The sequence below is a fragment of the Sorex fumeus genome, unplaced genomic scaffold (genome assembly GCF_029834395.1).
Source record: "Sorex fumeus unplaced genomic scaffold, SorFum_2.1 ptg000024l, whole genome shotgun sequence".
In the NCBI taxonomy this organism is placed as follows: domain Eukaryota; kingdom Metazoa; phylum Chordata; class Mammalia; order Eulipotyphla; family Soricidae; genus Sorex; species Sorex fumeus.
In genome coordinates, this window is record NW_026606081.1 from 9,748,540 (window position 1) to 9,892,718 (window position 144,179).

At 39.4% G+C, this 144,179-nt stretch overlaps 1 protein-coding gene across 1 annotated transcript; it reads left to right on the forward strand.

The window, feature by feature from the left end:
* Positions 1-60,055: 60,055 nt before the first annotated feature.
* Positions 60,056-105,728, forward strand: LOC130023696 (uncharacterized). Its single transcript, XM_056114282.1, has 3 exons — positions 60,056-60,111; positions 60,786-61,215; positions 105,507-105,728. The coding sequence occupies exons 1-3, from the start codon at positions 60,056-60,058 to the stop codon at positions 105,726-105,728; spliced, it is 708 nt and encodes a 235-aa protein (XP_055970257.1).
* The last annotated feature ends 38,451 nt before the right edge of the window (positions 105,729-144,179 follow it).

Genomic DNA, 144,179 nt, shown 5'->3' on the forward strand with positions numbered 1-144,179 from the left:
CTTGATGTTAATAGGACTCTTCAGGTACTCTAGATCTTCTTGATTCAGCCTTGGGGGATTATAAGAATCCAGGAATTTATCTATTTCATCTAGGTTCTCTTTTTTGTGGCATACAGACTTTCAAAGTAGTTTCTGATGATCTTTTGAATTTCTTTGGTTTTATTGTGGTATCCCCCTTCTCATTTCTGATTCGGTTTATTAGGGTTTTATCTCTCTGTTTCTTTGTGAGTGTTGCTAGTGGTTTATCTATCTTGTTTATTTTCTTGAAGAACCAGCTCTTAGTTTCATTGATCTTTTGGATTGTTTTTTTGTTTCCATGTCATTGATTTCTGCTCTAAGTTTTATGATCTCTTTCCTTCTGCCTGGTTTGGGCTCCTTTTATTGGTCCTTTTATAAGTTCTTGAGCTGTGAAGTCAAGCTGTTTATGTGGGCCCTTTCTTACTTCCTGAGAAATGCTTGCAGAGCTATGAATTTTTTCTCCTTAGTATGCCTTTAGATGCATCCCGTAGGTTCTGGTAGCTTGTGTCTTCATTCTCATTTGTTTCCAGGTATCTCTTGTTTTCTTCCTTGACTTCCTTCCTGACGTACTCATTGTTCAATGTTGAGTTGTTTAATTTTTAGGTGTTTGATTTAGTTCTCCGTGTCTGTATGTGATTCACTTCTATCTTCAGTGCATCGTGGTCTGAAAATATGGTTGATGCTATTTCTATCTTCCTGATTCTATTGAGGTATGTTTCGTGGCCTAGCCCATGGTCTATTTTGGAAAATGTTCTCTGTGCACTGGAGAAAAATGTGTATTCTTTCTCTTTGGGGTGTAAAGCCCTGTATATGTCTATAAGCTCTCTCTCTTCTATTTTTCCTTCAGAGCCAATGTTTACTTGCTTAGTTTTGTTCTTCTTGATCTATACAGAGGTGATAAGATGATGTTGAAGTCTCCAGCTACTATTGTGTTGCTAGCAATGTCCCCCTTAAAATCGCTTAGCAGTTGTTTGAAGTTTATTTAGCTATTCCCTCATTAGGTGCATATACATTTAAGAGTGTGATTTCTTCCTGTTGTACGTATCCCTTGATAAATAGAAAATGGCCTTTTCTGTTTCTTCTAATCTTTTTCAACCTGAAATTTATGTTGTCGGATACTAGTATGGCCAAACCAACTTTTTTGAGGGAGCTGTTTACTTGCAGGATTGTTTTCCATCCTTTAACTTTGAGTATTTGTTTGCTCTGACTGTTCAGATGAGTTTCTTATGACCCAGCCAAATGCTGGGTTCTGTCTCTGAATCCATTTCACCACTCTATGTCTCTTCATTGGTGAATTTAAATCATTGACGTTGAGAAAGATTATTATTAGGGGTTTTATGCCATCTTTCTGTAAGAGTTTGTTGTGCTTGTAGGGTTTGTCTTGTGTTACTGTAGCTCCTTTAGCCCTTCTTTTCGGTTTGGTTTTGATTCTTGAGCTGCTGTTTATCCAGAAAATAGTGTACTGTTCCTTTGAGTTTGAGTGAGAGTTTAGCTGAATAGAGCATTCTTGGTGAAGTGTTCATTTCGGTGAATTTTTTTCAGTATATTCCACCATTGCTTTTGGGCTTAGAGGGTTTCCTATGATAGGTCTGCTGTGAGTCTAAGGGGTGCTCCTTTGTATGGGATTTCCTTCTTTGACCTTGCTGCTTGCAGTATTGTGTCTCTATCTGTGGCATCCATCATTCTAACTATGATATGTTTTGGAGTGTTTTTTTTTTTAAGGGTCTCTTTTATCTGGCACCCTTCGGGCTCCTTGAATCTGAATGGCTGCATTGTCCAGCTCTGGGAACTTTCCAGCAATGATTTGTTTAACTGTGGCTTTTTCATTGGGATTGTTTCTCTGACCTTCAGGTACTCCAATGATTCTAATGTTGTTCCTCTTGTAATCATCTCCTAGGACCCTGATTCACTCTAGATCTATTTTGTGGTCTCTTGCCATTGTTTGTTCTTACCTGTAGGCTTCGTGCACTGATTCTGTTCAGCTGTGGCCATTCTAGTGTTGAGGGCACAGACTGAGCTTTTCATTTCATCTACGGATCTTTTATTCGTGACATTTCTGTACATAGTTTCCCAATTTCTGCTCTCATTTCTTCCCATATTTTCTCGATTGTTTCTTTCATGTCCTCCTTTAATTTACTGGATATCTGTCTCACTATTTTATTGAGTTCATTGAATATCTTCATTATTTCATATCTGAATTCTTTCTCAGAGAGGTCCCTTAAGTAAGTAGCACCTACTGAGGCTTCTGGACTCTTTTCATCATCCTCCCCTTGTGGTGGGGATTTGCGAAGTTTCTTCATGTTGCTGTGGAGGTATGGAGACTGAGATGTTACATGAGATTGCTGGGTGTGGGTAAACTCTTTGTGGCTGCGTGAGTGGCTGCCAGCCCTAAATTAAACCACGTCCACTTCTACAGAGGCCACCCCCTCTTTTGAAGAGGCCACACCCTATGGGTACCTGTGTGTTGGGGGGGTACAACCTGGGGGAGGAAGAAGACTGGGCACAGCTTTGGGGACGAACAGCAAGAGGCTCAGGGATGGTGAGCATCCCAGGGTCCTAGAGGACACCTGGGAAGCATGCGTGGAGAAAGCCAAGTTCCAGGTTTGAGCACTGACTGACCTTGGGGAGAATGAAGACCAGGCTAAAATGGTATATTTTAGAAACACAAAATCTTTGATTAATTTCTTCTGGCAATTATTAAGTTAGAAATCAAGCAGAAATCAGGAAAATTAATTTTTGGCAAAGTTAAAAGATGAGGTCCTCAAACTCACTCGTTATCCATCAAAAACTGCACTGGCGCTTTATGTGAATGCTGAGAATGTCTCATTTGATTTGGAGAATATTTACTTAAGTAAAAATTTATTCCAAGTTTTGTATTCTAGATTAATGAATCTGAATCATACTATTGTGTTTAATTAAAGTAGCTTACAAATTCCTACCAGTAAATGACTCTTTGCTACCCTTATACCACTGCTTTCCCCTCAGATGGGAACCAGGCACCCATCTTTTAAGGCATCTCAGTGTTTTTTTTAGGGGACATCTCTACAGTGAAGTAACTTTATTCACACAGATGGTAACTAACTGCTTTAGGAAATGGACTCCAATTGCAACATATAAAAAATAGACTATATATCTTTGGAGTTGTTTTTTATTTTGTATTGTTTTGTCTTTTGGCCACACTCAGCAATGCTCAGGGATAACTCTTGGCTCTAGTCCTGGAAGTGCTCAGAAAACCATATGGGATGCCAGGAATTGAATCTGGATCGGCCATATACAAGGCAAACACTCTACCTGGTGTATTATCTCTCTAGGCCCAAGATAATTTAATTTTTAAACAATTATTTTTAACTAAAATAAAACAAGCTCCTAACCAAAAGTATAATGTGATATTTTCTTTTTTTCTTACACAAAAATTGGATTTTTCTAATATGAAAAACACAGAATCCATCGAAAGATAGAAGGTTTCTCCTGCTAGCTCAATATTTCTCTGGCTGCTATTGAACTGACTTGGGCACATTGGTGGGTCTGATGTTAGGATGCCTTTAGCATTTCATAAACTTTTAAACACAAGATTAGCCAAATAAAAAAGACAGTGTCTGGTGATGATCTGGGTTCTGAAACAGGGCTGGGGCAGAGGGCTCTTATGGGAGAACTTAACCCTCTGCCTCCGGTCCCTGATAGACAGAAGCTAGTTGTAGTTCAGTAGGTGTAATTCAGTAGTTGTTGTAGTTGTAGTTGTAGTTCAGTAGGTGGCCTAGTTCTCAGCACTTCAATTGGTGGTTTATTTTTAACCTGGCTGGATACTGCTTGTACAATTGGAGAGCTGAGCCCGGCAAGCTACCGAGAGTATCTTGTCTGCACGGCAAAGCCTGGCAAGCTACCCGTGACATATTCAATATGCCAAACACAATTACAAGAAGTCTCACAATGGAGACATTATTGGACCCCCTTGAGCAAATCGATGAACAATGGGAGGACAGTGCTGACAGTGCCTACTTAAGTAAATCTTTCAGTTCCTCCTAGAGGCAAAATCTCTCCTCCTCTCACTGATGTTTTTTGGGAGCTGCATTTCAGGATTTATTCAGGCAGAATTCCCTTTGGAATTCTTACAGAGATATCAGAACTCTTTGTTTAAATTTTGTAATCAGTTGTGGCAGAGGCCAAGTACCCCAGTTGCTCTTATCTACCTCTACTTTGATCCAGATAGAGAGTCTCGTTTGCTTGTCTCTGCCTGACAATGAATACTCAATAAGAAGTGACGTTCTTTTCCCAGCACTGACTTATGGTGATCTTGTTAGTTAAGAACAGTTGTCACAATGAATGTGTCTTCTGCTGGAGTTCTCTTGAAAGCCGCCTGACTCTTTTTTATTTTGAGGTTGCATTCCATGTTTGTATTGCTGTTGTGTTTTACTTCCATTACCCACATCCAATTAGAGTGGAGAGAGTTGATAGTTCTGAGTCAATTTTCAAGCCATATTCCCACAGCAAAATGTGAAGTTTTCTATTGCACAACTAATGTAGGTATTGATGGGCATTTTTTTAAATGCTAACGAATATTATATCAGTCCCACTTTATGTTCCGTATTGTTGCAACAACTAGTGCTATGCAGATGTGGCTTGACCAGTAGCAATTAGCTTCAGCTCCATTGTTTTCTGTTACTTCACGTTTCCACCACTGCAAATATTGAACAGAGGGATTGTGAGCCTGTATATAAATAATCTTGTCTTTTACCTCTTTGGGCAATGATCTGAAGTTCATTATGCACAGTTTTTCGGAGACTTCCCAGCTATGGTTGCCAGATAAAATGTATACTGCTTAGTAAATTTACAAATTCTTTTGAAAAGTATGTCCCAGATTTTGCATGAGATATGCTTATACCAAAAAAGTTGTTGTTTATCTGCCATTCAAATTTGTGTGAGTGTTGTGCATTTTTATTTGATAAATTTGGCAGCGGGAAATTCACACTCAGTTGTTCATATCAGTACCCAGGGAACACCATGGCCTGGACTCAGATTTTCTTCTTTCCTGAATTCATTATTTTTCTAAAAATCCATCTCTCAGTCATATTTTTAAAAATCTATATAAGAGTAGAACTGTCGGTGCTCTGTAGTAATACAGTTCTTGTTCTGTAGTATAAAATGGAAGTTATATACTTTATTTTTAAAGGAAATTATTTCCCATAGGAAACTATTACACCAATCTATACACCTACCAGCAGTATACAAGGATTTTTCTTCTCCATACCCAAGATAACACTTGTTATCTTGTCTTTTTGATAACAGTCTTCTGATTTCTCTGATGATTAGTGATATCGAGGACATTTTCATGGGTCTGTGGGCTGTTGTATGTCTTATTTGGAAGAAATGCCAATTTAAATATTTTATCCATTATATAGAACATGTTATATATATGTTATATATGTATTACTGTAGCACTGTCCTCCTGTTGTTCATCGATTTGCTTGAGTGGGCACCAGTAATGTCTCCATTGTGAGATTCGTTGTTACTGTCTTTGGCATATAGAATATGCCACAGGGAACTTGCCAGGCTCTGCCGTGAGGGCGGGATACTCTTGGTAACTTGCCAGGCTCTCCAACAGCGACACAGGAATCGAACCTGGGTCAGCTGCGTGCAAGGCAATCACCCTACCCTCTGTGCTATTGCTCTAGTGATATATATATATTATGTATTTATATATATCACATATATGTTATATATATCACGATCATTATCATCCTGTTGTTCGTCGATTGCCTCGAGCAGGCACCAGTAACGTCTCCTTTGTCCTAGCCCTGAGACTCTAAAAAATGCCACATTCAAGGATCTTTCAGGGTTAGGAGAATGAGACCCATCATTGTTACTGGTATTTGGCATATTGGGTACACCATGGGGAGTTTGCCAGACTCTGCTGTGTGGGCAGTTTACATTCAGTGGCCTGCCAGGTTGTCAAAAGCAAGAATGAGATAATAAGGCATCCGTGGCTGCGCGCTTCCAGGAGCTGGGTTTTATAGTCTTTGGGTCTTGGCGGTTGATGGGATTACACGGCGGTGGGGGGAAGTTGGTGGGTGTGACCCCCGCCTACTGGAAGATGGAGGATCTGGGTTGAGGATGCTCAGTTCCGGTCCGAGCAGGCTTGGGGATCTCAGCCCTGGGACCCGCATGCCTTTGTTCCTCTGCCAGTACCTTCATGCATGTGGAGAATGGTCTCAGCATGGTTGTGGCTGGTTCTGGAGGTTTTCAGTCGCCGAGTCTTTGTGAGGACACTCAGGCACGGGGTAGGAGATTCTGCTTTGTTCTCTTCTGGGAGCTTGGTGTGATAATCTCTGGATCCTGGCCGTTGTTGGGGTTACACGGCAGTTGGTGGGTGTAACTGTCTAGCTATTGCAAGGTCTAGTCCCAAACCTTGCAGGCTTGGACATCTCAGTCCCAGGTCCTGCACACCTGGGTTCCTCTGCCGGTTCCTTTATGCGTGACGCTCATCCAAGCATGTGGAGAGTGGTCTCAGCATGACTTTGACTGGGTCCCGGAGGTCTTCAGCTGTCAGGCCCTGGTGAGGACAGTCAGGCATGGAGTTATATATATAAAATGGAAAAATACTTGAATATGTATATATATACATAGAGAGAGAGCTATTAGTGGTATGAGTTGTTTGCATATTATGTTGATTGGGGACTGGAGCGATAGCACAGCGGGTAGGGCGTTCACCTTACAAGCGGCCAACATGGCCGACCCGAGTTCGATTCCTCTGCCCCTCTCGGAGAGCCTGGCAAGCTACCGAGAGTATTCGATATGCTAGACACAGTAACAACAAAGTCTCCAATGGAGACGTTACTGGGCCCACTCGAGCAAATCGATGATCAACGGGAGGGCCTTTACCTTTACCTTTACCTAGTTCCTTATCAGTTAAATGGTTGGCAAATAATTTCTTTTGTTTTGTAAGTTGAGAGTCTCCTGCCCCTGCGCCTGGCTGTCCTCGCTGGGGCCCCTTGGAGGGGGGCGGGTTGAGTTTCCCTCCCCGCCCCGAGAAGAGCCCTGGCAGCCAAAGACCTTTGGAACCAGCCACAACCATGCTGAGACCACTCTCCACATGCATGAAGATACCGGCAGAGGAACAAAGGCATGCAGTCTCCAACCTGCTCAGATTGGGGCTGAGCATCTGCCACCCAGATCCTCCATCTTCCAGTAGGCAGGGGTCACACCCACCAACTCCCCCCCTCCCCCCCCCCCCCCCGGTGCCATGTAATCCCATCAATGGCCAAGACCCAGAGACTATAAAACCCAGCTCCTGGAAGCGTGCGACCGCATTTGCAGCTGCACTTATCTTATTATCTCATTCTTGCTTTGGACAACCTGGCGGCTACAGAATGTAACCTGCCCACACGGCAGAGTCTGGCAAACTCCCCATGGTGTACCCAATATGCCAAATACCAGTAACAATGATGGGTCTCATTCTCCTAACCCTGAAAGAGCCTTGAATGTGGCACTTTTTAGAATCTCAGGGCTAGGACGAAGGAGACGTTACTGGTGCCTGCTCGAGGCAATCGACGAACAACAGGATGATCGTGATTGTGATTGTTTTGTAAGTTGAATTTTTATTTTGTGGACTGTTTTCTTTAATTTGAAGATATATTTTTAGTTTAATATAGTCCCACATAAGCTGGAGCAATAGCACAGAGGGTTGGCTATTTGCCTTATACACAGCCGGCCTGGCCAACCTGGGTTTGATTCCTCTGCTCCTCTCAGAGAGCCCGGCAAGCTACTGAGAGTATCTTGCACACATGGCAAAGCCTGGCAAGCTACCCGTGACGTATTTGATATGCCAAAAACAGTAACATGTCTTACAATGGACATGTTATTGGGCCCACTTGAGCAAATCGATGAACAATGGGAGGACCGTGCTACAGTGTTATAATTCCACATATTTAGTTTTGCTTTTGTAGTCTGTATTTTTGGTGTCCTCTTTAAAACATCAAAGCCATCATCAGTAAATAAAGGAACTTTTCTTCTACATTTTCTTCTAGAAATTTTATTGCTTTAGGTCTTACATCTATGTTTTGAGTTACTTTTTGTCAGTACTTAAGCTCTAGGGGTATGGCTGTTTTAAATTTTTTTACATATTCATTCTTCATGTGAATTTGCAGTTTCCACATTATTTGTTGGTGACTATCAGTTTTTCTTTTTTTTTTTTTTATTTTCTTTTTTTTTTCCCTTTATTTTATTTTATTTTTTTTAAAGTTGTAGATTTACAATTTTTTGTGCTTTGGTTTCAATTATACAATGATCAGATACCCATCCCTCCACCAGTGCCCATTTTCCACCACCATGGATAATATCCCTCCCACCCCCATCCCCCCATCCCCCCTGTCTCTGTGGCAGGGCAATCCCCTGTGTTCTCTCTCTCCTTTTGGGTGTTGTGGTCTGCAAAAGAGGCATTGAGTGGCAAACATGTTCAGTCCATAGTCTACTTTCGACATGCATCTCCCCTCCTGGGAGGATCCTCCAAACATCCTTTATTTGGTGCTCCCTTCTCTATCTGAACTGCCCTTTCCTCTAGGATACCCGGCTGGCCTCTAAGTTATGGAGTAAACCTCCTGGTGCTGATCTCAGCTATTCTTGGGTATTAATCTCATACTTTGTTACTTTATATCCCCCAGATGAATGCAATCTTTCTATGTCTATCCCTCTCTTTCTGACTCATTTCGCTTAGCATGATACTTTCCATAATGTACCACTTGTATGTAAATTTCATGACTTCATCTTTTCTAAGAGCTACATAGTACTCCATTGTGTAGATGTACCAAAGTTTCTTTAACCAGTCATCTGTTCTTGGGCATTCAGGTTTCTTCCAGTTTCTGGCTATTGTAAAGAGTGCTGCAATGAACAAACAAGTGCAGATGTCACTTCGACTATACATTTTTGCCTCTCTGGGATATATTCCCAGGAGTGGTATTGCTGGGTCAAATGGGAGCTCAATTTCTAATTTTTTGAGAATCGTCCATACTGTTTTCCAGAAGGGCTGAACCAGTGGACATTCCCACCAACAGTGAAGGAGTGTCCCTTTCTCGCCACACCCACGCCAGCATCGGTTGCTTTTGTTCTTTTGAATGTGGGCCAGTCTCTGAGGTGTGAGATGGTATCTCATTGTGGTTTTGATCTGCATCTCCCTGATGATTAATGATGTAGAGCATTTTCTCATGTGCTTTTTTGCCATTCGGAGTTCTTCTTTGAGAAAGTTTCTGTTCATTTCATTGCCCCATTTTTGGATGGGGTTGGATGTTTTCTTCTTGTGGAGTTTAACCAGTATTTTGTATATCCTGGATATCAACCCCTTGTCAGATGTGTATTCAGTGAATATCCTTTCCCATTCTGTAGACTGTCTTTGTATTTTGGTCACTGTTTCTTTGGAGGTGCAGAAGCTTCTTAGTTTAAGATAGTCCCATTTATCTATCTCTGTTTTCACTTGCTCGGCCAGTGGCGTGGCATCTTTGAAGATACCATTAGCTTCAATGTCATGGAGGGTTTTGCCAACTTTATCTTCAATGTACCTTATGGTTTCTGGTCTGATGTTGAGGTCTTTAATCCATTTTGATCTTACTTTTGTACATGGTGTTAGGCAGAGTTCTGAGCCTATTTTTTGCATGTAGCCGTCCAGTGATGCCAACACAATTTATTAAAGAGGCTTTCCTTACTCCACTTCACATTACTTGCACCTTTATCAAAGATTAGATGAGCATATGATTGAGGAGAGATGTCAGTGTATTCAACCCTGTTCCATTGGTCTGCAGTTCTGCCTTTGTTCCAGTACCATGCTGTTTTAATTATTACTGCTTTGTAGTACAGTTTGAAGTTCGGGAGGTTGATTCCTCCCATTTTCTTTTTCCCAAGAATTGCTTTAGCTATTCGTGGGGGCTTATTGTTCCATATAAATTTCAAGAGTGTTTGCTCCATTTCTTTGAAGAATGTCATGGGTATCCTTATAGGGATTGCATTGAATTTATACAATGCTTTCGGTAGTATTGCCATTTTGACAATGTTAAGTCTCCCGACCCATGAGCAGGGGATATCTTTCCATTTCCTCATGTCCTCTTTTATTTCCTGAAGTAGCGTTTTGTAGTTTTCTTTGTACAGGTCCTTTACTTCCTTAGTTAAGCTGATTCCTAGGTACTTGATTTTCTGGGGCACAATTGTGAATGGGATTGTTTTTTTCATGTTGCTTTCTTCTCTCTCACTGTTTGCGTATAGGAAAGCCATGGACTTTTGGGTATTGATTTTATAACCTGCAACTTTACTATACGAGTCTATTGTTTCTAGAAGTTTTTTGGTGGAAATTATTGGGTTCTCTAAGTAGAGTATCATATCATCTGCGAATAGTGAGAGCTTGATTTCTTCCTTTCCTACCTGAATGCCCTTAATATCTTTTTCCTGCCTAATCGCTATTGCAAGTACTTCCAGTACTATATTGAACAGCAGTGGAGAGAGTGGGCATCCCTGTCTCGTCCCTGATCTTAGAGGGAAGGCTCTCAGTTTTTCCCCATTGAGGATGATGCTTGCTGTAGGCTTGTGGTAGATGGCTTTAATTATGTTGAGGAAGGTCCCCTCTATACCCATTTTGGCTAGGGTTTTCATCATAAAGGGGTGCTGGATCTTATCAAATGCTTTCTCTGCATCTATTGATATGATCATATGCTTTTTATCTTTTCTTTTGTTGATATGGTGGATTATGTTGATTGATTTCCGAATGTTAAACCATCCTTGCATCCCTGGGATGAATCCTACTTGGTCATGGTGTATGATCTTTTTAACGAGTAGTTGGATTCTATTTGCCAGTAGTTTGTTGAGGATTTTTGCATCTGTGTTCATCAGGGATATCGGCCTGTAATTCTCTTTCTTTGTGGTATCTCTGTCTGCTTTTGGTATCAGTGTGATATTTGCTTCGTAGAAACTGTTTGGAAGTGTTTTTGATATTTCAATTTCGTGGAAAAGCTTAAAGAGCATTGGGAGTAAGTCCTCTTTAAAGATTTGGAAGAATTCACTAGTGAATCCATCCGGGCCAGGACTTTTGTGCTTGGGGAGACTTTTTATTACCATTTCAATTTCCTTGATGGTGATAGGTCTGTTCAGGTATTCCAGGTCTTCTTGGTTCAGCCTTGGGAGTCTGTAGGAGTCTAGGAATTTATCCATTTCCTCGAGGTTTTGATGTTCCGTGGCATAAAGCTTCTCAAAGTACTCCCTGAGGATCCTCTGAATGTCTGTGGTTTCTGTTGTAATGACCCCGTTTTCATTTCTGATACGGTTTATTAGGGTTTTCTCTCTCCCTTTCTTTGTGAGTTTTGCTAGAGGCTTATCGATCTTGTTAATTTTCTCAAAGAACCAGCTCTTGGTTTCATTGATCTTTCGGATTGTTTTTTGGGTTTCCATCTCGTTAATCTCTGCTCTGAGTTTTATTATTTCCTTTCTCCTGTTCGGGTTGTGCTCCTTTTTTTGGTCCTTCTCCAAGCTCTTAAGCTGTGAGGTTAGGTTACTTATGTGTGCTCGCTCCTCCTTCCTAAGGAATGCTTGTAGAGCTATAAACTTTCCTCTTAACACAGCCTTTGCTGTGTCCCATAAGTTTTGGTAACTCGTGTTCTCATTTTCATTCGTTTCTAGGAATCTTTTGATTTCCTCTTTGATTTCCTGTCTAATCCACTCGTTGTTCAATAGTGCACTGTTTAATTTCCAGGTGTTTGATTTAGTTTTCTGTTTTTGTGTGTGATTTACTTCTAATTTCAGCGCATTATGGTCTGAGAAGATTGTTGATACAATCTCTACCTTCCTAATTTTATGGAGGCATGTTTTGTGGCTCAGCATGTGGTCTATCTTGGAGAATGTTCCATGGACGCTTGAGAAGAATGTGTATTCAGCTTTTTGTGGATGAAGTGTCCTGTATATATCTACTAAGTCCCTTTCTTCCATTGTTTCCCTCAAATGAAGTATGTCCTTGCTAAGCTTGAGTCTGGTTGATCTATCAAGAGGTGACAAAGCAGTGTTGAAGTCTCCCACTAGTATTGTGTTGCTATTGATGTCTTTTTCCAAATCTATGAGTAGTTGTTTTAAGTACTTTGCTGGTCTCTCATTAGGTGCATATACATTTATTATTGTAAGTTCTTCCTGTTGTACAGATCCTCTGATCAATAAGAAATGGCCTTCACTGTCTCTTATGACCTTCCTCACTCTGAAATCGATGTGGTCTGATATAAGGATGGCTACCCCAGCTTTTTTATGGGAGCTGTTTGCCTGTAGGATTGTTTTCCAGCCTTTGACTCTGAGTCTGTGTTTGCTTTGACTATTGAGATGCGTTTCTTGCAGGCAGCAGAATGTTGGGTTCAATTTTCTAATCCATCCTGCCACTCTATGTCTTTTAATTGGTGCGTTTAGCCCATTGACATTGAGAGAGATTATTGTTATGGGATTTTGTGCCATTGTTCTGTTAAAATTTGGTGTATTTGAGGGGCCTTTCTTGCCTTAAAGTAGCCCATTTAGTTGTTCTTGTAACCATGGTTTTGAGTCTATGAAGTTCCTGAGCTGTTGTTTGTCTGTGAAACTGTGTGTTGTTCCTTCTATTATGAATGAGAGTCTTGCTGGGAAAAGTATTTTTGGGGAGGCATTTATTTCATTGAGTTTTTTTACTATGTCCCACCACTGTTTTCGGGCCATGAGGGTTTCATCAGAAAAATCAGCTGTGAATTTTAAGGATGCTCCTTTGTAAGAGATTTCTTTCTTCGATCTTGCTGCTTTCAGAATTTTGTCTCTGTCTAAGGTTTTGGTCATTTTGATCAGAATGTGTCTTGGGGTATTTTTATTCGGATTTCTTCTAGCTGGTACCCTTCGCTCCTCCTGAATGTGGTCACAAGTTTTCTTCAGCTCTGGAAAATTTGTGGCAATGATGTCTTTGACAGTTTCTTCTTCATCGAGGTTTTCTTCCTGTCCCTCTGGGACTCCAATAATTCTTATGTTACCCCTCTTGGTTTCATCACGATCTTCTCTTGCCATCTGTTCCCGAACTGTGAGTCTCTTTTCCATTTTCTGCTCTTTTCTGGAGAGTCTCTGAACTTCATCTTCGAGCTCACTGATTCTGTTCTCAGCCGCCGTTACTCTGCTGCTGAGGCCTTCCACTGAGCTTTTCAATTCGCCTACGAGATTTTTCAGGTCTGACATTTCTGATTGCATTTTCCTCATTTCTGCCTTCAGATCCTCTTGTCTTCTATTGGCATTGCTTTCCATTGTTTCTTTTAATTCCCTAAGCATCCTAAGTAGCTCCCTTCTGAATTCCTTGTCAGAGAGGTTGTCTAACACTACAGTACTGTTGGTGTCATCTGGGCTAGACTATTCAATATGAAAGTTTGTTGGGCTTTTGCGTTGCTTTACCATTGTGAGAGGTGTGGTTTAGTCCTTCACGTTCAGTGTTACTATTCTGCTTGATATGCAGTGTGAGTTAAGATAGGCTTATGAGTTATTGGCAACTGTGTTTATAGTGGCTGAGCTAAACTAGAGAAGTTTCCATCTAAGAAGTTAGCTTATGGTTCCTATGGCATATGTAGTGGGAAAATATTTCGCGGCCGCGTTAGCGGCCGCGGCTCCGGAAAGAGTCCCTGGCACTGGGCGAGGAGTTGGGAATGTCTCCTGTTTGGAATTGGAGCCGTTCAGCTTTGTTGCCCAGAGCTGGGCCTCTGTGCCCGTCCCACGCGGATCAGGGGTTGAAAACCGGCTGCCTAGGGGCTGTTTCTAGCTGCGCGTGCCCAGAGAGGAACCCAGGCCCTTGGGGGCGGGCTGTACCTGTTGGAATTGGAGCCGTTCAGCTTTGTTGCCCAGAGCTGGGCCTCTGTGCCCGTCCCACGCGGATCAGGGGTTGAAAACCGGCTGCCTAGGGGCTGTTTCTAGCTGCGCGTGCCCAGAGAGGAACCCAGGCCCTTGGGGGCGGGCTGTACCTGTTGGAATTGGAGCCGTTCAGCTTTGTTGCCCAGAGATGGGCCTCTGTGCCCGTCCCACGCGGATCAGGGGTTAAAAACCGGCTGCCTAGGGGCTGTTTCTAGCTGCGCGTGCCCAGAGAGGAACCCAGGCCCTTGGGGGCGGGCTGTCGACTATCAGTTTTTCATTGACACCTTTTTACAAGATAGTTGACACTGTGTACAGGTAAATCTGAATTCTCTGTTTTCATTAATGTATGTAATTGCTTTATGTTATTATAAAATGTTTGATTACTGGAGTTTTGCAATAAAATTTGAAATCAAGAAATGTGATGTTAACACATTGTTAACACTGTCCTCCCATTGTTCAATGGTTTGCTCAAGCGGGCCCAGTAATGTCTCCATTTTGAGACTTGTTGTTACTGTGTTTGGCATATTGAATATGTCACGGGTAGCTTGCCAGACTTTGCCATGCGGGTGAGATACTCTTGGTAGCTTGCCGGGCTCTCCAAGAGGGGTGGTGGAATCGAACCCAGTTCGACCGGGCTGTCTGTGCACAAGGCAAACACCGTACTGCTGCGCTATCACTCCAATCCTAAATATGATCTATCCTGTTTTATCTTTATTTTTTATTTAGTATGTCTTTGACTATTTGGGATATATATGGTTCCATGTGAATTTTAGAAATGTTCTATCTGAAAAAATGTGATCGGGATTTTGACAAATATTGCATTTAATGTATATATATAATCTTGGGGGATAGAATAGATAATTTAGTATAAATTCTTTCCATTTGTGTGTATATTTGATTTTGTACATACCAGTGGTGTTCAAAGGTTATTCTCGCTTCTGCACTTCAAAATCATTCCAAGCCAGCTTAGGGCACAACATGAGGTTCCAGGAATTTAACCCGGTTGATTGTGTGCCAGGCAAGCACCTTACCCTCTGTACCAAGTCTCCAGCCTATCCATTTGATAAAAATCGATTAATTTTATCAAAGTCCAATATTTTCCAATGTATATGTCTTTTATCTCAAAATTATTCAGAAGTATTTTATTATTTTATTCTGTTTCTGCGTTTCATGTATATATTTTATTTAAAATTTATTATAGTTTAAGAAATAATATTGTTGGGTTACATACAATAGTGTTAAAGTTTATTATACTCATGTGCAAAGTAATGAGATGGTTTTCTTTTTTTTGAGATGGTTTTCTTAATTCTATTTTAGGTAGTTCATTATAAGTATATAGAAACACTAAATTTTGTATGTTAATTCTATATCCTACAATTTTGCTGAATTTATTCACTAGTTCTGCCATTTCTTTTGAAAAGTCTGCAAATCCTTTATGTAATATTATGTGGTCTGTAGATAAATGTTAACTTCTTCCTTTATGATTGTACACTTCTTTTCCTTGCCTACTTTCTCTACCTGGGCCTTTCGGTTATCTGTTTATCAGTAGTGAGAGTGTGCATAGTTAACACAGCCCTTATTGTGAGAAAAAACTCTTCACATCTCGGTAATCATTTTGATAGTTGCTATGGACTTATCATACATGACTTTTTATTGTAATTAGTATATTTCTTCTATACCTAATTTGTTAAATTTTTTACTCACAAAGGATGTTGAACTTTGTCAAATGCTTTTCTGCATCTGAGATAATTATATGGTTTTTATTCTTAATTTTGTTAATGTGATCTGTCATACTTTATGTATGTTTGTATGTGTTAAATATGTTAAGTATGTATATATCTATATATGTTAAAACTTCTTTTTATAAAAGATATACATTTTACTTTTCATGGTGTATAATCCTTTTATGCGTTTTTGAATTAGGTTGACTAATAATCTGATAATTTTTTGTATCTATGTATAATGGAGATATTTGCCTGTAAGGTACTATTCTTGTCGTCAAAATAATGTTGATCTTGTAAAATAAATTTTAAAATATTCTTCCTCTTCAATGTTTTAAAGAGTTGGACAAAGACTTATATTATCCTTTAAATATTTAGTAGAATTTTCCAGAGAATCCTGGTTTTTTTTTTTATTGGGGTGTTTTTAATTATTCCATCTAAATCATTATTGTTATGTTCAGGCTTCCTATTTCTTCACTGTTAACTCTTCCTAAGTTTGTGCACGTCTAGGAATTTTACCCATTTTTTAAAATATTTATTTATTTTTTATTATTTCAAATACCCATCCCTCCACCAGTGCCCATTTCCCACCACCACGGATCCCAGTATCCCTTCCTCCCCCCAGACCCCCCTTCCCATCCTGCCTCTGTGGCAGGGCATTTCCCTCTGTTCTCTCTCTCCTTTTGAGTGTTGTGGTTTGCAAAAGAGTTAAGCCTGATTTTCAGGGAGAAACGTTGGATGATTTACTTTCCATTGATCACTTTGTTTATATACGGAGATGTCAGGCGGCCGCTTACGGGCAACAAAGGTTTGGAAAAAATGTCCTGGTTCCCGCATGCCCGAGCTATGCTTGTAGAGACTCATGGTCACTGGGGTTCCCTCTGGAGGAGGCGGGATGTGGCTCCTACTCCATCTGGGACCTCCCGGTGAGATCGGCTCTGTTTGGGACCTGGAGCATTCTCCGGGAGCTGTGGTTCCCTCCAGCGGTGTTCTTTGTTGCTGTGTGCTGTAAAGATGGCGCTGGGGGGCGGGTTGTGGGTGTGACTTCCGGAATCAGAGGTTGCCTGGGAGCCAGGCAGGCCCCATTGCAGTTTGGAGGAAATGTTCTGTTTTACCCATTTTTAAATTACATTTGTGTTACACATTTGCTCATTGTAGTCTCTTTGTATTTTTATGCTATTCGTTTTAATATTTTTTATTTGTAAACTTTGAATGTAATTTTTTCTTGGAAGTCTAACTAAATGTAAGTTTTATTTATTTAAAAAACACGTTCTCAATTTTGCTGATCTTTTGTATCGTCCTTTTAGTTTCTATTTCACTTACATAGATTCGAATATTTATTAGCTTTGCCCTGCTAACTTTAGGATTAGTCTTTTTTTGTTCCCTAGTGTGAAAAATTAGGTTATTTCAGCTCTTCTTTTCCCCCTTCTCCAGCTCTTTGATCACTTGATCACTTGACATCCCATTACTCATCCATTTGCTCGAGCAGGCACCAGTAATATCTCCATTGGTTCCTGTTGGATGCTAGTGTAGCCCAACAATTCCTGTCTATTTGCTTCAGGAATATGAAGAGCCTCAATCCGTTTGTTCAGAGTCTTGACGAAGAAGTCTGACCATATCATAGGTGGATGGCCACGTGATCTTTTGACGTCCCATGGAATCCAGTCAGTATAGGCTCTAGTCCACTAGTTGTCTTCAAATCGCATTACGTGTCCAGCCCATCTGATTTTCGATGCCTTGGCAAACAAGACAACATCCCTGATTCTTGATCGTGGATGGAGGTAGGAACTCCAGATTCCTTCTCTCACTTGAGTGAAGTGTGATAGTCCAAACATAGCTTTTTTGATTCCTCTTTGGGAGACCCGAATAGCGTTCTCATCCTGTTTTCATAGGGCATAGGTCTCTGAGGCATATGTTAATGCAGGAAGAACGGTGGAGTCGAAAAGATGTGCCTGGAGCCGGAGTTTCTTCATCCTCTTAGCTATTTCTTCGATGGTCTTAAAGGCGTTTCAAGCCGCTCTCTTCCTCCTGTGCAACTCAGGTGCCAGGTCATTCGTCATGTTGAATTCTCGACCTAGGTACACATAACCGCTGCATTCTGAGATGTTTGTTCTGTTGAGAGTGAATGGAACGTCAGGAATGACTCTGTTTCTCATAAACATTGTCTTGGTGAGATTCAGCTGTGGTCCTACCTTTCCACACTCATGGTTGAAGTCAGTCAGCATTTGTGCCGCTTGGCTAATATTTGGTATTATTAGAACGATGTCATCAGCGAAGTGGTGTTGTAGTTGCCAACTGTCTATCTTCACTCCCATTCCTTCCCATTCCAGTTGTCGCATGATGTTCTCGAGGGTGGCAATGAAGAGTTTCGGTGAAATGGTATCACCCTGCTGAACCCCTCTCTTGACATGGATGATCACTTCTTTGTAGAATGGTGAGATCCTGGTAGTGAATTCGTAATACAGCTCACGGAGGATCCTGATGTATTGAGTTTGAATGCCCTGTTTGGCTTTGGCTTTGATTACCGCTTCAGTCTCAACAGAATCAAAGACCTTCTTATATTGAATGTTAGACAGAGCGGTATCTTGAGCCCTTTCTTTAAGAACATACAAACATTGGTCTCTATTAACTTTCATTTTAGAATCAATTTTGCAGCATCTTATAAATTTGATTTTGCTGTGTTCTTATTTTTGTTGGTTTGGAGATACTTTTTGTTGTTGTTGTTTGGGGCCATGCTTGGTTGTATTTAGAGCTCATTCCTGTATTTGTGCTCAGGAATCAGATTACTCCTGACAGTGCTCATTTTATGTTATAAAATGGACTGGAGAAATAATATGGGAAGTAAGGCACTTGCCTTGCAGCTGACCTAGTTCAATCCCTGGCACGACAGGTTCTCTCCCGAGCACTGCCTGGGGTCACTCCCAACTACAAAGTCAAGAATAACTCCTGTGCATCTCCAGATGTGGCCTGAAACCCACAAAAAAGAAAAATCAATACCAAAAGTTTTAATATATGTTGACATTATACTAGATTCTTGACTTCCTTTTCACATTGTTCTGAAAAATTGTGACTAACACTGGTTTTCACACATAAGTAAAAAATTGGGAGTCATGTATATTTGCATTTTTTTTTAAAAATTCTGGAATGAAACCCAGAATCTTATCCATGCGAAGAATGTACTTCATCATTGAGCAATATTCCTGACCATTCATAGGTATACTTGAATTTTGCCATGTGTATTTATAGTCCTCTTCAGAGCTTCAGTGTTAAGCTCTTTAAGATAGGTACACAACTGAACCAAAGAGTGTACCAATGGAATGGTTAGGATTAGGTTTTGGTGCTAGCACAAGAAATTATTGATATTAATTTAATCCAATACAATATTCATTTAAATTTTGGTATTTTTTCTAGCTGTAGTTCTTATTTTAAAATTTTTTACTGAGTGTTCCTAAATCTTATTTTATTATATGTCATGGTCTGCACTGATAAACACACATAGGAAAAAACTTGAGTCTTTTAATACAATTGATGTTCTGATTCCAGTTTAAAGCTTAATTTCCTATTTCTTTTCATCTACTTGGAATGTATGTGGTTATTTTTGTGATGAACTACATTTGCTTCTTTGATAATGATTCAATCTCAGTTTAGTTACATCAAAAAAAATTCCCACCCCAAAACAAACCTTGCAGAACAAAGAGAAGTTAGGAGAAACATTATATGTTAGAAAAAGTCTTTGCATGTTATTGCTGAGATAAAGATAAAATAACTCTTTGGCATTGTTATAGTATGGGAGTCATTTTCCTTATGGTCTTTGAACTTTTACTTCTTAAATATCTTTAATGTTCATTGGTAAGAGATAACGTGTGTAGGTAAGAGACACATGGCAGTATTCTATTTCTGACTTTTGTTGTTTTTTTAAGCCCAAGAGAGAAAACCAAAGCCTTATCTTAGGCTCTCTGATTCCTGCACTTAATATGGAGATGACCAACTTTGTAATCAATATAAAATTAATTATTTTTATTCTTCCATCATTTCTTGGAATGATTATTTCTTTAGCCTTCTCAGTTTGCTACACTTCCAATCAGCTTATTTCATAAAATTTAAAATTTTGTGTGAATTCACTTTTCCATTTGTTTTGGAAGATAAACTTTATGAAGAATAGCTTGCACATTTATTTTTAAAGTTGGTTTTATTTAGGAAAATTGACTCCCACCTATGAGTAGAGCAACTCACATTGGCATAGGCAGCACATATATTCCATTTGTTCTTTATTCACAGCATTTTATAAGAGATTGGGTCAAACAATTGCAATAAAAATCATTAACTCCACCAGGAACTGAAAAACTTTTCAGCTGTTGTGAGTGAAGTTTGTAGTGACACAAATCTTGTTTGGAAAGCTTATTGTGTGGTGCTGGGTAATTAATCTTTGACTGTAAACCTTCTTCTCTTTCCTTAATCAGATAAACTGTCTGGTCTGAAACACAGGTCTTTTCTTTCCACAGACAGATCTTTTTTCCGCCTCTCTATAAGAGATTTTATATAGCAGAAGACACATTTCAGTCTTAGAGGAAAGCATCTTAGATTTGTACAATTTCATTCACCCTAAAATAGTCATGGGAAAGAAAATTGCTAAAAAGTGTTCTGATTTTTTTAACTTATTTTAGGAAGATTTGAGGTGAGAAAGTACTTAGCATAACCCTGCTTTGGTCAAGCATAAGTAGGTGATTTTATTTTGAAAAAGGTGTCTGTTTCAAAAATTTTCCAATAAGGACCATGACTGAAAACTATTAACAAAACTGCAAAACATCTTTACAACAGCAGGCATAGGTCAAACTTAATTGTAGCGAGTTTTAACTATAACTTTACAGCATGAATAAAATTGAAATAAAATTTTGTGCCTCTATGGGGCTAAAAACTTTATATTCTAAGTGTATTTTAAAGTAAAACAAAATTTGAAATTAAAAGCAATTGCTCACTTGCAAATTAAATTACTTTTATCCATTCAAAATTTTTCTCCCTTTCTTCCATTTTTCTTTAAAATTTAAACAACCAGGTTATAAGCTGCATATATTAACATATTTATATGGTAATTATATGCATTTTTATTGCATTATGTAAGTTTTATGACTCATGTTTTTCCTAATAGCTTTTTTAAATTGATTTATTTTTTTTTATTAGCAAATCACCATGAGGTAGACCTACAAACTTTCGTGCTTGGGTTTCAGTCATACAATGATCGAGTACCCATCCCTCCACCAGTGCCCATTCTCCACCACCAATGATCCCAGTAGCCCTCCCATTCCACACCCCATACCCCCCACCCCACACTGCCTCTGTGGCAGGGCATTCCCTTTTGCTCACTCTTTCCCTTAGGATGTTGTAGCTTGCAATAGAGGTATAGAGTGGCTATGGTGTTCGGTCTATAGTTTACATTCAGCACACATCTTGCATCCCTAGTGAGTCCTCCAAACATCCTTTACTTGGTCAGATAGTTCCCTTCTCTATCTGAGCTGCCTTTTCCCCCAGCATGTGAAGCCAGTTATCAAGCCCTGGAGCAGACCTCCTGGTACTTATCTCAACTATTCTTTGGTGTTCGACTCCCATTCTGTTACTTTATATTCCCTAGATGAGTGCAGTTTTTCTATGTCTGTCCCTCTCTTTCTGGCTCATGTAGAACCACTTGTATGTAAATTTTATGACTTCATCTTTTCTAACAGCTGCGTAGTATTCCATTGTGTAGATGTACCAAAGTTTCTTTGACCAGTCATCTGTTCTCAGGCACTCAGGTTTTTTTTCCAAATTTTGGCTATTGTGAACATAGCAATGAACATAGAAGTGCAGATGTCATTTCCACTGTACTTTTTTGCCTCTTCGGTATATATTCACAGGAGTGGCATTGCTGGGTCAAATGAAACTCAATTTCTAATTTTTTATAATCATTCTTACCATTTTCCAAAAAAGGCTAAACCAGTCGGCATTCCCACCAGCCGTGAAGGAGGGTCCCTTTCTCACCACATCCGTGCCAACATAGGTTGCTTTTGATCTTTTGGACGTGGGCCAGTCTTGGTGGTGTGAGATGATCTCATTGTTGTTTTGATCTGCATTGCCCTGATCATTAGTGATGGAAAGCATTTCTCATGTGCCTTTTTGCCATACAGATTTCTTCTTTGAGAAAGTCTATTCATTTCATTGCCCCATTTTTGATGGGGTTCGATGTATTCTTCTTGTGGAGTTTGACCAGTACTTTGTATATCCTTGATATCAACCCCAGGGCGGATGGTATTGGACAAATATCCTTTCCCATTCTGTAGACAGTCTTTGTATTTTGGTCACTGTTTCTTTTGAGGTTCAGAATCTTCTTAGTTTAAGACAGTCCCATTTGTCTATCTCTGTTTTCACTTGCTTGGCCAGTGGCGTGTCGTCTTTGAAGATACCATTAGCTTCAATGTCGTGGAGAGTTTTGCCAACCTTGTCTTCAATGTACCTTATGGATTCTGGTCTGATGTTGAGGTCTTTAATCCATTTTGATCTTATTTTTGTACATGGTGTTAGGTGGAGATCTGAGCCCATTTTTATTTTTTTTGCATGTAACCATGCAGTTTAACCAGCACAATTTGTTAAAGAGGCATTCCTTGCTCCACTTCACATTTCTTGCTCCCTTATCAAAGATTCGATGAACATATTTTTTGGGGATATGTCAGTATATTCAACCCTGTTACATTGGTCTGCTGATCTGCCTTTGTTCCACTACCATGCTGTTTTAATTATTACTGCTTTGTGGTAGAGTTTGAAGTTAGGGAGGTTGATTCCTCCCATATTTTTGCCCCAAGAATTGCTTTAGCTATTTGTGGGGGCCTGTTGTTCCATATGATTTTCAGGAGTGTTTGCTCCATTTCTTTAAGGAATGTCATGGGTATCAATATAGTGATTGCCTAGAATTTGTACAATGCTTTGGGGATTATTGCCATTTTGACAATATTAATAGTCCTGGTTCATAAGCAGGGGATATCTTTCCATTTCTTCGTGTTGTTATCTTTTATTTCCTGGAGTAGCGTTTTGTAGTTTTCTTTGTACAGGTCTTTTACTTCCTTAGTTAAGCTGATTTGTAGGTACTTGATTTTTGGGGGCACAGTTGTGAACGGGATTTTTTTCATGTCACTTTCTTCTTTCTCATTATTTGCTTATAGGAAAACCATGGACATTTGGATATTGATTTTATAGCCTGTCACTTTACTATACAAATCGATTGTTTTTAGGAGTTTCTTGCTGGAGCTTTTAGGGTTATTTATGTATAGTATCATATCATCTGTGAATAGTGAGAGCTTGATTTGAATGCCCTTAATATCTTTTTCTTGCCTAACTGTTATGGCAAGTACTTCCAGTACTATATTGAACAGCAATGGAGAGAGTGGGCATCCTTAGCTCATCCCTGATCTTAGAGGGAAAGCTCTCAGTTTTTCCGCAAAGAGGATGATGCTTTCTGTAGGCTTGTGGTAGATGACTTTATATTGAGGAAAGTCCCCTCTATACCCGTTTTGGTGAGGGTTTTCATTATAAACGGGTGCTGGATCTTGTCAAATGCTTTCTCTGCATCTATTGATATGATCATATGGGTTTTTTCATTGATATGATGGATTATGTCTTTCTAGTGGTTTATCAGCCTCGTTGATTTTCTTGAAGAACCAGCTCTTAGTTTCATTGATCTTTTGGATTGCTTTTGGTTTCCATGTCGTTGATTTCTGCTCTAAGTTTTATGGTCTCTTTCCTTCTGCCTGATTTGGGCTGCTTATGTTGGTCCTTTTTTAAGATCTTTAGCTGTGAAGTAAAGTTGTTTATCTGGGTATCTTTCTTCCTTTCTGAGAAATGCTTGCAGTGCTATAAATTTTTCCCTTAGCAGGCTTTAGATGCATCCCATAGGTTCTGGTAGCTCACGTTTTCATTATCATTTCTTTCCAGGTATCTTTTGATTTCTTCCTTGATTTCTTTCCTGACCCACCCACGCTTTGTTCAACATTGAGTTGTTTCATTTCCAGGTGTTTTATTTGGCTTTCTGAATTTGTGCATGATTAACTTCTATCATCAGTGCATTGTAGTCTGAGATCATAGTTGATACAATGTCTATCTTTCTATTTCTTTTGAGGTATGCTTTGTGGCCCAGCACATGGTCTATTCTGGAAACTGTTCCATGTGCATTGGAAAGAATGTGTATTCTTTTTTTTGGGGGGGGGCGGGTATAGAGTCCTGTATAGATCTAATATCCCTCTGTCTTCTATTTCTTCCTTCAGAGCCATTATTTACTTATTGAGTTTTAATATTCTTGATCTATCTACGGGTGATGAGACATGTTGAAGTCTCCAAATACTATTGTGTTGCTTGTAATGTCTTTCTTAAGGTCTGTTAATAGTTGTTGTAGGTATTTGGCTGGTCCCTCATTGGGTGCGTATACACTTAGGAGTGTAATTTCTTCCTGCTGTACATATCCCTTTATTAATAAAAAAAAGACCTTCACTGTCCCTTCTAATCTTTTTCAACTTGAAATCTATATTGTACCATACTAGTAAGGGCACTCCAGCTTTTTTGAGGGAGCTGTTCGCTTGCAGGATTGTTTTCCATCCTTTGACTTTGAGTCTGTGTTTGTTCTGATTATTCAGATGTGTTTCTTATAGGCAGCAGAATGTTGGGTTCTGTCTCTACATTTTTTCACTCTGTGTCTCTTAATTGGTGAATTTAGACTGTTGACCTTGAGAGAGATTATTGTCATGGGGTTTTGTGTCATCTTTCTGTAAGGATTTGTTTTGCTTGTAGTGGTTGTCTTGTCTTACAGTAGCCCCCTTTGTCCTTCTTTTAGATTTGGTTTGAGTCTATAAAGTTCCTGAGCTGTTGTTTATCCACAAAATAGTGTAGCGTTCCATCGAGTTTGAGTGAGAGCCGGATAGAGTATTCTTGGTGAAGTGTTCATTTTGGTGAGTTTTTTCACTATATCCCACCATTGCTTTTGGGCTTGGAGAGTTTCCGATGATAGGTCTGCTGTGAGTCTTGGGTGCTCCTTTGTATGTAATTTCCTTCTTTGACCTTGCTGATTGCAGTATTGTGTTTCTATCCGTGGCATTCATCATTCTAACTATGATATGTCTTGAAATGCTTTTGTTAGGGTCTCTTTTATCTGGCATCTTTCGGGCTCCTTGAATCTGAATGGCTGAATTATACAGGTCTGGGAACTTTCCAGCAATTATTTGTTTAACTGTGGCTTTTTCATTGGGATTGTTTCCCTGACCTTCTTGTACTCCTGATTTTAATGTTGTTCCTCGTGGAATCATCTTTGAGGGGTCTGATTTGATCTAGAACTATTTTGAGGTCTCTTACCATTGCTTGTTGTTGCCTGTAGACTTTGTGCAGCTAATCTTACACCTCACTGATTCTGTCTTCAGCTGTGGCCATTCTACTGTTGAGGACACACACTGAGTTTTTTTATTTCATCTACCGAATTTTTTATTTGTGTCATTTCTGTGCGTAGCTTTCCAATTTCTGCTCTCATTTCTTCCTGTATTTTCTCTATGGTTTCTTTCATACCCTCCTTTAATTTACTGGATATCTGTCTCACTGTTTCATTGAGTTCATTGAACATCTTCATTACTTCATATCTGAATTCTTTCTCAGAGAGCTCCCTTATGTGAGTAACACCTATTGAGGTTTCTGGACTCTTTTCATCATCCTCCCCTAGTGGTGGGGATTTGTGTTGTTTCTTCATGTTGATGTGGTGGTATGGAGAGTGAGATGTTACCCGAGGTTGCTGGATATGAGCAATTTACCTGTGGCCCAAACTTAGGCCACACCCACTTCTGTAGAGGCCACATGCACTACTGCAGGGAAAATGCCCCCTATGAGTACCTGGTGTGTGTGGGAGTTACAACCTGGGAGGAGAAGAAAACCCGGGACAGTGTTCAGGATGAACAGGAAGAGGCTCAGGGATGGTGGGCGTTCTAGGGTCCTACAGGACTCTTCGGGCACATATGCATAGAAAGTGAAGTCCTGGCTTCAAATAATGACTGACCTGGGAGGAAAAGAAAACCTTTAGTAAATTTTTTAATGAAAAAAGTAAGAACGTTGAAATGTTAATTATCAATTATAAAGAGACAAGTAAAACTAACCTTTTTTTTTGCCTAATAGTTTGCCTGAGATCCCTTTAAGCTAATATAGAGGGAACTGTAGTAGACTTATGTATCTGTCAGAGCATTCACTGATGAAAGTGTCTATCTTCAAAGTGTCTGAAAGATGTAAACAAATTATATCAATAATGAAAAATGAATAATGACATGTTACACAAAGTTGTGATAGAGGAATATACATTGGACTAAACGTGTGCAGTATAAAGTTGTTAAACTATGTTTGCATTGGTCCTATTTGAAATTGTATAATTTGAAAGAAGGAAAACATTTCTTGAGAAATCAGCTGGGTGGTTGCCAGTTTTGATCAAAGAGAAGTTTTCTGGCATAATACCATAAATCTGAAAGATCCTTGGGATTTAAAAGCAGTTATCTCTGCTGGAGTGTATCACAACTACATGTGCCTTGTTGATACACTTAACTAATAAGACCTTGTCTGGAAAAAAAAATTTCAAAATGATGAACTTTTCATGTTACCACTGATGGCCATATACATCTGATAAGTAATACATATCTCCTCTCACAGATGCAAAGTATCACTCTGGAGAGTTTTGTTTCTGAAAAGCTTTTATTACTATACTGAAAAAAAATCCTAACATATTTGTATACTCATAAAATATGAAACATCTTTTTGACTAGTAATTTTCTTTTAGCATAAACTACTGTTATCACCTAGCCCCCCCCCCACACACACACCACACACACACACACACACACACACACACACACACACACACACTTGAACATCATCTGGCTAAATTCCAAGACAATTCATTACAACTGAGTTCTACTTTTAGTCTGTAATTACTCTGACTTTTCTTTTCATCTCTTAATTATACTGTATTATTTAGCTGTTGTTGTTTTTCCTTCTCTTTAATCATAGCCCCTAGGGATAATTTTTTTGCCCCAATTTAAATAGTCTAATGTGGTAAATGAAGTCTGACTCCTAGGAAGGGGTCTCCATTAGTGATAAATTCCTGACACATTATAAAAGCATGTGGTTCCCTAATAAGTTCTAGGCTATGATTTAGGCTTGCATTTTAAAAATATAACTCTCCAGAGAGTGGTAATTTGCATCTGTTGACATTGTTCATGATACTACGAAAACTCCAGAGTTAGTTGTCTCTATCAATATAGTCTCTTTTGTTGATCAAGATTTGATGGAGTGAGACTTTTCAGGTTGTGCACCTTTCTCAGAAAGATCACTGCTTGCAGACCTTGGGTGCCAACGTGAGGGGGTAAGGACAGCTTGCAGTTATAGAATAGGAGGTGAGTGGGAGAGTGTGGTGACAAAGGCGGGATTTAGAATTAAAGGATGACTTTAAAGAAGAGAGTATTAAACAAACAAAAAAAATCAATGGTTTAAAAAGAGAGTATAGAAAGAGGAGATGGGAGACACTAAATAGTGAAATCAGACCAAGGGATAGACAGGGGTCAACTTGGGGTAAAGAAAATAAGAATAAAGGAAGTCCGACAAAGGATAAAAAAATAAGAGCAGAATAAAAGAAGAAAGCCGAGACTAGGGATTTGCTTTCACGTCCACAGTTAACATTCTTATGCGATACTACCTATTATGTGATACTACCTACAGGGTCTAGAAACCGGCAAATCAACAGTGTTATTAGTTAACTAACCCACCAACCTTCACGTTTCTGCTATTAATTAACATAAAAAGTAGGAATTGACATGAGTTCACATCATATTCTAAAATAAGCAATTAAAGGACTTTTTTTTCTCTCTGTATCTTTAGAGTCAGTTTACGTCCATACAAGGAAAAAATGGCATAAAACAAATTGAGATTTAGTTTCGTTACATACTTTACATTTTGTTCACCCTTTTTCATAGCCAGACACTCTGAGATGTTTATGAGTGGCCCAAAGATGCCAAGAGATATTCAGAACTTCCTCCAGACTAATAGAAGGTTTTACTCTAAAAATTATATTCCACTGGCTTTTCTTACTCACATCTGAATATATTAAATGAGGCAGTTCATCTTAAAGTATACCTATGGAAGGATTTCTGAAAGTTCATTAAGGTAAAATTATATAGAAATGTAAAGATATTTGCAAATATACATGAAAAGAAAATTTTATTTTAGAAACATTTAACCTAAAGTTTTAGTGTTTTTAGATTTATATTATTATTTATTTTAAAATGCTTGACATTTATCATTTAATTAAATATTTCAAACAATTCCGTAGAATTATTCTTTGATTCTATGCACTCTTCCATTTGTAAGTGCAGATCAATAGACCTTTAAATCATCTTAGCTTCAGATGAAAAATAAATAAAAGAAAAGAAAATAGAAAAAATATGGAGAAGGCAATATTTTTGCCAAGAATTTGTTATGTTTTGCCAATCTTCAGTATTCCTCCAGGAACTCTTAGAACTCTTAGATTTCCACTGTAGTGTATAACTCGTCCTAATCCTTGGCTTATGTTCAGGAAATATTATTAATGTCATTTGTATTCCAAAGTGGGCTTTTTACTAATCGCTGCTTTGTTCTGAACTGATTATTAAGATATGAACATCTAATGATTTAAGACAAATTCTTTCAAATGTTCTTTGAAAGATGCATTTATTTTTCATTTTAAGCAATGAGATGGCTTAATTTTTCCATTCTACAGGGTATTGGAGGTGCACCATGGCCTAGGGTAGGTAATGTAATGGCTCAACAATGTCATCTAGATTCAACTTCTACTTTATTTCTTTTTTTAATACGTTCATGTCATCTTTAACATAAGACTGGATTTTGCCATACTTACAGTAATGTGACAGTAGATTTAGATCAACTCTGCCCCAAAAAAGGACTCTTGCTTTTTTTGGGGGGGGGGTGGTGGTGGTTATAAATGAAGCTTTCTGACTAACCAATGAGATTTCTCATGCTTTGGTAAAGACTGAGTCACATGCTTTTTATTAAATCACAGAAAGTGTGGATTACAGTTAAACCAGTGGTTCTCTGGTTTGCATTTTTATTTTATTTTAATTATTTTTATCTTAGGAGTCACACCTGGCCGTTCTCAGGGGTTACTCCGGGCTCTGCACTCAGGAATTGCTTATGGGAGGGATTGCTGTACCATGTCTCTGGCCTCTCCTGCATTTTTAGAGTTGAGAAAAAAATATTAATGTTCCTGGAGGATGTAGCCTGTACATTGAGATTTTTAATGGAAAGGGATTTTGATAGAGATCTCTGACAAAAGAAACCTAGGGCTGGAACAGACCACCCCAACACTTGCACTGAGCTGGGAGGAATATTTTACTTTATTTCTTTTTAAAAAACATTTTAAACTTTTATTTTCACGAAGTTGTTCACAGTAATTGATTACATTTAATATTTCAACACCAATCCAACCACCATTACACCTTCCCACTACCATTATTTCAAATTTTCCTACAAATCTTCCCCACAGACAGATGCTAAATAATTTATTGTGTATTGCTTGCCATGACTAGAATAAGATGCCGTGAAATTTAGGGCTGGAGCAATAGCACAGCGAGTAGGGCATTTGCCTTGTACACAGCCAACATGGCCGACCCAAGTTTGATTCCTCCACCCCTCTTGGAGAGCCCGGCAAGCTACGGAGAGTATCTCGCCCTCATGGCAAAGTCTGGTAAGCTACCCATGATGTATTCGATATGCCAAAGACAGTTACAAGTGTCACAATGGAGACGTTACTGGGCCCGCTCGAGCAAATCAATGAACAAAGGGAGGACAGTGACAGTGACAGAGGACCTGGAGCATGTCAGGCATGCTGCTCTCTTCTAAGACTCATTTGTCAGTTCATGGGCATGACTGCCAGGAAACCAGAAGTGAGGTGAAATGAGGGGGAGGTTGCCTATTTCCGACTCCGTGAAACCTGGAGTTTTGAGTCACAAGTCCCCTGGGTTTCTCAGCAGATTCATTCTCATGTGTGGGGAGTCTTGAACAAACCTGTGAAGTTTGGCTGTGAGTGTAGTGGTGATAGGATTTTGGAGGTTTGCAGCTACTGGGATGCATTTGGGGTAGGCAGAAGGACACACTTGACTCCCTCCAAGGTGCTAGGATGAAATCATCCTGGCGTGAGGTGGGGAGATATCTCTGTGGCGTGCTGCTCTCTTCCTAAATTCACTTGTGAGTCCAGGACTTTATTTCTACTATTTAATTGTCTAAAATACTAAAATATGATAATTTTTCTTTTTTATTTCAAAGACTCAGTGATGAAATATGGACTATCTCATTGGCTTTCACGTTATAAAAATACTAACATATTTTACTGAAAAATTTCCAACTTTGAATTAGAGTTTAATGGTTTGTTTACTTGTTAGCTATGTTTCTCAATGGTTTGCCTATCTTCCTCTGCTATCAATTCAAGAGATCCTATATATATATATATATATAATTTAGAAATCAAGTCTTTTCAGGAAAAAAGACAGTTCTGAGTTGAAAAGGACAGAGCGTCAGGTTCAACCATTTTCTAGTTTTTGACCCACTCTGGAGCGATAGCACAGCGGTAGGGCGTTTGCCTTGCATGCAGCCAACATGGCCAACCCGAGTTCAATTCCTCCGCCCCTCTCGGAGAGCCCGGCAAGCTACCGAGAGTATCTCGCCCGCATGGCAGAGCCTGGCAAGCTCCCCGTGACGTATTCGATATGCCGGACACAGTAACAGCAAAGTCTCCAATGGAGACGTTACTGGGCCCGCTTGAGCCTTTACTTCCGTGATATTAAGCAGAGGGCAAAACTACCTGTTGTAGGTCTGTTCTTTAATGTGGAAAATAAATATTTATAGAAGGGAACTGTGTACCAGTACATGATGGGAATTTCTAACAGTACTCAGAGTGGTGTGCCCTGGAAGCAGCCGGGCTGGAGTAGAATGATGAAATGGAGTGAGTACCAATCTGCAGGCTGAGGAGGTTTGGCTTTTACATTAAATTGGAACAGCGGTGAGGATGGCTGCCAGAAGAAGGAGGTCTGGTCTCTGAGTGGATCCAGTCTGAGTAAGAACCTGGGAGCACTGACTCATCTTTGACTAGCCATGTGGCATGGTGCCCAGAAATGAGGTCAGAACCTCTGAGTGTGGAGGTAAGGTTTTTCTGTTTCTTTTATCCCAGCACCATGGCACAACTTTATGAGAAATAATTTGACTCCCAAGATTTTTTGCACCTGAACTTTGATATTTCAATTGAGAAATTAATTCAGGTAACGTATGCATTAACTATGTTGTCTTAACAATGGACTCAGTAACCCTGGGTGATTTTTAGGCTACTAGAATTCTATTCAGCAATCAGTGTATAAAGAGATAGTACTAATTTATTATTATGTACTATTGAAGAAAATATAACTTGAACATTTATCTTTTGACAATTAGGAAATTAATAATTACAATAAACATTATCTTAAAATGCTTTTTAATGTAGGAGTACTGCAAAAATGTTTCATTGAAAATACTTCTATAATTGCAATTATATTAATAATCACTCTAATCAAAGACTATTTTCATGGTGTGTTAATAACAGTATTTTATTACCAGAAAACGATCAGCTATACATTTAATGTTTAATGGAGAAATTTAAAAATATGCCCTTTTTAAATAAGAAAATGTCTATATAGCATAAAAGAAATAGCACTAAGTTTGGCATTAAATTCAATAGTTGGCATCACAAGATTTAAAGTTGCTATTTTTGAGGCCCTTTACCTGTATGAGTTAGTAGGTAGTGGGTAGGGAAGAATTTTAAATTGTCAGCTTGAAAAGAAAAGATCTTCTCTAATTGGTTTAGCTCAAACTGAAAATAGTGGTCTGCAAAGTTGTACACCATAAAAGCCTGCTGAATAGAGAAAAGAATTAACTGAGATACAGCACTAACTATTCAGCACACATATTAGGAAAGCGTCCAGAAAATTCTTTGCTATTGAATGCTTTTAATTTAGAACTGAATTTATTAAATAAGACTTTGGTCTCCATGGAGACAATTACAGGGTTTCTTTCTTAGACCATTTGTAAGTTATATTAAGATGATTGATCATTTGATTAAGATGATTGATTATATTAAGATGATTTGCTTATTTTGAGACAGGCTCCTGTGCCTAAATTTAACTTTGGGCCTAAAGATTTATTTTTGAATTTTTTTGTAAATAAGTTAATTAAGTATGTACACTGTGTCTTCCTTTGCTTAACATGAGACACATACAACTGTGTGCACTCTCTCTATAAATATTATACCCATAATATTATTAAATATTTTGGTTATTCCAGTTTGAGCTATTAAAAATATTGCCCCTGTGAACATTATTTTGCATGTCTTTTGATGTACACGTGCAATCATTTTAATTTATCTATGAATAAAACTGGTGAGTTGTTTGATGGACTAATTTTAAGATTTTTTAGATTCTGCTAAACACTTTTCTAAGCTACTTGCATCCATCTACACTCATAGAAGTAATGTATGAGATTTGTAATTGCTCTGTATTCTGCTATCTTTTTAGTTTCAGATATTGTAATGGATGTTTGTTTAGTGGCATTGCCATGTAGTTAGATTTTAATATTCCTTCTGTCAAAGGAAGCAGATAATTTCTCTTGTGAGTTTTCTTGTTTGTTGGCGTTTTTTTTACACTTGGATGTCCTCTGTTTTGATTCTTCAAGTTATTAATATTTTGATTGAAAATTTTTCCCAATTTATTTTTTGGAGTTCCTATGAATGTTAGCATAAGCTTTTTGTCATGAACGTGTGTTAGTTACATCTGTTCACATTCTAGTATGTCTAATTCATCTTTTTATTGTTGTGGGTGCCATTCCTGGCGATGATCAAAGGCTAGCTAGGGCCATTCCTAATAATGCTGGGTGAAGGTCAATGGTGCTGACAGTAGAACCCAGGACCTGCCTCATACATGCAAGGCATGTGCTCTAGTACTTAAACCACCTCTCCATTTCTTCTTATGGGGATGGCTTAACGCCTTCTGATAAACAAAAATTCTCAACTTCTATGTGTATTTGTCAGTATATTTTTCAATACTGCCATTCTTTTTACCTGTTGTAGACTTTGCTTACCAAAATTACTTAAGATAGGATCATTACTTTATGTTTCTTTTTCTAGAACTCTACTGTGCAATCCTGTATCGACTAACTGAATTTACTATTTAAATTTAAACTTAAAGGATTAGTACATTAAATTAAAATGTAAAATATTTTATATTTTATCGTGGTGCATTAAAAATTCAGTCTCTCAGTTACTAGTCCCATTTAAAATGTTCAATGTTTAGGAACGCTCCTGGAGTCTTCATTGCATTTCATTAGTTTGTCTACCTTTGAGTCAACAGTTTAAGTTTCATTGTATGTTTTGATATATGATAGTGTAAACCTGTAGCTTTGTTCCTCTTTTTCAAAAGAGTTTTAGCTATTCTTGGCATTTTATATTTCAATGTAATTTTAGAATAATCCTGGCAAGTTCTACAGAATAATCTGCTGCAATTCTAATTGAGATTGCATTGAATGTATAGAATTTTTTCTTTCTCCCATAATATCCTTATTTCTAGTTAAAATTTTTATACTATTGAACATGGTACTTTAAAATGACATTTGCTGTTGTTGTTGCTGCAATATAGAAGCACAATTGATTTTTCATACTGACTTTTTATCTATTTTGCTAAATAAGAAATTTATTTGCTTTTAAGACCACACTCGACTGTACTCAGGGCTTACTCCTACTTATGTGCTCAGGCATCACTTCTCTTGATGCTCAGGAGACCAGATATATGGAGTCAGGGATCAAATCCAGATAGACTGCATGCAAGTCAAGTGCCCTGCCTGCAATCTCTCTATCTCCAGAAATTTATTTCTAAAAATCTACTTCTACAGACTTAGAATATAGTAGACTATCTCTTCTGTCGTCCAGAGGGTCTTTGACCAAGTAGCCAATAATATAGAATGTAATGCAGAAGCAGTACATTCTTTTTTAATTTTTAAATCTATCTATTTATTTATTATAAAGTTGTTCTTGATTTATTACATTCAATGTTCCAATGCCAATACCACTACCATTGCACTTACCATGATCATTATTTTCGATTTTCCCAACCACCCTCCAAGCCTTCCCCTATAGTAAGGTCTGAATAATTTATTTTATGTTTGTTGCTTTTTATAATTTGCTAAAATGTATCAAAAATATTTCCTTAGAAGAAAGTGTGTGAATATTGTTGTATCTTACCAGGGATCCATTAAGCCCTTGTATAAGAGATTGCTAACACGATACAGGTTAAGCCTGGTGTGTTTATAGTTTCTTAATTCAGATTGGCTGTCTTCTATTTTACGTCCCATCCAATGTGGTGTGCTACTCATGGTTTGTCAGTGGTGTAGAGTTTGAGATGCTGCACCCCAGGAATTCAAAAATTTTGAATGGCTGATACAGTTGACTTTAAATTTTTAACTGGATACTGACTTTGGGTGACCCAGAAGACAGAGGGTCCAAAAGCAGCTCTGCAACTCGTTGATCTTTTTTGGGATTTATTTATGAGTTTCTGGGTGATGGCAGGTTAATGAGCTTGAGCCTATTTGGTACCCGAGGCAGTGACATGGCATGACTGCTAGGTTTCCAGAAGAACAGGGAGGTGGGGGAAGGCAGCTCATTCCCCACTCTGTGAGATCCTGTAGATTTCAGTCACAATACCCACATATCTGGAGCGATAGCACAGCGGGTAGGCGTTTGCCTTGCATGCATCCAGGTCAGCTGACCTGGATTCGATTCCTCCACCCCTCTCGAAGAACCCGGCAAGCTACTGAGAGTATCTTGCCTGCACAGCAAAGCCTGGCAAGCTACCCGTGATGTATTCGATATGCAAAAACACAGTAACAATAAGTCTCACAATGGAGATGTTACTGGGCCTGCTTGAGCAAATAGATGAACAAGAAGGGGGGACAGTGCTACAGTGGTACCCACATACCTGTGTTTTCCCAAGAGATCAGTTTTTGAATAAGGCTTGTCCTGAGCAGTGGAATCTGGCCAGGATAACGGCACAATTGTGGAGTGTGGAGATTTTTGGCTGCCAGGACTCTGTTTGGGTGGGTGTTGGGCTCTGCCACTTCCAGGTGACAAGAATGACTCAGTCTGATGTGGGGTCTGGAAGCATCTCTGCTGAAGCACTATATTGCTGCTTGGTTTGCTGTCTGTTATCTTTGGTGATGAAATGTTGTCACTTGGTCTCTGCTTCCTGGGATCCCATTTTCTCTATTTCACATAGGGATTCATGCTCAATGACAACACTGTGATTTCTGATCTACAAAGACACTGGGGTTTCCTTCAAACATTTATTCTTATATTTATGATAAAACAAGTTTTGACTTGTGACTGCATCCTAACATTCCAGCTTCCCTAAGCCCCTGATTTTTTTTTTTTTTTTGCAGTATACCAAGGCACTTCAGTTTGATTTAGTTTGGACCATCTCTTAATAAGGGTTTCAGTCAATAGACCAAACACATTATTACAGTCCTTTCTGAAAGTTCCTCTAGCTAATGCATTGAGTCTATATCAAGAATTTTAGCCTGATACAACTTTATACTCTTTCTAACTTTGGTCCATACCCTTAAGATTCATTTTCATACTTCTTCCCCAAATATCCATTTGTTTCAGTAAAAAATATTTCCACTTATTTTTGCTGACAAATTTGGTAGTTCTACTGCAAAAAGACTAGGAAGAATTTAAAGGTGAAGTTCATTTTTTATGGCTTCATAAGGATCTCCCATATGTTACTATTTCAGTTTTTAGACTGTCACTCTGTCACTGCGACTAAATCAGTGTGTCTGTTTAACAAAAGATATTTTGGGAGAAGGGCGATCAGTTTGTTCTTTAATTCAGCTACTCTCAGGATAAGACTGTTTTTGGAAAAACTCAACCTTATGGCTACAGTAAATAAGTTTCTTTCAGACTAGGTAATTTAAGCAGTTTGAACTATAAATTTGAATTGTAAACTCTTTTTTATTTTCCTCTGCACATTAGAAGCAAATAGTTAATGTAATTATGTTATTTAATTTGACTGAAATGTTCCTAAGCTGAGAGAATAGATAATTACTGAGAACCTTGACTTCTATAAGCATTTTATTGGAGGATCCCATGACTTTAGTTTGGATATTTTCATAGCCACATGAGGCTCTGGACTACCAGTGTTCTATTTACACCAGGAAAAAAAAAAAGAGGTATATCGTGGATTTAAGTCTCGTTAGAAAACCCAAGACAATTCAAAAAGCCCCTTTTACATTTTTTGTTCCTCAAATATAAATTACAGTAGCAAAATTTAATTCAGTCTGGTTTTAGGTAAGGTTTACCCTAGTTTGTCTCTAATTTGTAACATTTATACCTCTCTATTATTTGTTGATGTATTTAACTTGCCTTTACCCTTCGAATTAATTCTAATCAGACACACATTAAACTTTCTTTTCCTTTGTAGTTGAATTTTTTAATCACCCTTTGCATTTTTATACCTTTTTCTTTTCACTGAGAGATATTATTAGAATTGTTATTTTTACACCATAATAGAAATTGGTTCAAAAATCTCTATGTCTGTCAGTATTTTTCCAGCCTAGAAATATTCAATATGGAAGATGACATAAATCACTTATATGGATTGTTTCTTCATCTCTGTCCTTATTTTCTGCCCTCAAATCTGCCCTTTTCCAAAGTAGGGGTTTTGATAGCTCAACAATTAAAGTGGATTCATCTATCTATCAGTTTTTGTCCTAGAGAGTTGTGCTGTTGTCTGGAAAAATACATAAGGATTGTTTATTTCCACGGAAACTTAACTTGTAGTCATTCTATAATGTTATTCAGTAACTTTTTAATTTTTTTTTTACCTTGTACGGTGCTCTATTCTCACTGAGCTGTTTGCAATTAGTATTGTTGAGTGGGATTTTTTTTTTTTTGGTATTGCCTCAGTTCTATCAATTTCTATTTATTATCTTCTTACTTTTTGGATGTGCTCTTATTTTCAGAATTTTAATATTTTGCTTTTTTTATTCTTAAAATTTTATTTTCATAATAGGTTCTTTGTTCTTTTTCTTCCTCATTTCTCCATGTTTGGAGTATTGTTGTAATTTGTATTAGCTGAAAGTACTTTTTCTAGTTAGATAATATCATTTGTAGGAATTTACATGACATTTAAAATCAGTTTCTTAAGAAATTTTATTTATTTATTTTTATTCTTTTTTTAAAAATTTATTTATTTATTTATTTTATTGAATCACCATGAGATAGTTACAAGTTTTCATGTTTGGATTACAATCACACAATGATCAAACCCCATCCCTCCACCAGTGCACATTCCTCACCACCAATATCCTTAGTATAACCCCCCTTTTCCCACCCTCCCCATGCCTCCATGGTAGACATGATTCCCCATAATTTCTCTACTTTTGGGCATTATGGTTTGCAAGACAGACCCTGAGAAGTTATCATGTTTGGTCTTTTATCTACTTTCTGCACACATCTCCCATCCCGACCAATTCCTCCAGTTATCTTTTTCTTAGTGATTCCTTGTCTATTCCAGCTGCCTTCTCCCCTTTGCTCATTAGGCAGGCTTCCAGCTATGGAGCAATCTATCTGTCCCGTGTATCTACTCTTCTTAAGTGTTAGCCTCATGTTATGTTGTTTTATACATCACAAATGAGTGCAGTTCTCCTATGTCTGTCGCTCTCTTTCTGACTCATTTCACTTAGTATGATACTCTCCATTTATAAACAAAGTTCGTGATTTCATCTCTCCTGACAGCTGCATAGTATTTCACTGTGTAGATGTACCAAAGTTTCTTTAACCAGTCATCTGTTCAAGGGTACTTGAGTTGTTTCCAGATTTTGGCTATTGTGAACAGTGCTGCAATGAACATATAGGTACAGATGTCATTTCTACTTTGCTTTTTTGCATCCTTGGGATATATTCCCAGAAGTGGTATTGAGGGGTCATATGGAAGCTCAATTTCTAGTTTTTGAAGGACTGTACAGATTGATTTCCAGAAAGGCTGGACTAGTGGGCATTCCCACCAACAGTGAAAGAGTGTTCCTTTTTCCCCACACCCACACCAGCACTGGTTGCTTTTGTTCTTTTGAATGTGTGCCGGTCTCTGTGGTAGGAGATGATATCTCATTGTTGTTTTGATCTGCATCTCCCTGATGTCTAGCGATGTGGAGCATTTTTTCATGTGCCTTTTGGCCATTTGTATTTCTTTTTTGAGGAAACTTCTGTTCATTTATCCTCCCCATTTTTTGATGGGGTTGGAGGTTTATTTCTTGTACAATTCTACTAGTGTCTTGTATATTTTGGATATTAATCCCTTATCATATGGGTATCAGGTAAATATTCTTTCCCATTCTGTGGGCTCTTTCTGTATTTTGGTCACTGTTTCCTTTGAAGAGCAGAAGCTTCTTAGTTTTTTGTAGTCCCATTTGTTTATGTTTGCTTCCACTTGCATGGTCAGTGCTGTTTTATCCTTAAATATGCTTTTAGCTTCAATGTCGTGGAGAGTTCTGCCTACATTTTCCTCTGTGTACCTTATGCATTCATGTCTGATATTGAGGTCTTAAATCCACTTTGGTCTGACTTTTGTGCCTGGCATTAGGCAGAGGTCAGAGTTCATTTTTTTTTTTGCAGGTAACTATCCAATTTTCTCAGCACGACTTGTTGAAGAGGCTTTCCTTGTTCCACTTCACATTTCTTGCTCCTTTGTCGAAGATTAAGTGGTCACATATTTGGGGGTCTGTGACAGAATATTCAACTCTGTTCCATTGGTCTGTAGCTAGCCCATATAATGCTGTCTTAATTACTACTGCTTTGTAGTACAGTTTAAAGTTGGGGAGAGTGATGCCACCCATCTTCTTTTTCCCAAGGATTGCTTTAGCTATTCATGGGGGGGTTATTGTTCCATATGAATTTCAGGAGTGTTTTTTCTATTTTTTTGAAAAATGTCATAGGTATCCTGGTAGGGACCGCATTGAATTTGTATAGTGCTTTGGGCAGTATTGCCATTTTGATACTGTTATTCCTCCCTATCCATGAGCAGGGGATGTGTCTCCCTTTCCTAGTGTCCACTTTTGTTTGTTGAAGTAGTGTTTTATAATTTTTCTTGTATAGATCCTTCACCTCTTTGGTTAAGCTGATTCCGAGGTACTTGATTTTATGAGGTACTATCGTGAATCGGTTTTTTATTTAATGTCTCTTTCTTCTCTTTTGTTATTTGTATATAAGAAAGCCATGGACTTTTGGGTATGGATTTTGTAGTCTGCCACTTTACTAAACTGACATTGTTTCTAGGAGCTTTTATGTAGAGTCCTTAGGGTTCTCTAAGTATAGTATCATATCACCTGCAAATAGTGATAGCTTATCCTCTTCCTTTCCTATCTGTATTTCCTTGATACCTTTTTCTCTCCTAACTGCAGTGGCCAGGACTTCCAGTACTATATTGAATAGGAGTGGCGAAAGTGGGCAACCTTGTCTTGTGCCCGATCTTAGATGGAAGGCTTTTAGTTTTTCCCCATTGAGAATGATACTTGCCATGGGCTTGTGGTATATGGCTTTGACTGTATTGAGGAAAGTTCTTTCAATGCCTATTTTGCTGAGATTTTTCATCATAATCGGGTGCTGGATCTTGTCAAATGTTTTCTCTGCGTGTATTGTTATGATCATATGGTTTCTATCTTTTCTTTTGTTGATATTATGGATTATGTTGATCGATTTCTGAATATTAAATCATCCTTGCATCCTTGGAATGAATCCTACTTGGTTATGATGTATGATCTTTTTGATGAGTCATTGGATTCCATTTGCTAATAGTTTGTTGAGGATCTTTGCGTCTGTGTTCATCAGGGATATCAGCCTATAATTCTCTTTCTTTGTGGTATCTCTGTCTGCTTTTGGTATCAGGGTGATATTTGCTTCATAGAAACTGTTTGGAAGTGTTTTTGATATTTCAATTTTGTGGAAAAGCTTAAAGAGGATTGGGAGTAAGTCCCTTTAAAGATTTGGAAGAATTCACTAGTGAATCCATCTAGGCCAGGACTTTTGTGCCTGGGGAGAATTTTTATTACTGTTTCAATTTCCTTGATGGTTATAGGTCTGTTCAGGTATTCCAGATCTTCTTGGTTCAGCTTTGGGAGGCTATAGGAATTTAGGAATTCATCCACTTCCTCGAGGTTTTCGTGTTTCGTGGCATAGAGCTTATCAAAGTACTCCCTGAAGATCCTTTAAATTTCTGTAGTTTCTGTTGTAATGTCCCCCTTTTCATTTCTGATTCAGTATATTAGGGTTTTCTCTCTCCCTTTCTTTGTGAGTCTTGCTAGAAGCTTATCGATCTTGTTTGTTTTTCTCAAAAAACCAGCCCTTGGTTTCATTGATCTTTCAGATTGTTTTTTGAGTTTCCATCTCATTAATTTCTGCTCTGAGTTTTATTATTTCCTTCCTCCTGATCGGATTGGGCTACTTTTGTTGGTCATTCTCTAAGCTCTTAAGCTGCGAAGTTAGGTTACTCATGTCGGCTCATTCTTCCTTCCTGAGAAATGCTTGTAGAGCTATAAACTTTCCTCTTAACACAGCTTTTGCTGTGTCCCATAAGTTTTGGTAACTCATGTCCTCATTTTCGTTCATTTCCAGGAATCTTTTGATGTGCTCTTTGATTTTCTTTCTAAGCCACTTGTTGTTCAATAGTGAGCAGTTTAGTTTCCAAGTGTTTGATTTAGTTTTCTGTTTTGGTGTGTGATTTACTTCTAATTTCAGAGTATTGTGGTCTGAGAAGATTGTTGATATAGTCTCTATCTTTTTAATTTTATGGAGGTATGTTTTGTGGCTCAGCATGTGGTCTATCTTGGAGAATGTTCCATGTACACTTGAGAAGAATATGTATTCAGCATTTTGAGGATGAAGTGTCCTGTATATATCTACTAAAATCGCTTTCTTCTATTTTTGTTTCCCTCTGATGAAGTATGTCCTTGCTAAGCTTGAATCTGGTTGATCTATGAAGAGGTGATAAAGTGGTGTTGACATCTCCCACTTGTATTGCACTGCTATTGATGTCTTCCTTCAAGTCTATGAGTAATTGTTTTAAGTACTTTGCTGGTCCCTCATTAGGTCCATATACATTTAGTATTGCAAGTTTTTCCTGTTGTACAGATCCCTAGATCAATAAGAAATGGCCTTCACTTTCTCTTGTGACCTTCTTCAGTCTGAAATCAATGTGGTCTGATTATAGGATGGCTAATCCAGCTTTTTTCTTTTAATTATATTTATCCTATTTTTATTGGATGACCTGTGTGTAGTGGACAAACATTTTTTTAAATTTTTATTAGTGAAACACCATGAGGTACAGTTGTAGACTTTGAGCCTGTGTTTGCTCTGACTATTGAGATGTGTTTCTTGCAGACAGTAGAACGTTGGTTTCAATTTTCTAATCCATCCTGCCACTCTGTGTCTTTTAACTGGTGCGTTTAGCCCATTGACGTTGAGAGAGATTATTGTAATGGGGTTTTGTTCCATTTTTCCTTTGAAATTTTGTGTGTTTGAGGGGCCTGTCTTGTCCTAAAGTAGCCCATTTAGGTGTTCTTGTAACCATGGTTTTAAGTCTATGAAGTTCCTGAGCTATTGTTTGTCTGTGAAACGGTGCGTTGTTCATTCTGTTACGAATAAGAGTCTTGCTGGGTAAAGTATTTTTGGGGAGGCATTTATTTCATTGAGGTTTTTCACTATATTCCACCACTGTTTTAGGGTTGTGAGGGTTTCATCAGACAAATCGGCTGTAAATCTTAAGGATGCTCCTTTATAGGAAATTTCTTTCTTTCATCTTGCTGCTTTCAGAATTTTGTTTCTATCTAAGATTTTCGTCATTGTGATCAGGATGTGTCTTGGGATATTTTTATTCAGATTTCTTCTAGCTGGTACCCTTTGGGCCTCCTAAATGTGGTTGCATGTTTTCTTCAGCTCTGGGAATGTCATAGCAATGATGTCTTTGACAGTTTCTTCTTCATCAGGGTTTTCTTCCTTTCCCCCTGGGACTCCAATAATTCTTATGTTACTACTCTTGGATTCATCACGATCTTCTCTTACCATCTGTTCCCTAATTGTGAGTCTCTTTTCCATTTCCTGCTCTTTTCTTGAGAGTCTCTGGACTTCATCTTCGAGCTCACTGATTCTGTCCTCAGCAGCTGTTACTCTGCTGCTGAGGCCTTCCATTGATTTTTTAAATTCAACTACCAGGTTTTTCAGTCCGACATTTCGGTTTGTAATTTTGTTTGCATTTTCCTCATTTCTACCTTCAAATCCCCTTGTCTTTTATTGGCATTGCTTTCCATTTTTCTTTTAGTTCCCTAAGCATTCTCAGTAACTCCCTTCTATATTCCTTGTCAGAGAGGTTGTCTAGCACTTCATTATTGTTGGGGTCTGCTGGACTAGCCTCTTCAATAATTAAGCTTGGTGGGCTTCTGAGTTGCTTTACCATCGTGACCTGTGTGGTTTAGACCTTCACGCTCACTGTTACTATTATGTTTATGATGCAGAATTAATTGAGGTGGGCTTAATGAATTATTGGCTAATGTCTTTCTGGTGGTTAAGTTAACCTAGAGAAAGTTCCATCTAAGAGGGTAACTTATGGTTCCTATGGGATATTTAGGGGGAGAATAACTCGTGTGCCACTGGGTGGGTACTTGGATGAGTGAGCAGAGGGTGCCTGAAATGGTTTAGCTTTGGTTGCTGCGATGTGCCTCAACTCATGTTCCCCGTAGACCAAGGATGAAAACTGGCCATTCTCAGGGGGTCTAGTTCAGTCCCAGGAAGGGGCCCTGCCACAAGGCAAGTACCTGGATGAGTGAGCAGAGGGTGCTCGGAACGGTTCAGCTTTGGTTGCTATGGTGTGGCTCAATTCCTGTACCCCGCAGACAAAGGATGAGAACTGACTGCTTTCTGGGGGTGTAGTTAAATGCGCAACCCTGGGAATAGTTTCTGCCACTGGGGGGGTACCTGGGTGAGTGAGCAGGGCTTCTTAGGAAGTTTTAGTAGATTTCCCCAGAAACAATAAAATATGAGTTTTTTTTAAAAGCAAGTATATAGGAGATATATACTCAACACAAAATAAAATGGCACTAATGAACACTTCACGTAGAATCTCTGTATGAAACAGTATATTCCTTTTAATTTTATGCACAGTTGAAGCAGTCTATAGCAGATTCTAGCAGCAGTTATGTCTGGGAAAGGTGTCACAGTCATATCTTAGGGTTGTCTTCTCTGTTGTTTCGTAAAAACTGACATCTCAATGGCTTTTCTTGCTAATCACTTTGTCTTACTCTCAGAACTTAGATGAGTACAGAAGGTTTATATCAGCACTAAGTTTGTCAGCTCTTTTCATACCTTTCTCTTCTAAAAATGTTAGAGTAACTTGTAAAGCTGAAATTGCGGATGTTCTTCAGACCCAGCCTACCTTTCTACCTTTCAAATACTAGGTGCTTTCTGAACTTACTTTCCAAGTGCTTTCTTAGTATCATTTTGGTGCTCATAGGACCCTTAAAAGTAGAGCATAATCCTGTAAATTTTTTTCTTTATTTAAACACTGTGTTTTACAAAGTTTTTCATAATACAGTAGTTATAGGTGTTCAATATACTAATCCCACCACCAGTGTGACCTTTCTTTCAGTCTTGTCCCCATTTACCCAACCACCCTCCAAACTGCCCCCTTAGCAGGGCACAAAATAACTCATTATATATATATATATATATATATATATATATATTACAATGAAATGGCTAATGGAATTATCAAAAAATACTTCAGGAAAAGAAAATTTGTGAAAATTTTGTTCAATCTCACAATGAGGTCATTAAGTCATTGTCTGCGTGTTTATTGAGCTGAGTGTTTATTGAGCTGTGTGTTGCTGGTTGAGTCTTCTGTATTATTGTTTATTGAGTGTAGTTGGAATTTATGTTCCTTTCCCATCCAATTTGGTGTGCTTCTACTGGGATGTCACTAGAATTTGGAGATGTTGCTCCAAAAACTCCAGGATAACTAACTGGGCTGTGAGTTTACATGACAGGTTGTAGGATATGGGTATGGAGGACTGACTGGAAAAGGCTATCTACCCCAACTCCAAGAAGTCGCACCTGAAAATTGGTGTATCTGGAATTTTCTGCAGTTTGGTGTTCCAGAATAGATTAGTCATGAAGGATTGGAACTGGACGCTTGGCATGATGGCAGCTGTGTTACCAAGCAGCTGCCAGAGCATCAGCAAGATGAGGAATCAGCCCACCTTACCTCCTGAGGGCACCCCAGAGTTTTCAACTGGAGACCAGTGTACTTTTGAATTTTGGCAGCTTGGTTTGTATCTCTTATGAGATTTAAATGACTCTGTACAGCTGGCTGATGGATAAGCTTAAGTGGCAGTAGTTGTGGGATATATGTGTGGCTGCCAGGATTTCTGGAAGTACATGGGGTTGGGTTGGGAAGGCGTTCTCCTTTTGGATGAGAATATTTGCTTAAAGCTTTAGATATCCCATCTCCAACTCTTGTGAATTTTAATTATTATTTTGTTTGGGTTTTCATGTACCAGCATTTATTTGCTACTCAGAATCATAGTTTTCTATGTCCTTATATATGAAAATATAGCTTAGAGGTATTTCAATGCAGTTTTACAATGATATGTATGTACTCAAGTAGAAAAGTGAAAGAGAAAGATTTTATCATCTGAGAATTAGTCTTACATTAATGTCTATAATTAAAATACAGAAAGAATAAAAAAATCTCCCTTCCTTCCTTCCTTCCTTCCTTCCTTCCTTCCTTCCTTCCTTCCTTCCTCCCTCCCTCCCTCCCTCCCTCTCTCCCTCCTTCCCATCTTCCTTCCCTTCCTTCCTTCCTTCCTTCCTTCCTTCCTTCCTTCCTTCCTTCCTTCCTTCTTTTTTTTTTTTGAGTCACACCTGGTAATGCCAGAGGTCAATTCTGGTTCCACTCAGGAATTACTCCTAGTGGTGCTCAGGGGACCGTGTGTGTGTGTGTGTGTGTGTGTGTGTGTGTGTGTGTGTGTGTGTGTTGCTAAGGATTGAATCTGGGTTGGATGAATGCAAGGCAAGTTCCTTACCTGCTGTGTTATCTTTCCAGTCCTACAAACCTCTTTATTTCTTAAGTTTTTATTTTTAAGTATGCATGGCTGTCAGTATGTTGTGATCTGATACTTAGTCAAATCTTTAAGATAACATTTGTTTCATAAAAGGTCTGTAGCACTGTCCTCCCATTTTTCATCGATTTGCTTGAGTGGGCATCAGTAACATCTCTATTGTGAGACTTGTTGTTACTGCTTTTGGAATATCGAATACATCACAAGTAGCTTGCCAGGCTTCGCTATGTGGGCGCGGTACTCTCAGTAGTTTGCTGGGCTCTCCGAGAGGGTTGGAAGAATCAAACTGGGGCCAGCCTGGGTCATCTGCGTGCAAGGCAAATGCCCTACCTGCTGTGCTGGTCAGGAACATAAATTTGGCCTTTGATTATACACAATGCAGATTCTTTTAAATATACATTGTTCTTGTCAAGCTGTAGCTTATAATAAATGATTCATAATCATTCTAATTAGCTTTGATAGTTCTAAATTGTTGCATTTAAAAAATCTTAATTTAAGATTGGGGGAGATAGCTAGGAGCCCCAGATTTAATCCCTTGTGCTGCATGTGCCTCGCCCTATGCCAATATTACTGAGTCTAGCAATGTCAGGAATGGCCCCCAAACAAAAACAAATTAGCAAAACTAAAAAATTCCTTAATATGAAACTCTACATTTTAAACAGGATCCACACACAGTAATGCTGGGTGTGGAGTGGAGAGCAAGAGTTGGGAGCACCCCTGAGTGATACACAGGTAGGTTAAGACCTGAAAACTCGGTTCTTGACTTGGCACAAGGTGTTTAGCCTGGAAAGGCAGGACAAGAACCCAGGACCTCACCTATACAGATATGTGCCTTACCTCTCTGAACAAACCCCCAGGCCTCATGTTCTGCATTTTTAAACATATTTTTCTCTTAATAATTTTCGGTTTTTCTAGAAGGTAACTGTTAATCTTTTTTCGCAAAGTAAAATTTATAGCAATTTAGAGCAATTATCTTCAACTACCAGTGTGTATCTGATTTTCAACAGAGAGTTGAAGACCATTCGTTTACCACCTGGGTTATAAATGTGGGTCTATGTAATGTTACAGGACGTGGTGATCTGTGGGTATAGAAGGATTGAAGAATGCTGCTTTACAACATGAATGATTTTGAGATGAAAGTTTCCCAATTCAATTTCAAATTGGGAAAGTTCACTAGTTGGCTTTTAATAATGGAATTTTTTTTTATGAAATTGAGAAGTCCAGTGACCATTTCCTGTCGCCAACTTCATGAACTCCTTCAGAGATCAAAGGACAACTTGTTAGTCACAGAAAATATAGCAGTTTTATTGATGTCTAAGCCACTGAGGGTTTCCAAAGTTACTGTCCAACTTTGAATTAGATAAAGGGGACAAGTTGATAAAACTTCACAAAAATTACCATACTAAAACCCTGTATTGATGATGATAAAAACATTTGGGTATTTTACCCAAGATATGACAATTCAGCTTTCATTATGGCTTTGTAGTATGTTTTCAGGTGACCTAAATTTTCTCTATTTTTTTTCTATAAAATCTAGGACCCAGAGAGATAGTATGGAGGTTAAAGTGGTTGGCTTGGAGACAACACTAGTTCAACCACCAGCACTACATATGGTCTCCTGAGCAACACCAGGAATGATCCCTGAACAGAGAACCAGGAAAAAGTCTTGAATACTTCCAGCATTGGGTTTTTATGGCTCCAACCCCCCCCCAAAACAAACAATTTAAAATATGAAATCAATTTTTGCTCAAATAAAAACATAAAAATTGGAATCTTGTAAGTTCTTGATTTTCAGAGTATGATGTTCATTCAGTACATTTTACAATTTACATATTTTGATTATTTTGAAAGATTTTTTTTGTTATTTGTCTTTCCAACTATCCTTGGGAAAATACTATGTTGTGTCTAAAACTATTTCCACTTTTTAGGGCAATGTCTAATATTTAATGTTTTGAGCTGGCAAACAAGTAATATCGAAATAACAGTGGGTTGAAATAGCTGAAACATCTGTGGCTTAGTCATGAAAATGAAGTAGTAGACACGGTCCTCCCATTGTTCATCGATTTGCTTGAACGGGCCCAGTAATGTCTCCATCATGAGACTTGTTGTTACTGTGTTTGGCATATCGAATAAGTCACAGGTAGCTTGCCAGGCTCTGCTGTGTGGGTGAGATACTCTTGGTAGCTTGCCGGGTTCTCCGAGAGAGGCAGAGGAATCGAACTCGAGTCGGCCATGTTGGCCGCTTATAAGGCAAATGCCCTACCGCTGTGCTATCACTCCAGCAGTCATAAAAATACTAGATTTAAATAGATTTAAATACAAATACTCTAAAATCTATAGATATATTCGAACTCTTGTTCAAAGGCTTCTCTTTTAATAGCTTTTCTAATATAATTCCCATTTTGAATAGTTTTTATTCTAAACCTATATGGTTGGACCTGGTAGACCCTTCTCAGTTATTATTTTCACCCTAAGTTTGGTGGGCTTTTACACATTTTCCTGATTTGTTTCCTTTGCTTCTGCTGTTCTGAGGGAGAATCTTTGTCGTTAGCCCCTACTTGGAGTCTCTGAGGGATTAGCCTGGGTACTGCTCTTGTCTTTTCTACCAATGATATAAAGTGTAAGTGTGAGCTGTGTGAGGTATGATAAGGGCCATGGAGGCTACAAAAGTAAAGCATTTTAAGTGAACTTACTAATATATGGAAGACAGTTTTAAATCTTTATGAATTGATAATAAAAATGAATCCATGCTATTTAAATAAATCTATTTTGATAAGACACATTAAGTGAAACCATTTATTTTAGATAAAGTCACTCCAACAATACCTTAAAAAAAAACAGAAATTCAGTCAGATCAAACATATTAATAGTAATAATGATAAAGACCTTCCATTGCAATTGCTTCTAGTAGAAGATTGGGGTGAGCAAACTATACAGTAAGCTTTTAAAAGCAGACAAAATGATGTTTTCCTTTAGAATATTCAAGCAAAGTTTCATTGAAAGAAACACATCTCAGGTAAAGCTAGTTTTACTTTTACCCTTCATCTTCTTAGAACTACTAGAGAAGAGTTCATTGTGTGTCTCCACTTTTGTTCTGGGCACCTGAAAAGTGCACAGTGTATCGCTTATCAGGAGAACAAAAAGCTCCTTTATCAGTACAGAGCGGGGGAAGAAGACAGCTGAGGAACCAGAGCCTCTCTACGACGGAACAGGAAATAGACGATCCATGTGGACTTTCCAGTGTAACCGTATTTATTTGGCCTCAAGTAAGATTAGCATCTTTGAAAACATATCCATATTTAATGGTAATCTTAGATGTTTTTTTCTTAAGAGAACGTTAGTTCACAAATTGCATTTTATGGATTTAACAATAGAAATAGTAACTAATTCGTTTTAGACAAATCATACTGCTATAATTGTACACCTCTTACATTGAGAGAAATTTTATTAAATATTATAATATGAAAACTTTTCTTCTAACTTCAAGATCTGAGACAATTACAGGGTTTATTTTCCTCCCTCCCTACCAGTCTTCCTTCCTTCCTTCCTTCCTTCCTTCCTTCCTTCCTTCCTTCCTTCCTTCCTTCCTTCCTCCCTCCCTCCCTCCCTCCCTCCTTCCTTCCTTCCTTCTTCCCTCCCTCCCTCCCTCCCTCCCTCCCTCCCTCCCTCCCTCCCTCCCTCTCTCCCTCCCTTCCTCCCTCCTTTCTTCCTTCTTCCTTCCTTCCCTGCTTCCTTCCTTGCTTCCTTCCTTCCCAATTATGAAATATACTATTTACATTGTACTCGTCTTTCCCAACAATTGGAGGCTCTCATTCCCTTGACCCTAAAAGAGTCTCCAATCGTGGGGAAAGAAGACTAAAGAGAGGCTGCTAAAGTTTCAGGGCTGGGATGAATGGAGACATTATTGGTGCTCACTTGAGTAAATCGATGAACAATGGGATGACAGTGATACAGCGATACAGTGATTTACATGTAGTCCAATTTTAAATATTACACGTCTTATTTAAGAGTGATAGCACAGCGGTAAGGCGTTGGCCTTGCAGGCAGTCAACCCGGCCGAGCCAGGTTCGATTCCTCTGCCCCTCTCAGAGAGCCCGGCAAGCAACCAAGAGTATCTTGCCCGCATGGCAGAGCCTGGCAAGCTAACCGTGATGTGTTCAATATGCCAAATACAATAACAACAAGTCTCAAAAAATGGAGACATTACTGGGCCCTCTCGAGCAAATCGATGAACAATGCGAGGGCCATGACTGTGATAAATATATTTATCTATTAGGTTTCTAAGACTATAATTACATTTCCAGTAATCAAAAGAAATTATTGGAAGATTACTAAAATGTATAAGCCCAAATTCTTGAGCAAATATATGTAAAATAGAACGTTTCCTTTAATAGTGTGAAGATTTCTTGTTGCCATTCAGCCACCCCATGTGAGACTCATTTATAAAAGAATATTTCAAGAATAATAAGTCTGTACAGATCTCCTTTATCTTTCGTTAGGTTTTATATGAACCTGATATAATGTTTACATAATCACAACTTAGAATAGTCAGATATAATGATATTCATACTACATATACTGTATGACAAGAATGACTATCACTGTCTTCCATTGTTCATTGATTTACCCAAGCGGGCCCAGTAACATTGTGAGACTTGTTACTGTGTTTGGAATATCGAATATGTCACGGGTAGCTTGCAAGGCTTTGCCGTGAGGGTGAGATACTCTTGGTAGCTTTCCAGGCTATCCAAGAGGAGTGGAGGAATCAAACTCGGGTTGACCATGTTGGCCGCATGCAAGGCAAACACCCTGCCCGCTGTGCTATCGCTCAAGCCCTATGCTAAGACTGAAAATAGAATAATGTTATCTATTCACAGTATGATTAATTACAGAGCAATATTAACTGAGTATGTTATTGTGGAAGTATAAAAACATTGAGATTAATGGTAACAAATCCATTTAAATTTATAATCTGAGTCTTAATGACTTGTTACATTAGCACTGTCTTCCTGTTGTTTATTGATTTGCTCGAGCTGGCACCAGTAACATCTCACAACAAATTGTGAGACTTGTTGTTACTGTGTTTGGCATATAGAATTCATCACGGGGAGCTTGCCAGACTTTGCCATGCGGGCGAGATACTCTCGGTAGCTTGCTGGGCTCTCCGAGAGGGGCAGAGGAATCAAACTCGGGTCGGCCATGTTGACTGTGTGCAAGGCAAACGCACTACTCGCTGTACTATCGATCCAGCCCCTTAATGACTTAGTATTTATTATTTAAAAGTTCTTTTTGGATATTAAGAAAGCCTATTTTTTGCCTTTATAGGTATCTGTGTGCTTGAAAATAAATTTTTTCTTTCAAAAAACTATTAGTCTCCAACAATATTTTCCGCATTGGTTTATATATATATACATATATATATACATATATAATATTTGTACACTGCTCTACATAAACAAAATTATCTTTAATAGTTTGATCATAAGTTCTGTGGAGTATTTGTATTAGTCTTTTAAATTGCTAACTACTTTAAATCAATTTTGTCACAGTATAATTACAAAATTATTACTTTGTAAAGATATAACTTTCCATTTATTTTCTTCAATTCTGTAAGGTCAGATACTTAGTTTAACACTTATTAAGAGGACTTAAATTTTATAATTGCTTTGTTGGTTTTGTTAAAATTTGTACCTTATTTTATGGATGTCTGTTTTTCTCTCCATATATGTCTATCTATCTATCCACACATATACCACTTAAATATAGATAACATATATTTATATATAAATATGACATGTAGATATAACATAGATCACTGTTGAAATTTATGTGTAAAAAATGAAAGGAAAACTTCAAATAAGCAAAGAAATCCTAGAAAATTAAAATGGGAGACTTCTCTTTCCCTCACCTCAAACTATACTATAAAGTTGTAGTGATAAAAGCTGTGTGGTATTGGAACAAGGACAAGCTCTCAGACTATTGTAATAGTATTGATCCAAGGAGAGTTAATCTTCAACAAAGAAACAAAATGTAGGGGGCTGGAGCAATAGCACAGCTGGAAAGACGTTTGCCTTGCACGTGGCCGACCTGGGTTCTATTCCCAGCATCCCATATGGTCCCCCAATCACCACCAGGAGTGATTCCTGAGTGCAGAGCCAGGAGTAACCCTTGAGCATCGGCTGGGTGTGATCCAAAAAAGCAAAAAAAAAAAAAAAAAAAAAAAAAGAAACAAAATGTATGAAGTGGAACAAGGAAACTCTCTTCAGCAAATGGTGCTGGAAAAACTGATCCACAACATGCAAAAAGAAAGAGAGAGAAAGAGAGAAAGAGAGAGAGAGAGAGATAGAGAGAGAAAGAGAGAGTGCAAGAGAGCTCAGATTCCCTTCTACACCATACATAAAGTCAAACATGCGAATTAAAGACTTCGTTATTAGACAGAAATTCATAGATTCTATTGAGGAAAACATAGCTAAAACACTGGGATATTAAATTTAGAAGTATCTTCAATGATTCAGTGCAAATAGAAGCAAAGATGAACTAATTTAACTTCATCAAACTGAGAAGCTTGTGAATGGCAAAAGAAATTATGAGCAGTATAAAAAGGCACCCCACATACTGAAATAGAATATTTGTTCAGAACTAATCTGTTAGAGTTAATATCCAAGATATATAAAGCTCTAGCAGAACTTTGCATGAAAAAAATAATGAACCCTATTGAAAAGTGGAAGAAAGCAATGAACAAAAACTTCCTCGTAAGAGAAATACAGATGGTTAAAAGGTATATGAAAAAATGCCCTGCATCATTTATTATTAGGGGAATGCAAATCAAAACAATAAGATACCTCACACCAGTGAGGCTGGTACAAATCACAAAGATCAAAAACAATCAGTGTTGGCTTGGAGATGTGGATCTAGGAACCATATTCACTGCCAGTGGGAATGTCTACTGACAGACTTTCTGGAAAACAATATGGACACTTCTCACAAAAAAACCCTGAGCAGAAGCTCAGAAAAAACACGACCCATCAATTACATTTATTGGCATCTACTCCAAGGGCAGGACTGTACTACTGTACAAGAAGGGAGACATCCACGACATTGGCAACTGTCGCCCGATCTGCCTGTTGTCTGTCGTCCACAAGCTGTTCACTTGAGTCATTCTGAATAGGATTGGCAGAACACTAGATGAAGGAACAACCATGTGAGCAAGCCAGGTTCCAAAAAGGATTCAGCATGATTGACCATATCCACAAGATAACCAAGCTCATTGATGTTTCTCAGGAGTTGAAGATGCTGCTCTGTCTAACATTCATTGATTTAAAGAAGGCCTTCGATTCTGTTGAGACTGAAGCGGTCATCAAGGCCCTAGCCAAAAAGGGCGTTCAAAGTCAATACATCAGGATCCTCCATGAGCTATATTATGGATTCACTACCAGGATCTCACCATTCTACAAGGAAGTGATCATCGATGTCAAGAGAGGGGTTCAACAGGGTGATACCATTTCACTGAAACTCTTCAGTGCCACCCTGGAGAATGTCATGCAACGACTGGAATGGGAAGGAATGGGAGTGAAGATAGACGGTTGGCAACTACACCAACTCCGCTTTGCTGATGACATTGTTCTTATAACATCAGCCAAGTGGCACAAATGCTGGCCGACTTTGACCGTGAGTGTGGAAAGGTCGGACTAGGATCTCACAAAGACAATGTTTACGAGAAAAAGTCTTGTTCCTGACGTTCTGTTCACTCTCAACAGGATGAACATCTCTGAATGCATGTTATGTGTACCTAGGTCGAGAAGTCAACATGACGAATGACCTGACACCTGAGTTGCGCAGGAGGAAGAGAGTGGTTTGGAATGCCTTCAAAAGCATCGAAGAACCTGCGGCTCTGGGCACATCTCTTCGATTCCACTATTCTTCCTGCATTAACATATGCCTCAGAGACTTGGGCCCTATAAAAACAGGATGAGAATGCTATTTGTGTCTCCCAAAGAGGAGTCAAAAGAGCTATGCTTGGAGTATCACGCTTCACTCAAATGAGAGATAGAATCTGGAGTTCCAACCTCTGTCGACAGTCAAGAATCAGGGACGCTGTCTCATTTGCCAAGGTGTCAAAAATCAGATGGGCTGGACACGTAATGAGACTTGAAGATGACTGCTGGACTAGAACCATTACCGATTGGTTTCCATGGGACTTCAAAAGATCGCGTGGCCACCCACCCATGAGATGGTCATATTTCTTCATCAAGATCATGAACGATCGGTTTGAGGCTGTTCGTATTCCTAGAATGAGCAGATGCCATTGGGCTACATTAGCACGTGACAGGGATGAATGGAGTGGTTACTGGTGCCCACTCTAGCAAATCGATGAGTAATGGGATGTCAAGTGATCAAGTGATCAAGTGACTCCAAGGTCGCGAAAATTCTGTTCAGAAAAGACATTTGCACTTCTATATTCATTTCAGCAGTATTTACAATACCCCTGGAAACAACTCAAATGTCCAAGAATAACTGGATAACCCAGATAACTGGATAAATAAGCCATTCAATATACACAATGGAATACTACTTGACTTAAAGAAAAGATGAAATTATTAAATATACTGCTTCGTGTATGGATCCGGAGAGTATCATGCTAAATGGAATAAGTCAGAAGAAAAGGAACAGATGTAGAATGATCTTTCTCACATGCTGGACATAAATAAACATATCAAGATAAAAACGAATGCCCAATGGCAATGAAAAATGAGAATTGGTCTTCAGTCTGAAAGTTACCACAAGAGTGGGCTGAGGGGAAGCAGAGACACTGGGACACTGGTGGAGGGAAGCAGACAGTGTGGTGGAAGGTGTAGAGAAGGAATCTTTTATATATTTTATGCTTGAAACCCTGTAAGTAACTGTTTTGTAAGATGCAGTGCCCCAAATAATTTTTCTTTTAAAAAAAGAGAAAAGAAACAGTTGGGGGGGGGGCACTGGAACACTAGTATAGTGGGTAGGGCGTTTGCCTTGCATGTGGCTGGCTGAGCAGTGTTCTATTCCCAGCATCTCATATGATCCCCTGAGCACTGCCAGGGGTAATTCCTGAGTGCAGGGCCAGGTGTGACCCAAAAAAGAAAAAAAGAAAGAAACAGTTGGGGGGAAAAAAGAAAACAGTTGATGGCCATATGAGAAGGACTAAGGGCTCCTGAGGAAGAGGCAATTCTGTCAGAATGTGGCTGCAACATTAACTCTTCCTTCTTCTCCAGTCTCTTTCAGACTTGTCATCCTCTACTGTCCTAAGAGTCAGTTCTTTAAACTCTATGTGCTCCTTTCCCCATTTCTACACAGAAATACACACACGTAGACACACACACATCTATCTGTCTGTCTGTCTGTCTATCTTTCTATCTCCTATTGGTTTAGTCTCTCTGGAGAACTCTGTACAGCCCTCTGTCCTCAATCACTGCATATTGCCACAGGAATGTGATCACTTGGCATCTGCTCTCAGTCTCTTGTCAGGCCTGTATAAGGTAGAACTATATAGTATATGTTAAGAACTATACTTTCTTTTAGTGTTTTGAATAGATGCTACTAGGATAAGTTTTATTTGTGTGTAAATTTTGTAAAGCTCATAACATTTGTTTGTAATCAATCCTGTTGATTTTTTAATAATATAGCTTTTTTAAAATTTTTTTTTAGAAAATAGTAAGTTATTACATGGGAGACACAGAAAGCAATGATATGTTGTTCTGCATTTTTTATACCCTAAATCTAACTTTTTTTTAATTGGCAATTTAAGTTGAATTGAGAAGAGTGACATTAATGGTCACTACTTCTTATTAGCAAAATAGGGACAGCAATTTTATTTATTTTTGTTTTGATTTTTCATTTTTATTAATTTTTTTGTTTTGATTTTTTAAAAATTGGTTTTAGGGCCACACCCAGCAGTGCTCAGGACTTACTCCTGGCTCTAGACTCACGAACCATTCCTAGCGGGCTCAGGAGATTATATGGGGTGCTGGGGAATTTCAGACTAATGAACACACACACACACACACACACACACACACACACACACACATATATATATTCATATGAACATGAGTACTCAGGACTTATTCCTGGCCGAGTTTAGTGATCAGTTCTGGTATTGCTCGGAAAACCATATAGGGTTCCATGGTTGGACCCCAGGTCAATGGTGTGCAAGACAAGCACCTTGCCCATTATACTGTCACTCGGCACCTTTATCTTTTTTTTTATTTTATACTTTTAGGAATATAAGGATTAAATGCTTACTTGATGCCAATATAAAAGTTTTACTGAGCAGAATGACAACTGATCTTTTTCCAAATCACTGCTGATTTTTCAGTTTGACCTTGAAGGTAAACCACATAAGCTACTTAAATTTAAAATAAAAACCTTTGGAGATTAAAAAAGATGAAAGCTTTAAAGTTGGCCTAGTGCCAAATATTAATATTCCATTATGTCCTCGTGGGTATAGTATGGTACAGTTTGGAAAACTGTTCTTTTGGTTGGCTTTTATAGCTTTCTCTCTCTCTCTCTCTCTCTCTCTCTCTCTCTCTCTCTCTCTTTGTTCAGTGATCTAGGATGTATATTAGTGTCTATGTAAATATGGTGAGTAAATGTATGTGAGAATCACCTCAAACAATATGATGCTTATTAGGAATATGGTAATGGTATGTCACTGGTTAGTGTGTTATTCCTTAAGAGGAAAATCACATTTCCATATCATTGTTGTGTAAGCATTCCTAAATTCATCTTATGTCTAATACTGGACTACTGTATCCCCTGCAAAGTTTCTTTTTACTTGACTTCCCTCCCTCCCTCCCTCCCTCCCTCCCTCCCTCCCTCCCTCCCTCCCTCCCTCCTTTCCTTCCTTCCTTCCTTCCTTCCTTCCTTCCTTCCTTCCTTCCTTCCTTCCTCTTTTTCTAAAGTTTATTAAAACTTTATATTAATTCTGTTTTCAACCACATTTATCTTGAGATATTTCTCTTAATGTTCTTGTGAGGGAAAGGGAGACTATAAACACAAAGATGTTCCACACATGTCATTTTCAGTGCAGGTTCCTTATGAAGTCCCTCTACAGTCTGTGTTTGTCATGTGACTTTCTCTGTCCAATGGAATATCTGCAAGTGTCAAACAAGCGGAGACTTGATTAGCAATAATGAATTGGAGCTAATCCTATTGGAAGTTTGCTGCCATCTGGTGAGAAAATTCGGCCTAGCATTTTGAGGATGAGAGCACAAGAAAAGACCAGGTCCAACTCCAACCAGATTTCTAATGAAATGCAATCAAATAAAGGAATCCAGGTGAATCAGCAGAACTGTTAACTAACTTATAACAATACAAAAAATAATAAAATTATGTTTTTATCCATTAAATGTTCTTGTTCTTATATTATTATGTGTCAATAGATTATTTGCTTTTAATTCATTTGTAGTGTCATATTGAAGATGCCACTATTATTAGTATAGCAGTTTTCTTTAAAAATCAGGCACGAATTCATATTCCTTTGGCCCCTGTTCCTGCTAAGTTGAGTGCCAATAGTGTGAGAGCCCTAACTGCCTGCTTCACTAGAGTACACGCAGTGGACTTTCTCGTTCTTGAGCAGAGATGTATTATGCTGAGAAATAATCTTTCAGAGCTTGTTTTTGTTTCTTAAAGTAATACAAAATCTATTCTTTTCTCTATATAGCAATACTTCAAACATGAAAAGGCAATCATGAAAAAAATTATTTTAATTCAACAGTTTTCAATCTTATTTTATTTTATTTTATTTTTTTAAATTTTTTTTTATTAGTGAAACACCATGAGGTACAGTTGTAGATTTACAATTTTTTGTACTTGGGTTTGATTATACAATGATCAGATACCCATCCCTCCACCAGTGCCCATTTTCCACCACCATGGATAATATCCCCCCCACCCCCATCCCTCCATCCCCCCCTGCCTCTGTGGCAGGGCAATCCCCTGTGTTCTCTCTCTACTTTTGGGTGTTGTGGTCTGCAAAAGAGGCATTGAGCGGCAAAAATGTTCAGTCCATAGTCCACTTTCGACATGCATCTCCCCTCCTGGGAGGATCCTCCAAACACCCTTTATTTGGTGTTCCTTTGTCTATCTGAGCTGCCCTTTCCTCTAGAATGCCCGACTGTTCACTAAACTATGGAGTAATCCTCCTGGTGCTGATCTCAGCTATTCTTGGGTATTAATCTCTCAATCTTATTTTATTTTATTTTTTTAACAGATAAGTGAGAAGTTTTCACTAAATACATAGCTTTCCTGGAGAGCAGTTTTTTTCAAGACAGGCCACAAATCATTTGCATCAGAAATTGTTGCATGTTACAATGAGGTTCCTGGACTGTATGTCTACTCAATCAGAATGTCCTGGACTAATCTTGGTGGGCTTTGTTTTGTTTTATTGTCTTTTGATTTGAGGGGAAAGTGGGACACAGCTGACCATGCTCAGGACTTTTTCTTGGCTAAGCTTATAGAAGGTGCCAGGGATTGAACCAGAGTTCACAGCATACGAGGTTAGCACCTTAACTTGGCTCTGTCGGTCCCTGGGGTGACTATGTCTTAAATAAAACACAGTCACATTAAATTTCATGAAATTTGAAGCCTAGAAGAAATATACAAATAAGAAGAAGCTAGAAGAATGTTGTTTAGAGAACACTAAAATATTTCCTATTGGTCTGTAGACACTGGTGAACACATTCATAAATGCGAATCACTATGTTTGTTGTTTTATATGATCTTTGCACACTCATCATCCTCAGTATAGTTTTCTGAATATATTCTATCTTTTTTATGTACTTGTTCAGCACAGACCAAATGTCCTATAAAATAAAGACCCTGGAGACAAAAATTTCCCTCACTAGCACAAGGCCACATTCATGAAACATTTTTTTCTTCCTGGTATATTCACCAGAATTCTATTCTCCTTCTCATTATAATTAATACTTTCAGAGCTACTTGAACTTGGACTTTTTGAATCAATGGCAAGTTCAGCATCTTAAGTTCTTTAATCTTCTTAGCCTGTTGCTTGTGACCTACTTTAAAATCTATTTATAAACTAATGGTTCATGAATTTTGATTCTTTTCTTTTATCTGCCAAGGGTAGTAAATTTAAAAAGATAGAAATAATTACAAATCAGATATAATTTTACTGTAAAATAAAAATAGTTTCTTAAGGAAGAGAAAGACTTTACTTCTGAGGAATATTTTCTCAAAAAATGTTTCTGTGCAAATGCATATATGTGGATGCATATATACATGAAGCACAATATCTTATTTATTTATATATACTTAGTTTTTTGTTTATTTACTTTTTCTTAGAATGTTTTATTTATAAATTTGCTTCTTTGGGGGCCGCAGCAATAGTACAGCAGGTGGGATTTTTGCTTTTCAGCAGCTGATCCAGGTTTGATCCCCAGTATTCCAAAAGTTTATCTGAGCACTGCCAGAATTAATTCCTGAGTGCAGAACTAGGAGTAATCTCTGAGCATTGCTGGGTGTGACCTGTCCCCCCCACCAAATTGCTTTTGACTTTTTATTTTGTAGTTTATTTAGCTATATGGCCAAAACAAGAACAAAAATGTGTCTCATTCCCCTGACTCTGAAAGAGCCTCCAATACGGCAGTGTTGGAAAAGATGAATAAGAAGAGGCTGCTAAAATCTCAGAGCTGGGACAAATGAAAATGCTACTGGCGCCCGCTTGAGTAAATCAATGAACAATGGTATGACAGTGATACAGTGATGCAGTCTATTTAGTTTATAATTACTTTCTTTTTTATATGAGATTAACACTTCAGTAAAATTTATAACATAAACAAATTTTTAGCAAAAGAGGTCTTAGATACTAATTTTCATGGATGTTTTATCAAATATGTAGAAGAAAGCAATCAGTTGCCTGTAATACAAAACCCAAACTTCAAGACACAAAAATTCAAGTGGGTCACTGTCACTGTCACTGTCCTCCCGTTGTTCATCGATTTGCTCGAGCGGGCCCAGTAACGTCTCCATTGGAGACTTTGTTGTTACTGTGTTTGGCATATCTCATACGTCACGGGGAGCTTGCCAGGCTCTGCCCTGTGGGCGAGATACTCTCGGTAGCTTGCCGGGTTCTCCGAGAGGGGTGGAGGAATCGAACTCGGGTCAGCCATGTTGGCTGCGTGTAAGGAAATTAATTGGCTCACAAATAGGAAGTTCAGAATTAGGACAACCTTTACAATTGGTTGATTCAGTGGAAAAGTAAGTCAACAAGGATTAACATATTTCCAGGTTACTTTAATTTCCTTTTATGGTTTCCATTTCTGTCAAAATCTAGTTACTTTTAATTTTAGTACATCTGCTACATGTAGTCCTTTGTCAAAATGCCTTTTGCTTATGTGCAGTGGGAATGGAGAGGCATATTTCTACGATTTTCCTTCTCAAACATTTTATTTTGTATAGAAGTAACTTTGGTACAGAATACTGTACATTTTTATCTATGTTTTAGAGGTGCAATGTTCACTTCACACCCATTAAAGTGGTGATTTTCCTCCACCACAGTCCACTGGACCCTTCCAGCCTTCTCCCCTGTTCTTGAAAACCTCTGTTCTGCGATCAGAATCTAACCCCTTGATTTGCTTCTTCATAAGCCTGAGACTAGTTGTATTTGTCTTTTTCCTTTATCCTGACTTAATTTGCTTACTTTGAATCCTTCCTGTTTTGTCCATGGGGTGGCAAAAGGCAAAATTTCATTTTTCCATTTTCACATTAGTCTCTACCGTGGTAAGGCATTTGCCTTGCATGCAGTGGGCCCGGCCGGTCCAGGTTCGAGTTCTCTGTCCCTCGTGGAGAGCGCAGCAAGCTACTGAGAATATCTCATGCGCATGGCAAATCCTGGCAAGCTATCCATGACGTATTCAATATGCCAAATACAAAAACAACAGGTCTCACAATGGAGACAATACTGGGCCTGCTCGAGCAAATCAGTGAACAACGGGAGGACAGTGCTACATATTAGTCTCATGGTATTATTTCATGGTATTGATTCTGGGTTACCTTATTGTCATTTTGATTTGCATTTTTTCATTTGTCTATGACTTTCTTTTTCTTTCCTTTTTGGGGATTTTGTTTTGTTTTGTCATATCCAGAGGTGCTCAAGACTTTCTTCTGACTTGTTCAGGAGTCACTCACTCCCACCAGCCCTGGGGACCATGAAGTGCCAGAATCAAACCTGGAGATATGACATGAAAGCAAGCAGTACAGAACTGTGAGCTATGTCCCCAGTGCATGGCATCCTTAAAAGGAAGGAAGGTTTTCATAATTCCTTATATACCTTATTGGCTTTAAGTGGGCCACTTCTCTAACCCCAGATAGTTTCCTTCCAGAGCAATCATTTGTGCTAGCGATTTAAAGTCAATATTCTTGACCAAAGGACAAGGTGTACATAAAGTCAATGATAAGTTTAAACACATATAAGCTGAGCTTGCATGAACAATATTGCTCACACTTAACTCTATGAAATGGCACTGTTAACATGTAATTGACATGGTAGGGGAAAGGTGAAAGGGATGTTAAGGGAGACTGAATTACAACAAAAAATACAGCATGTTTAACAAACCATCTTAGTATTAGTAAAGTAAAGTAAAGGCCCTCCCGTTGATCATCAATTTGCTCGAGCGGGCCCAGTAACGTCTCCATTGGAGACTTTGTTGTTACTGTGTTTGGCATATTGAATACGTCACGGGGAGCTTGCCAGGCTCTGCCGTGCGGGCGAGATACTCTCGGTAGCTTGCCGGGCTCTCAGAGAGGGGCGGAGGAATCGAACTCGGGTTGGCCATGTTGGCTGTGTGCAAGGCAAACGCCCTACCACTGTGCTATAGCTCCAGTCCAAAAGGTTTGGGTACGACACCCCAACGGCAACTCCCTGCCGTGACTCGTGAGGTTCTTGGATAAAGAGAGACAGCGGCCTCCGGTGGAGCTCCCCTTTGAGGAGGAAGAGAGAAGAGCTTTGCTTCTGAAGAAATGGTCCCTGTACAAGCAGCAAGAGCATAAGATGGAGAGAGATGCCATCAGGTCCATGCTCGAGGCTCAGCAGAAAGTTCTGCTTGAACTGCAACTTGCAGCTCCAGAGCTTTATGAGGAGGCCATCAAGAGGGACCCTGGTCTTTTCCCTTTTGAGAGGGAAGGGCCAGATTACACGCCGCCAGTCACCAACTATCAGCCCCCTGAAGGCAGGTACCATGACATCACCAAGGTGTACACACAGGTGGAGTATTCAAGAGATAGAACTGCAGCCTGCTGTCTGCAGAACCCACTGCCCCGGACAGCCACAATGACAGACCCTCAAGCTCGTGTCACACTTTGGTATTCTGTAAATAAATTGTGTTTCATCTTAGTGTTAATATGAACATATTTATAATATAAATATTGTTATGTGTAAATAGCACTGTACTCCCGTTGTTCATCTATTTGCTCGAGCAGGCACCAGTAACGTCACCATTGTGAGACTTGTTGTTACTGTTTTTTGGCATATCAAATATGCACAGGTAGCTTGCCAGGCTCTGCCATGCGGGCGAGATACTCTTGGTAGCTTGTCAGGCTCTCTGAGAGGGACAGAGGAATTGAAGCCCGGTGGGCTGTGTGTAAGGCAAATGCCCTACCTGCTGTGCTACCGCTCCATACTATGTGTATGTAAATATGCATAGTAAACACATGAACATATATATTCATATTAGGAAAGGAAATATGAACTCTCTGGATGACAACAAAGACTGTTAATTACTAAAGACATCTGAAGGCTGGTTTTCAGAGCTCCGGTCAAAACACCTGATGTTACCTGATGCACATGCATTGGGATTTAGCTTTAGGAGGAAGTCAGAATTCATGAAGAGGGGCTAGATTGATAGTATGGTGGGTAGAGTACTTGCTTTGCATGAAACCAGCCTTAAGTTCGATTCTCTGGCACCCCAAATGGGCTTTTGAGTCCACCAGGAGTGATCTCTGAGTACAGAGTAAAGAATAAACTCTGAGCACCGCTGGTGTGCCATTCCCTGCTTCTCACTACCCGCCCCCCCCCCCCCAACTTCCTCAAATAAAAGAAGAACTCATGAGAAGAGGCTAGCATATCATCTCCCTTCTGCAGAGTGGGAGAAATAACCTTACTTGGAAAATAAACAGATTTCCAGGGAAAGGAAGGAGAGTATCTCTAATATCCCCTGACCTGAAAAGAAGCTAATGGTTTCAGGGGAAATTTCTCTGAATTTCTTTGGAGTAATATATCATCTCTAACTTTCAGTGTATGGTTCTAACAACATACTTGAACACATGCCTTTTGCTCAGAGAGTGAGTTCACACTGTCTCAGGAATAAAAATGAAAATTTTCACACAGCATTTCATCCAGAATTTTCACCCAGCATTTAATTCCTGGACAAAAAAAAAAATTCCTGGACAAGACTGCAACATGGATTGTAGAACAGAACAATAAGCTTTTGATAGCTTAGGCAGTGAATATTTTTGATGAAATCAAGTTGAGTGGACTTACATGTATGTCTGGACACTAATTACTTTCAAAATTTAGGTGTAGAGTACATTTTAGCTCTTTATTTTATCACTGAAATATTTTTTTGTCTAAAATTAGGGCAAGTCAGTGCTGTGAAACGATGAAGAATTTGCTATTTCCTAAAGGACTATGCAAATTAACTGTTTTTTTTTATTATAGAGAGCCACAATTTATTCAGTGTTGAAGTGTGAGAATATATATTTCTATTTATTTATATATTATTCAATATTATATTATAATATTAATATTTATATATGTATGTACTTATATATACACATAATAGTGTATATATGTGCTTTATGTATGTGATATATGTATATATAGGTTACAAGTACATATATTATAATTTCTATATTTATATATACATTGTAGAATGTGGGTAACATGCATAGCAAACAGATTGTCTACTACAGTATATGCACTTATTGTACTATATATTCATAACATATGTATATATGTATATATGACATATGATATACATATTATATATTGACAACATATATATTGCATATATAATATGCAGATTACACAATGCAATATTTATATACCTTCTTAAAATCCTTACTACACTTGTATCTAGAGAATTTAAATGATTATTAAGTAGAAAGACTTTAATATAGAATAAAGTTTTTGCTCTTCTTTTCTATTTTCTTTTGCATGCTTCCAAATACATGGTAGAATAGGTAACAGAAAGGTGAGAAAGCAGCAATGATATTCTGATGAGCTGCAGTGAGGCTCATGAATAGATCTTTAGAAGGTAGTGTGAGAAAGCGCCCTTCACAGACTGGGTGGCCTACTTCTTTCTGATAGGGTTTTGCTGTGGTTGTCTTTTCCACTTATTGGGTCACAAAGGAGGATGAATGGTCCGTTCAGATTGGATGTTTGTTTTCATACAGTTAATTTGGGGCTGGAGTTCACTTACCTCCATAAATAAGTCACTCTCCCAGTATGAAAAAGGAACTTAGTGCTGTCAAAATTTCCTCATTACTCCAAAGAATAGAGGCAGAAGTTGTAAGCCACGGTGAGGATGTTAGTTAAATTTATCTTCTTTAAGTTATCTTCTTTACTATTGTACTACCATAATAAGAGGAAAGGATCATTTTGCAGTGGTATATAAAAATTTCAAAGTGGGAAAAATTACAGGCACAGTGGTACCATGGCCCACTGTAGAACTGAGTTGTACACTTCTGCTCTGTTCACTAGTCATCTGTCCCAATCTACTTCCACAATACAGCCTCCATCTTTAACATCGTCCTTGAATGACCAGGAATATATTGACAAAAATTCATGATGAGCTCATCTCCATTTACAAAATTGGAAAGATAGCCAATTGTCATGAATATTTCTTTCTCTTATCCGAATCTATTGTAATCCTCTAGTTTGTGTTCAGGCACATATTAAAGGGAAGGTTGAAAATTTTGCTGGCGAGGACCTCCAAAATAGTATTTAGGGTCCTGAGGCCACTCCCAGTGAACTCGGACCAGCTGTCCAGGCCAGATGGTTCAGTGCTCATGTTTGGTGATGGGAAGTGCTACATAGGACCAGCTTAGCCAAGAAACACTAGTGTCACCATGGCAGAGCTCCGGCACCAAGGAATGTCAGGTATCAAACTCACAACCTAAATTGTATCCTGCATGCATGCCAGCTATCTCTCTGCCCCCTCAGTACCTTTTAAAATAACTTATTTAATATATTTATTACTTACAAAAATTCACTCATTTTCGGCATACCATTTAATAGATATTAATAATTTTGTGTCCCTTTACAATCAATTCCTATTTTTGAATTGTGGTCAATGCAACTATTAGAAAAAAAACCCCACCAGAACAGTTTTACCTTTTGTAGAATTTTAAAATAAAATCATACGTGTATTCAGGTTTTTTATATGCTGTGTTGGGTTGGTTGATATTATCTATTAACTTCCTCTCTTAAAATTTTTTTTTCCACTCTGGAGTGATACTACAGCAGACAGGGCAGTTTGTCATGCATGTGGCTAACCCATGTTTGATTCCTGGTACCAGATGTCCTCTGAACCCTACCAGGAGTCATCTCTGAGAATAGAGTTAGAAGTAACCCCTGAACACTGGCAGGTATGACCCCAAAACTATCCCACCCCAGATGTCTTACCTATTTCTCATGTTGGATGTTAATTGCAAGCGTTATATGTCATCACGTTTAGAAATTGAAGTCCTCAATTAATATTGATGAAAATAAAAACTAAATTAGGAAAAGTTAGAAGATAAAGATGTCATTTATGACTTTATTTTTATGTGAATATGCAACATAAAACATAAAAAACACTGCCTCCACTACCCAGCCACTGCCATGCTCCAGACCATTTTCCGGACACTCGGGCCAAGCCTCACACATGAGTGAAGACCCACAGAACCAGGTAAGCGGAACTTTGTGACCTTGGACTCCAGGCTCAACAGGACCCAGCAACAGAGATCCTCTGCCTGCTTCCACCAATCTCTGGCGACCCAGGTATCACACCCAGAAGCCTCACCCTGCTGGTGCCAAATAAATACCTCATCAGCCGACCTCCACTACCTCCACTACCTCTACTACCCAGCCGCCACCACACTTCAGGTCACTTTCTGGACCTTGACACATCATAAGACACATATTTGATGGGGATCAAATATGGTGTGAACCATGGGAACACCTGTAAGGGCGATTAGAGGCCACCCTAAAACCCTCCATCCCTCTCAGATTACCCAGCAAGCTACCAAGAATATCCTGCTTGCATGGCAGAGCCTGGCAAGCTACCCATGAAGTATTCGATGTGCCAAAAACAGTAAAAACAATAGGCCTCATTCCCCTGACCCTGAAAGAGCCCCCAACACAGCAGCATTAAGAAGGATGAGCAAGGAGAGGCTGATGAAATCTCAGGGCCGAACGAGGCTGCCAAAACAAAGAATAACTAAAATGACTGTAATATCAACGCATACACGCTGGCATCAGAAGCATTCATGGAGGACCTGATGGGTAAGAGCAGAAGATCAAATACGACATCATTGGTCTGACTGAGATGAGAAGGAATTGATCACATCATGCCATTTCAACACTGGAGAAGAACCGTCATTGATAACATAGACGAGGAATATGATCAACTGGTTCTGCACCTCCAGGACTGTGTGAAGAACGCCGGAAGTGGAAAGCCACAAACAGACTCCTGTCTTCGGAAACTCTTGAGCTCATTCGCTAATGTGGTTTGGCACAAGCCTCAGGCAATCACAAGCTAACGTGCGAACTCCAAAAGCTGTGCAGAGAAGTGATAAAGGAAGACCTCAAAGAGAGAAGAGCAGCAGTGTTTGCTGATGCAGCAGAAGCCAGGAAAAGTATGCGCAATGCCTACCTGTCCTTCGCCAATTACAAGACGAAGATGACTGGCCTCCAACATCCTGATGGATCTATCACATCTTCCAGAAGGGCAATGGAGAAGATTATCCACGACTTCTACTTGGATCTCTTTGATAGCCATATCCACCTGCCCACATACCAAATTCCGCAGGATGGACATGATTCTCCCTTCTCCTATTGTTTGCCTCAGAAATTTGGTTCATTTTCCTCCATGAAACTATGCCTGCTTATTAAAAACTTTCTAGACACTGCTCATTGATCTGGTCTACAAGTTCCATTATTTTCTTTTTTTCTTTGTGTTATTTTTTAAATTTATTTTATTTTTTACTTTATGTTTTAATTAAAATTTTTTTTTTAAATAATGTAGGAGTACTGCTATTTGGGTTGGAGTGATAGCACAGCAGGTAGGGCATTTGTCTTGCATGCGGTCGACTCTCGTTTGATTCCTCTGCCCTTCTCGAAGAGCCCAGCAAGCTACCAAGAGTATCTTGCCCGAATGGCAAAGCCTGGCAAGCTACCCATGATGTATTCATTATGCCAAACACAGTAACAAATCTCACTATGGAGACGTTACTGGTGCCCGCTCAAGCAACTCGATGACCAACAGGAGGACAGTGCTACAGTGCTACTGTTACTTGTTCAGCCATTGATTAAGTTGATTGAACTGGGCATGAACTCCACAAGTTCCATCATTTTCATTTCTCATTTCTAATTCCAGAGAGCTATAGAAGTGTTTTTCTGTGTTTTAGCACTTGTGCATTTATGCTGTTTTCTTGCAAATTTTCAAAGGCACCATGTCTTCGTTTTGTGTGGTATCTTCTTAGTCCTCACAACGGCATTCGACTGTAGGACTCCAGATAAATACTGTAATTAGGAAAGCACAGGCAGGAAGACACTTAGGTAACTGAACAATATTTGCACAATTAGCAAAGAACAGTGCTTCTGTTTATCAAATAAAACGCTCGTGGTGTTCCCTTTGTCAGGTATACATACACCCCTATCCATGTTGCTATGATTAAATTGATTTATTCGTTCATGGGGGAAAGCATTGGGACACACCTGTTGGTGCTGGGGATCCTCCTCGTGACTCTGTGTTCATGAGTTATTTCTGGCTGTGCACTTAAAGGTCACTCCTGACATTCTTGGGGGAACACGGATTGAACTAGTGTCAGTCACATACAAGGTGACACTTTGTACTACCGCTCTACTCTCTAGAATTACTTCTTCCTTCATCTCTTCTACTAGGTTTGCAATGACTTAGGTAGCACTGTCTTTTTGTGCTTTTCCATATTTTTGGCACTTTTCACTGCTCCCCAGTCTTCTCTTTACTTCCATGTTTTCAGTGTTATCCAAACTTGGTTTTAAGTAACCAGATGCTTCTCTCTGCTTAGAAAAAAAATTCTTTCAAGATCTAGTAAAGCAACTGTGGATCTGACATTTGTTTGCAAACCTTCTGCAGCATCACAAACCAAACCACAATGCTGGAATTTCAGTCAAGAGCCCTGGTCACAGAGGCAGTTTGTGCTCTTTGAGCAATTCACTTCCTTGCAGGCAGCTTTGCCAAGCCTTTCTGGGTCCTGGCTGTTCCCTAGTCAGCTCTTTGACAAAGATCATTTACCAAAAGTAAACCTATCTTACAAAGGCCATTTTACAAATGACTTTGAGAAGGACTGGAGGCAGCAATTATTCAACTTTATTGCCTCACCAACTAAAGCATTTTTTTGCTTTAATGGGCTGCCAAGCTGTGTAGAGAGAAAGTGTTCATGGCCCTACCAGAAAGGAGTTGGGAGTTAGAAAAGCAAATGCCATTCCCCGGGGCTTCAACTAAATAACCTGCTTTCAGAATTCTGTGTTTCATGGAACTCTCAGATACTGGTCACTGTGATTAGCTGTTGACTCCCTTTATCCCCTGTTCATGTTAACACAGTGGTTCACAGTGTTGTTTCCTGTCAAAGGAATGAAACTATGATTGAGGGGCCTAATTGAGTATTTTGTCATGCTGATATTAATGATCCGGAGGGGGGGCAGAGCACCAAAACAAATTGTGCAAAGGGAATATTTCACAAAGGTGGCAATCCATGGCACATTATGCCCTGAAAGAATGTCATTTATGTACAACACTACAGATCTCACGTTTATTTGTTTCTTGTTTATGTTTTCTGCAGGCAACAGGTGCTTGAGGTGTCATTTGAATTGGGACAAGTAACTTTTTTTTTTTTTATAATCCAGGATCGCTGTTATCAACAGTTACAAGTGCATTAAGTGAATCCTGAAAGAACACTCCAAGTTAGCAAGACAGTAGTTATTTGATCCTCAATCAAGACTTCTATCTTTCTTTATATTACTCTGACAACATATTATATTGCATTAGGCCAATTTGACTTACAATATCGTATAATACAACAGCATTTAATATGGTTCCAGGAAATTTGGTCTACCTTACATGATTTTGTACTTAGCTGGGGAGGATATTAGTGTGATATTTAAGGCAGTTTAAAACAAAGTACCTAACAGGAGATTTCAGGACTTTGGGTAGAGAGTAAGAAATGTTTTCCTGTGAGATTCCTGGATGGAAGGAACACTGTGATAATAATAACTTTTATATATGAGGTTAGAAACTGGAGTTAGGGAGAGGATTAATAAACTGTGAGTTTCCTACACAATCTATAGTAGAATTATGAAAAACCTTGTCCAAGCAAGAGATACTCTAATGAAAGGAAAGTGATTAAACAAACTTAATGAAAAGTAAATGAATTTTTATTAACTGTATAGAAATGTTAGAGAGGTCGAAGCAGGGAGACTTAGTATCAGGAATCTTAAGGAATTCTTCTTTAAAGATAATTCTAAGAGAAAATCATTTTAATAATTAGATAATAATTATATGCATCAACATATCTTGATAATAACACACAGATGCTATCATTCACTTTCTTTTTTTTAAAAACAACAGCCATTTTTGTTTCTGATATTAAGTTTGACTAAGAAATAAAAAACTGATTAAAAATTTATAGTGTCTATGATGTTTTACAGTGTGTATGACAAGTATCATTATATGATGGCTTTCATAGTTCAATTCAGAGACAATCAATAATATCCCTCACCTCTAGCCCCAAATAAACCTTTAAGCTCACAGATAAGATTAATATGTAAACTTTCTAATTCATCATCCTTTTATTCATATGAACTCAATTATGTCAATAATATCAGCAAAGAAAAACCTGCTATTGGGAGGTCTTAGGAGTTAGAACAACATGAGATTACAAGTAGAAATACTTATAACACTCTCTGTTGAGAACACTGTGGAACTGAGTGATTTGGGTTGGGGGGGGTGAGATTCATCATTTTGTTAGTATTGTCTTTCATGAGCTGTGAAAAAAGAAAAGATGAAATGTTTGTGTTTTGTTTTCTAAAATTATAAGTAAAAATGATATTTTGATTCTAATCTAAAAAGTGGAGAATAATAGTCATCAGGTAGCATCAAGTCTGGCATAGGTTTATGGAGAATTTAAAAAGTTCCAACTCATAGAACTGTCTGCCTTTGGTTTTACTGTTTACTGCTACTCCAGGGAATGTAGAGTAGAATTTCAATGCAATTTTAATAAGTAAGGGCTGGAGCGATAGCACAGCGGTAGGGCGTTCGCCTTACACGCGGCCAACATGGCCGACCCGAGTTCAATTCCTCCGCCCCTCTCGGAGAGCCCGGCAAGCGACCGAGAGTATTCGATATGCCAGACACAGTAACAACAAAGTCTCCAATGGAGACGTTACTGGGCCCGCTCGAGCAAATCGACGATCAACGGGAGGGCCTTTACCTTTACCTTTTACCTTTAATAAGTACATCCTTAATAACTTAGTGCTGCTTCATGTTGACAGTCTCTTCATATTATCTACTATCATATTATCATACTATCTCCATGTATTTTCAAGCTAAGTCATTGTCACTGTCCTCTCGTTGTTCACCGATTTGCTCGAGCCGGCCCAGTAATGTCTCCATTTTGAGACTTGTTGTTACTGTGTTTGGCATATTGAATACGTCATGGGTAGCTTGCCAGGCTTTGCCGTGCGGGCAAGATACTCTTGGTAGCTTCAAGCTAAGTATCTATTTAAAATCCCGGAACACTTTTAAATTGAGTTATTTTTCTGGTTATTAAGTACAAGGGCTCTTTATATATCTTAGAAACAGTTTTCTGATTTTATATATGGCTTTTGAATATTTTTCTAGTATGTGATATTCTTTATACTTTCTTGATGGTGTTTTTAAAAAGCACAAAGGCAGTGAATTTTGATCAAATCCAGTTTTATTTTAGTATTTGTGTGTTTGATGTATTAAAAAGTCATCACGCAGTCTGAAATCACAAAGATGTACTCCATATTTTCTTTAAAGAGTTTTATAGTTTCAGTTCTTACATTTAGGACTGTGATACATTTCAAATTACTTTTTGTGTGTAGTGTTGATATAAGAGTTCATATGTATTCATCCGTGTGAGGACTTTCAATTGTCTCCATTTGTTACACAATTTTTCTATAGAAAACTATTTTTTCATCCATTGAACTCTCATCATCTTTATCTAGTGTTTCTGATAAATATAATTCTCTTTGCAAATTAACGTGTATATAAGTACATATGTTTATCTAACAGCTATATAATCACGGTCACGGTCCTCCCATTGTTCATCGATTTGCTCGAGCGGGCTCAGTAACGTCTCCATCATGAGACTTGTTGTTACTGTGTTTGATACATCGAATACGTCACGGGGAACTTGCCAGGCTCTGTGTGCGAGTGAGATACTCTCGGTAGCTTGCCGGGCTCTCCGAGAGGGGCGGAGGAATAATACAATGAAATAATCAATTTGCTCATAAAATTACTAAAGGTAGATGTAAAAATCTATATGTTTCTAGTACATAAGTTGTTGTGCTAAGTTCTAATTATTGTACAAAACACATCTAAAGGCAAGAGGATGGCTACAGAGAGCTATTAAAATTTGGATCTTAATAAAGGTAAAGGTAAAGGCCCTCCCGTTGATTGTCGATTTGCTCGAGCGGGCCCAGTAACGTCTCCATTGGAGACTTTGTTGTTACTGTGTCTGCCATATCGAATACTCTCGGTAGCTTGCCGGGCTCTCTGAGAGGGGCGGAGGAATCGAACTCGGGTCGGCCATGTTGGCCGCTTGTAAGGCGAACGCCCTACCCGCTGTGCTAATTTAAATATGGGAAATACGATAATGGTCATATTTGCTAAGTTAGTTGTTTTGGTTGTGAAAAAGAAGCTGCAGAACTTAAGTTCTCTGCTTTGGTCTAAATGGGTTGCCCTCATGCCCTAATCCCTCCAAATTCATGTATTGAAACCAATTCTTAAGAAAGGGTATTAGGGGATGGGGCATGTGTGCTGAATCGTTATGAGGATTTTTATATGCCCTTAGAAGAAAAGTCCAGAATACTCTCTTGCCTCAGAAGAAAAGTCCAGAATACTCTCTTGCCTCTATCTGCCAGGTGAGGGCATAATAAGAAGCCTGTGACTTGGAAGGGAGTGCTTCAAACCCACTATGCTGGGTCCTTGATTCCACTTTTCTAGAGCTGTGAGCTATGAAAAATAACTTAATTGTTTATAGCAAACCAATCTATGAAATTTTGTAATGGAAGCCCACATGGAACTAAGATATCAGATAAGATGAATTTATTACACAGAATTTTATTTAGCACTGAGCTAATCAGTGGGCATTGTTCATAATATATCGTAAATATTTGTATTTTAACGTACTTTGAGGTTTAAAGTCAAGACACAATATTCTTTTGACTTTGGGAAAATCACTCCACTCTTTTTTTGTTTCAGTTTTTTCCTCTTTTAAATTTTTTTAAAATTAAATTTATTTATTTATTTTGAATACCCATCCCTCCACCAGTAACCATTTCCCACCACCACGGATCCCAGTAACCCTCCCACCCCCATTCCATCCCCATCCCACCCTGCCTCTGTGGCAGGGCATTCCCTTTTGTTCTCTCTTTTTTATTCGGTGTTGTGGTTTGTAAAAGAGTTAAGCCTGATTTTCAGGGAGAAACGTTGGAGAATTTACTTTCCATTGACCATTTCATATATAAGAAGATGTCGTGCGGCCGCGTAAGCAGCCACGCGGTTTGGAGTAAGAGTCCTGGTTCCTGCATAAGCGAGCTATGCTTGAAGAGGCTCATGGTCACCGGGGTTCCCTCTGGAGGAGGCGGGACGCTGCACCTACCCCATCTGGACTTCCTGGTGATCTCGGATCTCTTCGGGACCGGGAGCATTCTCAGTAGCTGTGGAAGCCACCCTGCGGCCTTTCTTCTCTGTGGCTGTGTGCTCTAAAGATGGCGCTGGGGGTCTTTTAAAATTTTTAAATTAATTATATATTTTTAAAAAGTTGAATCACAGTAAGATACACAGTTACAAGACTGTTTATTATTTGGTTCCAGTCATATAATGTTCCAATACCTGTCCCTTCACCAGTGTACGTTTCCCACTACCACTGTTCCCAGTTTTCCTACTGTCTGTGACACCTCCCTCTCACCCTGTCTGCTACTGTGGCAGGCTTACTTTCTACTTTTTAGAAAGTAAGAAAAGCTCTCTTTCTCTCTTTCTTTCTTTCTCTCTTTCTTTCTCTCTCTCTCTTTCTTTCTTTCTTTCTTTCTTTCTTTCTTTCTTTCTTTCTTTCTCCCTCCCTCCCTCCCTCCCTTCCTCCTTTTCTTCCTTTCTTTCTCTCTCTCTCTCTCTCACTTTTCTCTCTCAGTTTTCTCCTCTTTAACAGGCATAATAATACATAAATCTCCTAAAACTATTTTGAGAATGAAATGGATTAGCTTATCTAAAAATAAAAATATACTTGAGTCAGTAAGTTAACTACAATTGCTTACTTAAGTGCATGCTTTCTGAGAGCAGGTTTAAAAAATAATTCACAGTATATTCTAATCACTCAGATCATGTCTGGGACATGTTTCATATTTAAAATTTGTGGAGGGGGGGTTGAAGCAATAGCACAGTGGGTAGGGCATTTGCCTTTCACATGACCAACCCAGGTTTGATTCCCAGCATTCCATATGGTCCCCTGATCACTGCCAGGGGTAATTCCTGTGCATTGCCAGGTGTGATGCAAAAAGCAAAAAAAAAAAAAAAAATGGAGGAGGAGACCAGCGTTGTGACTCAGTGAGAAGACACCTGTCTTGCAAGTATGAGACTATGAATTCTATACCTGGAATTGCCCCACATCACACTGAACGAAATTTCTGGTCCTTCTGGTGTGCTCCTTGGTGCTACAACCAAGAGTTTGGCCCCCAGTGCACTGCAACAATAACAACAACAAAGGGAAGGAAGGATAAATATTTTGCAGAGTGATAATATAAGACATTATTTGCTGTGTTTCTTGGGTCGTCGATTTGCTCGAGCGGGCCCAGTAACGTTTCCATTGGAGACTTTGTTGTTACTGTGTCTGGCATATCGAATACTCTCGGTAGCTTGCCGGGCTCTCTGAGAGGGGCGGAGGAATTGAACTCGGGTCGGCCATGTTGGCTGCTTGTAAGGCGAACGCCCTACCCGCTGTGCTATCGCTCCAACAGGAATTCCTTAGAGAACTGACTTATACCATTGAAAATTCTTCCCACAACCTTCACCTGTTATGATTTACAGGGATGTATAGAATGTCAGTAGGATGCCTAATCATGGTAGTTGATTTTGTTAACAGTGTGCTTGGAACAATGTTACAGAGGTGAATGCAGATGTTTGACAGAGACATGTCACTTTAGAGAACTAAGTTGAGATAACTGTCAGAGTAAGCCACAGTGGGAATGGGAAAGAATTCCATTCTCTGAGAATAATTAGATTAAGATTCAAGAGATTTTGGGGGAAAATTGTATCAAAACTTCCAGATAGTAACGAGGACTGTGACGAGAAAATGTACTAGAAAGAACACTAATGTACTAGAAAGAACACTTGAAATTGAAAAAAACTTGGAAAAAGAAAAATATTGGGAATTAAGAAAACTTTCAGTGAAGTTTCCTTATGAATTTATTGAACTTTCAGTAACATTCAGAAAGTTTTGAAAGAAAAAGATTTGGTTTTGAAAAGTAAATCTAAATTTGAATGCCACAATGAAAGATCCCTTGGAAATGCTTATTGCTTGCCACTAAAATAAAGAATCAGTCAAGTCTAGATTCTATCAAGTGAAAATTCATACTTTAAAAGAGAAGAGAAAAAAATTTATTCTTATTAGTGAAACACCATGAGGTACAGTTGTAGACTTACAAACTTTCATGCTTGGGTTTCAGTTATATAATGATCGAGTACCCATCCCTCTACCAGTGCCCATTCTCCACCACCAATGATCCCAGTAGCCTTCCCATCCCCCACCCTATCCTCCTACCCCACCCCGCCTCTGTGGCAGGGCATTCCCTTTTGCTCTCTCTTTCTTTTAGGGTGTTGTAGTTTGCAATAGAGGTATTGAGTGGCCATCTTGTTCAGTTTATAGTCTACTTTCAACACACGTATTGCATCCCGAGTGAGTCCTCTAAACATCCTTTACTTGGTGTTTCCTTCTCTATCTGAGCTGCCTTTTCCTCCAGCATGTGCTTCTGGCTTCCAAGCTGTGGAGCAGACCTCCTGGTACTAATCTTAACTATTCTTGGGTGTTCGACTCCCATTCTTTTACTTTATATTCCCCAGATGAGTGCAGTCTTTCTATGTCTGTCCCTCTCTTTCTGACTCATTTCACTTAGCATGAAATTTTCCTTGTAGAACCACTTGTATGTAAATTTCATGATTTCATCTTTTCTAACAGCTGCATAGTATTCCATTGTGTACATGTACCACTAATCATCAGGGTGATGCAGATCAAAACAACAATGAGATATCATCTCACACCACAGAGACTGGCCCACATCCAAAAAAACAAGAGCAACCGGTATTGGCGTGGATGTGGAGAGAAAGGGACCCTCCTTCACTGCTGGTGGGAATGCCAACTGGTTCAGCCCTTTTGGAAAACAGTATGAATGATTCTCAAAAAGTTAAAAATTGAGCTCCCATTTGACCTAGCAATACCACTCCTCGGAATATTTCCCGGAGAGGCAAAATAGTACAGTCGAAATGACATCTGCACTTCTATGTTCATTGCTGCACTGTTCACAATAGCCAAAATTTGGGAAAAAAACCGAGTGCCTGAGAACAGATGACTGGTTAAAAAGAGAAGAGAAATTTGATCACTTCAGGGAGTAGGTAAAGTCAATTGCTGAAATGAATAGGAAAAGGACACAGTTTCCAAAAGAAAGTGAGAGTATCAAAGTTGGCTCTTTCAATATGCTTCTTGACAGACATGCCATCTCTTAAGCTTTTTTCTTAAGATAGTTAAGCAAGTGAGTCTGTAACAAAGGAGAGCTCTCATCTGCTCTCTGTATGGAAAGAAACATCTCAAATTGCCTAAAAGCCCTTAGTTCTTGTGCTGAGTGCTTTAGATTTTCTGGGAAAAAAGTTTGAAGAGTGCTAATTGATTTAGTTTCAGAATTTGAAATTGTAGATTTTGTGAAAATTTTTTTTATAATTTTATGAAATTAAAAATATATATTTCTTAAAATTGAAATTTACTATCATCTTGGGGAAAGATGGTTAGTATATTCAATAACTTGAGTTCAATAACTTAAAAGTGTTTTGTTGCAATCAGACTTCATAGTCTTAACATATTATCAGATCCTTTCTGACAATATTTCAGTAAACTTGCTTTTATTTAAACATGAGTTTGGGGCTGGAGAAAGAGATCTAAATGGAATTAATGTTTGACATATTAGAGACCCAGGTTTAATCCCCAGTAGTACACGAGGTCCCTGAGTACTTCAAGAAACTCATAAGCATAAGAGCCAGAAATAGTATCCAACGACTACCATATGTGGCCCCAAAAACATAATAAATCATAATAATAATAATAATAATAATAATAAATACTGCATATTTATTTAAGCTCCAGCTGTATATGGAACTAGGTCAATTCTTCTCCAGATCAATTCTATGATTATATTCCCTCAAGAAGTGTAAATAGAAGATGAGGAGACTGAATCTAGTTCTTTTAAAGCAAAACAAAACTAAGCAAAACTAAACAAAGGAGTTAGGTAAAGCAGAGAAGATGTGGAGAAAATAAACTGGAGACATTGTTTCATTGTTTTAATTGGAGAAATGAGCACAAACGAGCTGTGAATAATAATTATAAAATGTTATCTTTATATAAGTACTCTAAATTGTTGATCCATTTTCACATACATTATCGCAAACGATCCTTGAAGCACTATAATAAGAAAGGCAGATCAACATGGACTTACATTAGCACCTTTTTGTAAAGGTTAAAATGGGGTGATTTACCTTGGCCTTCTTTAACACACAACGGTCACCTTGGTGGTTTCAAGTGATAAAAGTGTACTTCCTCGCAGCTCCTGGAAAGAGAGTTTTGAAATGAGAATTTCTTTTTTTTGGAAAAAATCTTTTGAAAGGTCTAAGAATAAGTTTCTTGACATTTCCAGCTTTTGATATCTGTGAGTGTTCCTTGGTTTGTGGCCATATTCCTCTTATCATTGCTCTTAGCTTGTATCTGCATCTTCAATCATGGGACTTAAGTCTCCCTCCCCCTTTCTTTTCAAAGAACAATTGTTGCTGAATTTATAGACAACTTATAAAGGAGGAGGATCCCTCCATCTCAAGAGCCTTAAATAGATCTGCAAAGATCTATTACTGTATGTTTAGAACGTAAACATTTATAAAACTGGTTGATGTTCCATAGACAATAAGAGAAATGAAATAATCTTATGTTTAGAAAGCCAAGACCCTGTAACAAACTAACAAAAATGAATATGTGAACAGGAAACTGAAGTGTCCTTTGATTTTATACATTCAAGATTCACAAGTTCAAACAAAATTAGGCTTTTCCCACCAACATTTTATTGTTGTTTTGATAGTTTTTTTTAATTCCATATATAAGTGATATCAACTGGCACTTGTCTTTTTCTGACTTAATCTCACTGAGCTCAAGTTCCATCCATGTCATTGCAAGTGATAGGACATAGTGTAGACACGTCTTTTTTTTATTAAAGAACATGTTAATGTGATTTATGTTGTTTTCACATCCTGAGTTTTTTTTACTAAGACTCCCATTAGAATGGGAGTTCAGATATACTTTCAAAATTCTCTTTTTATTTCCTTCAGGTTTATACCCATGAATGCAATTACTAAATTGAATGACAGTTACTTTCAGTTTAAGGAAATACCACGTTGCTTTCCATAGTGATTGGATCAAGTTTTATCCCCACTGTCATGTAATGTCTGAGGGTTTCCTTTCTACCACATATTCACTTGCCTGTATTATCTCTTGTCTTGATAGTAGCTATTCTAAATGCTATGAGGTGTTATTCACTGATTTCCTTCCTCTGATGATTAATGGTGTTGAGCATCTTTGTGTGTATCTATTGGTTATTTTGCTGTCATATTTGGGAAAAAAATGTCAATTTAGTTCTTTAGCCCAATTCAAAATCATTTTGTTTATATAATATTGTGTATATTGTTTGAATTTCCAAGGCAATGATATGAGAGTATTGAAGATGGGAATTCGTTTTTGCTAAATTTTAGGAAACGGTGGGCTTCATAAGTTTGAAAACCCGTGAACTTCGTAAAAAGTTTTGCTCAATTACAATGGATAACTTGGGACATGTTTTATTTTCTCACATCATTCATTGAGCTGTAAGTTAGCATTAATTCAATATTTACTGTAAATTAACTACCATAATAAATACTTTAGCTGCATTGACTCATTTAATTTTTGCAGTGCATTTGTAAGGTAGGCTTTATTGTAATGGTATTACTACTGAGAAAACTGAGAAAAAGTGAGGCAATCTGACAAGGTTTATCCAACTAGTAAGTGGTAGAGCCTGTTTTTTTTCTTTTTTGTTTTGTTTTATTTTTTCTTTTTGGATCATACCTGGAGATGCTCGGGGCTGAAGCCATAGCACAGTGGGTAGGGCGTTTGCCTTGTATGCAGCTACCGAGAGTATCCCTCCCGCACAGCAAAGCCTGACAAGCTCGCCATGGCGTATTCCATATGCCCAAAACAGTAACAACAAGTCTCACAATGGAGACATTACTGGTGCCTGCTGGAGCAAATCGATGAACAACAGGAGGACAATGTTACAGTGCTACAGTGCTACCTGGAGATGTTCAGGAATTACTCCCGGTTCTTTATCCAGGAATTAGGGCTGGAGCGATAGCACAGCGGGTAGGGCGTTCGCCTTACAAGCGGCCAACATGGCCAACCCGAGTTCGATTCCTCCGCCCCTCTCGGAGAGCCCGGCAAGCTACCGAGAGTATTCGATATGCCAGACACAGTAACAACAAAATCTCCAATGGAGACGTTACTGGGCCCGCTCGAGCAAATCGACGATCAACGGGAGGGCCTTTACTTTACTTTACACCTGGCAGTGCATGGGAGAACCATATAGGGTGCCAGGGATCAAACCCTAGTCAGCCACATGCAAACGTCCTACCCTCTGTACTATCACCCTCTGTACTATTGCTCTGGTTCCTAAGGCAGTCTTAAGCCTCCTGTCAAAATCACCTTACTTAAGTTCTCATATTAACATTTTGTAACAGAGCAGTTTTAGTGCAACCATATAATTAAATGGGTATGTAAATCAGGTCTCCAGACTGCAAAGCAGCAGTCTGGGATACTTTGGTCTGTATTTTGCTTACAGGAAATGACACTCACTGCCCAATCAATCTATCATCATTTCTGTCAGTCTGAGCTCTGAGATGAAATCAAGCCAGTGCTTGAAAGGAGGAAAGGAAATATGTTGCTCCGTTCTCAAGACTTATGTCAAAAATGTTCCAGTCTTTAGATAATTTCCCCCAAACCTACTCTATTTCTGTTTACTTCAAAGCTTCAGTGAAAAAGGGACGCAAAAGCTAAGGAGTTTTGAAGAGAGACACTTGGGTTCTCCTGGATGTGGCCCTGTTGACAGAAAGTATAACCTCCAATCAACAAATGACTGTGCTGGAGTAGAGATATTTCTCTTTTTTTCCTCTAAGATAAAATTCTTGGATATTTTCTTAAATATCCCTAGCCTGTTTTATGTGACACACTTGAAGATTTTATCCATAGTTAATAACTATTGGCATTCCTCATTATCTGTTATAAGGCTGAAAGGTGAAATATTGAACACTGAAGGAGCGATTACCAACTAGGACAAGACCGCAAGCCAGATTTCAAGAGGTGTTGATATCATATTGATTGGCTTAACTTGGCCAGTGTTAGTAAATAAAGTACTTGAAACAGTGCTCACCATGTGTAAGTTAATGACAACTAACAGAAAAATTCAATTTACAGAGTAAGTCTTCTGTGGGGCTCACCTAGAAACTTCTGGGAATCTGAACTGAGTAGAAACCAGACATTATAGGTGAGCAGAACTCAGTGTGTAGTATGGATGTAATCTGCCCCATTAGTTTTTGGAAATTCGCAAGGTGCCAAATGCATTTGAATAATGGTGGTCTCCAGATAGATGAAAGAAGCACTTCTAGTAGTGCTCAAGAAGATAGGACAATAGTATTATCCATATGAAAAAAATTTTCTTACCCACAGGTAGGCAGAGCAAGAATTTCAGTCCAAGATTTTTTACTCTCAGATCAGGGTGTCACTACATTAGGCAGGCAGATATTACCCAATAATAGAGGCCTGCTTAGTTTTTTTGTTCTTATCTCATATCATAAAATTCTGTTCTTCACAATATTGTGCAAGATTTGTTGCAAAATTTAAATTGATGGATATTTATTTATTTTTGTTTGAACTAATATTTATTCTGGTAAGGGGTGTGGCAGGGTGATACCATTTCACCGAAACTCTTCAGTGCCACCCTCGAGAACATCATGCGACGACTGGAATGGGAAGGAATGGGAGTGAAGATAGATGGTCAGCAACTACACCACCTCCGCTTTGCTGATGACATTGTTTTAATAACACGAAACATCAGCCAAGCTGCACAAATGCTGGCCGACTTCCACCGTTAGTGTGGAAAGGTTGGACTACAGCTGAATCTTACGAAGACAATGTTTATGAGAAACAGCCTCGTTCCTGATGCCCCATTCACTCTCAACGGAACGACCATCTCCGAATGCAACAGCTATGTGTACCTAGGTCGAGAAGTCAACATGACGAATGACCTGGCACCCGAGCTGCACAGGAGGAAGAGAGCGGCTTGGAACGCCTTCAAGAACGTCGAAGAAATAGCTAAGAGGACGAAGAACCTCCGGCTCCGGGCACATCTCTTTGATTCCACTGTTCTTCCTGCATTAACATATGCCTCAGAGACCTGGGGCCTACGCAAACAAGATGAGAACCCCATTCAGGTCTCCCAAAGAAGAATAGAAAGAGCTATGCTTGGAATATCACGTTTCACTCAAATGAGAGAAAGAATCCGGAGTTCTGACATCCGTCGATGATCAAGAATCAGGGACGCTGTCTCATTTGCCAAGGTGTCGAAAATCAGATGGGCTGGTCACGTAATGAGATTTAAAGACGACCACTGGACTAGAGCTGTTACTGACTGGATTCCACGGGATGTCAAAAGACCGCGTGGCCGCCCACCTTCCAGATGGTCAGACTTCTTCGTCAAGATCATGAACGAACGGTTTGAGGCCCTTCATGTTCCCGGAGCGAACAGATGCCATTGGGCTACACTAGCACGCGACAGGGACAAATGGAGACGTTACTGGTGCCCTCTCGAGCAAATCGACGACTAACGGGAAGTTAAGTGATTAAGTGATTAAGGCTTGAAAAGGTAGCAATATACTTAGTAAGTGGTAAGAAGACTTCAAGTTGTTATGAACTGTGGTAACAGAAATTTCAACTGTTGAAAAACTTTAAAAATTAACTTAAAAATAAACAAATTTAAGTTAAATATAGGGCTGGAGCGATAGCACAGCGGGTAGGGCGTTCGCCTTACAAGCGGCCAACATGGCCGACCCGAGTTCGATTCCTCCGCCCCTCTCGGAGAGCCCGGCAAGCTACCGAGAGTATTCGATATGCCAGACACAGTAACAACATGGTCTCCAATGGAGACGTTACTGGGCCCGCTCGAGCAAATCGACGATCAACGGGAGGGCAGCAGCTTAATTTGACCTGAATAATGTGAAAATCTATTTCCATTTTATCTAAGTTCATTAATTTAGCGGGTATTATTGCTGAAAACTTTTTGTTAAAAGGAGTTGTAATGGGTTTAGGGAGTATTTAAATAATAGAAAATCATTTTATATTGCACATAAATACAGTATACATAATCTAATCAGAAAATTCTTTCATTTTTTAAAGATATTAATATTTATATATTATATATTAATGGGCTGGAGCGATAGCACAGCAGGTAAGGCATTTACCTTACACGCAGCCAACACGGCTGACCCAAGTTCGATTCCTCCGCCCCTCTCGGAGAGCCCGGCAAGCTACCAAGAGTATCTCGCCCGCAAGGCAAAGCCTGGCAAGCTACCCGTAACGTATTTGATATGCCAAACACAGTAACAAGTCTCATAATGTTACTGGGACCACTCGAGCAAATCGATGAACAAAGACCATGATAATACTTATTATGTCACGGTCCTCCCGTTGTTCATAGATTTGCTTGAGCGGGCCCAGTAACGTCTCAATCAAGAGACTTCTTGTTACTGTGTTTGGCATATCGGATACGTCACAGGTAGCTTGCCAGGCTCTGCTGTGCGGGCGAGATACTCTCGGTAGCTTGCCGGGCTCTCCGAGAGGGGCGGAGGACTCGAACTCGGGATAATACTTAAATAAAGCAGAAATAATTGCTCATAAAGTAAATTAACATGTTCAGCCAACAGTTAATCTCCTGTGTAACAATATTTCAAGTGTTTATAGAGATACTTAATATATGTGTAGGTATGCATACATTTAATGAGATCGTTAATTTCTGTCTACATTATATTTAAGTCAAGACATAATAAGGAGAAACACTTTTTCATTAGAAGTGAGATAACAATTTTAATAAAATTATTGACAATCAAATAGTGTTCTGTATGATAATACGATAATCTGTAGAATACTATCATGGATCAGATATTATATGTATTACATAATGCTTCATATTGTGGGTAGGGTATTTTCCATTAATTACTTAATTTTCTTTTTCTTCCTCATACTTTGGGTCACACCCAGCTGTGCTCAGGGCTTATTCTTAGCTCTGTATTCAGGGATCACTCTTGGTGGTACTTGAAGGACCCTATGCGGTGATGAGGACTGAAGGCAAGCACCCTACTCACTCTACCGTCTCTTCAGGACCCCAATTATACTTTTCATTTGGCATCGTCAACTTGCCATACAATATTTATGTCAATATTTACTATATTAATATTCATATAATACTTAAATAAAGCAGAAATAATTGCTCATAAAGTAAATTAACATGTTCAGCCAACATGTTAATTTGGCTGAACATGTTAATTCATTTAGGCACTTGTTATAAAAGTGCCTAAATCTGTTAAATTTACTCAGTCTTTACAAAGCAGTGTTCATGAAACACTTAACCAGCATAAGTGTCATTTACCATTAAATGGGCATGTATGTTCTAATACTTCCTTGAGACTTAAATGCCAGGGAGATTGAGACAAAGCATTGTAAATTCTATTTCTTGCCAAAACGTCTTTGGATCATCAAAGCGTGTTATATACATTCCAATTTTATGACTGAAGTAAAAAAATTGTGTGTGTGGTTTGATCCAACCTAATGGTCCTTGGGGCTGTGTTCCTAGCTCTGAGCTCAGGAGTGACCATCGGTGATGCTGGGTAGAAGAGTAGGAGAAAGAGTAGGGATAAAATTGATAAAATTGGGCTTGGCTATGTGCAAGGCAAGCACCTTACTCACATACTATCTAGCTCATTCTGTGTGATTAATTTTAAAATTGTATACAGAGTATAAGAAAATTAGTCTAAGGGACTTTAAACCCCAAAGTGCTGTTAAACAAAACAAAACAAAATGTTGCAAATCTTTTTTGTGTCTGTGGGAGCCTCCTTAGCAGGTCACCATGGACCACTCCTATGGGTCTGGGAGGCCACCAGGGCTACACTTGTATTTGGGGGGTTCCTGGAATGGAACTCAGGGCTTCCACGTGCAATACATATACTCTAGCCCTTTGAGTTCTCTCCCAGCCCAGCCTATGTGCTTAAAGATAACAGTACATACCACGATTACGATAAAAGTCAAAATACCATTGCCTCATTTTTTTTCACTCTAGAAATGTCCTTTACTTTCCCCTACTTTTAAAGCAGAGGAATTTCCTTATAGATTTTAAATCTATTTTTGCGTTAGCATACTGGCTAACTGTATTTTCTAGCAGCCTCCAGACCGTACACTTATTCTTCAAGCTGAGAAGCAACGAGTGAGTGCCTTCAAGCTGCCTCTTTTTTTCCCCCCAAGGGGGAAAAACATTCAGTATGAATTTGTAGACCATTGTGTGTCTTTTGTGTCTGTAATTTTTCACTGAGGGCAAATGCTTCTACCTCACCCTAAAACCTCCATCAAGCAAGTTTGCCTTCCCTTTTCGCATCACCAAGACAAATTGAGAATGCTGAAACCTTTCACTCATAACAAAACAGTGATAAAGCAGGTAACAAGACCTCACATTAATCAGCTCTTTCAAAGAAGAGGCCCCAGTCTGCACTCTTTGTCTAGCCTATTGGTAAGAGGGGGCTTTTTTTTTTCCAGGTTCTTTTTAGGGTCCTAGCATTCTTTAGTCCTGGCAGCACATTCTCCTAGCAAATGTTTCACTTTTCAGACAGTTTCTGTGTTGATCAAAAAACCCAGAGAGCCACTGAAGAAATCTGAACTTCTAACGATCTTTTATATTTTCTTACAATGAACAATGGTTCCCTCAATACGAATGGCATCAGTATACAAAGGCAGGCAACAATGCAAAGAGATGGAGGGTAGAGAAAGAGTGGCCACTATCAGGAGATGTGCTGTATCATCTTAGTGGAAAAAAATCCTGCCTTCTGTAGCCAATTTGTTGCTGCATTTTGTTGAAAATATTCAGTGTCCCACTAACCAATGCAGAGATGAGGAAAGATGAACAATTTTCTTCGCAGGAAGAAACATTGTCTTCCGTTAGATGGTAATAGATCATTATTTTGCTATTCAGATATCTTTCGCCACTGACATAATAGAAAGCTAATTCACTAATAATTTCTCCCTTAAGTCTCCTCCACACTTAACCATTTTCCAGGCTAAAGGGAGTAAACGCTTTGTGTCTATACAAAGCTATATTAGATCAAGGGTGCCCTCTAGTGACCCGTAAAAATATTACTAAACCGGTACAGGATTCACTAAATTTCTGATCAGAAATGAAATATGTTTTAATGGCAGTTTTAATGGTGATTGTCTTATAAAATATCATTATATAATAAAATTATAACATCAGTGGAAATAGTTAATATACTTTGTTAGTTATGGTTATATTTTATTATTCAACTTGAATTAATATAGTTTACAAAATTATTCAGTTTTCCATAAAATAAAGAGATAATTTCATTTCTGCTCTCAAGATTTTTGTGAAAAAATTTAACAGTTTATACAGAAATAAATTACTTAAAAAGGCATGACTGACTTTTTTCTAACATAATCAGGAGCAAATATTTTAGACGTTGCTGGTCAATTTTTACTTTTGTAGCTATTCAATTTAAAACGTGGATGGACAATACAGGTAATGAATGTGCATTAAAACTTTATTTACAAAAACAAACTTCAGACCTGATTCTAATAAAACTTCATTTAATACAACTTTAATAATAAAACTTTATTTACAAAAACAAACTTAAGACCTGATTTTGTCTGTAAACCAGTGAACCTGCAAATCTCTTGAACCATAAAAGAATGTAAACACCAGTGAAGTGTTAGAGGCTTTAAAAATTAGCCTTGAGGGAAGTGAATGTAATATTTGCTTGGAGGCTACTATTACTTGCAAGGCTTCTGAAACTTCTCTTTTTGATTAATTTCTAGAGCTCTTTGAAGTAATAAATGGTTGGAACAGGTAGGGTACTCAAAGGCCATTAGAGTACAATGACCTGTTACAAGGCATAGACAGCAATACAGAGTAATCACTGAGTTCTACTCAAACCATGTTGATTATTCACTGAATTAGTTCTAGGTGAATTTTGTCTATTTTGGCAAAATGGTGCTTGGAATACTGTTTTGAAGCAAGAGAAAAATGAAAAAAAGCACATTACTGTTAGGAATTAGCTCGGAAAATAAAATGAAACACATTTGTATTTTTTTCTCCTCTTGAATGCTGAATCTACATACATGATAAAAATTGCAAAATTGGTCATCTCTCCCTTTATTGGAACTATCACAAATTTTAGAGATGTTAACTCATACAGTTTATGTAAACACAATCCATGGCTTTTATCACGATCACGATCAACGATGATGAACATCCTGTTGTTCTTAGATTGCCTCGAGCAGGCCCCAGTAATGTCCCCTTTGTCCTAGCCCTGAGATTTTTTTAAAAGTGCCATATTCAAGGCTCTTTCAGGGTTAGGAGAATGAGACCCATCATTGTTATTGGTATTTGGCATATTGGGTAGGCCACGGGGAGTTTGCCAGACTCTGCCGTGTGGGCAGGTTACATTCTGTAGCCTGCCAGTTTGTCCAAAGTTAGAATGAGATAATAAGGTGTCCAGCTTCTGGGAGCTGGGTTTTGTAGTCTCTGGGTCTTGGCCATTGATGGGATTACATGGCGCCAGGGGGCCAGTTGGTGGGTGTGACTCCTGCCTACAGGAAGATGGAGGATCTGGGTGGAGGATACTCAGCTCCAATCTGAGCAGGCTTGGAGATCTCAGCCCCGGGACCCGCATACCTTTGTTTCTCTGCTGGTACCTTCATGAGTGTGGAGAGTGGTCTCAGCATGGTGGTGGCTGGTTCTGGAGGTCTTCGGCTGCTGGAGCCCTGGTTGGGGCGGGGGGGGGGGAGTGGACTCAACCCGCTCCCCTCCAAGGGGCTCCAGCAAGGACAGCCAGGCGCAGGGGAAGGAGACTCTGCCATGGCTTTTATATATTTTTTAAATTGACAACTGAGTACATAGGTGATTGTAATTTCTCTCAGCATTTGAGTGAAACTGAATTTATAGCTGTGGATATTGGTAACCAAGGAGATATGATTTCACAATTGAATTATTTTTAGTAAATGATGTTATTGTGTGGAAAGAGAACCCTTATAGCACTGCATATGAATAATTTTTTAAACTTTACTGATTATTGAACATTCTGTCTAAATAATGAATCTATATTTCTTATAACAGGTGATATTTCTAAAAAGAAAGTAAAGATAACAATAAAGACATATTAATCTAGCAAGTATTTGTTTAGCATTAGTTTAGAATAATGGCAGTTGCTCTGTTCCTTGGAAATGCTGAAAATTCTCATTAAAAAAGACTTCATTGTCCTTACCCCAATTTAACATTCAGATTACTATTGATAAAATTTTTGGCTCAGACTTTGAGAACATGAAAATCAGCATAACATCAGTTTTGCTCTCAAGGATTTTATGTAGAGAAGAGAGAGAATAAATGAGAATAATGAAATAGAAATTAAAATGGAGTGAATATAAAAAGAAAATACTAATAGCTGACACTGAAAATCACATAGAAAGGGGATTACTTCTTTATAGGATGACAAGAATGCTTATAATAGAATTACTTTGTGATCTTGCCCTTGAAGCCTGAATAGACTTGAACAAGAGATAACACAGATAACAGAGATAAGACTGGGGAGAAAAGATTAAGAGACTTTCTTGACCAAAGTAGCAGCATCATTAAAGACAAATATGATTAAACTATTGGGGTTTGACTGTCTGTAGTCTAATGGAATGAAGATTTCAACAGAGATTGTTCCAACTCAGACCATGAGGGATACTGAAAATAATATAAGAAAATTGGGTAGGCATTAGAAAATTGAACATGTTTCAGCTTGAGAGTGATATGATCAGACTATATATTTTTTTATAATTTATTTATTTATTGAATCACTGTGGGAAAAGTTACAGAGCTTTCAGGTTTAGGTCTCAGTCATGTAAATATCAAACACATTTCCCTTTACCAATACTTATTTTTTACCGCGAATCCCAATAGAACCCCACCTCCCACCCCTCCCAGTTCCTGTGAGGCAGATGAGTTCTAGTTAACACTCTATATACTTTGACTAGATTTATTGTTTCGATAAAAGATGCACCATTGTTATTTAGAGTTTACCCCCCCCCCCCCCAATCAGATATGCTGAAAAAGCGTTGTGAAAAGATTTGCTTTCTACAGCTGGGTTTAAGAATTAAATGATGTCGCGGCCACACGGTTTTGGATTTCTGCTATTTTACTTATTAACCCTGGAAGTATTTCTATTAAAAGTTAGATAGTTAAGAGATTGGTTTCTGTGCTCTGGAGTCGTGGCTGTGCCGGAGAGCCGCTCGTGGGGGGCAACTGGTGACCTCGGTAGGGCGTGAAGGACGGGCCAGAACGCCCCCCTTCCCATGAGATTTTTGCCGCCCCCGCCCCCCTGCTCAAACCTGCTCAGACTATATTTTTTGTATAGTAAATTTTAGGAGAGTGACTGCTACAATAACTTAAATGCAATTTAATTTGCAAGGTAGGGATAAACTACAGAATGTGTAGTTAACGAAGTAACTAGTTTATAAAGAGAGAAATAAAGATTGTTTTTATGATTTGTCGCATATGTACCTGGTAGGGCTGGACACGTAATGCGATTTGGAGATGACTGCTGGACTAAAGCCATTACCGACTGGATTCCATGGGATATCAAAAGTTAGTGTGGCCGCCCACCTATGAGATGGCCAGACTTCTTCGTCAAGACACTGAATGATCGGTTTGAGGCTCTTCATGTTCCTGGAGCGAGTAGACGCCATTGGGCTACACTAGCCCTCGACAGGGAAGAATGGAGACATTACTGGTGCCTGCTCGAGCAAATCGATGAGTAACGGGATTTCAAGTAATCAAGTGATGTACCTGGTAGATTGGTAATGGTATAAGTGGTATAATGGTGTAAATAGATTAAAGTCAAAAGAAAACTATTTGATGTGGCAGATCTCCATATTCCGTATTGAATTAAAATGAAAATTAGTGGAATATCACATTTTATAAAATTCAGAAATTTACGATTTTGTTTCTGATTCTTTTCTTTGTTCTTGGTTTGGGGGCCATATCCAGAAGTCTTACCCTTGGCTCTGATATCAGGATTGACTCCGGGCGGGGGTGTCGGGGATCAGCCTCCGGTCAGCCATGTATAAGACAAAAGCCTGACTCCACCACTTTATCTCTCTAGCCCCTGCATTTCTGATTCATAAGAGATTTAAATTTAAATTTATAAGTTATTTTCATAAAGTGGTAACTGAAGCAATGGTAATTGATAGTTTTACCTTTTGGCTTTAACATTTTCATTTTAATAGGCCTAAACTATTTATTTAGTTAAATTGCAGCTAGGAATTTGTTGGAAATTTGTATTTTATAGTAATCTTATTGGTGATTAAATGGTAAGGAAATCTTTTAGAATGTAAAGACTTCAGACTGTGGTGTTTTCTTTTTTTCCTTTTAATGAAAGAAAGACACGAGCTTTTTACTTATTAGTAAGAAGAATTAAGATCATGGTATACTTAGAGAGATGCTGACAGTAGGATTGAAAAAATGTTTCCTAAAGATCGTCTGCAATCATTCTTACGAAGGAACGATAGCATTAAAATTATTTTCAGAAAGCTTATGAATGATAGCGTTAACAGCATTTCCAGGAAGTTGATCAGTGATAGCATTGAAATCATTTCCAGGAAGTTGATTTTATCAAGCATATTAGAGCTCAGAAGGGCTGGCGAGTAGGCTCGGCTTTTCCATTTTCATTCTGAGCTCTCTAACAAGACTTATTTAATTTAATCTCTGATAATCTTATATCACTACATTTGCAGATCTGGAAAAGATTTGTGGGCAGGATAGAAGTCTTTATTCAAACTTAGGAACTTGATATGCAGGTTGAAAAAAGGAAATAGAAAGAATAAAGTTGAACAAGAGCAGGTAATAGTTTGTGGACTGAAGGTTTGTCAACTAATCCTGAGTGAAGGAAGTAAGTTAACGTTTTGTTGTACAAAAGATAATATGATCTTTTCCAAATTAATAAGAACATAGAGAAGATGCCAGCTTCATTCATCAAGTGAGCACTGATGCGTTTATTATCTTTTCTCATATTTTGTTTACTGGTAAAAGAGCAGAGAGAACCCAACTTCTCAATGCACAATCTCCACTAGTGCTCTGAAGATCATGTGAATGGAGGTGTCAGAGAGGATGGGAAAATATTCGAGGAGAGGTCACACACAGATAAGTAGGATAGCTGCCATGTCTAATATGAGTGAAATGAGAAAAAGCTGGCAAAGCACGAGAGTTAACTGGTTATCTTTGAAAAGAAATAAGTGAGCTTCTCCTGCTGAGAGCTCTGAATTAGTACATAACCCAAGACACAAAAGAAAATTAAAAATAAAATAAATGAAATTCCTGTGCAGAGCTTTCTGAATCCCAGAAAAAAGAAAAACATTCTCAATGAGTATTTTGCATTATTAAAGAAATGAGAGAGACTATAGAAAATATTAAACTATAAATCAAAAATGAGGAGAATAGACAAGTGGATAATTAGGACAGCTCCAGAAGTAAATGGAAATACAAAGACAATTTGAAAAATAACTGAAAATTGTGAAGTGCATTCTTCTCTTAAAAATGGAGTCAGTGGGTTGGTCAAACACAGACAGAGGTGGGGACCTCGGCACTTGGTTGTGTTGAAAATGCACCAAATTTATCAAAATGAAAAAGTTAAAGTTACAATGTGAACACTATCATGATAACGTTTCATAAAATATAATTAAAATATTTTTAAAACCACATACACAGAAAGAAGAAAATTTGAATGGTCTTGGACACTTTGGTTGAGATATGGTAACTTTGTACATCAAGACCATAACATTAATATAACTGTAACCATGTTACTTAAGCTACAATAAAAAAAATTAAAATGAAACCAATGAAATAGATGCTAGGAGAATAATGCAGACAATATAATTAGAAGAAAACAAAAGACTTGAAAAATTACTCAAATCATAATAGATATGAATGACAATGAGACTCATTCTACAGTTTAAAAGTTCCAGCGGCTGGAGTGCAGAGTATAGCACTTGCTTCGCAAATAACTGACCCAGGTACAATCCCTGGCAGTCCATACAATCCTTTGAGCCTAACAGTTGAAACTTTAGGTTAACACTCAAGAAATTAACTCCACATCAGGTACAGTACTTGCTTTACACATAGCCAGGGGTCAATTCCCAATTCCATATTGTCCTTTAACTCTTGCTAGGAGTAATCTGTGAGTACAGAATCAGGAACAAATCCTGAGCAGCAATAGATGTGGCCCCAAGACAATAAAAAATTAACCTGAAATGAATTTTGGACTTGAAACTATACCCACAATTATAAAACTCCTGGAAGAAAATATAGGGTATAACTCCTTGATGTTGGTCATAACAATGATTTATTTTTGGAAAACACACACACACAAATAGAAGCAATAAAGACAAAAATCAGATTTGGAGAGATAGTACAGAAAATAAGCCTTGCATGCAGCAGCCAATCCCCAGCACCCAAGCACCACCAGGTGTGATTCCTGAGCACAGAGTCAAGAGTAATGCCTGAGCACTGTGAAGTATGGTCTAGTATTCCACCCCCTCAAAAAAAGTAAAAGTTAATTAGTGAAACTATAAGAAACTGAAAAAATTCTACACTCAAAAGCAGTCAACAAAATAGCTAAACATCAGAGTGGATTAAAATTTTGCAAATTATACATCAAGACACAAGTGAATATCCAAAATATATAGAAATCATAAAACTCAATAGCAAAACTCAAATGATCCAGTTGAAAAATAGAGGTCTTGAGAGGTTTTTTTTCAAAAATGATCTACAAATCCTAAGTACATGAAAATGTGCTGAACATCACGAATCACCCAGAATATGCAAATCAAACCATAATGATATCATCTCTGTCCTGTCTGTCTGTCCTCCCGTTGTTCATCGATTTGCTTGAGTGGTCCCGGTAATGGCTCCATTTTGAGACTTATTGTTACTGTTTTTGGCATATTGAATATGTCATGGGTAGCTTGCCAGGCTTCTGTCTCAACAGAATGCTAGCAATGCATGAATGCTAGCATCAGATGAATCCGAGGACCTGATGGTACAAGCGCGAAAGATAAAGTATGACATCATTGGTCGACCGAGACAAGAAGGCACCAATCTCATCATGCAGTTTTCGACACTGGAGAAGAATTTTTCCTCGGAACATGTGATAAAAGAGGTATTGGAGGTGTCAGTGTCCTTGTCAACACAAACTTGGCCATGAGCATTGATTCATTCGAATGCCTAACAACCTGAATCGGACGTTTACATTTGAATAGATGTGGCTCACTGCCTGCAGTTTCTATCTTCGTTGTCTATGCACCAACACCCAATTATGGTGAAAGAGAAATTGAGAAGTTCTACATGGAGCTGGAGAAGTTCTATAAAGAAGACCACACCTTCTACAAGATAATTGTGGGTGATTTTAATGCCAAGATAGGACCGAGAAGATCAGCCAAAGAACTTCACATCGGAACCCACGGCCTAGAATGGAACGAACAGGGTAAGAGACTGTTTGAGTTCATCCTGTCGACCAAGACCATCCATGGTAACCCAAGATTCCAGAAGGCCGAATCTAAACGTTGGACATGGGAGTCTCCCAGTGGACGATTCTACAATGAAATAGACCACATCATATTCAATCGATGGTTTTGCCTGACCAATGTCGCTGTTGTCCCCAAATTCCAAATGGGATCAGACCACCGTCTCCTTCATGCAAAATTCTACTTCACCGAGCGGGGAGAAAGGGCTGCAAAGTTTTAAAAGAGAACTCCCAGAATGCCACCAACTGGGAGGTCTTTGGCACTATTTTGGCAGCATGGGAAGATGCCCTTGTTGACAACATTGATGAGGAATACTATCGACTGGTTCAGCACCTCCATGATTGTGCAAGGAATGCCAAGAGAGAGATAGCCACAAAAAAAGCCTGTCTTAGAAAACTCTTGAGCTTATTCGCCAATGTGGTTTGGCGCATGCCTCAGGCAACCGAAAGCGAATGTTGGAGCTTGCAAAGCAGTGCAGAGATGCAGTTAAGGAAGACCTCAAAGAGAGAAGAGAAGAAGTGCTGGTAGGTGCGGCAGAAGCCGGGAAAAGTCTTCGTAACATCTGCCTGTCCTTCGCCAACTACAAGACCAAGGTGACTGCCCTCTGATGTCCTAATGGATCTATCACATCTTCCAGAATGGCAATGAGAAGATTATCCATGACTTCTCCTCAAATCTCTTTAATAGCCATGTCCACCTGCTGACATACCAAATTCCACAGGATGGATATGTCGTTCCCAATGTTCTCCCTTCTGAAATCCGACACGCCATTTTGTCAGTAAAGAAACGAACAGCACCCAGCCCAGACAAGCTCAGACCTGAACACCTGAAGAACTTGCCATCAGTACTCATCAATACGCTGGCTCAGCCCTAAAAAAAATAAGATAGAGTAAAACAAACTCTGCATTATCTCACATATGTGAATCAAAAAACATTGAATTCATGGAAAATAAGAGTGCCATGGTGGTACAGGAGCTGTAATTGAGTAAAGAATATTAAAATTTTGTTGTAAGATGAATAATTCCTGGGAGTTTACTGTACAGCATATGACTAAAATAGAAATAATAAATTGTAGTTTTCAAGGTTTTTATGAGGGTAGATTTTAAACATTCTCACCATAATAGCACTGACCAAATGATAATTACATTATATAAAAAAAGTGTTTACTGCCTTATTTTGGTAAACATTTTGCAATGTATATGTAAACCAAATCATTACATTTTACATCTAAATTTTTGCAGCATTATGTCAATTACATCTCAATAAAAACTGAAAAATGAAACGTTGGTATAAAGATAGAAAATGAAATTCATTAAATCCAACTGATTGATATTTAAAAGACAGCTGAACAGAATTTTTTCAAAGAAATTATTCGCATTGTAAATGAACATATGTAAAGATCATTAGTCTCAATGAAAATATAAATAAAACCACAATGAACTACCACTATTCACTTGAATAACGGGAATTAAAAAAGATGAAGCATATCAAATGTTGAGAAAGATGTGAGCTTTCTTCTCTTATTAGGAGCAAAATACATGATAAAAACCATTTTGGAAAAAAGATTTTCTAAAATGATATATAACATGTTTCAATGGGATCATATAGTATATTATTATAGGATTATATAGGTATTGTCCCTAGAAAAATTAAATATAAATCCATAAAAATTTGTCTGTGAATATTCATAGCGATTTATTTTTGATTTATTTATAATCAGTGATTATTTATTCATAGTGATTATTTGTTTATAATCTTAGTGATTATATATTCATAGTGATTAAATTCCAGCTAAAATCTGGAATTTCTCTTCACTGTTGATGGAAAAAGATAAAATGTGTTCATATAAAAAAAATGAGGGTCAGGGAATTACAGCACTTGCCTTGAATACTGCCAATGTGATTTCAATCCCTGGCACTACATATGGTTCCCTGAGCCCTGCTAGGGGTGATTCCTGAGCACAAAGCCTAGGGTAGGCCTTGAACATAGTCAGGGGTGGCTTCAAAACAAAACAAAAAATAATTAAAAGTAAAAAGTTTAAAAGAATTATTATTGACACATAATATTGACACATAATTTCTTTTTCTTTTTCTTGTTTCCTGTGCTTTTTTAAAACTTTTTCTTATTAGTGAAACACCATGAGGTACAGTTGTAGACTTACAAGTTGTTGTGTTTGGGTTTCAGTTATGCAATGATCGAGTACCCATCCCATCACCAGTGCCCATTCTCCACCCCACCAATCCCAGTATCCCTTCCACCCCCAACCCCCATCCCACGCTGCCTCTGTGGCAGGGCACTCCCTTTTGTTCTATCTCTCCTTTTGGGTGCTGTGGTCTGCAGAAGAGACATTGGGTGGCAATCATGTTTGGTCCATAGATTATTTTCAGCAGGCATCTCCCATCCTGGGCAGATCTTCCCAGCATCCTTTATTTGGTGCTCCCTTCTCTATCTGAGCTGACTTTACCCCTGGAGTGTGCGGCTGGTCTCTAAGCCATGGAGTGAACAACCTGGTATTTATCACAGCTGTTCTCGGGTGTTAGTCTCTTATTTTGTTACTTTATGTTACCCAGATGAATGCCATCTTTCTATGTCTGTCCCTCTCTTTCTGACTCATTTCACTTAGCATAATATTTTCCATGTAGTACCACTTGTATGTAAATTTCACGACTTCATTTTTTCTAACTGCTACATAGTACTCCATTGTGTAGATGCATCAAAGTTTCCTTAACCAGTCATCTGTTTTCAGGCACTCAGGTTTTTTCCATATTCTAGCTATTGTAAACAGTGCTGCAATGAACAAACAAGTGCAGATGTCACTTCGACTATACTTTTTGGCCTCTCTGGGGTATATTCCCAGGAATGGTATTGCTGGGTCAAATGGGAGCTCAATTTCTAATTTTTTGAGAGACGTCCATGCAGTTTTCCAAAAGGGTTGAACCAGTCGGCATTCCCACCAGCAGTGAAGGAGGGTCCCTTTCTCTCCACATCAGCGCCATCTCAGGTTGCTTTTGTTCTTTTGAATGTGGGCCAGTCTCTGTGGTGTGAAATGATATCTCATTGTTGTTTTGATCTGCATCTCCCTGATGATTAATGATGTAGAGTATTTTCTCATGTGCCTTTTAGCCATTCGGATTTCTTCTTTGAGAAAGTCTCTGTTCATTTCATTGCCCCGCTTTTTTATGGGGTTGGATGTTTGCTTCTTTTGGAGTTCAACCAGTACTTTGTATATACTTGATATCAACGCCTTGTCGGATGTGTATTTGGAGAATATCCTTTCCGTTTCTGTAGACTGTCTTTGTATTTTGGTCAGTGTTTCTTTTGAGGTGCAGAAGCTTCTTAGTTTAAGATAGTCCCATTTGTCTATCTCTGTTTTCACTTGCTTGGCCACTGGTGTGACATCTTTGAAGATACCACTAGCGTCAATGGCATGGAGGGTTTTGCCAACTTTGTCTTCAATGTACCTTATGGATTCTGGTATGATGTTGAGGTCTTAGATCCATTTTGATCTTACTTTTGTACATGGTGTTAGGCAGAGATCTAAGCCCAGTTTTTTCATGTAGTTGTCCAGTTTTGCCAGCACCATTTGTTAAAAAGGCTTTCCTTACTCCACTTTGCATTTCTTGCCCCTTTGTTAAAGATTAGATGATCATATGTTTGAGGAGAGATGTCAGTATATTCAACCCTGTTCCATAGGTCTGCAGCTCTGCCTTTGTTCCAGTACCGTGCTGTTTTAATTATCACTGCTTTGATAGAGTTTGAGGTTCGGGAGGTTAATTCCTCCCATTTTCTTTTTCCCAAGAATTGCTTTAATTATTCGTGGGTGCTAATAGTTCCATATAATTTTCAGGAGTGTTTGCTCCATTTCTTTGAAGAATGTCATGGGTATCCTAATAGGGATCGCATTGAATTTATACAGTGCTTTGGGAAGTATTGCCATTTTGACAATGTCAATTCTCCCGATCTATGAGCAGGGGATATTTTTCCATTTCTTTGTGTCCTCTTTTATTTCCTGAAGTAGCTTTTTGTAGTTTTCTTTAAACAGGTCCTTTACTTCCTTAGTTAAGCTAATTCCTAGGTAGTTGACTTTCTGGGGCACAATTGTGAACAGGATTGTTTTCTACATGTCACGTTTTTCTCTCTCACTATTTGCATACAGGAAAGACATGAACTTTTGCTTATTGATTTTATAGCCTGCAACTTTACTACAGAAGTCTATAGTTTCTAGCAGTTTCTTTGTGGAGGTTTTAGGATTCTCTATGTATAGTATCATATCATCTGCAAATAGGGAGAGCTTGATATCTACCTTTCCTACCTGGATGCCCTTAATATCTTTTTCTTGCCTAATCGCCATTGCAAGTGCTTCCAGTACTATATTGAACACTAGTGCAGAGAGTGGACATCCTTATATCATCCCTGATCTTAGAGTGAAGGCTCTCAGTTTTTCCCCATTGAGGATAATGCTTGCTGTAGGCTTATGGTAGATGACTTTAACTATATTGAGGAAAGCCCACTTTATCCTCATTTGTCTAGAGTTTTCACCATAAATGGGTGCTGGATCTTATCAAATGCTTTCTCTGCATCTATTGATATGATCATATGATTTTTATCTTTTCTTTGATTGATATGATGGATTATGTTGATTGATTTCCGAGTGTCAAACCATCCTTGCATCCCCAGTATGGATCCCACTTGGTTATGGTGCAAGATCTTTTTGATGAGTAGTTGAATTCTATTGACTAGTATTTTGTTCAGAATCTACATCAATGTTCATCAGGGAAATCGGCCTGTAGTTTCCTTTTCTTGTGGTGTCTTTGTTTCCTTTTGCTATTAGAGAGATCTGGGCTTCATAGAAACTGTTTGGGAGAATTTCTGCTTTTTCAATTTCCTGGAAAAGCTTGAGAAGAACTGGCAATAGGTCCTCTTTAAATGTTTGGAAAAATCGCTAGTGAATCCATCTGGACCTGGGCTTTTGTTTTTGGGAGGACTTTTGATTGCAGTTTCAATTTCCTTGATGTTAATATGTCTATTCAGATACTCTGTATCTTCTTGATTCAGCTTTGGGAGATTATAGGAATCCAGAAATTTATCCATTTCTTCTAGGTTTTCTTGTTTCGTGGCATACAGACATTCAAAGTAGTCTCTGATGATCTCTTGAATTTCTTTAGTTTCTGTTGTGATATCCCCATTCTTATTTCTGATTCAATTTATTAGGGTTCTCTCTCTCTCTGTGTTTCTTTGTGAGTTTTGCTAGTGGTTTATCTATCTTATTTATTTTCTCGAAGAACCAGCTCTTGGTTTCATTGATCTTTCGGATTGTTTCTTTGTTTTTCATGTCCTTGATTTCTGCTCTATGTTTTATGATCTCATTCCTCCTGCCCAATTTGGGCTCTTTCTGTTGTTACTTTTCTAAGATCTTGAGCCGTGAGGTCAAGTTTTTTGTGTGCATCCTTTCTTCTGTCCTGAGATATGCTTGCAGAGCTATAAATTTCCCCCTTAAAATGGCTTTCGCTGCATCCCATGAGTTCTGGTAACTCGTGTCTTCATTCTCATTTCTTTCCAAGTATCTTTTGATTTTGCCCTTGACTTCCTTCTTGATCCACTCGTTGTTAAGCATTGAGTTGCTTAATTTCCAGGTGTTTGATTTGGTTCTCCATGTCTGTGTGTGATTCACTTTTATTCTCAGTGCGTCATGGTCTGAAAAGATTGTTGATACTATTTCTATCTTCCTGATTCTATTTAGGTATGTTTTGTGTCCTAGGACATGGTCTATTTTGGAAAATGTTCCATGCGCACTTGAGAAGAATGTGTATTCTTTCTTTTAGGGGTGTAAAGCCATGTATAGGTCTATAAGCCCTTTCTCTTCTATTTTTTCTTTCAAAACCAATGTTTCCTTACTGAGTTTTGTGCTTGTTGATCTATCCAGGGGTGATAAGGCAAAGTTGAAATCTCCAGCTACTATTGTGTTGGTAGCAATGAATTCCTTAAAATCTGTTAGCAGTTGTTATAAATATTTAGCTGTTCCCTCATTAGGTGCGTATACATTTAAGTGTGTGATTTCTTCCTGTTGTACGTATCCCTTAATGAAGAGAAAATAGCCTTCACTGTCCATTTTTTAACACGAATCTTTTTTAATACAAAATTAATGCTGTTGAATACTAGTATGGCCACCCCAGCTTTTCTGAGGGAGCTGTTTGCTTGTAGGATTGTTTTCCATCCTTTGACTTTGTGTTTTTCTGACTGTTGAGATGGGTTTCTTGTAGGCAGAAGAATGTTGGGTTCTGTCTCTGAATCCATTTTGCCACTCTGTGTCTCTTAATTTGTGAATTTAGACCGTTGACATTGAGAGAGATTATATGAGGTTTTGTGTCATATTTCTGTGAGGGTGTGTTATGGTTGTAGGGTTTGTCTTGTCTTATAGTAGCCCCTTTAGGCCTTGTTTTAGGTTTGGTTTTGAGTCTATGAAGTTCCTGAGCTGCTGTTTGTCTAGAAAATAGTGTACTGTTCCTTCAATTTTGAGGGAGAGTTTAGCCGGATAGAGTATTCTTAGTGAAGCATTCATTTCAGTGAGTTTTTTTGACTATATCTCGCCACTGCCTTTGGGCTTGGAGGGTTTCCTCTGATAGATCTGCTGTGAATCTAAGGGGTGCTCCTTTGTATGTGATTTCCTTCTTTGACCTTTCTGCTTTCAGTATTGTGTCTCTATCGGCAGCATCGATCATTCTAACTATGATATGTCTAGGAGTGTTTTTGTTCGGGTCTCTTTTAGCTGGCACCCTTCAGGCTCCTTGAACCTGAATGGCTGCATTGTGGAGCTCTGGGAAATTTTCAGCAATGGTTTGTTTGACCGTGTTTTTTTCCGTTGGGATTGTTTCCCTGAGCTTCTGGTAGTCCCATGATTCTAATGTTGTTCCCCTTGGAATCATCTGCTAGGACTCTGATTCTCTGTAGAGCAATTTTGTGGTCCCTTGCCATTGTTTGTTGTTGCGTATTGACTTTGTGCAGCTGATCTTCCAGCTCACTGATTCTCTCTTCAGCTGCGGTCATTCTATTGTTAAGAGAAGAGACTGAGTTTCTCATTTCATCTATGGACTCTTTTAATCGTGACATTTCTACTCTCATTTCTTCTCGTAATTTGTCAATTTTTTCTGTGGTGTTACTGGCTGTCTGTCTGACTGTTTCATTGAGTTGATTGAACATCTTCATGACTTTGTATCTGAATTCTATGTCAGAGAGGTCTTTTAGGTGAGTGGTATTGACAGAATCTTCTAGATAGTTTTCGTTGTCCTCTCCTTGTGGTGGGGATTTGCGTTGTTTCTTCATATTGCTGTGTAGGTTGTGGACTAGATTTCTCGGGGACTAGGTTCCTTAGTATGGGTAAACAACCTGCGGCTGCGTGAGTGTTGTCCCGCCGAAATATTGATCACTCCCACTTCTGCAGAAGCCACGCCCAGTTTTGAATAGGCCACGCCTCTACAGAAACCTGGGTTTGGGACTAGATGGGTGCAGCATGAGGAGTGAAGAGGGGAGGGCAGACGCTCAGAACTACTTTTTTCCAGGTGTCTGGGGTGAAGCCTAGGGTCTTGAAGGGAGAGATGCAAGTCCCGGGTTCAAGAACTGGCTGCTGGAATGACCTGGATTTGGGACAAGATGGTCGCAGAGTGAGGAGTGAAGAGGGGAGGGCAGACGCTCAGAACTCCTATGTTATATTGTTTATAGGATACATGGGACAGGTAGATTGCTCCATAGCTGGAAGTCTGCCTCATAAGCAAAAGGGAGAAGGCAGCTGTAATAGAGAAGGGATCACTAAGAAAATGATTGCTGGAGGAATCGGTCGAGATGGGAGATTGTGCAGAAAGTAGATAAAGGACCAAACATGATGTCCTCTCAGTAGCTATATAGCAAAACAATGCCCAAAAGTAGAGAGAGAGTATGGGGAAAATTGTCTGCCTTGGAGGTAGGGGAAGGTGAGAGAGGGGGGTATATCGGGGATATTTGTGGTGGGAATGTGCACTGGTGGAGGTATGGGTGTTTGATTATTGTGTGATTGCAACCCAAACATGAAAGCTTGTAACTATCTCATGGTGATTCAATAAAATTAAATAAACTAATTAATTAATTAAAAAGAAAAAAACAAATTAGTAGATCCTAATATATAATTTTGCTATATCGAAAGCAAAGATTCATGCAAAACATTCAGGGTGGTGTTTGTGTCTAAGTGGTCATTAAATAGTTGTTACTGCTATTCTCTACATTCATTCAATTTCTATTGCTTAAGACACAGGTCTATTTTATGTGCCATCTACCCTAATCCTCCAACATCTCTAAAAAGGCTTTGCATCAGTTTTGGAGGCAGTAGAAGGAAATGGATTCTCCCACATGATTCTCCAACTACTCTGTTATGTCATTCTCTTACATTTACTTGGCATTATGTAAATCCCTAATTATGAATCTTGAATTATGAGTTTAAACTATTATGACGTTTACATCATGGTAGAATAATAGTTGAAATATGATCCTCTGACACAAAGCTAAATTTTATTGTACCACATTTCCCTTTAACTTTGTTCAACCTTTTCTCATTAGACTCTCATACGATCAACTAATTTTCCCAGTCATTTACCTCTGAGAGAGCATCGTAATTCAAATTAAACATTACCTGAACCTATGTTATATTTCAGTAGCTATGTGTAGTAAATATTTCTATGAAAAAGAAACTATTTAGACCATCATATTCTACTCACATTCATAGTGGGTCTTCATTTTATGTCTTCATGCAAAGTGAAACTTTAGCAGGGGAATATAGTCCCACAGAATGAAAATAAAAATGTTATCTGTAATTTAGTGTCATATATCTCTTATTTTGAATTACAGGCACTGCTGATACTGAGAAATTATTGGGAAAAAATAAAGATATTTGAAAACAGGGAGCAATGTCAAATAACTATAGAAAGTTGATTGCTCTGAATGACTTTAATAAACTATGTTAATTAAAACCTGCACTCAAGCCTTCTCAACTGTTGGTTGACAAAAGCACTGCAAATACAGTTTGAAGAGATTATATGTTTTATGTTATGGAACAATTGAACATTCAGCTATACCTCAATCATTTGAGATAGAAATGTTATAATCTAAATTGGTCTTTACAAGAGTAGATAAAATCATCTTAAAATATAGGCATTATAACATTCTTTTCTCAGGTAGTCTGATAAAGTCTAGCCTATGACTTATAAAGCAGACCAAGTAACAGTAACATTCATCTTAGATTATGTTTCTATTGCTTGATATAGGAGTATGGAAACAATTTCCAAGCTGGAATAAGTTACAGTGAAGTAATTACTTCATCATAACAAAGATGAAATAATAACAGAGGCATTGTTAGGGTGTCACTTAAAGCAATTTATAATTCAAATGTATAAACTGACCGGTAGAATAAGGATGCACAGATGACTTGCTTATTTTTATATTTACTTTCTGTTTCTAAATAGTTGATTTCAATTAATAATCGAAAAGCAAACACAGTAAATGTGTTCAGCTTTACAGAGTTAATTGAGATATTACAGCAATACTCGAGCATTCTATTCACAGTTTATAATGGTTTGGTGTACTTGAACCTAGTGTGTGTACTATTTTCTAGTTTCTTCAATTTTTAATTTATAATATTGGGAAAAGTTTTTGGATCATCAAGTTAAAACCCAGAATCTAGTAGGATTAGAATCTGACTTATAACACATTGTTACAATTTCTATGTGAATAGGAATACAATAGAACAGGATAAGTTATTTTTTTGAGCAGAGGCATAAAGATTAAAATTAAAGGGTGGACCTGGTGGTACCCGGTACCCCAGAGCGGGGGCAAGTCCCACCCTGTTCTGGGACCACCAACCAAGAACTACCAAACCAGTGGAAAGTTAAGAGTAGTCCCTGGACCTTCTGAGCACAAAAAGGGGTAAACTCCCCCCAAACCCCCGCTCCCAATCTGAGATTATTAGAATAGTTGTCAGATCACATGAGAGATCAAACCTAAGAGAATGAGAAGTTATGAGACTCTAATTTACAGATAAATATAGTAGAAATAATGAGTAGATTGAAGAAGTTCATCAAATTTCTTTTTTCTCACCGTTATGTGAGTGCTGGTGATTAAACCCCATTGTATCTATTTTCCAAAGTAGTAGCCTGTCTTGTACACTTGGTGAGGTTCTGTCCATGTTCCCCTGAGACTTGACTCCTTTAATAGTGGCTGATGATTTTCTGAAAGTAACATGGCATTTCTCAATACTTAGGTTTTCTCTTTATAAAGGCTATGGTTGTCTTTATCTAAGTATTGTAGATATTGTGCAGTTATTCCTGATCTTAATGTTACATTTTATTGTGACATTTCAAACATATATTTATCTGTTTGTCAGCCACATATGTCAACATTATGAAGATTATTATTTTAAAGTAAATTATTTTAAAGTAAATTCTAGACAGTAAGCCCTCTATTAAGTATGGACATTTTAATACAGAGACAAAATACTCTTCTCACGTCAAAAAAATTAGTGCTAGCTTTAATAACTGATAACATTTAGCAACTCATTCTCATCTGTCTTCAATTATCAATAGAATGCCATTTCATTATTTGCTATGTGAATAGAGATCCAAATTAAGATTTATTCTTTGTAATAGAGTTTCAAATCTTTTTTAAATTCTCCCTTACTCTGTTTAACTCTGTATAACACTTTTAAAATTTATGTTTCCCTATCCCCAACCCCACTTAAGAAGTCAAGATTATTCAGCTGTAGAGTGTCCCACTGTACAGACTGTCCAGAATATTAAATTCCTAATTGTGCTATTTCTAGTATTTCTCAATTTTCTGCTCCAAAATTATTTATATATGTTAGATTTGACTTGGTTCCTTTTTTTTTCTTTTTGGGTCACAGTTGGCTTTGTGTAGGGGTTATTCGTGGCTCATGCATTCAGGAATTACTCCTGGTGATGTTCGGAGGACCATATGGGATTCTGGGAATCGAACCCCAGGCCAGCCATGTGGAAGGCAAATGACCTACTTGCTGTGCTGTCACTCCAGCCCCTTGGTTCAAATTTTTTTGGCAAGAACACTGCTGGAACTTTATAAATGTACCTTGTAAGCGTATCAAATAGAACTTATTATATGGTGACAGCTCTATTGATAATTCTGAGATTGATCAATAGTTTCAGATGGGGACATCCCATCTCTTCATCATGAAAGTACTCCACTAACTTGTCTACCGAGGATTTCATCTAGTGATGTGCATTTTAAAAAACTTTTCATTAACTTGTGGTTGCATTACCATATGATTTACAATAGTTCCTTGTGTTGTGCTCAACAACTAAGAAACTGTGTTTCTATTTCTCAGACCAAGTCTCCTTGCTGACAATAAAGGTGGCAATAAAGTATAGACAACTTGCTGTAATTAAGAGCAAAGGCTGATCTAGAAAGATGTACTTTCTGTCTTTATAGTACTGCATTTTGATTATAAAATTTCTTTTTTTTAATTATCAAATCTCTTGATGGATCCCTCTTTCCTGTGTCTAAGAGGATTAATGAAATGCATTATCATAACTAATATGAGTTTATGCTACCATATAAGAAGTGAACTATACTCATGAACTTTTCACTATTCTGAGAGTTATACGGAGTTTTGTTTCTTTTTTTAAAATCTCCCTCTTTCATATTTAACCCACTTCAATGGTCTCATTGGTATCAAGTAAACTTAAGCCTAATTTTCTTCACCAAGCAAACATTTTAGCAAAAATTATCTTTGTTCATTTCTGTCAAATAATCTTGTATCCAGAGATCGTAAACAGTTTTATGGAATGGCTATAATCTCAAATTATTATTTAACAAACAAACTATAGATTTTTTTCTGAGAGTACTATGCTTCCTGAGTCATTTTTCTGGACATGATTACCCTCATTCTTCATTAAGATGATTTTGGTACTTTCTTTGTATTAAAAATTTTAAACTGACTTGTTTATTACCATGAAACAAGCTAGATTTGATTTGGATTATATCAAATTTATAAATTTTAGGAGCATCACCCACTTTTCAATATTTAGTTTTCAAAATAAGTATAAGATCCTACTTCTTTGAGAATGATTTACATATGTACTAATTTGTCAATAATTTTTAATAATTTTCTCAATAGAAATCTCACATAAGTATTACTGAAGCAAGTTCACAGTATTTTATGACTTTTACTATAATTAAAAATGTAATTATATTATTGTTTGTATATATGTTTCTTCTCTTACGTATATATATCTTTTTAGATATTTTACATATATAGTATAAGTGATAGCTATATTTTTAACATTTTTTCCTTGGATTTTTCAGTGCAATGTTTATATTTTTGGCTAAGCATTGCTTTTTCTCCTCATGATGTCAGGCAGAATGCTTTTATAGTACTTAATTATTTGATATAAGATTTCCTATAGGTTTAGTAATTTATACTTTCTGACACTTGTTTTATTCAAGATTAATGAATAAATTTGATACCTTCCTTCTCTGAAACTTTTAGGCAATCATAAGTTTCTACCATTTATTCTATAAAATTATTATATACAAAATTACACATATTTAGAATTCTAAATGTGATATCATATGTTCAAAGAAACGATAATCTTGGTCATAATATGTCAAAGTTTTATATATTGTATATAGAGGTAACTAATATATTTAGTATTATACGCTTATGGGCTGGAACGATAGCACAGTGGTAGGGAGTTTGCCTTGCAGGCAGCCAACATAGCCAAACCGAGTTCGATTCCTCCGCCGCTCTGGGAGAGCCCAGCAAGCTACCGAGAGTATCTCGACTGCATGGCAGAGACTGGCAAGCTCCCCATGACGTATTTGATATGCCAGACACAGTAACAACAAAGTCTCCAATGGAGACATTACTGGGCCCACTCGAGCAAATCGACGAACAACGGGAGGGACTTTACCGTTTTTATATGCTAATGAAAAACAGATCTTTTAATTTTTTCTTTTTATACTACTGTCTATCTTCAAATTATTAGGATCTCATAATGAGTTCTTTATTATTACCACTTTATAACTGTGGAATTAGCTACTTTTCATTATATTTCTTTGAAATTCATACATTGTTATGCTATCAGGCTTCTTATAGTATTCAGAGTTGCAGTGTATTTTTTTCCTGATAAAATGAATTTTGTATCATGAAATATGTACTTTAAAGTGAGATTTTACTTAGAATATAAGTTTTTCAATAATCATATATTTTTGTCATATTATATGTAATCTAACTAGTCAGCCAGGCAACGGAAAATAAGATCTGGAAAACAGAAGATCTAACACCATAAGCACCCCACACCCAACTTGCAGGAAGCAAAGGGTGGGAAAAGTCAGATCCCACAGGCGACTGCACTTATATGTAAACCCTGTATGTTGCCGAGTGTGATCCGACCACTCCCCACCCAAAAAAAGAGACAAAACTCATCATCCAAACCCAAGGAGAACAAAAGATATGCAATTACTTTTAATGGTTTAAAGCTTACCGTATGAAAACTAACGATTTTCACCAGTAGCAGAATCATTAAAATAAGTTCAATTCTCTGGTATAAAAAAATGCGTAGGACACGGGGCAATCTATAATAGATATTGTGATGGCAGAGATCCTAACATGTTTTGGTGAAATTTACAGTGGACTTTAAAATGTAAAGAACCTTCTTACTTACAATTTAAATAAAAATTGCGATCCAGTTCTTCTGGCAAAGTATAATCATGCAAAGTATCATTTTAAAAAAATGTGTCTGTGCCTTTAGGGCAGATGGGAAAAATCAGATCGGGGAACTTCAGCTCTTTGACCTATTTCCCCCCACAAGAGCACCATGTCACGAGTCAGCCAGGCCATGGGAAAGAAGACACGGCCCACAGAAGACCTAACACGCTAAGCACCACACACCCAACTTGCAGGAAGCCAAGGGCGGGAAAACTCAGATCCCGCAGGCGGCTGCACCTCTGGGCCAGGCAGCATCGCTGGTCTGTTGGAAGTTCCTTGAATCCACGGTCCTTGGGGGTCTAGGCTCTCCTCCCACTTCAGAATCAACAACCACCTGGCACCCTCTTGCAGGGACCAAAGGACGGAAAACTCGGGACCTAGCACCAACACTGGCTGCTGGGAGTGACTTTGGCTGATTGTGGCTCTCCTCCAGAACCTGGCGCTCGTTCTGGAAGGCCAAGACCTGGGAGGAGGCAGCAGCACCACTTCCTGTGCCACGTGGCCAGTACAAAGACCACCCTCCTCACAGGACAACTCAGATTGATGGGTTAGGAGCCGGGCAGGGACTGACAGCAGGCTGAGCAGAGCAACTGCACATGCGGGCCCCAACCCCTCCTCCTGTCCCAGCCCATTGTGCCCTGTCCATGACAGCACAGTGCGGGCCACGCCCCGACCTGGTGCCTAGGAGAGGCAGGGGCTGCCTAGGCTTCATTTGGCCTGCAGCTGAGCTTCAGGCCAGAGGCTTCAATATGCCTAGTGACAGTTCGTCGTCTGACATTGAGTGCCAGGGCTGCACGTGTTGCCCCTGGAAGTGTCAGTGGTCTGCCCAGCAGCGGGAGGTGGTGTTGCAGCACTTGCGAGTCTTCTTCCTCGTGACCCTCATTTTTGGCATGGCCACCTCGACGCTGGGGCTAGCTGGGGTGTGGACCTCGCAGATCTACTTGTACGCGCTGATGTACCTGGTGGCCTGCTGCTACTTTGTCAGCTTAATCTGGTTTATTTGCACGTTGAGACGCCAGTTGCGGCGGGCGGTTGATGATGTGGAGTCTGCCTCGGCTCTGGCAGCGCCGGCCACTGACCCCGCTGCGGCCAAGGCCTCCGGCTCCCCTGACCCGCCCAACAACGCGTCTTCCAACGGGGCGGGCCTCTGCGACACCAGGGGCCACTCCTGGCCGACCAGCAGGGTCGCAGCTGCGTCACCGTCACACTGATGGGCAGCGACTCCAGTCGTCTCATCCTGGACCTCCCCTCCACCTCGCCTCCCAGCGGGGAAACGGGCGGCACGTCTCGCCTCCTCCTGCTAGGCCGGGGCGTGGCTTCCTAGATTACGGAGACTCTACCCACGAACTGGACCAGGGTGGCCGGCCAGCGACGGGACTGGGCCCCGCACGCCTCTCTCAAGCAGGTTCCCAGACCCCAACGGCCAGCAGTGGTTCACCCTGAAGTCGATCAGCAGGCCCACGCCGACCACTGCCGGCCTCCCTCCTGGCATCCTGCGTGGACACAGCCGCTGCTCGCCCGGGCTCCCCCAGCTGCTCACCGGCCCAGCCTTGCACTCTGCCGCGAGATACCCACCCCGACCGCCCCTCCAAGGCCACCCTGACGCTGTCCAGTGTCCAGCCCTGGACTGCTCTGCCGGCTCCCGCGTGGTGGGGCCCGCTTCTCTGCAGCTCACACCGACACCACCGTGTCTGGCCCACCTACATCGCTGTGCCAGACCACTGGGGACCACGTGGACGGACGCCCCAGTCATCCACCACACCACAGATCCTGCGCGGTAGGCAAGATCCTTGTGCAGCCCAACACCCTGGTCCACCCGCCCCACTTGTCCCAGGACAATTACATTAAAGTGTGTTTCTATGAATTTGGAACCAGGCTAAAGAAACGCTGTTTTACAAACTAATTGTGATAGGGACAGTGTTTTGAGGACTGGATCTCAGGCACAGTGTTCATTAAAAGTCGATGTCATTGCTTTAAATGCTGGATTAATATTCTCCCTATTATTTCATTTCTTCCTCTTGACTGCAATATGACTGAACTTTAGGTGATGAACATGATGTAACACAGGACGATGCTGCTATGTTTGTACCCCAAAGCCTTTCATCGGAGCTGGAGCTAGGTCGTATTGCAGGTAGGCATTTGCCTGGCACGCAGCTGACCCGGGTTTGATTCCCAGCATCCCCTGGGGTTCCTTGAGAACTGCCAGGAGAAATTCCTGAGTGCAAAGCCAGGAATAACCCCTGTATGTTGGCGAGTGGGATCCGATCCCCCCCCCCCAAATAAGAGCCAAAACCCATCATCTAAACCCAAGGAGAACAAAAGATATACAATTACTTTTAAAGTTTTAAAGCCTGCCGTGTGAAGACTAACGATTTTCACCCAGTAGCAGAATCATTGAAATAACTTCAATTCTCTGGTATAAATAAATGCGTAGGACACAGGGCAATCTATAATAGAAATTGTGATGGCTGAGATCCTACCATGTTTTGGTGAAATTGACAGTGGACTTTAAAATGTAAAGGACCTTCTTATTTACAATTTAAAAAAATTGTGATCCAGTTCTTCTGGCAAAGTGTAATCTTGCAAAGGATTATTTAAAAAAAAAAAACTGTGTCTGTGTCTTTGGGGCAGATCAGGGAGCTCCAGGGTGCTGAGAATCCAACTTGTATCAAGCCACGTGATTTAACCTCATGTGGTATCTTGCCTGCCCCTTGTGGCTGTTTTTAGTTTTTGTTTGTTCGGTAGCCACACCAGAAGAGCTGAGGGTTTACTCCCAGCTTTGCATCAGGGACCCGTCCTGGGCGTGCTTGGGGGACCATAGGCAGTGCCTATGTGTGTCGAACTTGGTTCGGCCACATGCAAGGCAACTTCCCTGCCCTCTGTACTATCACCACAGCCCATTTTGGCTTTTGAAATCAGTTTTACACCTGTGAGCCAACAAAGGCCAGCAGCAACACTCCATACCCAAACAAAACGGTAGTAAGAAAGAAAGGAAGAAAAAAAGAAAGAAAGAAAGAAAGAAAGAAAGAAAGAAAGAAAGAAAATGCCAGGTTGAAAACCCATAGAGAGAATACACATCCAGGCTTGCTATTGACTAGCTCAAGGAATGATCTTTGCCCATACACCCTGCTTATGGGTCACACCTTTGTGACTGGGGTTGGGGTGAGAGGGTGGGGGATGCCCCTGGCATTGCCAGAGATCAATCCTGGCGCTGCGTCACACAACGCAAGTGCTCCAGCTCTTTGACCTATTTCCCCCCACAAGAGCACCATGTCACGAGTCAGCCAGGCCATGGGAAATAAGACCAGGCCCACAGAAGACCTAACTCCCTAAGCACCCCACACCCAACTTGCAGGAAGCCCAGGGTGGGAAAACTCAGATCCCACAGGCGACTGCACCTCTGGGCGAGGCAGCACCGCCGGTCTGTTGGAAGTTCCTTGAATCCACGGTCCTTGGGGATCTAGGCTCTCCTCCCACCTCAGAATCCACAGCCACCTGGCACCCACTTGCAGGGACCAAAGGACGGAAAACTCGGGACCTAGCACCAACACTGGCTGCTGGGAGTGCCTTTGGCTGACTTTGGCTCTCCTCCAGAACCTCGCGCTGGCTCTGGAAGGCCCAGACCTGGGAGGAGGCAGCAGCACCACTTCCTGTGCCACGTGGCCAGGACACAGACCACCCTCCTCACAGGACAACTGAGATTGGTGGGTTAGGGGCTGGGCAGGGACTGAGAACAGGCTGAGCAGAGCAACTGCACATGCGGGCCCCAACCCCTCCTGCTGTCGCAGCCCATTGTCCCCTGTACATGACAGCACAGTGCGGGCCACGCCCCGACGTGGTGCCTAGGAGAGGCAGGGGCTGCCTAGGCTTCATTTGGCCTGTAGCTGAGCTTCAGGTCAGAGGCTTCAATACGCCTAGTGACAGTTCGTCGTCATCTGACATGGAGTCCCAGGGCAGCACACGCTGGCCCTGGAAGCGGCAGTGGTCTGCCTGGCAGCGGGAGGCGGTGTTGCGGCGCTTGCGCGTCTTGTACGGCGTGACCGTGGTCTTCGGCACGGCCAGCTCGTCGCTGGGGCTAGCTGGGGTGTGGACCTCGCAGACCTACTGGTACGCGCTGATGTACCTGGTGGCCGGCTCTACTTTGGGGGCCTAATCTGGTGGGTTTGCGCGTTGAGAGGCCAGATGCAGCGGGCGGTTGATGATGTGGAGCCTCCCTCGGCTCTGGCAGGCCAGGCTGATGCCGCTGCTGCGGCCGAGGCCTCGGGCTCCCGTGACCCGCCCGCCAAGGCGTCTTCCGACTTGGCGGGCCTCTGTGACACCCGGGGCCACTCGCTGGCCGACCAGCAGGGGAGCCGCAGCGTCACCATCACCCTGATGCTCAGCGACCCCAGTCGTCTCATCCTGGACCTCCCCTCCACCTCGCCTCCCAGCGGGTAACGGGCGGTATGTCTCGGCTCCTCGTGCTGAGCCGGTGCGTGCCTTCCTAGATTATGGAGCCTCTGCCCACGCACCACATCAGTGTGGCCGGCCAGCGATGGGACTGGTCCCTGCAGGTCTCTCTCAAGCAGGTTCCCAGACCCCAACGGCCATCAGTGGTTCACTGTGCAGTCGATCAGCAGGCCCACACCGCCCACTGCTGGCCGTCAGCCCCTTTTAGCTTTTGAAATCAGTTTTACACCTGTGAGCCCAAAACCCCAGCAACAACTCTCCCAACCCTAACAAAACGGTTGAAGTAACGAACGAAAGAAAGACGGATAGAAATAAAGAAGAATAAAAAGATAGGAAGAAGTCAGGTTGAAAACCCATAGAGAGAATGCACAGCCAGGATTGCTATTGACTTGCTCAAGGAGTGATCTTTGCCCATACACCCTGCTAATGGGTCACACCTTTGTGACTGGGGTTGGCGTGAGAGGGTCAAGCATGACCCTGGCATTGCCAGAGATCAAACCTGGAGCTACGTCACACTATGCAAGTGCTTTAGCTCTTTGACCTATTTCCCCCCACAAGAGCACAATGTCACGAGTCAGCCAGGCCATGGGAAATAATATCCGGCCCACAGAAGACCTAATACCATGCCCTCCTGGCATCCTGCGTGTGCACAGCCGCTGCTCTTTTGGGCTCCCCCAGCTGCTCACTGGCCCATCCTTGCACTCTGCTCCGAGATACCCACCCTGACCGCCCCTCCAGGGCCACCCTCCTGCTGTCCAGAGTTCAGCCCTGGCCTGGTCTGCCGGCTCCCGCGCGGTGGGGCCCGCTTCTCTGCAGCCTCACCCCGACACCACTGTGTCTGGTCCACCTACATCGCTGTTCCAGACCGCTGGGGACCACGTGGACGGACGCCCCTGTCATCCACCACAGATCCTGCGCGGTAGGCAAGATCCTTGTGCAGCCCAACACCCTGGTCCACCAGCCCCACTTTTCCCAGGACAATTACATTAAAGTGTGTTTCTATGAATTTGGAACCAGGCTAAAGAAACACTGTATTACAAACTAATTGTGATAGGGACAGTGTTTTGAGGACTGGTTCTCAGGCACAGTGTTCATTAAAAGTCGATGTCATTGCTTTAAATGCTGAAGTAATATTTTGCTTATTATTTCATTTCTTCCTGTTGACTGCATCATGACTGAAGTTTAGGTGATGAACATTATGTAACACAGGAGGATGCTGCAATGTTTGTATCCCAAAGTCTATCATCGGAGCTGGAGCTAGGTAGTACAGCAGGTAGGGCCTTTGCCTTGGACACAGCTGACCCGGGTTCTATTCCCAGCCTCCCATGGTGTTTCTGGAGTACTGTCAGGAGATATTCCTGAGTGCAAAGCCAGGAGTAACCCCTTTATATTGCCGAGTGTTATCTGCCCCCCTCCCTCAAAATAGCCAAAACCTATCATCTAAAACCAACGAGAACAAAAGATATACAATTACTTTTAAAGTTTTCAAGCTTGCCATGTGAAGACTAATGGAGACATTACTGCTGCCCCTTCGAGTAAATTGCCGATTAACAGGAAGTCAAGTGATAAAGTGATCAAAAATATCATACACCATGCCCAATTGGGATTCATTCCGGGGATGCAAGTATGCTTTAACCTTCGGAAATCAATCTACACAATCTGTCATATCATTACAAGAAAAGATAAAAATCGTATGATCATATCAATAGATACAGAGAAAGCATTTGATAAAATCCAGCACCCATTTATGGTGAAAACTTTAGCCATCTGAGGATAGAGTTGGCTTTCCTCAATATAGTTTAAGCCATCTACCTCAAGCCTACAGCAAGCATCATCCTCAATAGGGAAAAACTGAGAGCCTTCCCCCTAAGATCAGGGATGATACAAGGATGTCCGCTTTCTGCACTACTGTTGAATATTGTACTGGAAGTAGTTGCAATAGCTATTAGGCAACAAAAAGATATTAAGGGCATCCAGGTAGGTTAGGTAGACGTCAAGCTCTCAGTATTTGCAGATGATATATTATACTTAGAGAATTCTAAAACCTCCACCAAGAAACTGCTAGAAACTATAGACTTCTATAGTAAAGTTGTAGTCTACAATATCAATAACCAAAAGTTCATGTCTTTCCTGTATGCAAATAGTGAGAGAGAAGAAAGTGACATGTAGAAAACAATCCTGTTCACAATTGTGCCCCAGAAAGTCAACTCCCTAGGAATTAGCTTAACTAAGGAAGTAAAGGACGTGTATAAAGAAAACTACAAAATGGTACTTCAGGAAATAAAAGAGGACGCAAAGAAATGCAAAAATATCCCCTGTTCATAGATCGGGAGAATTAACATTGTCAAAATGGCATTGTCAAAATTAACTTCCCAAAGCACTGTACAAATTCAATGCGATCCCTATTAGGATACCCATGACATTCTTCAAAGAAATGGAGCAAACACTCCTGAAAATTATATGGAACTATTAGCACCACTGAATAGCTAGAGCAATTCTTGGGAAAAAGAAAATGGGAGGAATCAACCACCCTAACTTCAAACTCTACTACAAAGCAGTGATAATTAAAACAGCTTGGTACTTGAACAAAGGCAGAGCTGCAGAACAGTGGAACAGGGTTGAATATACTGACATCTCTCCCCAAGCATACGATCATCTAATCTTTGATAAGGAGGCAAGAAAAGTGAAGTGGGCAAGGAAAGCCTCTTTAACAAATTGTGTTGGCAAAACCGGACCGCTACATGCAAAAAAGTGGGCTCAGATCTCTGCCTAACACCATGTACAAAAGTAAGATCAAAATGTATTAAAGACCTCAACATTAGACCGGAATCTGTAAGGTACATTGAAGACAAAATTGGCAAAACCTTCCATGACATTGAAGGTAATGTATCTTCAAAGATGTCCCGTCACTGGCCAAGCAAGTGAAAACAGAGATAGACAAACGGGACTATCTTAAACTAAGAAACTTCTGAACCTCCAAAGAATGAGTGACCAAAATACAAAGACAGTCCACAGAATGGGAAAGCATATTTGCCAAATACACATCTGACAAGGGGTTGATATCAAGGTTATACAAAGTACTGGCTGAACTCCACTAAAAGAAAACATCCAACCCCACCAAAAAATGGGGCGACGGAATGCACAGAAACTTTCTCAAAGAAGAAATCCGAATGGCTAAAAGGCACATGAGAAAATGCTCTAGATCATTAATCATCAGGGAGATGCAGATCAAAGGAACAATGAGATATCATTTCACACCACAGAGACTGGCCCACATCCAAAAGAACAAAAGCAACCAGTGTTGGTATGGATGTGGTGGGAAAGGGACCCTCCTTCACTGCTGGTGGGAATGCCTACTGGTTCAGCCCTTTTGAAAAACAGTATGGACGATTCTGCAACAATTAGAAATTGATCTCCCATTTGACCTAGCAATACCACTCCTGGATATATACCCCAGAGAGTTAAAAAAGTACAGTCAAAGTGACATCTTTACTTGTTTATTCATTGCAGCACTGTTTACAATAGCTAGAATCTGAAGAAAACCTGAGTGCCTGAGAACAGATGACTGATTAAAGAAACTTTGGTACATCTACACAATGGAGTACTATGTAGCTGTTAGAAAAGATGGAGTCATATTTACATACAAGTGGTACTACATGGAAAGTATCATGCTAAGTGAAATGAGTCAGAAAGAGAGGGACAGACATAGAAATATTGCATTCATCTGGGAAACATAAAGTAACAAAATAGGCCACTAACACCCAGGAATAGCCGAGATAAATACCAGGAGGTTTACTCCATGGCTTGGAGGCCAGCTGCACATGCTAGGGGAAAAGGCAGCTCAGATAGCGAAGGGAGCACCAAATAAGGGTATTGGGAAGATCTGCCCAGGATGGGACATGCATGCTGAAAGTAGACTATAGACCAAACACGATTCCCACTCAATTCCCTTTTTGCAAACACAGCACCCCAAAGGAGAGAGAGAACAAAAGGGAATGCCCTGCCACAGAGGCAGGGTGGGATTGGGGGAATAGGGGGTGGGAGGGCTACTGGGATTAGTGGTGGTGGAGAATGGGCACGGGTGGTGGGATGGGTACTCGATCATTGTATAACTGAAACCCAAGCACTACAACTTGTAAGTCTGTACCTCATGGTATTTCACTAATAAATATTAAAAAAAAAAACAGTCCTCTTGACAAAGACTAGCAGCACTGCTGTCAGGAAAATACTGATTCTCGATGTGGTGATGTAGGAAAGAAAATGAGACCCAAGGAATATTGTGCCAAGTGATTCTATGCTCTCTCAATTCTCTCTTAATTGTATTTCTTGTCTTTCATTTTTTTCTTTTTTCTCCTCCCTCCCTCCCTCCCTCCCTCCCTCCCTCCCTCTCTCTCTCCCTCCCTTCTTCTTTCTTTCTTTCTTTCTTTCTTTCTTTCTTTCTTTCTTTCTTTCTTTCGTTCTTTTCTTTCTTTCTATTCCCTTGGGATTACCTGGGGGTTCTCAGGGGTTACTCCTGGCTCTGTGCTCGGGGATCACTCCTGATGCTCACGGGACCATATGTGGTGCATGGGATTGAGCTTCTGTCTGCCACACACAAAACAAGTGCCTTACCCATTTTACTATCTCTCCAGCCCCTGCTTTTCTCTTTTAATACAATTAACTTAAGGTTCATATTTTAGTGATGTTTTGAGTGTGTGATAGTAGCTGTAAGGAATTCATGTTCTGTATGCAGCAGACCTTGGTTTCATGCTCAGTACTAAACTGCATTGTGGGTCCTTTCCATTGGACTGGAGGCCAAGGGAACCTCTGACCTCCTCATCACCTCCTGGAAAGTCTGCACCTTCCCCACAGAAAAAGAACATGGCTCTGGATTTGACAGCCTATTTCACTTTTCAGTTCTGACACTTTCATGCTGTTTATGGTAAGGGCCGTTTCCTTTATCTGCCCAGAGAGAAGCTTAGAATTGCCTTGGTAAAGGTAAAGGTAAAGGCCCTCCTGTTGATCGTTGATTTGCTCGAGCGGGCCCAGTAACGTCTCCCTTGGAGACTTTGTTGTTACTGTGTCTGGCATATTGAATACTCTCGGTAGCTTGCCGGGCTCTCCGAGAGGGGCGGAGGAATTGAACTCGGGTCGGTCATGTTGGCCGCTTGTAAGGCGAACGCCCTACCGCTGTGCTAGAATTGCCTTGAAGAGTATAGAAAACATAAAACCTAGTAAGTCTGTAGCAGTACTACAAAACAAGCACAATTTTGGGTTGAGATTCTAATAAATGTATTAACAGCACATTTAAAAATCTTAAATTTGTTCTCTGGGGTTTTAACCATCTCATAGTAGTAGTCATACAACTTGCAAACTGTTATAGGTGGTTATAAGAATCTTATGATTCTTATAAAATGTCTTCGAAAATGTCCCTATTAGGAAGGAAGCAAGGACTTCTTTTGCCCACCGACACCAGAAAATGTGATGTGTCCCCAGGGAACGTGGGTAACCTCTGCAGTATGAGACAGCCTGGGAACCGTGGCATTTCCTATAGTTCTGAGGAACTGTTGAGCTCATTCAGTGTTGCTTTGAAATGTGCACATTTCACATCCCAAGGCTTAGTGATTTTCATTACTCTGAAAGTTTGCCTTCTTTCATTTATTTGGCTCATATTTACTTTTATAGGAAGTATTGGTGGCCGTATACTCTCCCTGTTTTCCTGAATGACTGGTACTTTCCTCCCAAGTTTTAAATTAGACTTTTGAAAGCAAATTATTGGACTATCCACAAGGGGGAGACCTTATTCTTCCACTAAATGTAGCTTTTCATTTTAAAGGAAGTGAAATGAAAATTTTTCTCCTTGTGAAAAGCTTGAATGTATTAAGCACCCGCTGAACATCTTGGTTCTCTCTTGGTTCTTTGGAGGTTGACAATGCAGTACTCTCTCAAGGAGAGACTTGTTGATCTGTGATGCAGTTTTCTTTTCATTTTCCTTTATTCTTCATAGGCTTCCCAAGCAACAGTCTCACATGAAATACTGCTTTTTCACAGAGTTGCCACATGACACTAAAACCTGAATCTGAGCACTACCTTCTGTCACTGCAGAGATGACTTACTGAAGAATTTCTGAATCACACAACCATACTTATTAGTCTTCATGTCTTTTCCACACTGACCGAGTGCTTCACAGTAAACATAACACAGAGAGAAACGCTTCTGCTCTTTTTCAAGCAAAGTTATGAAAAAGAAAGATAGCTTTTAATAGCCCACTTGTATCTGAATTTCTATCGTTCCAAGTGACTAACAACAACTATGTGTAGCTATATGCACATATATATGCTAATAGAATATGATGGAAGTGCATCAACTGGTTGGGAGATGTTTAGAATATATTTGGATTAGGAAATTTAATTTTATTCAAAGTTTCTTATCTGAAACTCAGGAAATTTAACAGAAAAATAATGGGGCAACCACTTTGCATAATGTTTAGCAGTTTCTTACAATGTTAAACACACACACACACACACACATTCTGTAGCACTGTCCTCCCATTGTTCATCAATTTGCTCGAGCAGGCACCAGTAACATCTCCATTGTGAGACTGGCTGTTACGGTTTTTGGCATATCAAGTATGCCACAGGAAGCTTGCCAGGCTCTGCCATGCGGGCGGGATACTCTCAGTAGCTTGCCGGGCTCTCCGAGAGGGATTGAGGAATCGAACCCAGGTCAGCCGCATGCAAGGCAAACGCCCAAGCCACTGTGCTATAGCTCCAGCCATATGGCTCAGCATTTTCAGTCCTCATTCTTTATCCAAGAGAAAACAAAAGTCAGGGATCAGGGAGACTATTCCAGGGACTAGACTGTGTACTTTGCTTGTAGGAGGAAGGATTTAATCCCTGCTGGTGCATGATCACCCATGCACTAGGTGGAGAGACCTATAAGCATCACCAGGTGTAACCTTCAAACCCAAACAAAACACAACACAGAAATCCAGGCCCGGAAATACTTTTGAATAACAAAAAGAAATGGCATACTGATGCATGCAATAACATGGATATGTCTCAGAAACATTAAGTAAATAAAGTTAGGCAAATCTTATATATAATTCTCTTTAAAGGAAAGGTCTCCTAAAGGTAAGTTTTTTCCTGATAGAAAATAGATAAATCGCCCTGTCAGTTGGAAGGAGAAGGGATACCTTCACACAGACATGGATTTTCCTTCTGTTTTCTATTAGGTTTGCTCGAGCGGGCCCAGTAATGTCTCCATTGGAGACTTTGTTGTTACTGTGTCTGGCATATCGAATATGTCACGGGGAGCTTGCCAGGCTCTGCCGTGCGGGCAAGATACTCTCGGTAGCTTGCCGGGCTCTCCGAGAGGGGCGGAGGAATCGAACTCGGGTCGGCCATGTTGGCCGCGTGTAAGGCGAACGCCCTACCCGCAGGGCTGGAGCGATAGCACAGTGTGTAGGGCGTTCGCCTTACACGTGGCCAACATGGCTGACCCGAGTTCGATTCCTCTGCCCCTCTCGGAGAGCCCGGCAAGCTACCGAGAGTATTCGATATGCCAAACACAGTAACAACAAAGTCTCCAATGGAGACGTTACTGGGCCCGCTCGAGCAAATCGACGATCAATGGAAGGGCCTTTACCTTACCTTTACCTTTCTATTAGGTGTTTTAAAATGGATGATTGTGGCATAACTCTGTATATTTACTAAAAGTCATTGAATTGACTCCTGGCCCCGCACCTGGCTGTCCCCACCGGGGCCCCTTGGCGAGGGGGAGGGGATTGAGTTTCCCTCCCCGACCCAAGCAGAGCCCCAGCAGCTGAAGGCCTCTGGAACTAGTCACAGCCATGCTTAAGACCATTCTCCACATGTTCGGATGAGCCTCACACATGAAGGAAATGGCAGAGGAATCCAGGTATGCGGGACCCAGGGCTGAGATCTCCAAACCTGCTCAGATCCGGACTGGGCCTCCTCCACCCAGATCCCCCATCTTCCAGTAGGTAGGTGTTACACCCACCAACTGCCTGGTGCCGTGCTATCCCATCAACGGCCAAGACCTAGACACTAGAAAACCCAGCTCCCGGAAGTGTAACGGCTGCAAATGCGGCTGTGCGACATCTTATTATCTAATTCTTACTCTTGGAGAATCCAACAGGCTACCAAGAGTATCTTGCCTGCATGGCAGAATCTGGCAAACTCCCTGTTGCGCATTCGATATGTCAAAACCGAGTAACAGTGATGGGTCTCATTCCCCTGACCCTGAAAGAGCCTTGAATGCGGCACTTTCTAAAATCTCAGGGCGAGGATGAAGGAGACATTACTGGTGCCTGCTCAAGGAAATCTATGAGCAACAGGATGACAGTGGTACAGTGATACATTGAATCGTGAACATAAAGTCTATTGTATCTGTCAAGCTGTTGACAGGAGAATAATTCTGAAGACCAAATTTGAAACATTCGTTCAGAGTAGTAAACTCAGAGTCATTAGCTATTCTCAGTTCCTGGGTCATGTTAACTTCTTGTTTTAGAGTTTCAGAAAGGTATAGGAATATGTGACTTTTGTTTCTAATACTCTAAAAAATATCAACTAGATGCTTCTGAATCAAGGCACGAGAATTCCAACTGTTAAGTATGGAGCAGTCCTTGAACTCACAGTCTACAACTCACTGAGTGTGACGAGACTCTTGTTCAAGGAACATAGATGCCACATTATTTACATATCATTAGCAATTTACAGTTATTTTTGGAGGTCATGAGGATTCAGAGAAAAATACTTTTTTTTGGCTAACTTCTGACTCTAATCTTTGTCCACCTGTCTCAGATTCCCTTAGGGAAATTTGTCATTGTCTGCCCAGAAAGACAGATTATTTTGTCTGACTTCAGTGATGATGATATTACGGAAAGACTTAGGCCTCAAAGCCATGTAAGGCATAAATCTTAAGTCAAATAAATGAATTGGAATAACTTCACTCAGAGGGAAGAAGCTCTACTAATTTTACCCCCATCATACTAATAATTGGTACTAGTTTTCATTGGATCTCAACATATTGGTGGTGGGCATGAGGTAGCAACACTTCAGTATAAAATGAAAATATCAATGCTATTATAGTCTATGGTATCTCAATGAACACCTATTTGGGAAATACAATGCCTGGGATATTTTTTAAAGACATCCCAAATCTGTTTAAATTTAAGAGGAAATTATATGTTTTCTTTCATCTATATTTGTTTTTTTTTCCATCTTGAAGGGCAAATAGTTCCTCATGTTCTTGGGAAATTTAATCTCGATAGTATTACCTTACAAATGTTCTTACATCTAATTTTTTTCCTTCCTTTCTTGGCAAGAATTTCCACTGATTTCAGACAGGACATGACAAATTCACTGCTTAAGCAATGATCAGTGGTAGAAATCTGTTTCTATTTCTCATTAACTTTTTAATACCACCCAATGTCTCTGATGGATAACCAACACTTAACTCTTTGATGGTGATATCAAACTTACTTCTATTTCTGTTTTGAGGGAGGATAAGTGTCACAATGTAAGCTCTTGAAGAGAGGACCTCAGAGAGGATATATTTTCTATCTTGAACATAGTCTATCTCCAGGTGGAAATTTTTTTCTGTTTATTCCAAAAGAAAAGTCACTGAGAGAGGATTAGTGCTGAATAAAACAAACAAAAAACCAAAACTTTTGATGTCTAAGTTCTGTAAATTATTTTTCTTTCTTTTTAAGTAGTCATAGTTTACAATATTATTACAATAACTGTTCTATACTTGCAGAGCTGCTACACCTACCCTTCTACTAATGTGTCAGTATCCCTACATCACTCTACCATGGTTCTCTCCTCCTTGCTCGCAATGCCCCAGCCAATAACCTCTATTGATCATGTCTCTGGATTTGCTTCCAGTGAAGATTATCTAACCCCTTTCTTTGATTCTTTATGGAGCTAGATAATCTGGTTATTTGTCTTTTAGTTTCTGACTCACTTCCAGTTAGCATGATCCTCACTACAAATTATTTTCATAGGTGCCTGGAACATTTTAATATTCATTGACGAGGTCCTGACAATCATGGTTTTTGTTTGTTTGGTTTGGTTTGGTTTGCTTGTTATTGGGCCACACCTGTCAGTGCTCCTAAGTACTTCTGACTCTGTACTCAAGCATCACTCCTGGTAGTGCTCAGGTGATAATATGGAAGCCAGGGATCAAACCTGGATTGGTCATATGCAAGGTAAACTTTTCTAAATGCAGCGATATTGATCTGGCCCTGATAATCATGTTTTTTAAGCAGGTGAGCTTGTAACTATTCCCTTCCAAGGCAACGCTTGTTACTATAGTGAAATATCACTATGCAGATAAAATCCTTTCACTTGCCTGGTCTTTCGACCTACAATGCAGTTTCTCCACATTTCTCTATGAAATCTTATTTCTTTTTACTTGAGGACCACATTTGGCAGTCCTCAGGACTGATTTCTGGTTCTGTGCTAGGAGTGACTCTAGCAGTACTTGGAGGACCAGGGTTATCAGAATGAAGAGCAAGCAACTACTAATTCTCTGGTCCCTCTCTATCTTACATTTAGTTTAACTGAAATATTTATTCAAACTTCTTCTTTGATATCTTTGGTGAAGGATGCTCTCCTTCAGGTCCTTATAATATTGTATGTATTTGTACTCTATAGGTACAACCTTAAAACAGAACCAAACACTATCAAGGGATGTTGGAGAGATAGTAGAGGAGTTCAGATACATCCGTATCCAGCCAACCTCGAATCTATCCCCAAGCACCAAATGGGACATAGGACCAGATTGACCTAGGTCCTTGGGTCTCTAAGCCATGCAGGGACTGAGCAGCACGGTGTCTTCCTCTCTTGCATAGAACTACAGGTCTCTTTAGTAAAGAATAGCTGGACAAGGCCCTTGAACCTCATCCATGGGAGGTCCAACAACGAAAACCTACACAAAATAAGCAAACAAAACAACAGCCAACTAATACTGGATAGCATGGTTATATTAAGGGCCATTTTTGGAACTATTTGAGAATAGCATTCTCAAAAATAAACTTTATTATTAAAATAGCAGTGTATCATAATATATTTTAGGTGTGTATTATTAGATATTATTATCTGAGAGATTTTTTAAGTGAAACAACTTTCAGTTAAATGTTATGTGCATTGTCATTGAATATAGTAAAATTATGTAGCATCATTATTATTGCAATTATTATTACAATGGGTCTCATTCACCTGACCCTGAAGGCTTCACCAACATGGCAGCACTAAGAAGGATTAGAAAGGAGAGGCCGATAAAATCTCAAGGCCAAACTAGGCTGCCGCAATGAAGGAAGACAAAAATGATCATCTGTACTTTCAATGCACGTACGCTAGCATCAGATGCATCCATCGAGGACCTGATGGTACAAGCACGAAAGATCAAGTACGACATCATTGGTCTGACCGAGACAAGAAGGCACCAATCTCATCATACCGTTTTCGACACTGGAAAAGAATTGTTCCTCGGAACATGTGATAAAAGAGGTATCGGAGGCATCGGTCTCCTTGTCAACACAAACTTGGCCATGAGCATTGATTCATTCGAATGCCTAACAACCCGAATCAGATGTTTAAATTTGAATAGATGTGGCTCACTGCCAGCAGTTTCTATCTTCGTTGTCTACGCACCAACATCTAATTATGATAAAGGAGAAATTGAGAAGTTCTACATGGAGCTGGAGAAGTTCTATAAAGAAGACCACACCTTCTACAAGATCATTGTGGGTGATTTTAATGCCAAAATAAGACTGAGAAGATCAGCTGAAGAACTTCACATTGGGACCCATGGTCTAGAAAGGAACGAACAGGGTGAGAGACTGTCTGAGTTCATCATGTTGACCAAGACCACCCATGGTAACCCAAGATTCCAGAAGGCTGAATCTAAACGTTGGACATGGGAGTCTCCCAGTGGACGATTACACAACAAAATAGACCACATCATATTCAATCGACGGTTTTGCCTGACTGATGTCGCTGTTGTCCCAAAATTCCAAATGGGATGGGACCACCGTCTCTTTCGTGCAAAATTCTACTTCACAGAGAGGGGAGAAAGGGCTACAAAGTTTTAAAAGAGAACTCCCGGAACGACCACCAACTGGGAGCTCTTTGGCACTATTGCAGCAACATGGGAAGATGCCATTGTTGACAACATTGACGAGGAATACAATCAACTGGTTCAGCACCTCCATGATTGTGCGAAGAATGCCAAGAGAGAGATAGCCACAAAAAAATGCCTGTCTTCAAAAATTCTTGAGCTTATTTGTCAACGTGGTTTGGCGCATGCCTCAGGCAACCGCAAGCTAACGTCTGAGCTTGCAAAGCAGTGCAGAGATGCTATCAAGGAAGACCTCAAAGAGAGAAGAGCAGAAATGCTGGTAGATGCGGCAGAAGCCGGGAAAAGTATTCGTAATGCCCGCCTGTCCTTCGCCAACTACAAGACCAAGATGACTGCCCTCCAACATCCTGATGGATCCATCACATCCACCAGAACGGCAATGGAGAAGATTATCCATGACTTCTACTCAAATCTCTTCGATAGCCATGTCCACTTGCCTACATACCAAATTCCACAGGATGGATATGTCGTTCCCAATGTTCTGCCTTCTGAAATCCGACACACCATTTCGTCAGTAAAGAAACGAACAGCACCCGGCCTAGACAAGGTCAGACCTGAATACCTGAAGAACCTGCCGTCAGTACTCATTAATACACTGACTCGGCTCTTCACACACTACCTGTCTGAATGCAAGGTTCCGTCCCAATGGAAAAGCAGCAGGACTGTACTACTGTTCAAGAAGGAGACATCCATGACATTGGCAACTATCGCCCGATCTGCCTATTGTCTGTCATCTACAAGTTGTTCACTCGAGTCATCCTAAATAGGATTGGCAGAACACTAGATGAAGGACAAACATGCAAGCAAGCCATGTTCCGCAAAGGATGCAGCACCATCGACCATATCCACACGATAACCAAGCTCATTGAGGTTTCTCGGGAGTTCAAGATGCCGCTCTGTCTAACGTTCATTGATTTAAAGAAGGCTTTTGATTCTGTTGAGACGGAAGTGGTCATTGAAGCCCTAGCCAATCAGGGCATTCAAGCTCAATACATCAAGATCCTCTGTGAGCTGTATTGCGGATTCACTACCAGGATCTCACCATTCTACAAAGAAGTAATTATCGATGTCAAGAAAAGGGTTCGGCAGGCTGATACCATCTCACTGAAACTCTTCAGTGCCACTCTCGAGAACATCATGCGAGGACTGGAATGGGAAGGAATGGGAGTGAAGATAGATGGTCAGCAACTGCACCACCTCCGCTTTGCTGATGACATTGTTTTAATAACACCAAACATCAGCCAAGCTGCACAAATGCTGGCCGACTTCCACCGTTAGTGTGGAAAGGTTGAACTACAGCTGAATCTTACGGTGACAATGTTTTATGAGAAACAGCCTCATTCCTGAAGCCCCATTCGCTCTCAACGGAATGACCATCTTCAAATGCAACAGCTATGTGTACCTAGGTCGAGAAGTCAACATGACAAATGACCTGGCACCCGAGCTGTGCAGGAGGAAGAGAGCGGCTTGGAACATCTTCAAGAACGTCGAAGAAATAGCTAAGAGGACGAAGAACCTCCGGCTCCGGGCACATCTCTTTGATTCCACTGTTCTTCCTGCATTAACATATGCCTCAGCGACCTGGGCCCTACGCAAACAGGATGAGAATACTATTCGGGTCTCCCAAAGAGGAATTGAAAGAGCTATGCTTGGAGTATCACGTTTCACTCAAATGAGAGAAAGAATCCGGAGTTCCGACATCCGGTGATGATCAAGAATGATCTCGTTTGCCAAGGTGTCAAAAATCAGATGGGCTGGTCAGGTAATGAGATTTAAAGATGACCGCTGGACTAGAGCTGCTACCGACTGGATTCCATGGGATGTCAAAAGACCGTGTGGCCGCCCACCTACCAGATGGTCAGCCTTCTTCATCAAGATCATGAATGATCGTTTTGAGGCTCTTCATGTTCCTAGAGCGAACAGACGCCATTGGGCTACAGTAGCACGCGACTGGGACAAATGGAGACGTTACTGGCGCCCGCTCGAGCAAATCGACGATTAACGGGATGTCAAGTTATCAAGTGATTATTATTGCAAAAAAAAAGCTATTGGTGTGGTTATAGATGCTATTTTGTTCTCTTTGGTTAAGATATTTATTGCATATTTATCTTAATTTTCCTATAGAGAAGGACTATACAGTCCTGAGAACTGGACAATTGTTTATCCAAATCTGTAACTTCCATAGTACTTTACTTGTTGAAAATTATCATTGATATGGGATGCTGTTATACAGCCACAAGAGTGACAGATACAGTGTAACAAGTCACAAAAAGTATGTCTTTCCTGTTTCTGTTTTTCTACTTAAAGTGGCAGAATTTAATTTTAACCATGGAAAGTGTGCTACAGCTAAGGAATTCTTTCTTTACATCTTGGTTCTCGGTGCTTTATGCTTTAAGGTGAACTAATCAGCACATTATTTGAGGAGATAATGTGTTGTATGAAGTCAGGGTTACCCAGTGGAACAGATTGTCTTCCTCCTTAGGAATATTTCACCTCTCATTGAAAAATTCTATGTTCTCATTTAATCCCCTCTTTCTCACCATAGCAACTACCTGTTGTCTGTAAGATACTGAACACTTTTAGTAGAAATTAAAGCTCACTACGAGTTTCCTCTGTTATTTACTGTAGCCTTTCTATCTTGCTTTAATTCACTCAGTAACTGAGTGCTTATTGTGTTTTAGACTTTGTGTAAAACATCTTTCTGGGCTTACAGCAGTTAATGCTCTATAGTCAATACCTTTGAAACCCATTTCAAAAATGACCCACAAAAGGCAACTTAGCATAAGAAGGTAACTAGGTATAGAAAAAAATATAACCTGTATTTACTTTAAAAAGTCAATTTTTGTTTCTGAGAATTTAGAAGGCAAAGCATATATTAACTTAATATAACTTGTATATAATTTATAAATATAAAATCCATACATATTGGACTGGAGAGACAGTACACCTGTCTTGCATGTGGCTGACCCAGATTTGATCCTCGGCACCATATATGCTCTACTGAACACCACTGAGAGTGATCCTTGAGCACTGAGACAAGATTAAGCACTAAGCACTTTCTGTTGTGGCCCCCAAACAAAATTCAAACATAAATCAAATCCACACTTATTAAAGGGACAGGCTCATACTTACTGATAAAGTTATCAATCAACAATCTTTTGGACCAGTGGTTCAATGCATGGTGATACTAATGTGTAATTAGAAGTTAGTGACCTCCTACCTCCAAGTACTATTAATATCTCAAAATGCCAAAGCAGTCAATATAAATTTTAAAAGTACTGAGTATCTCGCCTGCACGCCAAAGCCTGGCAAGCTACCTGTGTCATACTCAATATGCCAAAACCAGTAACAACAAGTCTCACAATTTGTTGTGAGACATTACTGGTGCCTGCTTGAGAAAATCGATGAATAATGGGAGGACAGTGCTAAATACTTAATGAATACAACTTCATGATTAACACCCTATTCATACCCAGATCCCATTCTTGTTGTTATACCTAACCTTATACATAGGAAACTTTTCATCCTATCATAATCTTTTCATCAGTAAAGACAAGTAAATAAGTAATTTCACCCAGATAGGGATAAATATTAGGTGCATTGTTCGTGTACAGAAAGTCACAATAACCAGTTTGGGGAGTTAGGAGAAATTTTTCTATGGACATAACATCTAAGCTGAATTTCATTTGGTTGGAAAATAAATCTTTCTAGGACCACATAAAAATACAAGGAAATTTTAGAATCCATATTGTAGAGTTTATGACACTTTGGTGATTTAAAAATGTAGAAATATAATAATGAATGATAGAGGTGAAAGGTGAGGTATGAGACCTAAGCAGGGTCATACCATGATGAGTCTTAAGAAATCTAACATTATTTCTTCTTAAAGGTAATGGCAAGCAAAAGAGTCTTTATTTTTTAAAGTTAACCTTGCATTATAATATAAAGGTAAAGGTAAAGGCCCTCACGTTGTTCGTCGATTTGCTTGAGCGGGTCCAGTAATGTCTCCATTGGAGACTTTGTTGTTACTGTGTTTGGCAGGCATATCGAATACTTCAGGGGGAGCTTGCCAGGCTCTGCCGTGCGGGCGAGATACTCTCGGTAGCTTGCCGGGCTCTCTGAGAGGGGCAGAGGAATCAAACTCGGGTCAGCCATGTTGGCTGCGTGCAAGGCAAACGCCCTACCACTGCACAATTAGAAATCATCAGTATATGCTGCTTAAATTCACTACTTAAGTTCACTACTTGAAAGTTCGATTCTCTTCTCACTATATAACTGACCTGTTATCTCTAATTTATCCATCCCTCTTCCACTCTTCCACCTTCCTCTGATGACATAATAGTTGTTCTTATAGTGCAAGTGTTTGTTTTTGTTTGATTTAGTTATTTTATTTGGTTGGTTTCTCTATATAACACACTTGAGTGAAAATAACATGAAATTATACTGTTTACTTTTCTCCATATGACATATTTCATTGAGTATGTTAGCCTGTAGGTAATTCCATGTTTTTCTTACAAACAGCACAATTTCATTTTTTAATTGAGTAATATTCTATTACAAGGCAGAGTCTCCTACCCTGTGTCTGACTATCCTCGCCAGGGCCCAACAGCTGAAGACTTCCAGGCCCCAACCAAGGCCTTACTGGAGCCACTCTCCACACACTTGGATAAGCCTCAGACATAACCGAACTGGCAGAGGAACCCAGGTGTGTGGGACCCGGGACTGAGATCTCTAAGCCTGCACGGTTTGGGACTGGACCTGTCAGTAGCTAAACAGTTACACCCTCCAACTGCCGTGTAACCCCAACAAAGGCCAGGATCCAAAGATTATCACAACAAGCTCCCGGGAGAGCACAAGGCAGAGTCTCCTACCCTGTGTCTGACTATCCTCGCCAGGGCCCAACAGCTGAAGACTTCCAGGCCCCAACCAAGGCCTTACTGGAGCCACTCTCCACACACTTGGATAAGCCTCAGACATAACCGAACTGGCAGAGGAACCCAGGTGTGTGGGACCCGGGACTGAGATCTCTAAGCCTGCACGGTTTGGGACTGGACCTGTCAGTAGCTAAACAGTTACACCCTCCAACTGCCGTGTAACCCCAACAAAGGCCAGGATCCAAAGATTATCACAACAAGCTCCCGGGAGAGCACAAGGCAGAGTCTCCTACCCTGTGTCTGACTATCCTCGCCAGGGCCCAACAGCTGAAGACTTCCAGGCCCCAACCAAGGCCTTACTGGAGCCACTCTCCACACACTTGGATAAGCCTCAGACATAACCGAACTGGCAGAGGAACCCAGGTGTGTGGGACCCGGGACTGAGATCTCTAAGCCTGCACGGTTTGGGACTGGACCTGTCAGTAGCTAAACAGTTACACCCTCCAACTGCCGTGTAACCCCAACAAAGGCCAGGATCCAAAGATTATCACAACAAGCTCCCGGGAGAGCACAAGGCAGAGTCTCCTACCCTGTGTCTGACTATCCTCGCCAGGGCCCAACAGCTGAAGACTTCCAGGCCCCAACCAAGGCCTTACTGGAGCCACTCTCCACACACTTGGATAAGCCTCAGACATAACCGAACTGGCAGAGGAACCCAGGTGTGTGGGACCCGGGACTGAGATCTCTAAGCCTGCACGGTTTGGGACTGGACCTGTCAGTAGCTAAACAGTTACACCCTCCAACTGCCGTGTAACCCCAACAAAGGCCAGGATCCAAAGATTATCACAACAAGCTCCCGGGAGCGCGCGGCCGCATTCGCGGCCGCGCGACTATTTATTTAATAATTTTCAGGATACCTTAAATATCCTTAAATATCCAACCCACACGGCAGAGACTGGCAAGCTATCCGTGATCTATGCCAAATAGACCAAATTGATATGCCAAATCCAGTAATAAATGGATCTCATTTCCCTAACCCTGATTATGCAGAGTCGAGAAGGATATGGAAGGAGAAGCTGATAAAACACCAAGGCAGACATGGGCTGCCAAAATGCAGAAAAACAAAAATGATTGTCTGTACTTTTAATGCTCGTACGCTGGCATCTGCTGCATCCATTGAAGACCTTATGGTACAAGCACGAAAGATCAAGTACGACATCATTGGTCTGACCGAAACGAGAAGACATCAATCCCATCATGCTGTTTTCGACACTGGAGAAGAACTGTTCCTTGGAACATGTGATAAAAGAGGCGTCGGTGGTGTCGGTATCCTTGTCAACACAAACTTAGTCACAAGCATTGATTCATTTGAATGCCTAACAACCCGAATCGGATGATTACACTTGAATAAATGTGGCTCACTACCGGCAGTTTCTATCTTTGTTGTCTACGCACCAACATGCAGTTATGGTGAAAAAGAAACTGAGAAATTCTACATGGAGCTGGAGAAATTCTATAAAGAAGATCACACCTTCTACAAGATCATTGTCGGTGATTTTAATGCCAAGATAGGACCAAGAAGATCAGTCGATGAACTCCACATCGGAACCCATGGCCTGGAATGGAACGAACAAGGTGACAGACTGTCTGAGTTCATCATGTCAACCAAAACCTTCCATGGTAACTCACAATTCCAAAAGGCTGAATCTAACCGTTGGACATGGGAGTCTCCCGATGGACGGTTCCACAATGAAATAGACCACATCATATTCAATCGGCGGTTTTGCCTAACCGATGTTGCTGTTGTCCCAAAATTCCAAACGGGATCAGACCACCGTCTTCTTCGTGCAAAATTCTACCTCACAGAACGAGGAGAAAAGAATGCAAGGTTTAAGAAGAAGACTCCCAGAACAACCACCAACTGGGAACTCTTTGGCTCTGTTGCAGCAACTTGGGAAGATGCCGTCATTGACAACATTGATGAGGAATACGATCGAATGATTCAGCACCTCCATGATTGTGCAAGGAATGCCAAGAGAGAGATAACCACAAAAAACCGTCTTTCTTCGAACACTCTTGAACTTATTCGCCAACGTGGCGTGGCACGTGCCTCAGGCAACCACAAGCAAACGTCCGAACTGGCAAAACAGTGCAGAAAAGCCATCAAGGATGACCTCAAAAACAGGAGAGCAGCAGTACTGGTAGATGCAGCAGAAGCTGGGAAAAACATTCGTAATGCCCGCCTGTCCTTCACCAACTACAAAACCAAGATGACTGCCCTCCGACATCATGATGGATCTATCACATCTTCCAGAAGGGCAATGGAGAAGATTATTCATGAATTCTACTCAGATCTCTTTAATAGCCACATCCACTTGCCCACATACCACATACCACATGATGGATATGTCGTTCCCAATGTTCTCCCTTCCGAAATCCAACATGCCATCTCGTCGGTAAAGAAACAAAAAGCACCTGGCCCAGACAAGATCAGACCTGAACACCTGAAGAACTTACCATCAGTACTCATCAATACATTAGCTCGACTCTTCACACGCTACCTGTCTGAATGCAAGGTTCCATCCCAATGGAAAACCAGCAAGACTGTACTACTATACAAGAAAGGAGACATCCACGACATTGGCAACTATCGCCCAATCTGCCTATTGTCTGTCATCTACAAACTATTCACTCGAGTCATCCTGAATAGGATTAGCAGAACACTAGATGAAGGACAACCATGTGAACAAGCTGGATTCCGAAAAGGATTCAGTACCATCGACCATATCCACACAATAACCAAGCTCATTGAGGTATCTCGGGAGTTCAAGATGCCGCTCTGTCTAACGTTCATTGATTTAAAGAAGGCCTTTGATTCTGTTGAGACGGAAGCGGTCATGGAAGCCCTAGCCAATCAGGGTGTACAAACTCAATACATCAGGATCCTTCGTGAGCTCTATTGCGGATTCACTACCAAGATCTCACCATTCTACAAAGAAGTAATCATCCATATCAAGAGAGGGGTTCGGCAGGGTGATACCATTTCACCAAAACTCTTCAGTGCCACCCTCGAGAACATCATGCGATGACTAGAATGGGAAAACATGGGAGTGAAGATAGATGGTCGGCAACTACACCACCTCCGCTTTGCTGATGACATCATTCTAATAACACCAAACATCAGCCAAGCGGCACAAATGCTTGCGGACTTTGACCGTGAGTGTGGAAAGGTCGGACTACAGCTGAATCTTACGAAGACAATGTTTATGAGAAACAGCCTTGTTCCTGACGCTCCATTCGCTCTCAACGGAACCACCATCTCCGAATGCAACAGTTATATATACTTAGGTCGAGAAATCAACATGATGAATGACCTGGCACCTGAGTTACGCAGGAGGAAGAGAGCGGCTTGGAATGCCTTCAAGAGCATTGAAGAAATAACTAAAAGGACAAAGAACCTCCAACTACGAGCACATCTCTTTGATTCCACTATTCTTCCTGTATTAACATATGCCTCAGAGACCTGGACCCTACGAAAACAGGATGAGAACACTATTCGGGTCTCTCAAAGAAGAATCGAAAGAACTATGCTTGGAATATCACGATTCACTCAAATGAGAGATAGAATCCGGAGTTCTGATCTTCGTCAACGCTCAAGAATCAGAGACGCTGTCTCATTTGCCAAGACGTCAAAAATCAGATGGGCTGGACATGTAATGAGGTTTACAGACAACCGCTGGACTAGAGCCATTACTGATTGGATTCCACGAGACATCAAAAGATCACGTGGACACCCACCTATAAGATGGTCAGACTTCTTCGTCAAGACCCTAAATGATCGGTTTGAGGCTCTACATGTTCCTAAAACGAACAGATACCATTGGGCTACGCTAGCACGCAACCGGGATGAATGGAGACGTTACTGGCACCCGCTCGAATAAATCGATGAATAACGGGGATTAAGTGATTAAGTGAATATTCTATTGTGTATCTATACATCTTTCAATATTACTTTGAGTAATATCCCATTGTGTATTTATACATATTTTAAATGATGTGAGCTTTAGAGTGTTTCCAGCCCTTGGATATTATGATTTTCCCTTTGACAGCTTGAATAGATGATTGGCCATTTTGTAAGATGTGGAGTCTAGAAGATACAGATGTTTTGAGGGTGAATAGTATTAATTCTGCTTTGAGAATTGTGGAAAAGGTGTGTAGGATCCTTAAGAGAGAAGTGGTGCTTCGACATATGAATCTAATATTTGGGATCAAATTATCCGTTGAAGACAAAGATTTCTGCGTGGTCTAGTATAAATATCGTAAATAGAACTAAATAAGTGAATGTGATGGCTCAGAATAATTATGTAAAGAAGTGACTTGGGACAGAGCCCTCAAGAACTTCAACATTTGATGAATGAATAAAAAAGGAATAGCTGACAGAAAAAAAACTGAAAAATAGATGAGAAAGTTGGAAAGAGGAGAATGTGATGTCCTGAATAAAAAAGGGAAGATAATATCTTAAAGGGAAGAAGTCAACACTGTTGAATGTTGTAGAAAATAAATCTGATGAATGAAAATAAACAGTGACTATAACTACAAGGTCACCAGAGGACTTTTTGTGAACAAATGACCTCACAAAAGGGACTTGAAAAAGTAGAGTGGGAAAAAAAATCCCCAGAAATGTTAACACCAGGATAATGTGTATCTCTGTTAAACTGAAGAGATACTATAAAATTAATTCCTTCCTTTTCTTTGTGAATGTGTTTCATTTTCTCGAAAACATAACAATTGACCTAGTTAAGATACTTGTGTATTTTAATAAGTTTCTAAGGAGGTCAATTAAGAATGCCTGACTCCAAAGACGACTGGTGGGAAAAAATTTTAATATCTGTGTGGAGGGAGTTGTAAGTTCTTAAATATTGCTAAATCATCAATGGTTAGCTCTTTCTATGGGGAAGGCTAGAACTTGCTCTAAATTTTCCTTTTGCACCTAGATTAATCAATTTCCTACTGTCATTTGTCCTGTACTATTCAAATATTCGACTTTTGTAATTATGCACACATGGCAAATGCCATGACTGTTAAATTGTTTGGAAACCAGATGGAAGAAAGATATACTACTAGGAAATAGTCACAAGGGAGGCATGAGAAAACAAGTCAATAGCATGGCAGATTGACCCTTCTGCACCAAACCTCTGCTTCTCCAACTTAAAACCATATGTCAGTCATAACCTCATTATGTCAAAAGGATTGAGATTCGATGTAAATAAGATAAAGCACTTAGTTGCCTGCCTCACAGTAAACACCCAAATGAAACTTCATCACTAGATAATGTTTTTTTTTTCTTCTCACTTTGGTGCAATACTATTTCAAAAAGGCTTTGTATATATGGAGAAGCGATTTCAAGGTCAAGATTACAGTCTATCAGAATTGTTAAAGTAAAGTTGATAGTGTGTTTATCTGCAATGCTCATTTGCTTTCTGTATTGGAAATCCAGGGATAATCTTAGTGTCAGTCAACCCTCTTCTGCTTCTTCCTTACATTAGCAAAAGTCAGCTGCCCTTTCCTGATTTATAATTTTCATTTATGATTACTCGCATCCACACTTTGCACAGAGGAATAAGGACCTTCTGGTGTGTCACTTAAATGTTATGAAGTTGAGTTGAATCTCCCCAAGAAATCCCAAATTACTGAATAGAGAAATTCTAATTATTAGATTACTAGATACATCTATTTTATATTAGTAGTATTACATATTATTAGTCAGCCTCCGAGCTAAGAGATGAATAGGCACTTTTCTATCATCAGTTGTCAACCAAAGAGAACAGTGAAAGAAAGTAAAACTACATAAATGTATTTTCACTGTGCAGAAAAATAGCATGTTTATGAATTGGCTCAGAAGCATTGTACAATTGGAGTTTGGAAGGATTTGAAAAATGTGAAACGTCCGCATTTTAAGTATCACTAGGTTGATTCTAGATGCTCTTATTAATTTATTAAAAACTAGGAAATTAGGTAGAACAATAACCCAAATGAGTTGAGGTTAGTGACAGAGTGTGGACAAAAGGATAGGTAACTAAATACAAAAAAGTAGGGCAGTAAAAGATATAATGAATGTAAGAACTAAATGTGGAGTGTAATGTGAATTTCATGTATAATTATTTAAACCAATTCTAGATAATGAGTGACAAAATTTGGGTTTCTTGCCTTGTCCAATTGTTTCATTCTAGCTATGTGCAGTATAGCTCCTGGCTTTGAAGACAGTTTGGGCTACAAGTTACTAATTTCATATCATGAAAAATGTGTCAATATGCTAGGGGGAAATGAGTCATTTTCCTCTTAAAATAAGGACATATCAATCTGCCTTTCTACCTCAATTTTCATCCTCATTTAACGGTTTCACGAGGTGCTTTGGGATCATTTGGATTAGAATATTCTCCGTGAGTCAGTATTTTGTGATATTTTTTAGTTTGTCTCTTTTCTTCGTCCCTCTTGGAGAGCCTGGCAAACTACCGAGAGTATCCTGCCTGCAAGGCATAGCCTGGCAAACTTCCTGTGGCATATTTGATATGCCAGAAACAGTAACAACAATTCTCACAATGGAGACATTACTGGTGCCCACTAGAGCAAATCAATGAACTATGGGAAGACAGTGTTTTAGTGCTACTTTTATTAAATGGAATTCTCAGAATAACCTAAAAGAGAGAAGCTCAGAACTGCAATATCTACCAAAAAATACCCCTCAACCCCACCCACGTCCACTCTGTATATTAAAAAAAATCCATTGTATGCTCAATTGCAAAGGAAGTCTTAAGACTTTTAACGTCAGGAATTTGTGAGCTATAGACCAAAAAAGAAAATGATCAAAGAGCTATTAGACCCAAGCTGACTACTATTAATAGTTATCATAATGGCTCTCAGCCCCAGACTACTTCTCTTGTTCAGCTTGTTCATCCTGAACCCATCACTGAGCTTTCAATGGGCTAGTTTATATTCTTACTTAAAGTTTCACTGATGAATGTTTTTTCCCATTTTGGTAACTGCCTTTGGAAAGATAGCTGCAAGCAAAGAACACTCATTAACACAGTTATATGTGGGGGTGGGATGGGGGAAGTGCCGGAGAAAGCAAACTTTTTTTTACTGATGTAAAGTCATTTTTGGAACTATTAAACCTCTAGAGGGGGAAATGATATATTTAGTGAATATTCCATGCCTTGTAGAGTCTGTCACAAACACAGCCACTGACTTTTAAAGATACTATTAAAAAAAAGACACAGCTGGTAGGCATAATATTTAAATATCGCCCCAACATGGTGCCCAGCAGCTGTCGCTGAATAACATTTGAAGTGCATAATAGTCAAAGTCAGAGCAGTCTCTGGGGAGGTGTTCAGAGAGTAGACTGAAGCTTGTTCTCTAGTCTTTTTCTCCCTGATGTGAAGCAAAGGCTGTAGGAGGGCAAGGCAGGCAGAGATGTGAAAGGTATATTCTTCTGTGGAGGTGAGTAGATGAGATAACGAAGTAAGTTAATTTGGACTTTGCTGACTAATTTATTTGTTCCTGGCACTTTTCTCTATACAAACACAGGAATCTGCCTCCTTCATGAGGTTTTTAATGAAACAATTTACTTGAAATAAAAAAAAAGAAGGAAAAAAGGTTTTCGCTCGCTGCTTGCATTTAAATGAAAGTCCTTCTTCGATAGTGTGAGTCTGTCATTGATCAGAATCTCTGGAATAAAATATCCCAACTATCTCTGAGAAAGTGGGGAGAATTACTTATAGTCCAAAAGGTGACTTGAATTGTTTTACTTCCTTTCTTAAAATGTGACCATAACAAACTCTGAGAAGATTAACATATAGGATTTTCTTACAGAAGAGAAATGCACTTAAAAAAAAGCAGAAAAATATTAGTTTTATAAACCTGGAACCAATTCCCCACCCCAATAATTTTATAATTTTCACTTTAAACCAACTTATAATTCAAACTTAAAATGGATCTATAACAACTTTTTCTTTTATTCAAATTTTGCTATTCTTTATAGAATGTGAACTTGGGAAAGGCAAACACTTCATATGGGGAGTGTTTTGTTTAATGCTAGGCATTCTGTGAATACAAAGTGTGGAAGCTGTTAACTCCAAAGGGACCTCTAGGTGGGATTGTATTTTTGAACAGTTTATTTTAAAGTCATTTTGAATTGAAGCCTATGTCCTTTTTTGTGTGTGCTGAAATCTTCAGAAGGATATTTATTTCCCAATGGTTTGTGCCACCCTCTAAAAATCACCAGTATTCCGAACCTCTTCATTATATTTGAGTACAATTACAGAATCACAGGACTTTTCTTTAAAAGGTTATTTCTTGGAGTTCATCTAATCCTTAAGAGAGCCTATTGCAACACTAAAAAACATGAAATCCTGTGCCTGGATCACTGTTTTTATTAGATTATACTCTAGTGTCAAGTAAGTTCTGCAGTTGAGGACTCTTTCCTATCAAAACTAAATTCCTACTCTTAAATTTAAAGTTCACATACCAGAATCCAGAACCAGGCTCTCTTTCATCCATGCAAAGTTATCTCTCTTTCTCTTGGAATGATGGGACTGAAAAAAAGGCTGCTTGGTATCACATGCTAATTTTTCACCTTGACAAACTCAGGAGATCTCTACATTTACTGACATATACCTATAATCAGTGTTTGAGTGACCAGTTCATTTGGAACTTTTATCACTTTTGACTGGGAGTGGATAGAAAGTTATGTAGAGCTCTTTCTCCAAGAGCATCAAGTACTCAGAGAACAAAAGCTGTAGGATAATAATTTCACCCAGCAGGCTCTAGGATACTAGCAGCAGCTTTCTAGGTGATTAAAATTTCAAAGGACACAGATAGCCATTTAAATGTAATGGGATTGAAAATGAAACTGCTTGGACTGTTTGGTTAATTCCGTAGGATCTAGCCTAGACTTAGAGCTAATGTCCAATAATGGGGCAACATTCGTTATTAGCTTAAAGCTTTTTCTTAATTTCCATTTTCGATGCAGATCTAATTATCACAAACATAGTAAGTTATTGAGCATGAGTAGTAAACAGGAGGGTGTAATTGTTACATATTAACCCTGGGTTTCATTTATGTAGTGTCCAGTTAGAGATCAAAAATTCCTATGAGAATGTTATTACTTTTAAAGAACTAATACTCAAGAAGAAACAAAAGGTAAGTACAAAAGAATATTTTTCACAATGTGAGAGAAACATAGAAATCAGAGAAAAACAGTAATTATTGAGGAAAGACGAGTCAATTCAGTCATAAATATTGTATTGAATGCCGAGACTGGAGGGTAGGAAGGGAGCATGTAGAAATGCAGGAGAAAAACTATTACTCATATTAGAGAGCTAACCATTTCAAAAGAACAGCAAGACCTGAGCAAATAACTCCGTAAGTAACATAAAGAAAAAGATTTAGCCAGATTTTTGAAAAAAAATATTACAAGCCTTCCTTGAATTTATGACTAGTTTTATTGCTTTGAGATTTAGGACTACTGCCATATTAAATAAAATGAGAATAATTTTTTTTCAGTATTTGCAAAAAAATGCCTGGTAGGAGAAAAAGAAACAATAAGTAAAGATGACAAATAAATGAGTCAAGGTGTTAATTGGATCTTCCTATTATTTTAAAGTGAAGGCTGGTTTACTGCTTTGGCTTTGTCTGGTTGGTTGTCTCAAAAACAAATCATTTCATTTATTTCCCAACCAAAGAAGAAACAATAGATGTGTTTTTATAGTGTGATTCCTTGAAGCATTTAATTTTCATCTTCTCAGGGACACAAAGTTCTCATATAGAAGTGGAGAGAAATTAGAGCATACTTTATATTATGAACTTAGTTTCCTAATTTATAGAGGCATATGAGTAAACATATATAGCAAGGCTCTCAATAATTTGCTAGCTGCTTATTTCTACCTAGTTTGATAAGGGTTAGCAGTGAAATAAATGATAATCAAGACAAGTAAATATTTAGTGGAGATTTGACATAGAATACCTAAATCTGTCTTTTTTGGGGGGAATGAAATGACTTTGAACCATAAAGGATCATTTTCTTTCTCTCTCACTCTTTATTTATTTATTTATTAAGTTATGTTGCCTTTAAACAGTTTTTAATCTCTTTGCTATATCTCTACCCCACATATGAGAAAGATCATTTTTATATTAGACATCTCCCTCTAACACCACTCAGCATGTTACTCTCCAGATCCATTCACATGGTAGGAAATTGCATGATTTCCTTTTCTTATAGTTGAGTAACAATTCATTGTATATACATATCACAGTTTCTTTATCAAGTAATCTGGTTTCAGACACTTGGGTTATTTCCAAATTCTGGCAGTTGTGAATAGTGCTTCATTGAGCATAGGCATAGGCACACAGATAGCTTTTCTGAATAGTTTTTTGGCATTTGGGGGTCAATACCAAGAAGTAACATTGCTAAGTCATATGGAAGTGTGATTCTAATCTTTTGAGGTGTCCATATAGTTTTCCAGAAAAGTTGAACCAGTTGGTGTTTCTACCAATTGTGGAAAAGAGTTTCTTTTCCCCTACAACTGCAACAACACTTGTTTTTTGTTCTTGTGATGTGTGACAACCTCACTGGGGTGAGATACCATGGTTATAAAGTGTTAACATTTATATTTTTGGTATACAAAATTACGGGACCTCTACCAACACCAAAGAGACAAAGACCCTTTACCACTGTCCTTTTGTCACTTGTGGTCTGCTTCATCCTTCTCTGCATACCCCTTAAGCACTCAGCCACATGTCTTGGTAGCCTCAGTTCTACAGTCAAAGTCCATGGATATATATATATATATATATATATATATATATATATATATATATGTCATATGATAGATTTTTTTCTTTCACTTGCTTTGTTTCTTGTATACCACATATGAGTAAGATCATCTAGTTATTTATATTATTTTTCTTCTGAGTTATTTCACTTAATTTGGAGAGATAGCACAACAGGTTGCGTGTTTGCCTTGCATGCAGCCGAACCGGGTTCAATACCTTCGCCCCTCTTGGAGTGCCTGGCAAGCTACAGAGAGTATCCCGCCCACAGGGCAAGCTCCCCGTGGTGTATTGGATACGCTAAAAATAGTAGCAACAAGTCTCACAATGGAAACATTACTGGTGCCCACTCAAGAAAATCGATGAACAATGTGAGGCAGTGCTACAGTGCTACAGTAATAAGGGAATCATTTTCTTAACCCCTTTAAGGCCCAAATGAGAAGCAGAGATTCTTTACTTTTGAATATAAGAAGAATGGTTTTACAAAGTTATGAGGGATCATCTAGTTTAACCAATCCAAATTACATATTTATTGTTGTGGTTTTCAAGAGACCCTACTATCATGATCCTGTGTGGTCCTCCAGGGCTTTTTATTCAGGAAAGATGTAGACTAAAGTTATAGAATGGGAAAGGAAGAAAGGAAAACTGCACATACATACACACAAATGACAAAACTGACCAACTATGGTACTATCCAAATGAAATATGCTAAAGAGACCCAATATTTGATAAAAAGGTCATACAGATTAAGTTATTTTGGTAGTTGGTAGGTTGATGGGTTCATTTAAATTTGACATCTTATAAAATGTCTACCATGTCTACCATACTTCTCTATAGACTAAACAGATGATTTTTCCATGATTTTTCCTCATTTTACTGGAATGAAGAAAACAATAAACAATTAAACTCAACACTGAAGAATATAATTTCTTATTGCAAGGGTTGTAAATAAAATGTGGTGCAGAGATTATAAATAAAATATTTTTAAAAATTGAATCACTGTGAGATAGGCTATCAAAAAGCTATTCATGATTGGGTTTCAGTCATATAATGTTCCAAGACCCATCTCTCCAAGAGTGTACATTTCCCACCACCAATATCCCTAGTTTCACTCCCTCCAACCTCTTACCCCCATCCAAACCCCCTATGCTGACCCTCTCCCTGCCTTTATGAAAGGCACCTTTATGGCAGGCACCTTTCTTCTTTCTCTATCTCTCCTTTTGTGCAATATAGGTACCAAGTGGTCATGTTTGTTGTATGCTTTCAATATTTTTATCAGGAAGGTACAACTGGAGCAGCCTTTTTTAACTGGGTGATGGCTTTGGGGTGTGGAAGTGACTTCCAGGGCTTCTGAAAGTACAGGGAGACTGCAGGAGGTAGCTTATCCTGACCCGGACAAAGCCAGGAGGTTTCAGTCACAAAACCGGCATACTCAAGTTTTCAGAAGGTTAATGTCTCGGTGAGAACTCTGGCCAGGGACATGGTGATGATTTTGGATAGTGAGCACAAGCAGTTGCCGGGGGATCTTCTTGGCTAGGCACTGGGCTAACTCACCCTCCTCCGATGTACTGCATTATGTTCAGCCTTGCTCTGGTTGGAGATTAACTGTGGCTTTAGATCTCTTTTGAGATTTATTTATGAATCTCTCAAGCAAGACCCATAAATGAGTTTCTATGGTTGAGCTAGAGGTGGTTTGTGAGCTTGACTCCTACATATTTAACTTTTGGCAGTTTAATTTCTCAGGAAACTAGGTCCTGAGTTGTTAGAGTCCAGCCAGAGACATATCAGGAACCCAAAGGTATCATCAGCCTGGTGACGCACTGGCCACATGGGTCCACGTTGACCTGCTGGTGGTGTTGCACCTCTTGGGTGCCAGTGGTGACAGAAATAGCTGCCCCAGAAGAGACCAGGACTAGGGCCAGGGCTGCTACCATTTGCAACCTGGGCACTCTGCACAGTCTGCACTCACAGTCCAGCCGAACATGACCAGGAGGCACAAACCCCTATCCTGGGTGTCCTGACAGTTGGCACTCAGGGAGGACTTCCTCAAGAATATGCTGTGGGCAGTGATTCCTGTTCCAGAGAAGAAATGGTGGTGAGGCTGCCTCACTGGTGGTGAATTGCTGGGGCCCCATGGTGGGAACCAGACTGCCCCTTCAATTCAGAGATCCATACTCCGTGGTAGTGCAGTTGGACCTGAAGAGCCCTACTTAGATATATTAAACCTCTGTCTCTGCCCATAGTGCTGAGCGCTGTTGTGGCTGCACCATTTGGCAGCTTTACCACAGCCATCCTCATGAGTCCCATTCTGGGCCAGGGTTCAGCAGTAGACAACCTGCCAGCATTGTTTAGTGTTGCTCTCTCTAATACAGGATGTTCAAGGGGCTCTCACAGTCACTCACACACAAAAAAATTATAACCCCATTCCCTCTGCCGGCTCTGGTGCTTGCCACTGCACTACTGCCATTTTGACTGGAACTCCAATGAATGAAAGGGGTTTAGTTACATGAAACCCCATCTTTAGAAGAGGACTCACTATTTAGTGAGTGTTGAATTGATGTCTGATTGACTGGAGATAGCAATCACTTATAGCTCTCTATTTTGTCTCACTCCCTTACTTTCACTTGTAACTTCATCTTTGGCTAAAGCATTTGACTAATACCTACTCTTTAAAAACATGTTTGATCGGGGGCTGGAGGGATAGCACAGTGTGTAGGGTGTTTGCCTTGCACAAGGCCTACCTGTGCTCAATTTCCAGCATCCCATATGGTCCCCTGAGCACTGCCAGGAGTGATTCCTGAGTGCAGAGCAAGGAGTAACCCCTGTGCATCGCCGGGTGTGACCCATAAAGCAAAAAAATGTGCAATCATAGAAGATAAATCTTATAAACTCTACTCAATGAATTTTTACTGTACTATTCTATATTCTAGGCATACACCAATGAATAACACACACATCCCTTATGACCCCTTATGGAATTTGATAACTTTTTACATTTTCCTTCCAAAAAGAAAAATGTAACACCTGAAATTTTGTAATTAAACCCTTTCCCCCTGTGTTCTGGGCTGGAGTGATACCACAGCGGGTAGGGCGTTTGCCTAGCATGCAGCCAACATGGCCAATCCGAGTTAGATTCCTCTGCCCCTCTCGGAGAGCCCAGCAAACTACTGAGAGTATCTCGCCTGCACAGCAAAGCCTGGCAAACTACCCGTGACGTATTCAATATGCCAAACACGGTAACAACAAAGTCTCACAATGGAGGTGTTACTGGGCCTGCTCAAGAAAATCAATGAACAACAGGAGGACAGTGACAGTGTGTGTTCTATCAAATTGATATTTCAGTTATTTGCAAGGCAACTTTTTAATAATATATATTTAATGCAATTTTTTGTTTGTTTGTTTTTTGAGACACACTCAGTGGTGCTGAGGGTTTATTCCTGACTGCAATCAGAGATCACTCCTGGTAGGACTCAGAAGAACTTATGGTACTGGGAATTAGACCAGGGTGGCCACACACAGTGCAAGCACCTGCTGTAATGTCTCTCTTGTCTCTATTCAGAGGAGTTTTAACCTAACACTCCTATACCTTTAATATTTACTTTACTCTTAATCTGGTTTGATTACTAAGTAAGTTGGGAATTGTATCTTAATTATTAGTATTTTATATTCCTAGACGTTTGGATCATCTCAAGATTTTTACAAAAAATCTCTTTATTTTCAAGTTATTTATTGTACTATAAGTGTTCATCCACTTATCTTTTTCACATACCTGTAGTTCAATCCACTAACTCAGAACAATCAGGTGGGACTATTTATCTTTTTGCTTTTCAATGTATTTCGACAGACTAAAGCATATTGCTTGAAGGTGGAGGAACATACATCTTATGAGAAAATGGATCAGCTTACCATCTATTCTGAGATGGGCATGTTGCCCAAAATATTCATGTCAATAAAATTATTCCTTAGCTTATAGTGATCAGTGAGAAAAGTTTCCCTTTTTTCCCAGGTAACTTCGTAGATGACAGAACAAATAGAAGAGAAGACGCAAAATTTTTGTGTTACTTTTTACAACTCCAGTAGATATTATAATAACTGGAAACTGATGAGCCATAGGATGACCACAAACTGTGAGGTGAAAGAACCTGGCACGTCTGCCTTTCTGGAACCTACCTGGAGGCAAATGAACAGCACTAGAGATTGTCCAAGTAAATGTTATTCAGGGAAGAAATAAAATCCACTTTTTAACATTCATCCTATGGTCTGTGCTCACGATTTTTGCAGTGGGAATGATTTAAGGATATAAAATGAACATTGAACCTTAGGAATTCCTTGAAAGTGCTTTGCTTTGTTTCATTATAAGAGGACACACAGTTCCAAATAAGAAAGGGCAATAGGTTAAGAAGTAAAGGTGTCTAACACAGACTAAAAAAAAAAGTCACAAAAATGAGAAGAAAATAAGTTTATATTGCACTAATTCATATTCCCTATGTTGTTTTCTACACAATTAAAATAAACTCAGCCATGAAATATTGTACAATTTTTGTTAATCATTATGTATTAAATAAATGACATGTTCATGGAAAACTGAGGTAGGGAGAATAGTCTTATTTTGGTTATGACAGTGTGATCAGGGATTTTTCAGGTTCTGGCTGTGAGACTGCATAGCCTCTTCATAAGGGAGAATGAGTTCCTGACAGAAAAAGAAAATTGGTGGGCCTGGGTGGTAGCGACTTCGTCAAGAAAAAGGATGAACTGCAAACATAATGGAGGCAGGGATCTTTTATTTAGGACAATGGTGACTTTTTTGTAGCATATCTTTTGGGAGATGTCATTTGCTAAACTTATGTGTCAAGATAGGCTGATGTGAGAATCGTTTCTACTTCCTGAGTTTATCTAGAATAATCGGGCAGGTACATACAAGAATTTTACCCTTTGCCATCTGATTTAATTTTTTTTTTAGCTATCTAAAGATTGATCATCTCTGACCAGTAGATAAGTGATTACATAGCATTATGTTCTAGAAACCTTAATATTGGTTTTTCTGATTTTTTTTGGTACTGTGATAAGCACAATATTGAAAAGGTACAGATTATGCCCAAGGACAAAGTTGTTGCTGAATGCTTTAGAAATTTAATCAATCTGAGTTTCTGCAAATTTTAATTCAGAAACTGCTGACTTTAAGTTTGAATTTTGACTGCCTTTTTCTTTTAGGGGGAATTGAGAGAATTTTTCATACCAAGGGCAGTAATTAGCCCTTGCCTGTCAAAGAAAGAAAATTCTACTTCATTAGTAGACCTGAAAGAAGAGGTTATCTGAACTCACTTCAGCATTCAGAGTTAGAATTCAGTAGAGAAACATCTGGGCTACGAAGGCATCAGGGAGCATTTAGAGGGTTTCTCCAGTACTAAAATAATTTCTACTGTGCATTTACATTATACCAGGGTCAAGGGGAATTGAAAAATGAGGATAAGGAATCAATCCAGGAAAGCCAGAACTTTATTTTTCCAAATGACACATGCAGGGCTTGGGAATTACTATGATAACATGTCTTGAGAAATGTTTTCTCCATTTCTCCCATTGTAACTCTATATGAAAGAGAAAACTATACACTTAAAGGTAAAGGTAAAGGCCCTCCCGTTGATCGTCGATTTGCTCGAGCGGGCCCAGTAACGTCTCCATTGGAGACTTTGTTGTTACTGTGTCTGGCATATCGAATACTCTCGGTAGCTTGCCGGGCTCTCCGAGAGGGGCGGAGGAATCGAACTTGGGTTGGCCATGTTGGCCGCTTGTAAGGCGAACGCCCTACCCGATGTGCTATCGCTCCAGCCCAATACACTTATTAAAAGCTATTTGACTCCATATGTAAAAGTTTCTAATGCATGACTATTTAAAAGATTCTGCTAGGTTAATTATTTTCTTTTTTGCATGGAGGGGGATGCAGCTTAGCCACACCAGCAGTGCCTAGGGCTTATTCGTGGTTCTATGCTCAGGGCTCATTCCTGATGGAGCGCAGAGGACCACAGATAGTGCAAGAGATTGAATCCAGGTCAGCTATTTTTAAGGCAAGCACTTCACCCTTTGGACTTTCTCCAGCCCTAGGTAAAATTAGAAAGAAGCAATAGGATATGACAAAGGGCATTTTTCTCTTTCCCTCTTTTCCTTTATTTTCTAGTTTGCTAGTATAATGGGACCAGACCATTATTGTCATCAATATTTAGTGGAACTTGGTGATAATTGGAAATGTTCTATATTTCTATGTAAAGTATAGTATACATGATTCAGCATTACGTGCTTGAAATTTTGCTAATACAATGAGGAAATGAACATTTAATTTAATTTAGTTTTAGAAAAATTTAAATGTAAGTCATTACATGTAGCTTGTGGCTACCACATTGACAGAAAGACCTACGACTTGAAATAAAATTGTAGATGATACGTTTATCTTTGTCGACTTGAATTCTTAGGTACTAAAATTATTAAAATGTCACATAGTATTATCACTTCACAAAAATAAATTTACCTTGCGTTTAACTTTTTTTTAACCAAGGGAAGAATATACTTTTTTAGATA

Excerpts from the sequence above, each read along its gene's own strand:
- LOC130023696 (XM_056114282.1), top strand. The coding sequence starts at position 60,056 with ATGAAGTGCCAGAATCAAACCTGGAGATATGACATGAAAGCAAGCAGT. Across the intron at positions 60,112-60,785 it reads AAAGCAAGCAGTACAGAACT|GTTCTTGGATAAAGAGAGAC; the intron begins GTGAGCTATGTC and ends GTGACTCGTGAG. Across the intron at positions 61,216-105,506 it reads GTGTCACACTTTGGTATTCT|GAAGCCAAGGGCGGGAAAAC; the intron begins GTAAATAAATTG and ends CCCAACTTGCAG.